The sequence below is a fragment of the Eucalyptus grandis genome, chromosome 3 (genome assembly GCF_016545825.1).
Source record: "Eucalyptus grandis isolate ANBG69807.140 chromosome 3, ASM1654582v1, whole genome shotgun sequence".
Taxonomy (NCBI): domain Eukaryota; kingdom Viridiplantae; phylum Streptophyta; class Magnoliopsida; order Myrtales; family Myrtaceae; genus Eucalyptus; species Eucalyptus grandis.
In genome coordinates, this window is record NC_052614.1 from 41038576 (window position 1) to 41182754 (window position 144179).

The 144179-nt window shown below is 38.8% G+C and overlaps 8 protein-coding genes, 1 long non-coding RNA gene, 1 other non-coding gene and 1 pseudogene across 15 annotated transcripts; 2 read left to right on the forward strand and 9 right to left on the reverse strand.

Annotated features, from left to right (window-relative positions):
• Positions 1-2974: 2974 nt before the first annotated feature.
• Positions 2975-5123, forward strand: LOC104439659 (transcription factor MYB36). The gene is made up of 3 exons (XM_010052684.3): positions 2975-3372; positions 3461-3590; positions 4028-5123. The coding sequence occupies exons 1-3, from the start codon at positions 3237-3239 to the stop codon at positions 4863-4865; spliced, it is 1104 nt and encodes a 367-aa protein (XP_010050986.2). The 5' UTR covers positions 2975-3236; the 3' UTR covers positions 4866-5123.
• A 6683-nt stretch (positions 5124-11806) lies between these two features.
• Positions 11807-17646, reverse strand: LOC104437366 (glutaredoxin-C4). The gene is made up of 5 exons (XM_010050308.3): positions 17301-17646; positions 15648-15721; positions 15217-15315; positions 15013-15129; positions 11807-12024 (listed from the first exon to the last, which is right to left on the reverse strand). Exons 1-4 carry the CDS (start codon positions 17456-17458, stop codon positions 15053-15055), a joined length of 408 nt encoding a protein of 135 aa, XP_010048610.2. The 5' UTR covers positions 17459-17646; the 3' UTR covers positions 11807-12024; positions 15013-15052.
• Positions 17647-31428: 13782 nt separating this feature from the next.
• LOC104437362 lies at positions 31429-34259 on the reverse strand. 2 transcript variants are annotated; one of them, XM_010050306.3, is made up of 2 exons: positions 34168-34259; positions 31429-31984 (listed from the first exon to the last, which is right to left on the reverse strand). In XM_010050306.3, the coding sequence occupies exon 2, from the start codon at positions 31981-31983 to the stop codon at positions 31585-31587; it is 399 nt and encodes a 132-aa protein (XP_010048608.2). In that variant the 5' UTR covers position 31984; positions 34168-34259; the 3' UTR covers positions 31429-31584. The 2 variants fall into 2 exon arrangements, with proteins under 2 accessions (XP_010048608.2, XP_010048607.2); XM_010050305.3 differs by lacking the exon at positions 34168-34259 and adding an exon at positions 32697-32741.
• A 2913-nt stretch (positions 34260-37172) lies between these two features.
• LOC108958382 lies at positions 37173-39168 on the reverse strand. Of its 3 annotated transcripts, none has more exons than XR_005550041.1 (3): positions 39012-39168; positions 37768-37984; positions 37173-37640 (listed from the first exon to the last, which is right to left on the reverse strand). It is a non-coding gene; the product is annotated as an uncharacterized LOC108958382 (long non-coding RNA). The 3 variants fall into 3 exon arrangements; XR_005550040.1 differs by having other exon boundaries at positions 37768-37999; XR_005550042.1 differs by having other exon boundaries at positions 37768-38033.
• A 5661-nt stretch (positions 39169-44829) lies between these two features.
• Positions 44830-44938, reverse strand: LOC120292360. The gene has a single exon (XR_005550156.1). It is a non-coding gene; the product is annotated as a small nucleolar RNA snoR98 (small nucleolar RNA).
• A 2532-nt stretch (positions 44939-47470) lies between these two features.
• On the reverse strand, positions 47471-49643 carry LOC104439661 (DNA-directed RNA polymerase subunit 10-like protein). Its single transcript, XM_010052687.3, has 4 exons — positions 49472-49643; positions 48729-48787; positions 48057-48151; positions 47471-47881 (listed from the first exon to the last, which is right to left on the reverse strand). The coding sequence occupies exons 1-4, from the start codon at positions 49505-49507 to the stop codon at positions 47856-47858; spliced, it is 216 nt and encodes a 71-aa protein (XP_010050989.2). The 5' UTR covers positions 49508-49643; the 3' UTR covers positions 47471-47855.
• Positions 49644-56743: 7100 nt separating this feature from the next.
• Positions 56744-60715, reverse strand: LOC104437360 (39S ribosomal protein L46, mitochondrial). 2 transcript variants are annotated; one of them, XM_010050300.3, is made up of 7 exons: positions 60544-60715; positions 60226-60386; positions 59638-59703; positions 58356-58430; positions 57551-57680; positions 57350-57475; positions 56744-57198 (listed from the first exon to the last, which is right to left on the reverse strand). In XM_010050300.3, exons 2-7 carry the CDS (start codon positions 60369-60371, stop codon positions 57055-57057), a joined length of 687 nt encoding a protein of 228 aa, XP_010048602.1. In that variant the 5' UTR covers positions 60372-60386; positions 60544-60715; the 3' UTR covers positions 56744-57054. The 2 variants fall into 2 exon arrangements, with proteins under 2 accessions (XP_010048602.1, XP_010048604.1); XM_010050302.3 differs by having other exon boundaries at positions 60536-60715.
• Positions 60716-61704: 989 nt separating this feature from the next.
• Positions 61705-73604, reverse strand: LOC104437429 (phenylalanine--tRNA ligase, chloroplastic/mitochondrial). The gene is given in 11 exon segments (XM_039308924.1): positions 61705-62136; positions 62254-62309; positions 62312-62366; positions 63183-63287; positions 63506-63550; positions 63672-63851; positions 64693-64769; positions 65205-65322; positions 65434-65640; positions 69444-69634; positions 73215-73604. Coding segments are annotated over 11 exon segments (1320 nt in total). The 5' UTR covers positions 73450-73604; the 3' UTR covers positions 61705-62085.
• Positions 73605-79734: 6130 nt separating this feature from the next.
• On the reverse strand, positions 79735-82262 carry LOC104439662 (annotated as a pseudogene).
• Positions 82263-90641: 8379 nt separating this feature from the next.
• On the forward strand, positions 90642-91329 carry LOC104437430 (pathogenesis-related protein PR-1). The gene has a single exon (XM_010050368.3). The coding sequence runs from the start codon at positions 90642-90644 to the stop codon at positions 91146-91148; it is 507 nt and encodes a 168-aa protein (XP_010048670.2). The 3' UTR covers positions 91149-91329.
• A 13767-nt stretch (positions 91330-105096) lies between these two features.
• LOC104437431 (protein DETOXIFICATION 16) lies at positions 105097-108687 on the reverse strand. 2 transcript variants are annotated; one of them, XM_010050369.3, is made up of 8 exons: positions 108275-108687; positions 107042-107586; positions 106647-106733; positions 106481-106537; positions 106145-106383; positions 105848-105966; positions 105659-105745; positions 105097-105566 (listed from the first exon to the last, which is right to left on the reverse strand). In XM_010050369.3, exons 1-8 carry the CDS (start codon positions 108551-108553, stop codon positions 105504-105506), a joined length of 1476 nt encoding a protein of 491 aa, XP_010048671.2. In that variant the 5' UTR covers positions 108554-108687; the 3' UTR covers positions 105097-105503. The 2 variants fall into 2 exon arrangements, with proteins under 2 accessions (XP_010048671.2, XP_039164154.1); XM_039308220.1 differs by having other exon boundaries at positions 107042-107604; positions 108275-108402.
• Positions 108688-144179: the final 35492 nt, after the last annotated feature.

Here is a 144179-nt window from a genome sequence, read left to right on the forward strand (position 1 = left end):
TGAAATTGATAGGTTGACAAAATGGTGACCACACATAAGGCAGAGCAGCTTTGAAGCACTACTCTCAGTTTTACCTTCTTCAACTTACAACTTAACCTCTACAAAAATTAGTGGGAAAATTATCCAATCAATCGTAAATATATTGTACGGATGCCAAGTCAGTGATAAACCTTCTAATTTTGTCCAATTTGGTCATAAAATTTTATAAAAATTTTAAAGTATTCATTCTAGTCAATTTTCATAAAAAATCGTTAAAGTTATATAAATTCACACTCAATTTAACCTTTACCTATGGTGCATGTATTGTTAATTTCTCGATGTGACAGAGTAATTGTAATTATGCCAAAATTTTGCTCGCTATATTTATGCTAATTCGTTGTTTATCAAGTCATCTATGCATTTTCAAACTTATCAAACAAGCTAGATCTATGATCCGGCACTATGATCTTCCTCTTAAGCCTTGCTAGCCCCAGGACGATAATCTCGCCTCCGCTGAATGTCGCCTTGATGAGGCCGATTTAATCTTTTAATCAACCTTTGATTGATGGTTAGGTATTTAAAGAACATCAACCAAATTGACAAAAGGTTTAAAAAAAATTTGGTAATTTTTTTGGAGATAAATAGAGTGTGTTTTGGCTTGGACAAGCTAAGTAACTCCAATTTGCCGTTACTGCTCCTTCTCCTACACTACAAGCTCTAACGAAACGTACCTTTACGATTTTCAGTCCAACTTCATCACTTAATTAGATAGAACTATAATCTCAAAAACAGCAGCTTGAATATCCACCATGTCATTACACAATTTTTGTGTTGATTTAGTCATGTCCAATCAACACACAATTTGGCTTGTCAACTTAACCCTGAACCGACTCCTCCGACAATGGACCGGGAGGATGCCCTCACCGAAATAGGAGAAATTTTAAATGAATTCGGCGAATGTGAGCTCAGATCGTCGGATGAAATGAGCTCCACTAAGGATTATATAATCTAACGGTGCATGTGATTTGAGCTAACATGCACGAATACTGTCATTGTTAGTTTCGGTAAGAAGAACGCATCGGAAAGTAATTAAAATGCTTCCCCATTTTATTGCAAGTGCTCTTTAATATAGAAGCAGTGTGTGCCCTAGAGAAGAAAAGGAAATAAGCAAGACCTGTGCAAATGTTTGTTGAGTTCAATACAAATGTTTGTTGAGTTGAGCATCTCCTTTGGCCTGCTTTCCTCGTACGACATGCCACTTACTGATTTGTTGATTTATAACGCATAGCTTTATTTAACACTTTCCCATAGATTGTTTGAAAATTATAAATTTATTAGCCAACAGGGTACCCAATATTCTATTTCGATTTTGCTCTTTCTTTGGAGAGTTTCTCATTTTAATTGTTTCATGGATTTTTAATTGTAATTTGATACTTTTTAAAGTAATTAGTTAATAAGTCAATGAGAAACTTGTTTATACTTTTCAAAATACAAAATTATTGGCCAACGTAGTACCCAACATTTTTATTTGATTTTTTTTTATTTCTTTAGTTAGTTTCTCTTTGTTATTGCTTTTGTGATTTTGCAAATAGATTTTAATTGTGTTAGTTCTTTTTTTCTCTATAATTTAATTTTGGTGCGATTTCTTGTGTAGACTTTTGATTGGAGGAATCGTACAGATGCCCCATAGCAAACGAATTATGTGTCAAGAGACCTTAGAAAATTCGAAGAATCCTTTACTTTATTCTTATGATATTATCGATATGAGAGGAGATTTTTTATTGACCAAATCTTAAATTTGGCTTTGCTTTGCTTTCTGGCTCGATCTCAAATCTAAGTTCCGATATTAACCACAATATATGGACGGTACAATTTGCATTACAGTGAAAATAGTTGAATAAGAAGTCCGTGTTTTTATATTATAATCTCCCCTTCACATGTATGCCGGACTTTGGTCTTAACCTAAGGTGTGGAAATATGCAATTGATGAAACAAATGGGAGCCTGCAATATTCAAATTCAAGACTTCGTAAGTCTAATATCATGTGAGATTTTGTGGGATCACTGTTAAAGATTCTAAAAGTTTAAATTGTTAGATGAAAGCATGTTTTATTATTTAAATATTCTAACAATTGTAAATAATGGAAACCATGATAGCTGATGACGTTCATGGTGGCTTATTCAACTTATTATGCCTCAGGAAGTTTCATCGCACTTACTAAGAACGTATACAATTTTTCTGCCAATGGGAACTTATATCTTCCCACTTTCCCAAGCGCCAATTAGCATAAATCTCATTACAGGATACTATAACAAGAAAAATCCAACTAAACGCGTTCTGGGGCATATTTTTTCCTCCAGACCTTACGTAATCAGGTTTTTGTGACTTGGCAGGGTCTAGAATAGTTAACGTTCTCCGAATGCATAACCTAGGGTTTCGTGTTTGAATGTAAGAATTAGAGGCCAATGTTGGTGTCCAAAAGGTGACGATAATGACACAAAAATCACGGCAATCTCTCGTTGAAAATCTTTACTGAAAATCAATTTATTAATGAGATTAATGCCGAGTCGTATTAATTTGGCTTTTTATAATAATTTCCGCGTGATCCGATAAAGCATAAATGGACATATAAATGGTTAAATTTTAAGAACTGACGTTATTAATCTCTATTATTTGTCTTATTTAAATTCTCCACAGCCCTTTTGGTAACGGAACATTTCAAGGACGATGACGACAAACCAAAAGCATATTGGAGGGTTCTTAGCATGTAGTACCGGTGCATTTGGCATTACATAAAACTTGATTGACCACAATATAAAGTAGGCCAATAAAATAATCCCAGAATGAAGAAATCTGCGATTTGCTTTTTCTCTCTAGTTGCCTGCAGCTTAATCACATAGCATGACTGAATTAAATAAACATGATGGGAAAGTTCAAAACCACTCCAAAAAAAGGTATAGAGAGAGAGAGAGAGAGAGAGAGAGAGAGAGAGAGAGAGAGGGTAGAACAAACCCTAGAAGAGAAACAGCGTTGAGCGTGAGGGAAAGTGAGAGGGTGAGGGTACGTAGAAGACTTTTTGTCCTCAAGAACATCCCATTCAACCGCTCTTCCTTCTTATAAATCTTGTTATATCTCCTCCACTTTCTTATAACAATCCAAAGAAGAAGTTTTTAATCTGTATTGATCTTCATCAAGTCATCCTCGTCTCCAAGAACGAATTGATAAAAGAAGAAGAGAGAAGAAATCTCCGAGCAGATATGGGTCGAGCTCCGTGTTGCGACAAGGCCAACGTGAAGAGGGGGCCGTGGTCTGCTGAAGAGGATGCAAAGCTCAAGGATTATATCGAGAAGGATGGCACAGGAGGAAACTGGATTGCCCTTCCTCAGAAAATTGGTAAAATGTTAAAAGTTGATCAGTTTTTTTGCTAGGGCATAAGGTCTTAACGGGAGCAACAAGCTAAATGCGAGATCTTTTCATGTAGGCCTTAACAGATGTGGGAAGAGTTGCAGATTGAGATGGTTGAACTACTTGAGACCCAACATCAGGCATGGCGGGTTCTCTGAGGAAGAAGACAACCTAATCTGCAGCCTTTACATTAGTATTGGAAGCAGGTCTCTCTCTCTCTCTCTCTCTCTCTCGTGCTTGCATGTGCTTTTTGGAGTTTTGAGCCTTAACCCTTTCTCCCAGTCTTCAACTGGTTGTCCTATTTTACTTCTCCAATGATGTCACTTTAATTTGGAGTTGTTGAAATGAGATGCTTTGCTTTAGGTTTCCTGGAACAAAGTTTCTAATTGATTTCTCAGCACGACTGCCAATCTTGTTGTTTGGGATTCTAGACGCTGAGGATCATGCTTGTTTTAGCCCTCATCCCATTGTCCCTTTTGCTCATCCATGAGGCTATCGCCAACTATTGATCAGCAGTTCAATTTATATATTTCAGGATTCTTTTAACTCTAGGTCTTGGAGGAAAAAACGATATTGCAATTTCTTTTCATTCACTTTTGGAGATGATCGTTCTGTTCAGCTGAGAATTATTTCAACTTTTCAGGTGGTCCATTATTGCAGCACAATTGCCCGGAAGAACTGATAATGACATCAAGAACTACTGGAACACCAAATTGAAGAAAAAGCTTCTGGGTAGGCGAAGGGAGTCTTTGCTCAACCGTTCATCTTCCATGAAAGATGCAAACAGTTCCAAAGATGCTACAAGTTCACAGGCCTTGAGCAACTCTGCCCTAGAGAGGCTTCAGCTTCACATGCAGCTTCAGAACCTTCAAAGCCCTTTCTCTTTCTACAACAATCCTGCACTTTGGCCCAAAGTACCTCCTCTATTGCATGAAAAGATGACCCAAAGCCTTCAGATCTTGAATGAAAGTCCTTATCAGCTGATGCAACCTACCCTCTCTAGTAGTTCATCACCCAAAAATGACCAGAAGGCCGAGACACATGAGTCCTCACCTGCTGCCTCTCATTCAGCTCCTAGTGATTTTGCCAATCTCAGCTTCAACGATACTGATTTCAGTGAGTTGGTAAATTCCATGACTAATTGTGTTTCATCTTCAGACCGCTACGTCTCGTTACCCGACATAGGAGTTAATTCAATTGATCAACCAAATAGGACACAGTTTCTCCCAGATCCCATAATCCACACTGAGCTGGACAATTCTCTCAACTGCAATAAATCTGATGGATCTATGTCGCAGCAGAATCAGGTAGATGAATTTTGTTTCAAGGACATGAACAGCACTTCTAGAGACCCATTGCAGGCTTTGTGGTGTGACAATGAGTACAGCGGGCAATCAGCATCCTCTTATTGTTGGGATTCAACTTCGGCACTTCTATGTGAGGGCATATCCCAGGATTATGGTTTCGGCTATAACATGTAGTAGTGGGTATAAACCTACACTTTTATGAGGTTTTATTTCGCAATCATAATAAGACATGGAAACTATGGTGCTATAGACAGCAATGCTTGTATATCATATGAATAATGTGTATCCAGGTTTTAGGATTATTGTTGGACCTATATTACGCAAAAACTACCATGTATTTTGTTCATCTTTTTTTCTGATAATGTGCATTATACGTACTTGTGTCATTGCATTGACACCAAGAAAGCAAAACTAGTAGATATTGCCTTCTTTCCATATGTAACAGAAGCTAGTTCTTCTGTTTTCTTCTATATGACACAATCACGTAGATAAATAAACTGAATGCCTTGAAATATAGTTCTCTTTATTCCTATTGTAGTTTTGACAAATGGATCGTCACATTTTTCGACTTTGAGATCTGCTTGCTCTTGTTATTTAGCAAACTTTTGTCTTCCAATATCATTGTATAAAACCTTGTAAATTAGTACAATTTATCCTCGCTGTTAGGTCTCAAAATGGTCCTGAGTATGTTGGTAAGACGGCTTATATATGTTATGGAGTTTAATTAGTTTTTTTTTTTTTTTTTTGCTGCTAATCAAGTTGTGCTGGAGAATACATTCATGAAAGGAACATGCTAGTCAAGTAGTAGTCTCTAGTCTCGTATTAATTCTTGTGGAAGAGCATTATCTTTATTTTTTCTTGCTCTCCTACGAATTATATTCATCATCCCCATTCATAGGTATTCAATCGAAGGTTACATTTCTTTTCGGTAAACAATCATATACTACATCATTCTAAAACTTAAATACACATACTCTGCGTATCATCAATTACAAAATAAAACTCTCTATATTATCATTGTCTAACAATAATTCAGCTAAATTAACAAAAGACGTAGCTTATCAACTAAAAGAACACTGAAAGAGCAAGTTCAACCTCCAACATTTGCCCTCTTAAACTTGTCTTTCCATGACTCCAAGCATCATCATGTGGAAGATCTAAAAGATGTCATACTTGAGTGGCTTCACAAAGATTGATGCAAATTAATCATCCGAGTTTTATGTACTGAAGCTGTACTTCTTTCTTGGCAATGCAATCCCCATGGAAATGAGACTAGATGGAAACGAAACCTTCTGCTAAAGTGCTTTCTTCGTTAATGAAACACAAGATTCTGGGCCAAAGTAAGTGCAGACTTGCTGTTTATACTTATCTTTGTGGCCATCTCTTCTGGAATTATAGTTCTCTCAATAGACTACTAACCAAAGAGCATGAAAAACACATGATGCGGCAGCTAGATGTTCAGTTTCACCGGTTGATAAGGTAATCTGGGGCAGTGCCACGGCCAACTCAGTGGGGTCAATGGAACCCATTGACCATTTTTTTTTCTTTAGTTTGTATGTGCATGTACATTAAAATTTTCAAAAGCAACTAAGTGACCCAACTGCTCAACTTCCAAAGGATAAGTCTGAAATTTAAAATGCATCAACAATCACAGGTACAAAATTATTTTGTGTCTAAACTTCCAATGACTTTCTTTTGTTAAACTTTAAGCAAGTTGCATTAATACATCTCATTTAGCTCAATGAAAAATAATTTTCTACTTTGAATCTTATTATCTTGAGATAGGGTAATTTATAGCAAGGAGAAAGAAACGCCCATGCACTATTGCTGACTCGTAAAAACTCATCGCTATGGATCATCATATTCATAATTGCTGCTTGAATGAAATTGTATTGACATACTGTAATTTTTTTGGTTACGTATTCAATTCCATGTTTTATAGGGAACTAAACAATTAAATAATCACCTTTATAATAAATAAAATGTCCTCACTTTATTCCACCCACCGAAAATGTAACTTAGCTCCGCCACTAAAGGTAGTGCTTTCTATAATTCCAACCTTCGGCCCAACCACTCTCCCTATAACCTTCCAATTCTTTCTGCCGCCTTTAAATGACAGGCTATTGAGGTCCTCTTGTAAAGAGTAACCAACCCGACTGTGGAAAAAAGTTCGATCTAGTACATGTTAAGTATCTCAAATCTTAATTAAGGCTATGTTTATTTCATGAAAAATAAATAATTTAAAAATATTTTTTAAATAACCACTTATATCGTTTGAAATAATTAGTCAATGAAACATGTTTACTTATCTACAATAATTATGCCTAAATATTTTCATGAATGATAAAAATATTTTTCGCTCATTCATTTTTATAAATAATATAGGCAACCATTTTTACGTCATTCATTTTCCTTTAAACACACTCCTAAGTTTTTTAAAACAGTTGGAGCCAGCTTTTCTTCTTCAATAGGGTTTGGATTGTTTTGATCCACATTCGGATAGTGTGTTCACCAGCTTGCATAACTCAATTTTGTGAGGAATATGTCTTTCTTCTATATGCTTCACTTCAATCTGAAGATATAGAAGGAAATAAGTCCGATATATATCATTTATATATATATTTATTTTCTTGATTTTTGTTACTTTGAATTACTGGAAGATGTTTAAATCATTTTTGGTGAAGATTAAACATTTGTATACACACAGAAAAATAGTTTATCATCATTTCTATGGACTTTACCATAAAGTTCACACTTGTGGCAAAAAGCTTGCGGTGAAGAAACACCACTCGGTACTCAATATAATCCTCAGCCTTTATATCGTAAGGTGATGGTCATCTGGGCTTATCTCCTAATACAGGTATAGTACCTAAACCGATTATAGAGCCTCCAGCGCTTGGAGTAGGTGGTCTGGTCCTACATCCAAAAGGTGTAGATCTAGCATCGTCAAATACTAGGGATGGCTTAGGCTTAGGAACGTCAAGTGAATGGGTCGAGTCGGGTTTAGATTGGACCAAAAATAGGCTAACCCAAAATGACCCATTTATATAGAATACAAATTTAATGACTCATATCCGACTTGATCCAAATCATCTGCTAAAATACTTCTATATTTAATCTAACCTATGAAAATTTGTATCCACCTAGTTAACTCACTTTAAGCACTTTATGTGTATGTGTTATTTGGATAAAATCGCTATTTCAACTATATGATACTAAAGAATTGGCTTTCTAACATTGTATAAAATGTTCAATTTTTGTATTGATTCATAATGAAGAATAAGAAAAATTTAGTACTCGGTAGTAGATTTATAAAATTACAGCAACAAATAGTGTGGAGAAATTGTAATTTTAATAAAATGGAATGTAAAATATTGAAAAAAGATTATTTATGCTGACCATGAGTTGCAATGACAAAAACTAAGATTAAAATAATACGTGAAAATAACAATACCACATACAATCAAGAAAAGATATACTCCAATAACTAACATATTACAAGATTAATAAAAATAAATAATAATTGGGAAAAAAAAAGAAGCCGATCTTGATATTATTAATAAGGGTGAAGTCAAGTCCATCTTGTGGGCCCACCAAGATTTCGTTGAACTTGGAATAGTCCGAAAAAAAAAAAAGTCCATTATCTTCTCATAATTGGTGAAGAGAGAATCACATAGGAGAGTTGAGTTTGAGTAAATTGTGAACCCATTTAACATTTATGTTTGTTAGGTTTTACCATTCTAAACCCATTTATAACACTAGGCACAAGCGTGAAGGAAGAAGGAAAGTTGAGAAACAAAAAAGAAAAAGAAAAGGGATAAGTGCACTAAAAGCCTTAAACTTGTTATAAAAGTGTAATTAAGTTATAAACTTGCAAAAACTTTAATCAAGTCCTAAAATTTATCAAATTAGTGCAATCGAGTTCTTCTTTTAACTCCATCCAACTTGGCTAATGAATAATATTGATGTTGTTTTTTTTTTTATTATTATTCTTTATCCTAAGTGGCAATGACATAGCTAAAATTATATTGTTTGGTCCAAATCTAATTTTTAATGCAAAATTTATTTAAATTAAATTAATCTTTTTGAAAAAGGACCCACCAGCCCTTCCCAGCAATGGTGTGGCAACGACAGAGATGAGGGCTTGCAACCTTGGCTGCCTTGATCCTTTTTTTTTTCTTTTTTCCATTTAGCTTATTTTTAATCTAATTTAAATAATATTTGTATTAAAAATCATTTTTTTACTAAACAATGTCATTTTAGCTTTATATTTCATGTTATAGCCAAGCCATCATCGTTAGGAGAGAGAAAGTATTAACAAAAGCCACGTTAGCCTTTTTGACTAGCTAAATTAGACTAAGTTAACGAAGAACTCAATTACACCAATATGACAAATTTTACAACTTGATTATACCTTTTATGAGTTTTATAACTCAATTGTACTTTTATAACATGTTACAAGACTTCCGTGCATTTATCCCAAAAAAAAAAAAAAAAAGGAAAGAAAACAAACAAAATACCCCTAGAAGAAAATGTTCCCAGCCACGGCTTGAAAAGTGGCACGTGGATACCGATCGATGAGCTGGGGATGTTTTTTAGACTAAGTTGCCCAATTCACGACATTATTTAAGACAAAGTCTTGGGCACTCTCATAAGAAACTGGGCCTGCTTTAGGGCCCCATTTGAATTCTCAATTTTCTTTTTGGTTTTCACAATCTTGCCCGCACACCACCAACACACCCCACCCCCCCCCGCCAACGGGGTATCTTTCTCTTCTTGAATTCTCAAAATTCATATGAAGACACAGCCGAATTCATTTGTATTTGAATGCGTTTTGATCTCTAGGACTTGGTTTCGGGTCATTTAGATTCACGAATGGGGTTAGTAAACCCTATTCATCATCCAGACAATAGTGTAATTATCATGAGTATTTTATGCTATAATTGACATCAAAATTGCTATATTGTTCAATATCTTACACTATAATAAACGTCAAAATTGTTATATTGTTCAATTTCCGCTCTAGGTTTTTAAGGTACAATATCTTCGTATAAAAGTGATTGGGGTAGACTGAACTTCAAAACGAAATATGAAATTGTGGCAAACATGTTTCTATGAAAATTGGAGTGTTTTTCTGAGCACTTGAAATGTGATATTAAGAAAATAAATGAAAGGATCGAAGCATAACCTAGGATCCGTAAAAGCTAGGTTGATGAAATGTATGTTTCTTTGTTGTGCATTTTATGTTATTCTATTAACTCTAGTGCCTTGCAGGAAGGAATTAGGTTATCAATTTGTAGATCTTACAATGACATATGGCTTTACTTATCTTAGAATTGTTACCTATGTTGCCAACGACAAAGTAAAAAATTTCATGTTTCAAATCTTTAAAAATTAGATTTTTACGCAACTCTAAGCATCGTAGATCATCAAAAGATTTTGAATGATATAACTTTAAACACGATGAATGAAACTAACAATGCCGCCGGCCCTCCCCGTCCCTTATCCTAAAACTTAAATCTGAATCTCAACACAATGAATAGATCCAATTAATTTTTCGTGAATAAAATAGAGTAACTTTTCTTAGAAATCGAAAGCTTCTCACATGGCCAACAAGGTCAAATTGCAAAGTTGGAATAACCAGTGAACCAAAGGCGCTAAAAACAGGGGCGTTCGCTCTGATTTGCAAACAACAAGACGAGGGTGCATCGTGGAAGCACAAAAAAGAGTCACAAAAAGCATGTCACGCAATTATACTACAAACAACTCGCAAACGACAACCCCAACGGATACAATCGCAAATGACATCCCGCAAAATTGCAATGGGATCGATTGCATCGCTTTTATTAAGTTTTCTTCTGGAATCTGGATTTAGGGATTTTAGAGAGAGAGAGAGAGAGACGAAATCAAAATGCAATTGTGGATTGTGGAAAGGAAAAAGAAATTTGAAATGTTTTCACGGTCTTTTTATGAAGATACATGAGAGGCCTATACGTGTAGTTTGTGGCAGCTTCTTCATTCGGTCAATCAACTTTGTGCAAAGTGGGTCTCACCTAGCATTTACATCTCAATTATTTAAAAATAATAATAAAAATAATAAAAATAATAATAAAGAGGAGGAAGAAGAAGAGTAGAACTGCATCTGCACAAATAGCCACTGGTGAGTGGATTTACATACATCCCATGTGGCACTCAAGACATACCCAATATTTTTCGTCCAATGGTATTGATGTAACCTTGGCATTATGTACCAGTTTTTACTCTTGCTGAAGGCTTTGATCTTACAATTCATTTTGGGGCTAATATTACTGTATTTTCCAGTTCTAAAATGGATTATATTGAACATTTACTGAGCAAATTAGTACTGCATTCAGATTATTTTGTTAATTCATTTCCTCCCGGTATTAGTAGTATCTATGACTCATACTTCATTACTCTCTGTCCTCTTTAATTAGTGCTCGTCACAACACATGCATAATTGTCTAATTTTTTTTTTAAGATTTTTTCACTTTGTAAGTTTTCTTACCCTATTTGTTTTATTTACTAATCATTTTAAGTTGTTAATTCTCTTTTTTAAAATTGGTATAAAATTCTGTCCAAGCAACCTACTCACATAAAGAGCTTAAAATGCATGAACTTAGTGGATATAAATTTTAATAGATTCGATTAAATATGGATGTATTCTAATATCATGAATTTGGTTGACTGCAAATTTGATTTAGATCGGATATACATCGTTATATTGAGTTACATAATATTAGATTAATATGGGTTAAATGAATTAATTTGAATCGAATCCATTTCCAATCCCCTCAAACCAATTTCAACCTACCAAACGGGTCTATTCACCACCATACCAACACTACAACTCTCAATCATCATCAACCTTTCTTCGCTGCCGATTGTCTGCTCCACTGCTCCCATCAGCATTGCCTCCACTCAGGACAAACCACCACGCTAACACAACCTCCATCACCACAACCAGAATCATCTAGGACTAAAGTTATTTCTTTAACCCTCCACTTTTGGGAATTGACACGCTACAAAGAAGCTAAACAGTTAATAGACGTGTTTCCTTAGGTCTGAAGCCAAGTAAAAATAAGACGATGACGACATTGAAAGAAGAAACGCCCCAGATGGCATGAAATTGCATAAGAGAGCAAGTCCCTTCCCAGAAAGTCCAAAGTCTTCCATAAAACCAAAAAAGTACACATAATATAGCACTTGCTACAATTATACCAAAGAAAAATCGAAGAGCCAATGTAATTCGAGCCATGTGTACTTATCCATATCCTCAGCAGAATTTTTCCTTCATGGCACTAAATGCCCAGTACTGCAAAAGAAAAATAATCACATTACACAATTGCCGGCAGTTTAGTCAATCTTCAGAGTAACCTCAAAAGAAATGAGCAAGTCAATGCTCAGTGAGAATATGCAACGAGTACAACAGTACACCCCTTCTCAATCATAGTAAGATGGGTAGAAATCAAAGCTAAAATTGCTACCTGTTTCTTTCTACTTATTCTTGTTAAGCAGGTTGCTGGTAGCTGGTGCCTTATAAATCAAAAACTCCTGCTGTTTAATCAAGAAACTCTTTTTAACTTTAATTTAATCAAACTTATATATCTAGAGTACTGTATAAAAGCATGAAGCTCATCTGTGTTCCTGATCTTTTTCTTCCCCCCTCATTCAGTCTCCTAATTCTGTCCGGTTCTACCACCTAAAATTCTTTTGCGGTTCATTGAGACAGAATGGACAGGTGTGTCGGGTTAGTTGAGTCTCTCGATGAACCAACAGAACTGTTCCAGGAAAACTGCCCACATTCATTCTAACTCTAATAGAACAAATTCCTAAGTGATTTGTCACCATCTAACTCTTCCATCCTCAATTTCTTCGTCTCACTCATGCACTTCACATCGCTTCCTTCTATGCTCTCCATCCTAACAGAAAGAAAGAAAACAAGAAATATCTAAATTGAAGCACTCAGACTTCCAACACTTTTATTCTCTCTCCTCTCTTCACTTTCCATGTGGATTTATGCTCATGGGGATCGCCCTTATAGCAATCAAGCAGCCAGAATATTATGGTCGCTCTCCCATGTATTTGTGGCAATCTCAGGTTTGTCACATCCTCTCCCTGATTCATTGGACTGCTTTCATTTAACTCCAATGTCATTTGCTATTTTCTGCAACAGGTTGTCATATCTCTACTTTTGCACTTTTTGAGAATCGACTCCTTTCAGATAATGTAGTCAGTATGTTGCATATGACCTGTAGACATTATTCCATTACCTTTTTACACAATTCAACTGTTTGTGCAATTGCCTCCTCCTTGGACAGGATAGAGCTCCACTTCCTATTTTGTTGAGTGGTCTATTATGATTATGCCATGATGTCCTTGTTACATATGGCCCCATCATTCGAACCTCACCTTACATCGTATATTGTGAAACAACACTAATCGAATAAATAAAGCAAAAAGTCTTCAAGCTTTAGAAATTTATTAAATATTGTTGCTTTTGGAAATTCAGTTCTCTAACTGACAATGATTTATTACTTCAAGTTCTTTCAAATTAATGGATGGCATCCCGATTGATGCAATTCCAGTAGTAAATGATGTTTGCTTCCTTTCTTGAAATGATTTAATCTGATGGTTCTCATTAAAGTATAACATGAGAGGAGATAGAGAAAAGTTTCTTCTAGATTAGCAAAAGAAGCCTTCATAAGTTTATGCAGATGGCATTCCCAATTTAGTAGGCCATCATGTCCATCAGACTTTATGATACCCAAATAAAATAATCGAAAAGTAGGATTCGGTCAACATACATCTAAGATGTGGAAAAACACACCAATCATATTAGCTCCAATTATAAATTTGATCCACAGTGCAGGTTTAAAAATCAAAATAGGTTTTGTCATTTCTCACATCAAGACAATGCAGTGAAATGCCATCAAAAAAGAAAAAAAATGCAGTGGATACATGTACTTAGTACAACTAATCCTCCAGTGGATATAAACTATCCAGAACCCAAATACAACTAATCCTGCAGCGGATATCAACTATCTAGACTGGCCTGTAAAAAATAATTCTAGATGCTTACAAAGGTGCAATCAAGGATACGATTCTTTTCTCACCTTCAAGACTAATTCCCCAAATCTTTTAGATCCTCACAAACAGTCAGTCAACTGATTATATTTCCTCAGTCAACACCACCTTTCCACCCAATTAGCACAAAACCAATAGTTTTCCCACCCACCCATCCTTCAAGCCCCGCAGCAAACAAGCCAAAGTCAGTGGAAGGAAAGGAAATTGAAAAATCCCACAACAACTGGAGATTGCAAAGAACCTTGTCACCTTCAGATAGCTTCATACTTAGTGAGTTATGTGCTAGATTACAGAAAGTCATACTGCCTTTGGGTGTAACCCCAGTTAATTGCTACTTTGGCTTAATTTCTGTCAATGCTCTACTGGTTGCCACTTCCAACTTGATTGCCATGATTGTGGTTGTGGTGCATTGTACAAGATCAAGCAGCAGGTGCAAAGCTAATCAGTTGAGGCTCCAGATCAGAAAACTCAAACCGGACAACATGTTTAGGTCTGAAATGAAGATTAAATCGGCAAGAGTAGTAACAACTTTGGGTTTTAGCCATTCGCAATTGATAGATGCCCAAAAAAGTGAGGGTTTCTTTGCCTTGCATTGAGACATGGAACATTATTGCTGCACCCAAAGACTCCGGTCCCAACAGAAAACTTGGTTGTTTCGTGGCATTTATGGGAGACCAAGACAAACATCTGCCAGATATTTTTGGAGGGACATCAATAATGAGGTGAAGGTGTTTGGAAGACCCTCTCTGATTATAAGATATTTCTAACTCATGTTATGGAGTAATGGAAAGAAAGAACATTGGGAGGAAAGTAGCTCAACTGAGAGGTCTATAGGGATTGTCTTTGACATGGGACTTCTCAACTGGGGATTTGCAGGGAATGCATTTACATGGAGTAAGATAAGAGAGGGAATGCAAAATCAGAGAACGGTTATCTTATACATTCTCAACTATGTTTGTAAGACCATTTATATATATGAATACAGATATATTTGCTCAGTTTAAAAGGACCTGATTTAGACGTTTACTCTAATGGTTCTACCATTAGTCCCGACTGTAATTACAAAAGGCACTGCACCATATCATTCGTAATCACCTTACCTGTATGATCGAATGGTGTGTATGATTGAATACACACAGCGTAGCAAACATGAACTGCAAGAAAAATATGAAACTACAAATGCATCCTTCATATCAAAACTTACAGGAAGAATTACCTAGAAGTAATGCTCAATTATCCATTCACAAAACACTTCCTCACAGTTCTTCCTCCTCTTTTCCATCAATTCCTAGGAGCTGACTCAATTCACCACTTTCATATGCTTCGACTGTATCTGCAAGGATGATCAACAATAAGCTCAAATTTTTTGTTGGACCCCTTATTAACAAAAAGTAAGTTAGGAGGTACATAGTCAGTTTACCATCGGAACCTCCAATATGCTTGCCATTTATAAACACCTGGGGTACAGTACGTTTCCCTATTCTTTGACTTAAGGCATCCTGAATTTTCCATCCATCATCTGTGGACATAAAGGAGCTCCTATCAATTAATCACAAGATATACTTCACGTATTCAACCACATTTCAGATACACTGCTGCAGCATAAATCATGATCTACAAATTTTCTGTCAAGAAAAGTTTTGGAGGAATGCAAGGTTGGAGAAACCTAGAATTATTTCATTTCAGTCAGAAAAAAACATTAATTAGGCTTTACATCACACATACATCAATCCATTTTTTCTTTTCTTCAAAGAGCTTCACTAATCCTTGTTTTAGTGACAAGAGGCCACTACTCAGTTGTCCTACCAACACTGAAGAAATCATCAAAGAACTAGCAATTTGCAAACAAACCTCTCTCATCAAGCTCAACAACATGAGGTATCTGGTTTAATTCCTTGAATACAGCCTTTGCCCTCCTGCAGTACCTGCATTTATCCATGAAAGGTGTTACAAATCCATGTTTGTCTACTATGTCCATTAGCTGCATTAAACATGCAAAGAAGAAGACAATCCAGCAAAAGCATCATACTAAACCCAGTCAGTTGGATGAATAAGCAAACAGTTACACAATGACATCTGCGGTTTCTCCCAAGAGGTCATCACATCTACCACAATTCACTGGATTCAATAGGACGCTGCATATCACAAATGGAAAAGAGACATCCCATGATTTGTCCGACTTCTTTTTAATTTTACCAAAGAAAAATATTCTGGTTTAAGGTTCATATCATCTATATGACTGAAACAGAAGAATTACAGATTGATTGGATTTGTCAATCTCTCTATAAATACACAACAGGGGATAGCAGGCACAAAAGACAACTTTACTGTGAGCACAGCCATTACAACTACAAATAGAAGAAAAAGAAACAACAATAAAAAGCAGTTAAAGATGTTAATCTTATTTCCCCGAACTAGTGTCACCCAAAGCAATTCACAAGTTCCAAATTTCAAAGTAATGGCAAAATAACCACATGAACCTTCTTTAAACAAGAAAGGCCATAAACTACCTCAAGCATGTTCTTTTCCCTGGGCCTTAGATTTAAAAAAGCAGAGGGACCAGTTTCATGTTTAATCTGTAAGACTACATTAGGCAATTAGTTGTTCCCCATACCACTCTCCAGTAGAACATGGCAATTTAGAAGTGACAGAAGTCAGAACAGGATCAGTTATATCAGCAAAAGTAACAGGAGATGACACCCTATCCTCGAAGGTCTAAGCATTGTCTGATCAACCATATTCACCATCTCAGCGTCATTACTTGAATCCAAACAGGAGAAGTTGATTTCCATACACTTCTGACCCTGCTTAGTGCATGCCTAGTTTCAACAGGTCGAGAAATCCCCGTAGATTGAAGTCGCCAAACTGCATTCCCATCTTTTTGGATTTGCTGAGCAATGTCTAATTTCTTGTATCTACAACCATCTTCATCATGCCCAATCTCATCACATCTCTTACAAGCAATGGGCTTCCACAAGTACTCAAGTTTTAACTCAAAGGAAGTGCCATCCTCATGAAAAACGGGGACTGAATTAACCAACTGGGAATCAAGAGGGAACCTCCACACGTGTTCTAACAAAATCCCATGTCCGCATCAATTGCGTGGATTTACCCACATACAAATTAATACCTATTGCACTGCCAAAATAGCCTACAGCATCATCCAGTAATCGATGAACAGGCGAACCCCGCAATCTCGAAGCAGAAGGATGTAACCGAGTAATTCGATTCACAAGATCGGGCATGATCTGACTTCGCACGGGGCAGTGTAGTCAGTCTGCGCTCCTAGAACTGAAAACTCGACCTCACGGGAACCAAATCAAGGCACACACAAAAATCAATCGATTCCAGAACGGAAAAAGCATGCGTTCGAAGGAATCGAATCCTCTCGGTGCGCGAAACCCGAACACCACAACAAAAGAGAGAGACCCAATAAAGTTCAAGCGAAAAAGAGAGAGACCCAATAAAGTTCAAGCGAGAGAGAGGGAGAGAGAGGGATTGTACGGGCAATAGGACTTGGAGAAGATGACGATCTTGTGAGAGGCGATGGTCTTCTTCACGAAGGACGACTCGGGGCTTCCGGCAGACGATCCCAGAGAAGATCCCAGCACCAGCAGCGACAATGCCGCGTACAGGACGCACCTCCTCGCCGCCATGACCATGCTCGCCCTCCGGACGGGAGCTTCTTCTCAGGGGTTTGACGAGCTTGCGGAGAAGAAAATTGCTGGGGGCCTTGTGCACTTTCTGCGAAATTTAGTTCTGGGTTTCCTCCTTTATTTTCCCCTCTTCCATTTCACTCAGAAAAATTACAAAGGATGTTTCCTCGCCCCATCTGCTCGTCTGAGATTCAAAATTGTCTCCCTACTGTTTAGAAAGAGTCATTCTAATCCTTGTATCATTACGTTGGATTAAGTGCTACGGAAGAGTAGTAGTCCCGATAGTGTTAGAAAGTTCAATCCAAAAATTTAAACTCATAAGTGAAGGGAGACCACATGAATATAAAAAGTTATGACTCATTATTAAACGACATGGGATGATACTTCAATACCTTTAATGACGGATTGCGGCTACAAGGGTCACCAAGTCGGATGTTATGTGTATTTGTGTCAAGTTGTGATGGCTGAAAAACTCAATAATTTCAATGATTAAAAATCGATTGAAGATGATCGATGGCATTGACTTCAGATCAAAAGAGAATGGGTTTTGATGTTCCTTGAAAAGCCTCAAAAGATTTTGTGAAACTAGAATTATGAAACGGTATATTGACAAATAATTGAAAACCACAAGGAATTTGTATGGAACCTTGTATGGAACCTTGTTGGATTAGAACTAGTAGCTTACATTTTTGGAGGCCATACTTGGAACTATTAATGGAGATGACTCCAATGCGGAAAGAAAGTTTAAAAGCTTATGAAGCATGAACGGACAGCTTTTATAATAAAAGGTAATGCTGTAATTAGACAATTTAATATGATTCAAATTTCAAATTCAAACTTTAGTTATAATCTAATCTAAGTCAATCTAATATGAATGGTCTTCCTATATTCAAAACTTGACGTGTTCTTCAAGCTTTCTTGATTTCTTGATTGTTTCCGTATGTGCTGATTGATGCTTTGTGATGATTGGTCGTTAAATGTCTATCCTCAGATTGATTCGTCGTGGATCTTTAATGAACCATTCATGTCTTATTTCTGTAAATTAGAAACTTGTGAATATGGGAACTTGGTTATGCTAAAATTATTTAATGCCTATAATGAATACCTTTTCTATTTTATAGAAATGCTTTCGATGCCATCTTTTTCAATTTTATTTTGAGTATGCATCCAAGTATCTATGCATAAGTGTTCAGTTAATTAAGATTAAGTCAATCAATAAGTAAATCAAATAAAGTTTGAGGAAAAGAAAGAACTTGAGCCATATTGGGCAAAGATTAAATAAGGCTTCGTTATTGAGCCTCAGGACAGGGATCATCAGTCGTGCGAAAAATCCAATCTCTTTTGGATGGATGAAGACATCGGTAAAGGCCGACACTTTAATCCAATTTTTTTTTTTAAAAAGGCCAACAGTTTGATATATTTCTGAATATCTGCAAAACAAGAATTTAAATACTTCCAAAAAATATAAAGAAAGACAATCATGCTTACGTTAATGTGAAAATAAATCTACATTCGAGGGAAACAAGCTAGACGATGCAAAAACATGCAGACAAATGACAGGATTAGATCGGGATGTATTGAAGGGGCCGAACATGATGAAACATGCTCAATCCAATATTGACATACCAAGGAAAACAATTTGACAACATAATTCATCCTTAGGCGAACCTATGCAGAGGGGATAGAAAACATATGGTGAACTTTAGATAAACATGATGAATTAATTCATGATTACCCTTTAAAACGTCCTACGATCCATGCATGCATGGCTTTCAGATTTTGCAAACAAATCTAGAGAAGCGAACATGGAATCTCATTATCCAACGGATGAACGGAAAAGGGTAGAAATTAGTGAACTTTACCTAGATGGAAACCAAACACCAAGGCCTCCAAGAGTGTATTTGTGAATCTAGAGACTCCTTTGTGCATGAACTCAAGGAGTGGCCCTTCGTGTCTTCAAAAAGTTCGAATTTTAACCCAAAAGATAAAAAAACTAGCCTTAGGGACTGTTAGACTGGTGATAAAATGGGCATGCAAGGTGAATCTCCTTGCAAGGTGACTCACTTTTAGACCTCCTTGCAGGGCCTAGGAATCGAAACCTACTCCTAAAATTAATTCATCCCCACCCCAACCCCTCGTTGAGAAGGTGGGGATTTGAACCCCCCACCTCCCCATTTTCATATTGGAATGGTGGCCACTAGAGTAAATCCAGTGGTTTAAAAAAAATCCCTTTTGCTGGATTGAAGAATAATGTGTGATAAATGCTAGGATGTACATGTGAGTTGTGATAGAGAAGTTCCACATCAGAGAATTGATATGGTGTAAAGTAGTTTAATATATCCAAGCTGGCATGTGCTCATTGGCTTAAGTTTTGAGTTAAAATAGGTCCAACTGGATATATTGTCAAACTTAGATTTTGGCGTTCTCTTGGTAATTTCCTCAATCGTGTGCTCATAATAAATTCTATCAAAGCCGACGGTTAATTGATAGCCCACCCGCTACTCCCAATGTATATAAGTTTTTAGTGAATATCTCAAGCCAAGGAAAGAGTCTGGCGACCAATCTAGTTTACAATATGGTGGGCATTGTGGTCATGATTCGGTCTAGAGAAAAAGACTAGGGATGAAGTTAAGTGTTGAAGATTCAACTTGAGATAAGTTGATGTAGAAGGATACCGAGATTAAGGGAAAACAAACCTAACACATGTGATTTGTGTTAAAGAAATCCCACATTGGAGAATTCAGTAATATTAGTCCAACTGAATATGTTAGCGGGCTTAAGCTTAAACTCCCCTCCCTAAATAAAGGTACCAGTTTCCGTTGCACGCTCACAACAATAAAAATCTCCTCAAAATTTTAGTATATTCTGAATAAAGAGCAAATGCATAATAATTTCAGTTTTAAAAATCTCCTCAAAATTTTAGTATATCCCGTTATCAAAGGCCACCCCACACTGAGACATGTTTATCTCCTTTAATCTTTTTGTGTGGATAAGCAAGCATTCATAATAATTTCAGCTTTGAAAAATGTTAGGACAAGTGATTACCAAAATGATGAATGGTAGTTTAGTTCTGCAATCACAATCACTATAGGTAAACCTTGCCAAACCAAATTGGACCTGTTGGTGCAATTTCTTATGACTCTTTATTATCTCCTTTACCAGGGCAAAGCAAGATGCATTCCCTTCAAGCTTGCTCACTGTCTAGACTATTTAAATTTGAGAATCTCAGGATTGAGCAAAAATTTGTTAAGATGACGAATGACATTTTCTCTCTCTATCCTAAATACAAAAGGCGATCTTAGTCGTGCTTATTTGAGCCGGGGTGTTTCCTTTCTTTAGGAAAAGCCAAAATATAACCAAGCATTAAAGGGATGACACGTCACAAATTTTAATTTTGGCATGCCACCTACCAACTAGAAATACATCATGGGATTTTGGCAACCGGATTAAAAGAACTTCCAGGATTTTAACTTCCAGCCCTTATCCAAGGATACCAAAAACTTATCATTTCGAACAATACTGAAAACCTATAGCAAAGAAATTTGACGTGGAACCCTTCCTTCCGCGTCCAATATAGCTTTTGTGCTTTGTGCTGATATTACGGATGCTAGTGAATTAAGTTAAATTGAGTCTCTAACTTGCCCAAAACCCTATATCGATATGATTGATTTTCGGGCGTCAGATTGTAGGACACTAAATTATTTTGGTAATGATTGATTTTTGAGTTATATGTGTTTATGTAGAAATTTAAAAAAAAAATTGTAAATTAATTAAGTTCCAAGCTCCCACATATTTTTTAAATTTTTTACTGAGATACCCTTTCGGAAACTCAACTTGGATTTGGGACTAGGGGTGAGCGGTTGGGACTAGGGGTGAGCGGGTCCAAGGTGGGTAGGGTCTAGACCTGGACCCTGTTCCCTACCCCGTTATAACCGATTCTCCTTTTTGGACCCCTTTTCCTGTTTTTATTGGACCCATGTTCGGCCCACCCTGTTTTTCGGTCCAGAACAGGGGTTGACTCGTTTTATATTGGAACCTGTTTTGCATAAAAATTAACCTTAGAAAAGCAAGGACCCGTCGCCTCCGCTGCTAAGAAAAAGTAATAGCTACTTAAGTGTTAGGCAGACCTTCATAAGCAGATGGTCACGGAAGATGGGAAAGTTGCAGCTTATAATTCTCCAAAGTATACCTTGAAGAATCATCAAACGATATTTTGAATATAACAATCATTGAGAATACCACTAATAGTAATGCACTTTAGTGATACAGGAGAAAAGTTTATTTCGTTAAGCTTATAATGTTTACATCGAACGCCCCTTATATCTCTATTATGTAATTGCAGCACACTGAGAGATCGTTCCTAGAGGAAAAAGATTGTCACAAACTTAACGCAGGAAGCACCAAGCTTGAGTCCCAAAAGCTTCAGCAACACCAGAAGAAGACTGCAGACAAATTGCTCTAAACTCAATTTTCACAAACGAGCACTATTCCCAACTCTAACATAGAAACCTCAAATAAACTGGAAATGACATAAGCCCCTAGCATCAGGCCGACACCCACCAACCAAAACACTTCAAAATCACACCTTTCCGTAATATCACAAAAATACCCACATTCACATAATGAATATCAATCGAATTCCAACCTGAGAAGCGCTCTCGGCGGTTGAGTAAGCCCGAGGGGGAAGGCCAAAGCCCCGCGAAAAGAAGCCGACGACGCCGCGAAGCTTGACGCCTCTGGCAGATACCGAGGCGAGAACATTAGCCGCGGCGTGGGCCATCAACGGGTGAACGGAGTTCCACGAACCGGAAGCGAGCGGGAGCGACCGAGAGTGGAAGAGGGCATAGGCAGCTCGGCGGCGGCGGAGGACCGTTGCAGAGGAGCCGAGGCCGCGTTCATCGTGGCAAAGGCGGTCTTGGTGAGCTTGGAGATGCTTCTCCTCGTGGCCACGGAAGGAACACGAGAGGGTTCTGAACTGGGTATTGAAGGAGGAGGAGAGAGAAGAAGGAGAGGGGATGGCGACTCGGTGGTGATGCTTGGGGAGAGGGGGCAAAGGAGAGGGGATCTGGCGATGGCGCGTCGAAGGAAAACTCTGAGAACAAATTAGGGTTTTGGTCCTGGGCTGCCTTAAAAACCGGTTCTCAAACCGGTTCCCAAACCGTCCCGGTCGATCCGGTTCCGGGTGGGTAATCCCCGGAACCGGTTCCGGACCGGTTCAAACAGGGTCTGAATTTAGGGAACCGGTTCCATACCCTGTTTCAACCGAACCGGTTCCCGACCCTGTTTTCCGGGTGGGCCGAACCGGGAACCGGGTAAACCCGGTCCGGTTGCTCACCCCTATTTGGGACTATAGTTCAGGAGAAACCAGTTTCGAGTTCGAAATGGGGTCAATCTTCTCAAATCTATCTCGTTGCAATCTCTAGCTAAGAGAAATTAGTAGAGATTGCGAGCATTTTATGCTAGCAAGCAATGAATAATTTAACGTAATTCAATATAAAAAATTATTCGTATGATACTGACGCCAAGTCAGCGTAGCAATAGCATAAGAAAAATTATTTTGCAGGGGAAGACTGAAAATTTTTGTAACTACTAGTTTCAAAAGATATTTAAGATAAATCGATGTGCAAATAAATAATGATGTCATATAAATTAGTTTCATCAATGACATAAGATAAGATGAGATGCATTATAGAAAATGTGCATAATCATGATTACATATCACAAATTGTTAATTCTGATAAACTTTAAGCATAATAATGTTGAGAAAAATTCTCTTGCTAATTTTGATGATTAACAAAACTTTCTCTAATTCTAATTAAAGGTTTTTTCAAGTGGAAACTCTGATAAGTCTTTTCAGATGTTACTCGTCAGACTCAGAGAATTAGACTTTAAGTCTTGAAGTATTTCTTATCTTTGATATAAGACAATCCTCGTGCAACAGCCAAAAAATTAGTGAATTTCTTGCTATATTTAAAAGATCTATCTAAGAAGGAAAGAATATCAAATCCAATCTCTTGAGATGGATTTTAGTTGGGTTTTAGGGAATCTTGGATGAATCAATCTACAAAATGCTCTTTCCATGTGAAAGATTCTTCCTAAGGAAACTCTATCTGCTTATGGGCAGTAGAATCAACAAAATACTTCAATCTGCTATCAGATCTTCTTATCAACGTTCAAGTTCAACAAGAAGATTGGTTGAGCAATCCTCTAAGGAAATATCCAATGGTCAACTTGGACACTAAAGATTATATAAGAAGATTGAGATGTTGAAAGAGAATATATAAACTGAAATTTTGAAGTGTATAATTCCTACCATAATTCCTAAGTTTTAAGTGATCTTCCATTATAAGCATTCATCTTTGAGAGCTATACTTTGTAATCTTTAGAGTGTGAGGAATTTGTCTCATGAACCTAAGTATTTATTACTCGGATCTTGTAACGTTTGACAAATTGATCTAGTAAAATCAACCGATTTGATCTAGTGAAATCTAGCCAATCTAGGACGTAGGCTTGTTGAAGCCAAAGCACTATAATCATCTTTATTTTATCCGTCTTAAGAGTTATTTGCACACCGATAAGATTTGACAGTTTTTCAGTTCTGCTTAGAAGTTTTTCTGTTACAAAATTATTTAAATTCTTTTTATTCTACACTATCACCTATTCATCCCTTATAGGTGATTTATCAAGCCCTAACTAATAATATTGCATTAATATGTTTGTTTATTTAATTAAACATAAACTAAGACTAAAATACATTCTAAAAGCTATATAGTGTTGTAAAAGGCCACAACTTCCCTAGGACTGGAAGAGCAAGTTTTCCGGCTCCCAAACAATAGTTACGTGATCATTAGCATACCATTACTCTTCAAAACGTGACAAGACCGTCTTGCTCACTATCTATATCATGATGAGCTTGTAATTAGCGTAGGTGTCACGTGACATGGTGGGAATGTTTTCTTACTTATTGGCTTATTAAGAACTTGGCCGTGTCAACATGTGAAGTGGAATTACTACTACGATAATCCGTCTAAAGGAGGGGAAAGAACTAGAAGTAACAAAGACCACAAGTTCAAATAAAATCTGTTCGAAAATTCCACATGATTCCAAAACAACTAACGAAATGAAAACGAGAACGGCATCCGATTATTCTACGAAAGTGTCATAAGAAACTCCTAGCGCCGTACCAGATCCTTCGTACTCACATATAGTGAATACTCAATACTTCTTCTGGGTCAGGCTTTTGTTGTTATAACCCTTGCCATTGCGCCCGCTGCCCTCGCCGTACGTGACGGTCCGGCGCCTCTCCTGGACCTGGTACTCGGAGTAGCCGCCCTTGTTCCCGACCCTGACTGTGGTCGTCTCCTTGTGCTCGTCCTTGTACCCGACCCTCCCCGTGGACCTCTCCTTGAAGGTGTCGCCGCTGGAGGTGTGCTTGGTCGTCGTGCGCGCGTAGTCCCCGGTCTTCCTGTCCTGATGCCCAGCCCTCGAGGTCCACTCGTAGCTGCTCGCCGAACGCCCTCCGCTGATTGTCAGTTGCTTCGCGGATTCGTTTATCGGCTCTGCCAGCGCGAACCCGGTCATGTGATACACCGGTCCCTCATCCTCTGAGTCTGAACTCATCCTATTATAACCAAAGCTAAGGAAATAAAATTGAGGGAACGGCATTTCTTTTTATCAAGATCAAATTTAGATTTATAGCATGATGAAAAAATTCTAGTTCCCAAGAATTTTCCCACATGTTATCTATTCGACGGCGAACAATAATCCATATTTGATTAAGTAGATTAAATTTTCTATCAACTCAAAATTCACCCATTCTGGTTGCAGATTTTTCAGGTTAAAAGTACTCAATCCGTTAATGGTTGGATTGACTAAATAAAGCAAGATATGAATGATCCAACCAAAACAAGGGGATCCTTGTATCCCGCTACGCCGCTACATTAAAGGTCCGTTTATTCGAAAAAAAAATATTTCTTGAAAATTGTTTTTGAAACTTTCCAGTGTTCGGATGACGAAATACTAATTGTTCAATGGAAAACAAGTTTAGGAGGAGGAAAAAGACTTTTCAAAGGAAAACACTTTTCCTAAAATATGAAAAGAATGAAAACTAGAATGTTTTCTTTGCAAATGATTTCTATGAAAAATAGTTCCTTTTATCATGAAGTTCTTGACCAGACAAATGCATCCTAAAATTGTCACGGGATTAACACCAACAAGCAAGCGCAGCCACACTAGTTCATCATCATCCTCTAAAACAAACATCATAAGTCATCTGTTCAATCAATCACAATGAACGTATGCATAAAGAAGTGACAAAAAATAAAGTGATCATTGCTGTGCTAAAAAATCTCATTAAAAGCTGGGAACTAATGAAACTTACCTGTTCCCACGACTTGCCTCGCAAGAGAAAAGAAAATTGGCTTTAGGGTTTTGAGAGGAAATAGGAACCGCCGTGGCTGTGGAGTGACCATTTTATAGGTGCGAGAGCATGCTTTTATTAGGCCAGAAAGTAGATAGATGAAATGAAAGTCATTTTGAATGAAGAGAAGGAATATTTTCTGAAGATTTTAGAGTTTTCAATTTTGCTGATATTTCGCAGATAACTTTATGTAACTGACAAAATCTGGGAAAATGAGGAAAAGATTCAAAAGGAAGATAGGATGCGATTTCCGATGTTTCCATCCTCGACGTACATACCATTTTTATGTATCACAATTATTTTCACAGCTGTGTGTATCTTCAAAAATGAACGACTTTATTAAGAATTTAAGAAAACTACTAGAAATAAACAGGACTATGCGCACCTCATGCGACGGAATTTTTAGTAGTTTTAATAATTCTTTTTGAGACGTTGTGTAGAGTTCTACATTGCTAGGCTTGATTATTTGTCAACTAAGTTGTCAACACAATTTTTCACCCAAATTGTGAACCCTAAGATTCTCCTATGCTAAGTGTCCATTTGATATATTTATATTGATTATTATCCTAGAGTGCAACAAAACCATCCAAGTAAGATATTCGAATCACCATAGGAAAGTAATTATTAAAAGGTGATCCATTTTTAGAAGGCCCTAGAACACACTAGCCTACACATGCTTAACAATGAAGTATGCTTGATGGAGAAGGAAAGAGTTGGCATCTAAGTTGGCACTTGGTCGGCATATAAGAAGGAAAAAGAAGAGGTTGGACTCTTTCTATAGTTGGCGGCAACAATTTTCCAAGTCGGCAACAAGCAGGAGCTAGGGAACCTCTAGCTGTAACATACAAAGGACAGCTTGCAAGCTGAAATTTTAAAAGTTAAATATGTATTGTTTTCTGTCTAAGGCGGTCAAGAAAGAGGCGGTGTTTCTCTGCCTATAAATAGGACCAGTTGGACGTGTACTCTAAATTGTAGAAAAAACCATAAGGTCTCCTTCCTTTGTAATACCAACTACATAATAGAAGTCTTTCTTTTTTCACCCATATTCCCTTGCCGTAGCAGTCCACTCATATACATATTATTGCTGGTTCCTAGCCATATTTCGCGCGCACACACACATGCACACTTGCACACAAACATGCTTCCGCAAAATTCCAATAGTGGTATCAAAGCTACGTCTTTGGTTGGTATCAAGCGTTTGTCTTAACCACCCATTCCTAAAATTACCCATCCAAATTTCCAACAACTAAATCATGGTCAATGCCACATCATCCTCATTTCCTATTCCTATCTTTGATGGGAATAACTATGATTACCGGAGCATCAAAGTGACCACATTCTTGATGGCCCAAGACTTATGGGACATTGTTGAAAAAGGTTACGACGCTCTGCAAGAAGGTATAAGTGTTCCGAAGGATCAACTACAAACGGATGCAAGGGTACTATATTTATCAAGCACTCTCGAAAACAGTATTTTCGAGAATAATTTGAGTGAAAGCTGCGAAGAAGGCTTGGGAGGCATAACAAGAAGAATTTCAAGGCACTCAACAGGCATGAACTATTCAACTTCAAACTTTGAGAAGAGAATTCAGAATTCTAAGATGAAAAATTATGAGACAATTCAAGAATACTATGAAAGATTGAAAGAACTAGTAAATCATATGAGATCTTATGGAGATGATATCACTAATCAGATCGTTGTTGAAAAAATATTGGTGACACTCACTAGAAAATACAATTCTATGGTCACTACTATAGAATCATCTAAGGATTTAAAAACCCTATTAGTAAGTGAGCTAATTGGCTCTTTAGAAGCATATGAAAAAAGATTGCAAGTGTAGGATGAAGATACAATTGAAAGTGCTTTCAGTCAAAAATGAACATACGGTCTCATAATTCTAAAAGTAGTGGAAGAAGCTCATGGAAAAATAGAAGAGGAGAAACTAACAAAAAGAAAAATATCCACCCTATGGTACTTGCAAGAAAAATAATCATTTGGAGAAGGATTGTTGGTTTAGAAATAAACCACAATGCGGCTCTTGTAAAAGATATGGCCATGTAGAAAAATTTTGTCACTCTAAAATAGATCGAGCGAATTTGTTGAAGAAAAAGGAAAAGAAAAGGAAGAAGAAAATTTAGATAATTTATTCTACACAGGCCAAGTGGAAAAAGATGAGAAGAATGATCCATGGTATATTGATAGTAGGCGTAGCAATCATATGACGGGAGATGAATCTATATTCACCGATATTGATACATCAATGAAAACACAAGTGAAATTGGGCAATGGTGCAATGGTTGATGTGAAAGGAAAGGGGACTATAGTAGTTGAAACCAAGAAAGGCCCATAATATATTCATAAAGTATATCCGGTTCTAGTCTTGCACAAAATCTACTTAGTGTGAGCCAAATGATTTAAAATGGGCATTCTTTATACTTTAAAGAAGATACCTACACCAACTATGATAAATATAAGAATCATGTTATTGCCTCTGAAGAATAAGTATTTTCCTATTCGATGGAAATATGTCAAAATATAGCTATAAAAACTCAACTTGATGATTCATGACTATGTCATTGGAGATTTGGCCACCTCAACTTTTATGGGCTAAAAATTTTCCATCAAAAAAATATGATGAGATTTTCCAACAATCATAGAAATTTCAAATGTTTGTGAAGGCTATCTTCTTGGAAAACAACAAAGGAAGTCCTTTCTGTCTGGAGGTACATGGAGAGCAAAGAAGCCATTGGAACTTATCCATACGGGCATGTGTGGTCCGATGAGGATACCTACAACCAGCCAGAATAAATATTTCATCCTATTCATTGACAGCCAGAATAAATATTCCAAACAAAGATCAAACACATTCTTGCTATTTTCGTGCGATTGTTCATTGAACTCTCCTATTCTGATCAAGCAATAAAGATAAACTACATCCAAATATTTTTCACCATGTCCACGGGCCAGACTCAAGAATATTGTCTTATTGTACTCTTGCAACATATCAGTACATGATCTAAAGATAAACCAATGTGCACTCGTCGATTTCGTGAAGCAGCAGGCTGGAATTCTGCACTTGCCAAGAGTCCTCTTTGGATATGAGTGTTTGCGTGTGCTTAACCCCGTTGAGCCACGTGGATTTCATTTCTATTAAAATCCACTAGGGATTACCGCCCCACATTGGGATCGTTAAAGAAATCAACCGCCAAGTAGTCCATGGAGCACCATAATGATTAGATGTTCAGGAGCATAATTCAACTTCTCTAGGGGCAAAATCATGCCAATCGAGACTATAAAAGGTAGTTCATTTCTCATCCCAACATATGTAAACCATTGCCAAACCCTTTGGGCCTTTACAATTTGCGTTCGTGCGTATTCATTTCTCAAACAAACCCTATCAAAGACCACCCCACACCGAGACATGTTTATCTCTTTTAATCTTTTTTGTGGATAAGCGAGCATTCATAATAATTTCAGTTTTGAAAATTGTTAGGACATGTGATTACCTTTAAAATGATAAATGGTAGTTTAGTTCTGCAATCACAAACACTATAGGTAAACCTTGCTAAACCAAATTGGACTTGTTGGTTCCATTTCTAATGACTCTTTATTATCTCCTTTACCAGGGTAAAGCAAGATGCATTCCCTTGAAGCTTTGCTTACTGTGTAGAATATTTAAATTTGAGAATCTCAAGATTAAGCGAAAATTTCTTAAGATGACGAATGACATTTTCTTTCTTTACCTAAATACAATAGGTGACCTTAGTTGTGTGCCTTATTTGAGCCTGAGTGTTTCCTTTCTTTAGGAAAAGCCAAAATATAACCAAGCATTAAAGGGATGACAAGGCTGCGTTTGATGACGCTCCCAAAAACATATTTCTATTTGTTTTGTTCTTAAGAGTAGAAATAAAACAGAAACGCGTTTGGTAAGTTTTTTGTTCCTAGAAACAAATTTATTCTTGAGAACATATCTATAACAGAAACGTTAAAACCAAAAAAAAAAAAAAAAAAAAAAATCGCTTATTATTCCCATAAACAATTCAAGGAGCAAGTTTTTTTTTCCCTTTATTTTCTTTCTTTTTCTTTTCCTCTCTTCTTAGGTCACCGGCCTTGGCCGACAACCGGCCAAACGAGGCTCGGCGAGGTCGCTGGCCACCAGCGAGGCCCGGGGGAGCCTCACTGGCTAGGTGAGGCCCCCCAAGCCTCGTTGTGGCTAGGCGAGGCCAGACCTTGCCCCCTCGCCCAAGTCTGGCGAGACTGAGCCTTGCCTCGCCACTATGACTAGGTGATGCCAACCCAACCACTGCGAAGTCGGTGTCACTTTGAGGCTTGACCTCACTTAGATCTAAGTGAGGACGAGCCTCGGCCTCGCAAAATCTAGGCGACGTCGCTATCTTACCAAGCATTAAAACGGATGACAAGTCGTGAATTTTAATTTTGGCATGCTAATAAATTTATTATTATACAAACCAACAAGAAATACAAAAATTATTTCCCATAACAGAAATAAAAAAAAATGGATTTTGGGAAACTTAACCGGAATAAAATACATAATGGGATTTTGGCAACCGGAATAAAATAATTTCCAAGATTAACTTCCAGCCCTTATCCAAGGATACCAAAAACTTACCAATTAGAACAATATTGAAAACCTATAGCAAAGAAATTTGACGTGGACCCCGTCCTTCCTCGTCCATTATAGCTTTTGTTCTTTATGTTGATATTACGAATGCTAATGAATTGTGTTAATTTGAGTCTCTAACTTGCCCAAAACCCTATTTTGATGCTAATGGTTTTCGGGTGTTGATAGCAGGGTACTAAATTATTTTGGTAATAATTGATTTTTGAGTTGATATATGTATTTATCCAGATTTTTAAAAAAAATGTAATTTTATTAAGTTCCAAGTACCCACTTTTATTTTTTACTGAGATACCCTTTCAGAAACTCAACTTGAATATGGGACTGTAATTCAGAAGAAACCAGTTTCGAGTTCGAAATAGGATCAGTCCTCTCAAATCTACCTCATTACAATCTCTAACTAAAAGAAATTAGTAGAGATTGCCAGCATTTTATGCTAGCGGGCAATGAATAATTTAGTGACATAAGATGAGATGCATCATAGAAAATATCCTTAATCATAATTACATCACAAATTGTTAATTCTGATAAACTTTTTAAGTACATATATTGCATCAATATGTTTGTTTAATTAAGCAAAACTAAGACTAAAACGCATTCTAAAAGTTACAGTGTTGCAAAAGGCCACAACTTCCCTAGGACTGGAAGAGCAAGCCATCCGGTTCCCAAACAATAGTTACGTGATCAATAGCATACCACCACTCTGCAAAACATGACAAAACCGTCTTGCTCGCTCTCTCACGTTGAGCTTGTAACTAGCGTCACATGACATGGTGGGACTACTTTCTTATTGGAGAACTCGGCCGTGTCAACATGTGAGGTGGAATCCTAGTTACTACTAGGATATAATCTGTCTAAAAGGAGGGGAAAGAACTATAAGTAATAAAGAGCGTAAGTTCATATAAAATCTGGCTCCAAAATTCAACATGAACCAGCCATTCCAAAACAACTCACGAAATGAAAACGAGAACAGCATCCGATTATTCTATGAAAATGTCATAAGAAACTCCTAGCTCGGTGCCAGATCCATCGTACTTACTCAGATACAGTGAATACTCAATACTTCTTTTGGGTCAGGCTGTTGCTGTTATAACCCTTGCCATTGCGCCCGCTGCCCTCGCCGTACGTGACGGTCCGGAGCCTCTCTGGACCTGGTACTCAGAGTAGCCACCCTTGTTCCCGACCCTGATGGTGGTCGTCTCCTTGTGCTCGTCCTTGTATCCGACCCTCCCTGTGGACCTCTCCTTGAAGGTGTCCCCGCTGGAGAAGGTCTGCTTGGTCGTCGCACGGGCGTAGTCCCCGGTCTGCTTGTCCTGATGCCCGGCCCTCGAGCTCCACTCGTAGCTGCTCGCCGAACGCCCTCCCCTCACCCCCACTTGCTTCGGGGATTCGACTACAGGCTGCACCAGCTCAAACCCGGTCATGTAATGCACCGGTACATCATTGCCTGATCCCTCTGCGTCTGAACTCATCCTATAATTACCAAAGCTTAGAAAATTAAATTGATCGAAAGACATTTCCTTTTATCAAAAATCAAATTTATAGCATGATAAAAATTCCAGTAACCACGAATTTTTCTACACGTCACCTATTTAAAAGGGAATAATAATCCATATCATCAACTCCAAATACACCCATTCTGGATGCAGATTTTTCAGGTTAAAAGGACTTGATCCTCATATGAATGATTCAACTAAAACAAGAGGCTCTCCATCTCCCACTGCATTAATGTGTTTGTTTGAAAGAAAATTGTTTTCGAAAAATTATTTTCTGACATTCCGGTGTTTTGATGATAAAAAATAATCGATCTATGAAAAAGTTTTCCATGGATTGAAAATAATAAGCTTTTCCAATATTCTAGTAAGAATGACAACACTATCCTAAATTACCAAACCATTTTCCTTAAAAATGATTTTCATGAAAAATACTTTCCTTTATCATTAAATTCTTAATAAGAGAAGCACGCCCTAAGATTGAGTCACAAAAATCGAGTCACAGGATTGAGAAGTAAAACACAGCGACACCATTTCTTCATCCTCCTCTGAAAACATACATCATAAGTTATCTATTCAATCAATCGCAATGAATGTATACATAAAGAAGTTAAAATAAAAAAAAATAAAAAAATTGATCATTGTCGTGACTAAAAAATCTCAGAAGAGGCTGGGAATTAATGAAACTTTACCTGTTCATGCGACTTGCCTCGCAAGAGAAAAGAACATTTAGCTTTAGGGTTTTGAGAGCAAATAGGAAGCGCCGTGGAGTGATCATTATATAAGTGCGTGATCATGCTTTTATTAGGTCAGAAAGTGGGTAGATGAAAGGAAAGTCATTTTGAATGGAGAGGAATATTTTCTGAAGATTCTAGAGTTTTCAATTTCACTAATATTTGGCACAAAACCTTGGAAAATGAGGAAAAGATTCAAAACGGAGATAGGGTGAGATTCGCGATGCTTTCACCCTCGACATGCATGCCATTTTTATGTATCACAAATATTTTCACAGCTATGTGGATCTTGGAAAATGAGCAACTTTATTAAGAATTTAAAAAAACTACAAGAACCAAACCCAAACGACTACACGCACCTCGTGCAAGGGAATTTTGAATAGTTTTATTAATAATTCTTTTTGAGAAGTCGGGTGAGTTCTTCGTCACCTAATTAATGCGAGGCTAACCTTCGGTTTTTCTCTATGGTAAAACCTCTAACTGCATGGTTACTCGCTACAGACTTGGTTATTTGACAACTAAGATGCTCACAAATTATGAATAAGTGTCTGCAATATTTATTACGATCTTGAAATGTAACTTAACCATCCAACTAAGATAAGCGAATCACAACACGGAAGTAACATAAATGAATAACAACCAACACGTCAAAAATAATAATAAAAGGCGGATAAAAGGTAAAGTGCACAGATAACCCGATATGATGTCGGGGATAGAATACCGCATGGCTTTATTATTAAGCCTCGGGACAAGATTACCGTGACCTACATCCAACAGTAAATCTAAGCTAACTCCTAAACTATACCATTTAGAGATAAACAGCTAAATGAAACTCAAAGAAAATACATCCATCGAGCTTAATCTCTAAATAACATCTAATCAAAGCAAAGCTACTTTTTTTATAATTTTCTTTTCTTCCATTTTTATTATTTTTCACTTAAAGGCATGCAAGACTTAAATCTTAAATCTAACTGTACTAAATGCCCTAAACTAATCTGTGACCAGCAAGCACCCATTGTAGTTTCACACTATGAACTAAACTTCTAGTACACTCGACTCCTACCGTCGTCTTCCCCAATCCTTGTTCTTTTCATTCCCCACTTTTCGCTTATACAGAGACAAGAAGAGAAACACCATACAGCAGTTCAGGTTGCTTGAGAATGACAAAAATTATCGCAGCAGCACTAGGACGACGATAGTATCATCCTCGTGACTGAAAAATGAGATATTGATGTACCCAAACGGGAGCAGCTAGATTGGAGAAAACCAAAGGGGGGGAAACGACGGGAGACTACCCAAGATGGCAGTAACAAGAGAAGACGAGATAACACAATCAATCTAATCGGGCGCTAATGAGGAGTTGGCCAAGCACTTTAACAAGGTCCAAAGAAGGGCATCAGAACTAACAAAACAGGGCACAAGTCCTAACCTTGATTGGGTGAGAATGAAGATGGATGAACTCGCGACTTCTTCACTTTCAAGCCCCCACCTCCTCTAGATTTTCTCTTTTTTCGTTTCAAAGGTCACCTTCCTTTTCTTGACGCTAACCTCTCCCCTCTTTTTAAAGTGTCAGGGCCCTCCGTTTCTTACCCGCGTAAAATCCACCGCACCCCCTTTTTTTGGCCTGTCATTTCTTTAATCGCTGCAGGTCCTTTTTTTGTCTTGTCCCATCAAAACGGCCCTTGGATAGTCAATAAGGTAGCTGCATTGCCTCTCTGCAAGCGTGTTTCTAGCTCACGACTGCTGTCAATCAGTCCACTTTCCTTGCCCGTGTGTGCGCCTGCAGCAGTAGCAGTTCAGCTTTCTCCTCGGGACTGAGAGAGTAGCGATTTTTTACTCAAATAGCAACAGGTCCTCTCGGGTCTTGTCAACTATAAATGCTGCCATGATACACAGCCATGTGTCATTTGCTTACACTTTCTTTTTAGAAATTACAGCCTGTTTCAGCCCCATCCGCAGGCCGTTCCTGCTGGAGCTCAACGAACGCTTGGCGCCAGTTTCGTTCATTTCGAGTTCTGTTTAGGTCAATTTCTAGCCTAATTTGGACTAGAGAATGGCCGGTTCTACGATGCTTGGGGTGTGCAAGAACGTGGGAGTGGGCGTTTAGGGGCGTGAATCGGTGGGGAAGTAAAAGTGAGCACCTATCGTGCAGTCACGCGTAAACGGAGAACATGTATTGTTGGTTTGTCCGATTGAGCTGAAAATTTTGAGGGGAGTGAGTTGACATGCGGATGTAGGCTGTGTAAAAATTTAGCACCAAAGGGATATTAAAAAGTCCACTTTTGGAGACAATACATCACCATTTTTGCACACGCGGGTCAGTCGACACCGGCTTGGAAAAAGGCAAAGCTGGGAAGTCACGCTTGGAACTAGTGCACGGGCCATATATCATTGAAAAATGCGATCGAAGACGCTCGTCGTGACACTTAGTTTGCAATTTTTCGGATTCATTTGGGCCTTCAATCAGTCAGGTAAAGACAGGTCAAAATTGCTGGAAAGGATGTAGAGACCAAGCGTGAATTGGGGCAGTCGAGGCACTATGGAGTTGCCACTGGTCAAAATTTTAGCCATCGGACTCGAGATTTTAATAGTACGATGTCCCAAGCTTAAAAGTATAAAAGAAACACGGTGAGAAAAATGGACTCGGGATGATTTATTGGGAACATTTTCGATCGAGAGTCGAATTGTAGACGTTTCCGATTACTAATCTTCACAACACATGGTGATGGCCTACAAAAATTGAACCATAACTATTCGTGGACTATCATGGTCATAGTATACTCCGTGCAAAAGGGGCATGGAGAGAAGAAGGAATGTGGGATCATTTAAACTAATTGTTTTTTTCACAAGGATCATCTCCTCCCGTTACCAGCGAACTTGATTTCTGAAATGATTTTCTTGGAAGATGCATGATGAACTTGTTGGCGAAATTCAAGTATTAATGATTGCCCCTCCTTAAAAGGGAGCTCAAAGAAATTCCTTTCAAAGACAAGCGGGACACTCGAACTTTGCCAACAGATTGCGCGATGAAATGAGAATGCAAACTTGAGGACAGAAGCTACTAGGGACATATCTATAATCACTTATCTCAGGCCTTGGCTCTGCTTGGGGACGTTTGTCGGCCTCTCTCCTCTTCTCTCTCAGACTTTTAATCTTATATAATCTTATATATATATATAATTTTTTAATTTTTTTTTTTGAAATTTTCAATTTTTTTCTTGTTTATTTTTTTTTTTTTAAACAAGAAAAAGAAAATGTCCCGCGCTTTGAAAGCTCGCCAAGTCGAAATGCTCGTGCTGAAAAAAGCTCACCAACCAATGAAAGTTCCAAGGCCGCATTTGCAAACTTGATGCAAGAAGGCATTACGGGCTACAAGAGTTTGTCGTATGAATATGCTACAGGTTATAAAAGCTCATTGTGTTGGAAGAGTACTTCGAGGCTACAGGTCGTGATCACTTGCTAGGGGTGAGACTCGGCTACAACATGCGCCCAATGTCTTACCATAGAAATTATCGATGAACGGTTTGTTAACATTAGCCAAATTAGGGAAAAATATCAAAAAATCCTAAACTTTAGTCTTTAACATTTTGATTTGATGTCAATTCAGTTATTCTGATTAATTTTTACCGGATTTTGCTAAAATGGCACGATTAAAGCTGATATGGAGAATTTTTAATTTTATATATATATATATATATATATATATATATATATATATATTTTTAACTTCTCCTCTTCCTTCCTCCTGTCCACGAGCGAGACTCAAGCCCTTACTAGAGGCTGCGAGGTCTTGTTGCAAGGGCTTGAGCCGTCCCTAGTGGCCGGGTGAGGGCGAGCCTCACCAGTCTAGAGCAAGGCCACCCTCTTAGCCTAGGCGGCCTCAAGTTAGACTTGCCAAAGGCTAGCGAGGTCGGGCCTCATCCATGGTTGGCAAGGCTCAACCCTCATCTGCCTAGCCCGAGGGCAAGCCTCGTGGCCTCCAACAAGGGCTCAAGCCTCACCCTCACCGACCATCGCATCTAGAAGGAGGAGAAGAAGGAAGAAAAAGAAATAGAAAAAGAAAAAGTAAATAATAAAAGCTTAAAAAGTACTAAAATATCACTAAAAGTTGTTTACATCAGTATCAGTTGTGCCACGTCAGCTAACTAGCATTCATATTAGCAAAATCCAGTCGAAATGACTGAATTGACGTATATTCAAAAGATTCAAGACTAAATTAGCACCAAATTAAAATGTTTATAAATAAATTGACACCAATAAAATATTTACGACTAGATTGCCACCACTGCAAAAAGGCAGAGAACTTTTTCGACAGTTTTCTCAGCTGAGTTACTTCAAAAAGTTTCAACGGAAGAGCTCTTCATTTAATGAGCGGAAGGAGCTAATCACCAAATCCGGCAAACTGAAGCAACCCAATTCAAGTAACGAGCTCGCTTTCCATGTTCAGGATCGGAATTTCAGAAAAAAAAAAATCTTTGTCTCTATGATTGTATCACCACGAACAGAGAGAAACGCGCTGATGATCCATTACTCCAAAAGGCAAGGGTAATCAACAAGAGAGATCAAATAACAAACGCCTCGGTTCTCCGAGTTCATATAGGCTCTCCTTGAATCCGACTCTCCCCTTGGACCTCTCCTTGATTGTATCGCCACTGGCGAACGTATGCTTCACAGTCGCGCGCGCATAGTCCCCTGTTTGCTTATCCTGATGCCTGGTCCTCAAACTCCATTCATAGCTAGTCACGGGATGTCGCCCTCTATTGACTCCCGATTGCTTCCCAATGCTTCCAGTCATAGTTTGTTGCGGTCCATCCTGGCCCGGATTCACAATCACGTTTCCTGGCATCCCATAGCCCCCGACTTGATGTCCTGGTTGATCATCCAATTCCACCGACTCCGTTCCTGTCAATGTGGAAGCTAGAAATAAGAACAGCGACACAGGAAAACTTCAATTCAAGCAGACACATAGCAAGCGAAAATTCAGTGCTGCTCCCAATGACAACAGCAAACATAGTAGATCTGCACTCACCTTCATTTTCAACATGAAACCCCTCATCATCATCCTGCTCTTCATGGTTGTCTTACCTGCCGGTCCCTTCACAGGATTCACTAATATTGTCCTCATCACTGAACTCTTGCTGCGCTGAGTGATCATCTACATAATAGCCACCACCGTCTTCCTCTCCCCAAACACCATCCGAATAGTAATCACCGTCATCTGAACTATATCCAGCCATCAATGATGTCTACAAGACAAATAGCTGCTCAAGGAGAAAGCGGCATGTGAATCCACAACTATAGAATGCTACATGTGTCAGTAACATCATTCGAGATAATAGTCGAGACCAAGGAGACAATCCGAAATTTCCCACATTACGTTTATATTGGACTTTACCACGGGCAACTTAGACAGATAGTGCTTCGAAACAGAATTGAAAAGGCAAAGCAACAATATGTCCTCAAAATTTCAACACTTAATTCATCCCTGGTTCTTCCTACAGTCTAAACTGAGCGAAAGTTCTGCATAATATATAATTCGGAACTTCAGAGCATTTGAACCCGAACTTCATACATCTCCACGAGCTTCTAGACCGTGAATTTTGGAAGACTATTGTGTTTAACCACATTTCAATTCCTTAATTCAAAGAATGTATACCCTCCAGCTGAAGTAAAAGGCTTCTAAGTTCACACTCACGCGGCAAGGGCTATTGAAACATTCTTTATAAAACACAAAATGAAGAAATAACTAAAGATTATCGCTACACCGTCTCCATCACATCTTTCGATACACAAAACCAAATGTAAGAGCAACAATTCCTGGTACAACAGGATCAGACTAACATAGGCAAATTGCACCTACTTAGAAAACAGGGCAAATTGAGGGATTAAAGTGGTATCCTGTTTCGAAAGAAATCGCAGTAGTACGGTATAATTGGACATAGAATTTGCACATTTCACCTACTTTTCGAAGGCACGGAAACGCAACTTTTAATTTGATTCGCTCAACGTTCACCTCCCAATGCCTTCTTCAATGTTGAAAAATATTCCTCTACGATGTTTTCTTATGTCATAGATAATTAGGATATTTCCTCAAATTTTTCATATCTCTCAAGATTATGCATATATTATTGGGATTTTATGGAACATGTGTAGGCTAAATAAATATAAACGCAGTGGAAGCAAAGATAAAATTCTATTGTACATGTATCTCCAAAGGCATTATTCGAGTGTTTTAATCAAAAATCATAATATCAAAGGGGTTATACGGATTACCTCTCAAACAACTAGATTCAAATGTTTTTCAGTTCGAGCTCCACAAATGTTGAGCCTCTAGTTCAGACACACCATCAACGCACCTCGAACGAAAAAAAACTCACCACTGTTATTGTGCTAGCAAGTTCTCTCTCTCTCTCTCTCTCTCTCTTCTCTCTCTCTCTTTCTCTCTTTTTCTTACTTAACCCACTCACCTTCTCTCTACTCTATATATAATGTCCCAGGTGACTTTCTCTCTACTCTATATATATATAACGTCCTGGTGAAGTTATCATCTAACTTCCTCTAGAAGCTAGTCTAGGGCAATATTCACTTACTTTTCTCGCACCTAGCTCTAGGAATCAGCAACCAAAACAGCAAGGTTCCTTGGCCAGTCTTTCCATTGAAGAGCTTAGATGTTCTGAGCAAGATGCCGCTTTGGAAAAGAAGGTTAACATGTCGGAGGCTTCTTTAGGACAATGAGAAAATCCACTGGAATCGGAGCTCATAAAGCATCTCTTTCTAGCACGGAAAGGGGGTGAAAAGCAATTAAAATAACCAAGAGTCTCGTGGGGACTCCTTCCTTTTTTAAGGTAAAAAAAAGTGAGAGGAAAGCGTCCTTCCTTCTCAATGCTTGGGCATCAATCCAATGCATTCTTTTTTATATTCTACCCGCTTGCTTTGCATAGGCTCCACAAGCTTCGGCGTGGTATTAGACCAAGCCAATCTCGACCAAAAAAAAAAAGTCGAAGCAACTACAATTTCTCTCATGAAATTTCTACTCAGCTTGAAAAGATGCCTCAAGCTGACAAGAGCTCTTCATCATGTTCAAGAATTTCGAAAGAAGAGTTGAGAGTAATTGACCTCTCCCTCACAGCACACATGCTATATGTCTGGTGTCGACACCTAGGAGACTTTTTCTATTCCCTTCAAGTTGCTGTCCAACTTTATTATGCGTGTCCTAATTATGCAAGTGTATATATGAAAAAACCTTAAAAAGAAAAAGTAATATAAGAACAATACGGAAGCAAGGGCTTGATTTCTTTTTATTTATGTTTCCAATTGAGATGAGATGATTCTTTAAATCAAATCCATTGCCAGACATCAAAGGATGACTGAAAATGGATACGAAAATCTTTACAATTTGTTTGTTCCTGAAAAGGTTCTATCCACCAGAGGGCGCAGAGATTCAAGAATTTTAATTTGTTTTATGATTCGTGTATGTCAAACTTAGCTTCGTTCTCCTGGAAGGATATAGATGTGCATTTCTAGCCATTATATGATGAGTTAAGGGTTCTTTGGGGGCAGGAATGCGCAACTTATGATCAGGTTGAAGAACTCACTTTTGAAATGCACACCGTGCATATTGGGACAGTTTACAATTTTCCCTTATGTCTATGTGGTCGTTGACACCTGAATTTCGTCAGTAAGTTAATCATGCATTTTCCGAAAATTCATTTTAAAATTCTAGTTTGTTGGTAACGATGGGAATTGACCCATATGAAAAACAAAGTCAATTTATATATGACATTGCATTCTTTGTTATCGCTGTCTTCCTTTTGCACGTATAACAAATAAATATGATAGTTCATTAATAGCTAGGGATCACTTCGGGTGGGCCATCCGTGCATCTCGTGAGGACGAGCGATCCAATTAGGCACAGTTTGACCCCTAGTCGAAAACATTTGTATTATGTCATCGTATGTCTTTTTTTTTTTTCACTGTGTTTCTTCTACACTTCTAAGCAAGGGACGTTGTAATATTAGAATCTCAGGTCCGACGGCTAAAACTTCGGTGAACGGCAACCCTAGAGAGCCTTGACCGCCCCGACCCTCGATTCGACTCAATCTTCTCTACGGCAAATTTGACACGTCTTTCCCTGATTGATTGAAGGCCCAAATGAACCCAAAAAATTGCAAACCAAGTGACACAACGAGCTTCGATAAAAAAAAAAAAAAAAAAAAATTTAAAAAAAAAGTGGCACAACGAGCACCCTCAAGTGTATTTTTCAACGATATAAGGCCCTTCCGCTAGCTCTAAGCATAACTTCCTAGGTTTTCCTTTTTCCGAGCTGGTGCCCTGGATGAAAACTAGTGATGTATGTGGGCTCTGAAAGTGGACTTCCCCATATCCGCGTGGCGCGAAATTTTAACACAAGTTAGGATGATATGTTAACTCCTACTAAAAAAGTTTCAACTCAATCGGACGAACAATGAGCGTGAAGTCGCCGTTTTCGCTCGATTGTGCATTATGCCCCTATCAGACCCGAGATGCACATTTTCCATTTTCACCACTCTAATTACCCGCTTAATCCCACCCTTTTTGCACATCATTAAGAACTTACGAATCAGCCATATCCAATCCTAAATGAACTAGTAGACTTGAGTTGAAAGTGGCCCAATTAGAGAAGGGACGAGTGATTCCAGGTTATATATAGGTTCAATCTAAAATCTAAAACCTATGCATTAGAATAGAGTTTTTATTTTTTGGAACCTATAACCTATCATACATACTCTAAAATCTAGAACCTACCATTTTATAGATTCTAAATTCGATTCCGAGTTTTATTCAAGTTCCATTTGTATTATTAAGTTAAGGGAAAAAGCCATAAAAATTCTGAACTTTACCTAAAGTGACACATTTACCCAAAAAAAAATTTGTGACGTGAAAAACCCTGAACTTTGCCAATCGTGATACATTTACCTCAATTTTTTTTTTTGTGACACAAAAAACCCTAAACTTTTGTTATGTGACACATTTACCCCAAAATTATAGGGCATTTTGGTAATTTCATTTTAATTTTTTTTTCTCTCTTCCCTAGCCGGCGGAGGGAAACCGGCATCCAGCGAGGGTTGCCCTGGCTGGCGTCTAGCAAGGGTCACCCTCGCCGGCGTCGGGCTAGGGTGGCCCTCATCGGCATTGGGTGAGGGCCATCCTCGCCTGCGTCGGGTGAGGGGTGCCCTCACCGATGCCGGGAGGGCCGTAGGCCGCCCCACCCGCCGCTGCGTCGAGCGAGGGTGTCCCTACCCTCGCTAGATCCGGCGAGGGCCATCCTCGCCCTCCGCCATGGCCGGCGAAGGGAAGAAGAAGAAAAAAGAGAGGAAAAAACGGAATAAAAAGACAAAAATACTCTTAATGGGGTAAATGTGTCATTGTTTGAAATGTTTTTGGTTTTTCACGTCACAAAAAAAAAAAAGTTTATGGTAAATGTGTCACTTTGAGCAAAATTCAGAGTTTTTCGTGGCTTTTTCCCTTAAGTTAATGATCATCGCTTGCTATTACAATTTATTGACCGCAACTTATATTTAGACACAATAATAATATAAAATATTTAGAAAATAAAGATCTCAGTCATTAAATGAAAGTTCAGACTAATCGTTTTAAATTATACATTCGTTATCATATACCATGGAATATTATAGGATCGCGTGAAAATAAGAATAAAGAAAAATACAAAAAAAATTTCAAATTTCAAATTTTAGATTCCACCTATATAGAACTTGAAATCTATTTATTAAAATATATTTTTTAATTTTTAAAATCTGAAATCTATCTTATATATCTTGAAATATAGAATAGAATAGGTTCTACGTAAATTTGTTCATCTCTAAATTAGAGAGGGGCCAGACTGGTCCAAAATCTGCAGCTGGAGAAGGCGTGATCACCAAGCAACCAAGGACAGTCTCAGCTGATTTTCAGCTGGAAATGTGAAGAGAAAAAGGTGGAGGTAGGGAAGAGGGCAGCAGCTGTTGGATTGACTTGAGAATTTTTTTTTTTTTTTTTTTGGAACTGGATTGACTTGAGATTGATTGGAGTGCGACCGTGGCTGATTTTAGGTGACAATTCAAGCTCAAAAACTAGTGGATACAAGCTGGAACTAAGAAGGAAAAACTTGCCCGGCTAAAAGCAGAAGGGAACTTGGGCGTGAGTTTGGGTCTCCACCGAAAATACTCTGTGAACGATGAAGTGCAAAAGTGAGAGCAAACCGGACACGAAAACTCGAAGAAACCGAACAGAAATAGAAGGGGAGCTTGGGCGTGGGGTTTGGTGGTCTTCCTTGGCCACTCCCTTCCCAATTTTTTTTGAGCCTGAGGGTGAAGGTTATTACCGAGCAGAGTGATGACAAACCGTGACCAAGTTAGAGAGTAAAACTGAGAGACCTTGGAGGAATTACACCCTCTCGTTTACGCCGCTCCATCTCTCTCATTAACAAAATTCATATGTAAAATTGAAAATCAAAAACTAAAATCAGAAACTAATTAAAAATGAAAAAAATTCATGACGAAGAACATTTGGTCGCTACAAGTTAAGGTGACAAAAGCAAGGCGCTATGACAATGGGAAACCAAATTTCATCCCGTCGAAGTGTCTGTAGCGACAATTGTGCGTACCCTCCCCATGGCTAATCGCGTGATTAGCGACTTAACCAAGAGGAGATTACATCTTAACCCTCAACTTTTGCGAATTGGCCCCCAACTTTTGAAATTTGTGACCATTTGACCCCGTGTTGACTCCAACCTAACTTTTCTCACGCGTTTGATCTGACCATGTAACTCGCTATGAACGGCATATATGTGAGGAAAAATATAAAGACTACTTAAAAATGTATTGCAAAATTATACATATATAATCGGTGTTAGAGGTGTTAAAATGGGTCATAAATGGATCACTTGTTTATAATAAAAGATGGTTAAATGGGTTTCACAATTAAATGTTTAAGATAAAGGGTCTTAAGTGGGTTTTTAAATGAGTTGGGTTGAAAACTCATTTTCAACAAAAACATTATAATCTCTTCATTCCCCCTTTAACTTTAAAGTTTTTTTTTTAATGAAAATCGAAATAATAATTTTTTTATTTTTATTTTCTCTTTTCTTTTTCTTCCTTTTTTTTTTCTTTCTTTCTTTCCTCCTTCCGACCGCCGGCACGACGATGGCCGCCGACCGACTGGCAAGCCTCGAGCTCGCCGGATCCGGGCGAGGCGGAGGCCTCGTCGGCGCTCGGCGAGGCTCGAGCCTCGCCGATCTAGCGAGACCCGAGCTCGAGGCTCGAGCCATTAAATTTGTCGTCGGCCCGCGGCCGGCAAAGAAGAAGAAGGAGGAGAAGAAAAAGAGAAAAAGAAAAAGAAAATTATATTTTAAAAATAAAATAAAAATAATTTTAAAATAAAATAATTGTTTTTTTAAAAATAATTATTTTAAAATTTATAAAAATTGTCCATTAAATTTGTGTTGTATACAACTATTTTAGCAATACAATTTAAAAGAAAATAATATATATAAAAGTTTTGAAGTATTTTAATAATATAATCTTTAAAAAAAACATAGGAATATGTTTTTCTAAATTTGGTTAAATATGAAAATATTTTATTAATATGAATTGAGTCGGGTCGGGTTTGAGTCGAAAAATTTACATTTATGTCATAAATGGCTTAATGGGTCAATTTGGATCGAACCATTAATGACCCGACCAAAACCGACCCAACCCACCCACGGCTCTAATCGGTGTATATTTGGCATTAAATCTTATCAAAGTCTTATTGGAACTTTAGTCACATGCTTTTAATATATTTTCGAGTAATTCTTCTACCTCTTTTATGTGAACATACGCATTAAGACAAATTTCCCCTCCATAATCATGTACTGGCACGTGGTCGGAGCTCCAAACAGAAACCAATTTCTAAAATTCAGCAGGCAAATTGCGACAATTGAAACATGGGGAGGCAAAAGGGCAGTATATTCAATATTAAGATATCAATCGCATGTCTGCACGGATGGTTGCATGTTTGTGTGTATGGAGATAAGAGTTCTATCTGTACACAAGACATTGTTTCTAATGCAGAAAAATGTTACAGAAAAGCCAAACTTGCAGCCCATACAGGAAGGGCTACAAGCATTAAATTCTGTTTCAATTTCGGATGAAGAACTATAAAGGGCAGCTGGCTATCTGATATTATTAGGGATGACTCCTTAAGCACCAGAAACCACAGTGCCCACTTCTCCAGAGTTCACAGACATAAAACACCGGAAGTCTAGCTAAGAAAGAATATAATGAAAGATTGACATTATAAAGACCCCCATATGAACATCAAGAAGTGAGAAACAAGCGCAAACTGTAGGGCAGCAGAAGCAGGTCTTGCAAAGGAAACAGCTTGACATGGCGAGTATGGTTTAATCAAAAGATCAATGACCATAGCAGCAGTGAACATACCACACATGAAAACTACTAGTCACTGTCCAAGAAAAACTTCGAATTAATGAGTGAAAATACAAACTTTCAAATCAGTCTGCATTTGCAACGCCAAATTTTTTTATCAAGCTACAACAACAAAAGTTCAAATTAAAACATACGATTAATTCAGATAGGCATGAAATTTGCAGCTAAGCTATAAAGAATGAAAAAGAACAAAGAATGCTGGCGACCTGAAACTAACAGCCAACAACACTCTTAATCTTCTTCCCCAACCATCTCAACACCATAGAGAACACTGAAACAGAAGCACCAAAGCGAACTCAAAAAAAAAAAAAAAAAGCAAAATAAAGCATGAGGACAAAGCCAGCAGCCTCAGAAACGATACAGAATCCACCAAGATTAAGTAAATCAACAAATGGAACAAACCCATTTCTTTTCTACCACCCAAACGTGAGTCCAACTGACTCTCATTTGGTAAGTGGTCGAACCTGATAACTTTGAAGCTAAAAAAGGCACAATTGGCATCTAAGACAGGGAAAATGAAAGCTACTCATTCTAGTAAACTAGCAATCAACTAAGAGATTGCTACTGTGAACACACTATAAAACATACCAGAGGCAGAAGACCATCTCTCCAAGCAGCAGAAAAATATAGTCTAAGAAAGATGCATAAAATGACATCTTTCAAACGAAAATATCAAGTACCAGGATATATAGAATTACTGAACAGCAATTTGCATGCCTACATGCATATGGTATTATGTCAATAAGGAGTCTCAATATTGTACATCTGACTGTCTCGACAAAGAGCAAAAGAACTAAAAAGTAAATGCTCTCCACAAGTTTCAGATCCAAAAGAAGCTAAAAAATTTACACAACCAAAATTACAGTAGTTCATGGAACTCAATTGCACATTTACACAGTTCTCCTATACAGGCGACCAGCACAATGTAACTTTTTTTCATTGAAAATGCATGTGACATGTCATACATACGTAAGGTTCTATTCTAGCCACAGTGATAGCTAATTCAACAGCACATCATATGACTTACTAATCTTGCAAGCCAGATTGTTCCCAAAAAATTGCTTATCTAACAAGTGGCCCCTATTTGGAGGAAAGAAGTGAGACTTCTTTATCTATAATGAGCTCATAGAAGTAAAAAGAGGCTTATCTGCTTTGCTTGTGTGACTTGTGAGTTACCTTAACCAACCATGGAACATGTGGCTAAGAACTCTTTCTTATCTTAGTACCACATTGGTCATGAGAATGGAATGTGTGGCATTTCACTTTATCAAAAAATACATAACCTTGCAAAGGTGCTTTCTATTAGGCTTCTTTGAGTTCCAAATACATTTATCTAAGGAAACATATAATGCAACAAATCTTTTTTCATCTAACAATAGTGGATTGGTTAATGAATAATGTTCATGGCACATGAGTTAACTGAGACCACGTATTTCCCATCATAACATTAGCTTCTCGGATTTTGCATGTTTAAGTGAAATTGTTCCAACCTGAAGTTTAAAGATGTCCTTAAAAAATTACAGTACTTCATGAAAATATATGCTCTCCCACAAGTTTCGATCCCAAAGAAGCTAGAGAATCCACACAACCAAATTTACAGTACTTCATAAAACTCAATTGCATATTACTGCAGATCTCCTGCTCAGGCGACTGCAGCACCATTAAACATTCATTTCAATGAAAATGCATGTGATGTGTCATTTATACATAATGCAGTATCCATAAGGTTCTATTTTAGCCAAAGCAAACAGCTGATTAAACAGCACATCATATGACTTTATCTTGCAAGCCAAATTGTCCCCAAAAAAATTGCTTATATCATGTGGCCCCTAATTTGAGGAAAGAAGGGGGAGTCCTTTATTGCTAATGAACTTGGAAGCAGGAAGAGGCTTAGCTGCTTTGCTTTTCATTTTGGCTTAACTGATGTAACAACAAAATATTTGAAAATCCATCATGTCTAAGGACTCTTTCCTGTTTTAGTACCAAATTGTTTATTGGGCAATGGGCAATGAAAGTTGGAACCTGTGGCATTTCACCTAGAAGAACATAACCATGCAAAGGTGCTCTGAGAAAGGCTTCTTTGAATTCCCAATACATATATAAGAGGAAACACATAAAGCAACAAATTTTTTATCCAGAAATAATGGATTAGTTGATGATGATGTTCATGGCCAAGAATTGAAAGAAATCATGAAATTCCAATCAAGGTTGCAAGTCCCCACGCTTGGAACTACAAGAAAAATAATAAAGCATACTCCATATCCTTCCTAATGACTGCAATCTCTAGATGATTGATTTATGCCACAAATTGTGTCTCGATATTCTGCTTCTTGGTACTTTAAAGCTTCCACACAAAAATCAAAATGAGGACATCTTTTGGTCTACTGGATTTATACAAAAGGGGAATAACCCAAGTGATACACCAAGTGTCACTCCAAAGAACAATAGGAGAAAGCAAAAGACCATATGAAAACTCTGTCCAGAATACATCCACACCACATCTATATCTCAACTAAAAGTTCTAAGGCATCTCATAGATTAGTTGCCAAGATATCGTTCAATTAGAAGATACCAAAGCATTTATAGGCAGACACACACGAGCGCAAGAGTACAAGCCACATGCTGCAGAACAACCTTCACCGGTAATTCCAAGTCAATTGGTTTCGGACTTCTCCAAGGCTGCATCAAATCAGAAAAAGAGACATATAAATAAATACAGATAAAACATCTTAAGAAGCAACAAACACAATATATATATATATAGTGTATGAGCAAGATAGTTATGTTTGTACACATGCAAATTTGTGTGTCCACATGCGCACACGCATGTGCCTCTGAGAGAGAGAGAGATTACTGTTGTAGTTCAAAAGCTTCTCAATGAGGTCAACATGAGTCATCAGCATTCGCCTACAGCAATACCTGACCAATCCCAATGCATCAAGAGCATCTCTGCACGCCAAGACATCAAACTTTCAAGAATTGAGAATTCCTCACAAATTTATTGCTGCATAACTACAAGCATTCAAAACTCATATTGAAATCAAGGAACAAAATTGTCTGTACAGAAGCAAAGACAGCTACAAACCAGAAATAGAGAAGTCTCACCCACTCCCAACTCACAACCACTTCTAACAGCATTATTATCAAATGCCAACAACGAATTGCCACTTTGACGAAATAAAGTTCCTTCCTTCGATCTCTCAACCATATCTATTACCCTTCTAAAGATATTAGCAAACGCTGTGAAATCTAAACAACCATGTCCACGAACAACCATAAGGAAACTAAAGCATCATGCTAATTCATGACAGATCATGGACCCAAACAAAGAAAAGTCCTCAAAGTTTTAAGCATCACCTCTGGTCCTGCTTTCACTCTATATAGCTCTCTCCCATCACATCTTCATTAATTGTACAACCAAGAATCAAAAAGGCACAAAAAATACGAACAACCTCCTCCAAAACTATTTAGCTTGAATAACAGGGACAAAAAATGAAAAAGAAGAAGACAACAATGAGAGCATCACCCTTCCGGATAATCAGCCTGGAGGAGATCGAGATACTGATCCCACTTGTTTCCAATCACCTGAAACCAGCAGCAATTATAAGCACATAACCTCTTGAGCAAATGCTGAACAAAATAAAAACCTCTTGAGCAAAATCACAGCAGAAAACGGAACCCTTAAAAGCCTTATACAATATAGTGTCAAGAACACAAACTTTCGAAAATTGAACCCACTTTCTTTGGTGGACAAGCACCCAAATCCCTAGACCCAGGCAACAGTCGATACCACGAAACCAAGAAACCTAATAGATTTTGCGAATAAGAAATGAACCCGAAATCGCACATGCAGCGAAATACCTCGCCGCGGGCCAAGATGAGGACGGGAACAATCACAAGAACAAAGAAAACGAAATCCAAAATAGAGGGTCAAAAATACAAACTTTGTAGAACCATCCCACCTTTTTTTTCCGGACACAGGCAACACGATACCACAAGAACAAGAAACGATATAGAATTTGCGAATAACGAATGAACACGAAATCGCCCAGACAGCGAAATACTTTGCCGCCGGTGAAGCAGCGGACGGGAATAATCACAAGAACCAAGAAACGGACTCCAAAATAGAGGGTCGAGAACACAAACATTGTAAATTGATCCCACTTTTTCTCTGCGGACATGGGCAACAGGCGGTACCACAAGAACAAGAAACGAAACAGATTTCGCGAACGAGGAAGGCACGCGATACCGCACGGGCAGCGGCCATACCTTGCCGCAGGTGAAGCAGCGGACGGGGATGATCATCTTCGCCGGCGATGCCCTTTGCCCGTCACTCTCCCTCTGGGCTCGGCTTGCGACCGGGTGCAATTCGAGAGCCGAAAGCGGTGCTTCTGCTGCTGCGTGCTTGTCAGGCCCTCTCTCTGACGCCGTTTAAAAACATCCGAGAAAAAAAAACGAGAGAGAAACAAGGAAAACGGGTTTAGGGTTCTTCTCCTAGTTGCGGGCCGGGCCGGGCCGGGCCGGGCCGGACAGGGTTTGGGCTCATTCTACACTGTGGCCCGAATCACTTTTTTTTTTTTTTTTTCCAATCGTTCTTACTTTACTTTCACTTTCAGACCTTTGTTTGACTCTCTGCATGACGTAAAAATCAAAATCTACATTTGAAACTAAAATGTGTCCATCCCAACCCCTCTTGCTCAAAACATGTCTCATTTGACTGAGCTGCATTTCTTAGAGGATCTTTCTCATTCTCATATGAAAATGGTGACCATGAGGACAAACCTCATTGATTGTGACCTAAACTACTTGATTCAACTCTCCTTCCATCTTCTTCTTTTTATTGTTATCTCATGATGTGATGAATTTGCTTTGCACATAGATAGGCTGATTCCTTTTTTTATTATTCTTTTCATTCTTTGATTAAATTGAATGTCTTTTTTCAGTTGGTGCAATTTTATTTATTGCACTTCATTAAATTTATTGTACGGAAAATAATATATAGGTTATTCTGCATAATAAAACAAGCTATAGTTCCATCCATAAGCCATTTATATATTTAAATTGTTATATTCAACTTTTTCCATTTCACTTTGATTTTAAGTTAAGCTAAAAGTCAAAAAGCTATCTTTATTTAGAGAGAAGAGTTAACTCTCAATGGTTTCTCTAGAATGTACATTGGCACATCACCCTTAGGTATGGGGCCTTCTCTTCGCCCATCAAAGTAATGACGGTACCACGATCGATACTCATGGAGCCTTAGAGTGTCCTGACCAACATCAACCTAGACAGTGGACTTTACCAGCATGTATTCTAGTCCTTTCGGGTAAGGGTGTATGTGGAAGTGGTATGCTATCTCGATAATCTCTTCAAGGATGCCAAAATGCATGGCAGGATGAGGAGGTGGAGGTGATGCCATATGGGAGCTTGAAATGGTTATACAATAACCACTGAGACCACGTCTTAGTAAGTTCTACCTACTAAGACTCGATTAGTAAACCAATATACTATGGGCTGCCTATGTACGCACGGGTCAGAGGACTTACCTTGGCCTCAGATTCCACCTACATATTAGTACGGTTCGAATAGGCACCCAATCAAATTCTACCGATCAAAGCATTAGTCAATCGACCTAGTCGATTTATATATCAAACAGACCATTCTTGGTCATTTCAATCAATATTGTCAATTCTTCCAAATAACCTATCGGATTACTAAGCTAGTATTTTATACGATTCATTTTCAAAATGACATATAAGTCACCGAGTATATTCATCATAAGGTCCATCCTACAAAATGACATGTCACCAAGCCATTATGGCATGTCGTCCATTCTACAAAATGACCAATAGGGTCACCAAGCTAATATTACATACCATCCATTTTACAAAATGACCTATAGGGTTATCGAGCCGATATATAACATGATACTTCGAATGTATAATCAATTTGTCATTTTTATTCATTTCTGACAAAAGTACTCGTGCATGGGCACACTATCGGCCTTAGCCAAAATACTATGATTTTCTTTCCACAAATCCCACCCTTATCTATAGTCCACCAAAACAAATTTTTTTTTTTTTTTGGTGTTGTCAATTGACACCTGGTTATCTTCCAATTACTTATCTAATTTAATTAATTTAGGAAAATAATCATATAATCATAGTTAATTCATTTTAGCACAACATAAAACTCAATTAAATAAACGGATTGCACCACGACGATCGGCATAAAATTCCAATCGTTGACCATCTCAATCTAATTTCCGAAAAATAAATAAATAATTAATTAATTTCGAAAATTAATTATTAAATAGCAATAAATCCTATTTAGGCCCGTAATGCCTAATTAGAAGCTAATACGGATTAGGAAAAATCCCGAGACGAATTCAATAAATACTAGTACGTCTCTACTTGCTAATTACACTAATCAATCACCTAACATGCATCATTAAGCCACTAATTTAATTAATCTAAACTAATATAACCACATAATCATACTTAATTAAATATAATCAACCCCTAAGTATAATTAGCAAACTAAACAAGGATTAGTGAGTAAAACTCACTCATTTAACAATTCGCTTGAATTGAAATGTTAGGAACGTCACGGGAGACGTTTATCTCCAAAGCGGGCTTAGGGTTCGAGGCTTGAAAACACCTCAAATCGAGCCTCAAAGGTTCTATGAAACCCACTTTTTGAGTTGCTAGTTGAGCTGCAAAAACAGGAGGAAATGAGTTGGTTTGGAGTGGGATTGGTGACAGTGGCCCAGTGAATGGATTGGTGGAAGTCCGGCGGCCCAAACTGCAGTCTAAGGTGGCCAAATGGCTCCAACACGAGCTGAGGAGTTGCTGGATGGTGGCTGAACAGGTGGCTGGATGCGTGAGGTGCGAAGGCGAGCGGCGGTGCGCGCGGCCAGGCGCGAGTGGAGGTGGATGACAATGAGCAGCGCGGCTAGTGGTGGCGTCCAAGCGGTGACGGCTGTTGTCCTCTACTTCACAGCTGCTAGTTTCGCACAAATGGAGGGAGAGAAGGAGGTATGGCCGGCCAAGAGAGGGTGAGGAAGAGAGAGGATAGAGATGAGGGGAGAGGGCTCCACCAAGCCAATTTTTCCAATGGTTTGTCTCCTCCTTTGCTTGTCCATGAAGCCAGCATTCCATGGCTGCAAATGAGCCACCAACACACTCCCCATGACTTCTCAAATGGTCCAAAAATGCTAGGGTATGGGGGAGCTACGAAATTGGCACTCATCTCTCTCAATTGAATACCATTCTTCACTTAATTAAATCTCAAATGACTTCAATAAAATCAAATAATCTACCATAGATCATCTCGGCACTTTTCTTCACCTCTGGATCCATCTTGCTTCTCAAAAGTGCGGCTAAAAACAATTTCCGACCTTTTCTACACAAAATGGTTCTAAACCGACTTTTTCCCAAAAAGTCTCGGTTGTCAGAAAAATTTTCTAATATTGAGTCGTGGGTCCTAGAATTTATTGTGACATTACAGAGTCTTCAATTTTTGAAATCGAACTTGAATTGACAGTTAATTTTTATTTAGCGTATTTTTAGCGTGATCTAAACTATCAGATAATTTTCAGAACTTTTTAGTGCAAATGACCCGTGGTTGATTTTCTTCGAACCACAATGAACTTATTCGACACATTGGTGACTTTTGGTTGTCGTGAAAATCTCAATGATTCAATTACAGACATAGGGTACCAAAACGGCAATAAAATTAAATTAGTGCCGGTCGACGAGAATTTTTCAATTTAGCATAGTCACCCACGATCGGCCACATATCTTAGTCGAACCAACCTATTTCTAATCTCAAATTGATTTTTAACTATGCCGTAATGACCTTTGAAGATAAGCACAGTCGAGAAACCGAAATCTAATCGAATTCTCAAGTCCATCTGCCTTAAAGTCTTTAATAGCTTTCCCAGATAGTCTAGTTATCTCGAGAGTGATCAGCTCTAAGAACAACCCTATAGGCACGTCAATGAAATGCCCGATTTATTCATTAGAAAACATGATTGAAAATCTGGGATGTCACATTACTCTCATCGAGGGTTGAGCCTCGCTAGTCACAAGGTAGGGTCAATCTAGCTCAATAGTGAGTTCAAGCTTGTTAGGGATAGGCAAGGCTCGCCCTTGCCGGTGGTTGGCAACGACACCTCGCCAATCCTCACCTCTAGCTGTTTGCTAAAACTTAGCAATTACCTAGAGAATGAAGGAAGGAAAAAAATAAAGAAAAATAAAAAAAGAAAAAAAAAGAAAATATTTAAAGTATAACTAAAATTGTTTATGTTAGCGTTAGCTTCACTACATAGGACGGGTCAACAAATTCTAACAAAAATTGGCCGAATAGATTCAATTGACAAAATGGGAAAAATATTTAGAATTCAATTGGTAAAATAAAAATTGAAGGATTGAATCGACAATAATATAATAAATTTAAAACTTTTTGGACAATTTTTCCTTGAAACTATTGAATCCTTTGAATTTAACAAGTAATTAAAGCCAGATTTACTCCATGTAATATGCGTGAATGGGTACAGAATGTTTTGGGTTGTCCGCGTGCATTATTAAAACCAAATTCCATCAAATTTGGCAGGTCATTTAAGCCAGATTTTCTCTCACATCTCATCAAATTAGGTAAAGCATTTACTGCCTCGATATGCGAAAATGGGTATTTAAAGGGCTGTGCTTGTTAGAACACTTCACACAATTTACATCTTGCTTTGTAACTAGGAAGACCGGAAGTATGGTTTATCCACCTTGTGATGAGCGCGGATGCACCACCGTCGAATGCTGCCTTCGTAAGCCCCAAGAGGCTTATGTCCTTTTTTTCATTATTCTGTTTCTACTTTCTAGCATACAATGTTGTTAACCTACATCAATGCTTTCCATAGTTTGAGTTATATATCATTTGGACATTCGAGCATGTGAAATTTAGTAGTACGCATGGATGACGAGGCATGCAATACTAGTCAAGTTTTGATGGCATAATCTAAGGTCGAGGTTTGATAAAGGGTTAATTGCAGTTCTTTTAGGGGGTAAACAACGATGGCCCGAGTTGATCGGACAAAGTGGAGATAATGCGAAGGCGGCGATCGAGAGGGACAATCCGTACGTGACGGCTGTGCTGATACCGATGGGACAAGGACGCGAGGGCAATTTTTGTTGTAACCGAGTGTTTGTTTGGACTAACGAATTTGGCCTTGTCAGTATGGTACCAGAGGTTGGATGAGGGGGAAAAATGTGAACCTGAGTAAAATAGCTCATTAAGCTATTTGACATAATAAAATAAAATAAATAATCATTTGATGTGGCTTTGTTCATTTTTTAAAGACTGTGAGAGATTTTAAGAATTTCTACTGATTGTTTGTTAACTTTCGAATTATGATTCTAATCTATGATTTAAAAATGATAACAAAAAAAGAAGTTCGCCTTAATAACTTGGCTGGGTTTTCATTGAATTTTATGTGAAAATTTTGAGGTCGAACTCCTCTTTCAAATTTGCTTTTGTATAAATAAATTAGAAATGATGACGCAAACATATCAAGAGTGAAAAAAATGAGATTTGAGAATGAGAATCCCATGTATAATGAAATGAATCCTTATTAAGGGTGCGTTTATGTCCCGGAAAATGGATGTTTGGAAAATATTTTCTCAAAAATGATTGTATGTGCTATTAACAAAAATGAACAAATGAAAAGTACTTTCATCATTTATGAAATTAACATAAATTGTCGATAAAAATTATTTTCTATTGACTAATTATTTTAAACAATATAAGCGATTATTTATTTGAAAATATTTTCCAAAAATCATCTATTTGCTGCAAAACAGAGAGAGTCTAAATTTGATTGAATGGGGGGAAAAGTGATCTAAATTGTTTAGCTCTTTTACATATCAACATACTGTCCTCTAGAATATACTTACCTTTGGCGGGCATGGGAGTGGTGTGCATTCTTCCAAAGCACAACGCAGGTTGGCGCTCTTGCTAGTACAGCAAGACTGCTATCTTCCGCGGCTTATTCTACCTTAGAGATCAGACAGGTGAAAAAAAACAAGAAAGCAAAATCAAGAAGCAAATAATCGAGTCATCGCCCTTCTGTACGAACGACGTTTCTCTATTCGTCTTGTCAAGGCAAGTCGGATTCGGAGCCGGCTCTCAAACGCCCAATGCAACCATACTGTCTTACCCAGTTAAGTTTTGTCTGCAGATTGCCCTCGGAAGAAGAGGCGATCAAAGAACAGGACTCAGCCTATACAAGTCAAGTAGCTAGCGCAATCCTCTCTTCCATATTTGAAGACATTGTCTTATGGCACTATCCTTAACCGGGGAACTATCAACCTGTGGTTGAGGACAGTGCCGTAAGGCGTGTCAACCTAGTTATGAGCATTTCACTCACCCTCACTTACTTCAGACGTGGGAGGCTACTATACTTGCCTACCCGGTAGTAATCAAGATCGAAATCCTAATGTGGTGTTTACCTTCACCATCGTGAAGTCCCCTAATTCCCTATCTATCTTTGTCTTAACATGTGATAGTTCTGGACCGAAACATCTCCCTGTTCGAGGATTGATATACCTGAAGGATATAGACTAGAATAATTGAAGTACAGTATTCGAAACGAGTGTTCGACAGTGTAGCTTAAAGCACACAAGAGGGTGCATGGACAAGAAATCTCTTTGGCTGATGATTGTCTCTGCTTCCTCCTCTTATATCCAGGCGAAAATATCAGAATCGAGAGCTGATATTAAACCTACGATACCATATGTTGCAGGCGATGGATAGTTCTCCGCCAGAGTTGTCCATACTTGGCGTTTGTTTCCGGAAGTTGCAGTAGCTATTGAGGATGCAAGGCAGAATTCACCTGCTGCTCGATTAGATGATAATGGTATTGATCAATCAGCATTATGCGGAGTCGTTTCTCCTAGTGCAGGCACGCAGGTAGTAAGGTGATATGTGAGGCAACTCCTTCCAAGCAACTTTCTCAGTCAACAGTGCATGGGAGTTGTTTCAGAGCCAGAGCAAGCAGGGTATTTTGGAGTTACAATATTTTTTGTGGGCTTGCTATCTGAATAAGCTCTCAACTATGCTGTTGCTGTAAATGTTATGTGCTGTGTGGAGCTGCTGTTGAATCAAGGGATCACTTGTTCATTAAGTGCAGTTGCTAAGGAGGTCCGGAGCAAAATATATCAGATATGCTGTAATGGGCATGGCTTACTCTGAAAAGGCGAATCTATTCGCTGTCTCGTCTTCAAAATTGCCTGGTTGCTGCAATTCATGAAGACAATTTCGTAGTTTCGTGCAATGCTATATTTTTTCAGATTCATTTAGAAGTTTGGTAGAAGATTGAATGATGAGGGGAAAAAAAAAGGATAGGCTCTTACTCTCAACCTATAGCCATTTGCAGGAGGTGGAGGTAGATGCCATAAGGGGATATGCTGCGTTTTGAACATTTTTCTGCAGCAGAGAACCCCTCCTTTGGTTTATGAAGTCAATAAAACTCACTGCTTATCCAGCCAAAAGTTAAAAAAGGAACAACAAATCTTTGATACTTTTATTTGCAGATCAAGGTTCAACTTGAAATCAAAAAGCATTAGCTATGCCTCATCTTTTTGACGTAAACTCACTCCCTATAGATATTGGAAGGTTACAATATGGGAACAGGAAACTAAACAAAATCCTAAATGTCTAGCAAAGATCCCTCGCTGCAGCCGAATATTCATTTCTCACACCATCAGTCCGCCAGCTAAAACAACAATTAAGGCAGGCTAAGAAAGATAAAAGAAGATACTCCCGAAAGGAATTTTGCTCAACTACATGACTACAGAATAGAATCAGCTAATGATCATCTTATTAAGGAATTCAGCTTGCTCTGGAAAATACTCCAGCAGTTCATCCTTGGTGACCCAGACAAAATCCTTGCACTTCCGAACGTTAAACTTGTTTGTCGCAATAACTTGAGACTTAAAGAAGAATCGCTGAAAAAGAAGGAAGAAATCAGCAAACTTAAGGCTAAATAATCTCTCTCTTATGTCCTTCCAGAGTGAGGACAATATATCATTTCTATAGCAGAAATGGACCACATACATAGACATAAGTGTGCATGTATGACTGATGAACACGTCATACCTTAAAAGATGGCACTTTCGCTGAATCTTCTGTTTGTTGTATGACCGTATGACCCATAGGAGCATTTCCAACGAAATAAGTATGTGACAGATCTCCTAACACGGATTCCAGTGCTGACTCTGCACACTGGAGAAATGAGCCATTATGAGAGCAGGGAAGATGAGTACAACGAAGAAATGAAGATGATGCAAATTTCACCACCTTTCGCAATGTCTCCTCAGATTCATAAACCTTTTCAGGAAAATGCCAGACAGGATCAGCAGCAGGAGAACCATACGCGTTACCATAAAGAAGAAGATACAATCTCCGGTCTAACGCTCTTTGTAAAGACCTATTATACATTCAAATAGACATGTGCCATAAGAGGGTATGTAAAATAAGTAGATCCCAGAACACCTATTGAATCATCATACAACTGACCCTAACAGTAAATATTCTTCAATATAAAAAAAATAAGGTCCAAACATTAATGACCCCACAAACAGGAAATAAAAGGAACACCCATCACATTTTTCGTCGTATTCAATTTATTGTCAATGACAACCTCTCATCACAGAACATTAAGTATGGCCAAATTGGACCCCATTGGATTACAGCAGAACAAATATGCTTGGTTTTCATCACCAATGAGTTTGCAATGTCTGAAAAAAACCAGCAAACGAAGAATTCGTGCAGACAATTACCGTGTTGTTCACAAGATACAAAATTCATTACTTATGACAGAAACAATCGCCGGCATAAGAGTATTTCCTTTCCATTTTACACATCTGTATTGCAGGACAGGAACTCTAGTACCACGTGTAGGCTATCCCAAACAGGATATAAATTTAGAGGTCTATCATAATTCACAAAAGCAAAGAAGGCCCAAAAGAATTGGAGACACATATTGAGGAACACCACTCAAAGAAATAAAATAAAAGATATCCCAGAAAAACAACTTGGACTATTCTACTCCAACAAATACCAGTAACAGCATCAAACATGCACCGCATAGGAATCTCCATACTTTCTATCATTTGTTTTGTCAGCTTCAGTGATCCGAGAAGCTGGTACATAGTCAATCTGGTAATCACCTTTTCCCCTAGTTGAAAGAAGAGGACAAAGTTTGTGAATTCAAAATGTGATTGATCGTTCAATAAAATACACAAGGAGAGAGAGAGAGAGAGAGAGAGAGAGAGAGAGAGATGATAAACAAAAGAAAATATATATGCCATCTTCCATGCAACTAATGCACAATCATGATCAAACCAAATGACACAGAGAGAGAATGGGCCACTGTCTGTGATCATGTGGTAGAACATTGAACAATTAGTGAACCCACAGATCCATGAAGAAAAGGAAAATATATGATAACTTAGATTCAGGCCTTGCAGTAAAGACCGAAAAAGAAAAATTATAGATCAAGAGAGCTTGCCACTCACCGCATTCAAAATAAAATTATGCCAATTAGCTTCAAGCCTCACATGAGGGATCAAAAAATAGGTCGAGAGAGACTGGGGCTCACAGAATTCAAGATAATCACAATTTGTGTCAATGACTAGTCTCTCAAGTCTTCTAAGGGGAGAATGAATAAAAGGGGGATGCGGAAGTCCTCTTAACAATAGCATTTGACGCAATTCTTACTGGACCACAGTTTTAGCTCCATGTATTCATCATAGTTTTGTTTTACAACATCTCCTCATTAGGGGGAAGTGGACAATCCTATACTTACAGATTGAGCTTGCTCAAACAATTACATGCTTCTTTATTTATTTTGCAAGCCTCTGCAGTACCTTCCTTTTGAAAAAATAATCAAATGAAGTAAAAAGATCACTAAAGAAAATTATATGCTTAAAAAAAGCATGAGCATTAGAAATATCAAATCAACTATCACCAAGACTAAATACCTCGAACTAATTGATTCAAAGATTTATGCATGTTGAGAAGGCAATGTTTTACACAATTGCCGATATAGGCATATGAATCTGAAGTTTGAACCCTCCTACACTGAACAAGAAGTCAGTTCACCAGACAACTAACATGATTCAAGCTAAGCCACAAAGACATTATACAGACAACATAGACAAAGAGACTCATTTCACAAACTCAGTTAAGACTTTCAATACCAAAAAAAAGGGGCATATGTCAAAGGAATTTGCTTGCACATGTGCACATCAGATCAAAGTAAATGAAAGTAATGAGAAACAAATGGCAATGTGCCATTATAGCTGGAACTAGCAAGCCAGAACTAAGTACTAAGAAGACAACATGAGGTCGAAAAGGTTCGATTGATATGCAAACATATGTACCTGGCATTGGACTTGTCTAGAAACTCATCTGGATATCTCCTCCGATACTGCTGACACCAACGAAATCTGAGCACACATGAAAAACAAGCAAAACCAACGTATATCATTAGCACACAGTTTTCGTTCCCGTCACCAGCCCATCTTACTGATTCAGACAGGTCACCAAACTCAGTCTCCTGACGAATTTGTCCCGAAAATGAAAACCCCTAATTAGCACCCACCAGGAGCCAAGCGAACCCATTTTTTTCTCGGCTTAAAGTAAGAATGAAAAACAAAATGACGGATCTTCAGTTTGTAAAACCTACATATCACGAGAAATCGGAGTGTAGCTTCCAAGTGCTAAGGTAAAATTCAATATGCTAGCCTTGAAACAAAACCCCGCCAATCTTTGAGCTGATCGAGATGACCATCAGTTCATTTTCGAGTAAAGAAGCAAGGAGCATTTAGCCGAACCACAGCCCGAGTCAAAGCACTTCACTTTCCAGAAGAAAAGCGAATTCCAAAGACTACCCAATTGACAAATGACTCTCCTACCGCGACCATCATCCTCGGAGCTCCGAAACAGAGCAAAGAAGTGCAGTAACTCACGAGAACTCCTGAAACGCGTAGACCACGGGGTCGATCTTTGGGACGACGACGGGCAGCCTCTCGAACAGCACGGACGCGACGACCTTCTCGGGCTTGGTGCAGAACCCCCGCGCCGGCCGGACCAGCGACGACAGCGACCGCCGCATCTCCGCCTTCCCTCCCTGGATCCAACACGACGCGAAGCGGCATCAGAACGCAGCACGAAGAGAGAACGAACAAGAAGAAGAAAGAAGAACCCAATAGAGCAAAACGCATACAGACACGTCACGTCAGAGAGAGAGAGAGAGAGAGAGAGAGAGAGAGAGAGTGCCTCGCGACCTTCGCGGCGGACGCTGGAATCCTTCGGGACGAGACGGCGGCGGCGGCGAGCTTGCTTCGGTTCAGAGGAGGGGATGCTGCCTGCGGCTGCGGAGCGATCTACCGGGTACCGGCAAATGCAGGGGAAAGCGCAAGCCGTTGCTCTGATGCTCTGCAGAGTCTTGGGCTTTTTTGGGTCGAATTGGGCCGGGCCGATGTTCGGGCCTGATTCGGCATTTTAGCTCGGGTCGATAAGGGCTACCGGGCCTGAGAGCCCCAGCCTGAATTAGCTCTGCTCGGCCCGAAATAACTCTGGAAAATGAGAATACGTGCTTAAAAAAAAAAAAAACTGTGGAATGGTTTTTTTTTTTTTTTTTTGATATACGCCAATGACATTTTAATTAATGACAAGCACCCAACGGTCGAAAGGAACAAAAAAAAAGCGATGTCAGGAGTCAGAAATGGAAAGGAAAAAAAGATGCTCAAAAGTGGATCTTTGAGACTGAAAATTGCCTTTCCACCAACCGAAAAAACCGAAAATTGCCTCAAATGACATTCGGGCTCTCAATAAGTTCTTTTAAATCGTACTTTCGGGTCCTTCAAGTCCATCTGAGTTAAAAGTTATGCTTTGCAAGATCCGTGTGCGTGATTTTTTTTTTTAAATGAAAATTTGTAAAATTCGTGTAATTCCACTTTAATTATTCGAACGGAGGTCAAGGTTTTGGAATTTTGATTGCGAGTTTAGTAATTTTATGTTACTCCCCGTTTTCATGAATGCTAATAAAAATGTGAATGTCTAAGAGCTATATTCATGAAATATCATTAACTCATGTACAAGTTCATAATTTTGACTCCATTTCTTTTGTAAAAAATAAATTATATGGACATCATCTTCTTAAAATGATCACTTATATCATTTGAAATAATAAGTTAATAAAGATTCTTTCACTATCAATAACAATTTACATCAAATATCTTTGTAGATGGATGACAAATTCTTTTATTCACTCATTTTCCTAAGTAATTTCTGCAATCATTTCAAGAAAATATTTTTCAAATTATTAATTTTTCGCGAAACAAATGGAGAGTTACTTTTAAATTTTAGTTACACCTCAAGCAATAAACCGCAGGAAAACCCAGAATCACAGTAGAAGATAAATAAATCCATGGAGGAGCATACTCTACAACATAGCTGCAATGCCATATCCCGTTGATCAGAAAACATCCTTCATCGTTCGTACAAAGGGCCAGTTCCATTGTTATGTGGGGCAACTCATCTAGATCACAATGTGCACTCGGCAAATTTGCGGCCGAATGGTCTGCACACCCTGTCGGCATCGAAGCTCGCTAAACCCCGACCTGGATAATCCTTGCACGTTCACATTTTCATTCATAGAACGGAAATCATTAAGCGGGATACACATTGCATTAGAAAGAGGTAAAACAAGACGCTGCTATGGGAAAAATGACATGGATCTACAGGGTGCCAATGGAAAGCCTTTTAACTTTATGCAAATTAGAGGAAGGATTATGAGAAAATCTACAGTACGGCGCCAGGGAGGCTCATCTTAGGATCACATTTAACTTGCTCTCCACCTGTTCTCTCACCTTCCACTGCAAAACATAACATTGCTCTGCTACGTTAGTGACTCGTCCTCATGGGCGAGACGTTAGACAGCAAAGCGAAAATTGAAATGCTGACCAGAAGCTAAAAACGTGTAGTTCTCTTACCTGCAACTCATTGATTTCTTCGTCTGTCAGTGAACGCTCCATGGATCGATATGCAACCTGTAGCAATGGCTGGTCATTCCCTTCTTGTTTGTGAAATTATCAATCAAGCATACCTGAGAGAAACCGTTCAAATTAGATCAAAGTATGCTTCAAATAACCAGCAGAAACAATAGGCAAGCCTTTTCCCAAATTAGTTGACGTTGTCATAGGCACATTGAAGGTCAACAAGACAAGACCTCCTTACAGAGATTTTGACATCTTTTTTCTCAATCAGTTAACAGAGACTGTCGCCTAACATAGTGGCTTATCATTCCCATTTTGTTAATGTCTAAGCCAACAACATACTTTCATCTTGACCATAATTCCTTTATGCACATTTTCACACTCAAATGAGAATCGGTGTTTGTATGCTTATAAGTGGCTACCAAGCAACAAGTCAAGAAGGCTTGGGCAGAAAGCATGAGACAATTGGACAATAAAGAAATCACTGTGGGTTAAATACTGTTCTCTGCATGCTGAGTCCCTTTTCTTTTGGTGATTAATGTGTTGAACCTGAAAATTAAAGGAAGACAAACTGACCTAGCAACAAGGTAAGTTCTTCTCTTCACAGAAACTAGCAACAAATTGACCCAGGCAAACTAACTGCACCTTTATCATATATCTACCAGAATATCATTAATCTTTTTTCAGTCTAGCCCTATAATAGTGGCTTTTTATAGATTCTAGGATACTGAAAGTACTCGACCCACCCGCAGAGAAGTAAATGCAAGCCAGAAGCTTCAGCAGTCTAAGTTCAAGCTCCAAAGTCCGTTTATCATGAAAATCCATCTAAGTGGAGTCTCAGAATTTATTCAGAGACTTGCAACAATTTCTATACAAAGCAACTCTTAAAAAAGACATGTAGAAAAGAACAATGCTAGAATGCAAACCTCCTCAACGAGATCGCCGGCAATGCCTCTGATCACTTCACACAGATTGTTTTCAGTAAAAGACTCATTGATCCAGAAGCTCATGTCCTTGTAACAAGGAGGAAACTGCCACAGGAAAATCATTTCCATAGATTAAATTGTGGGAGGATTTCCATAGTAGGTTACTAACTAAAGTAAACGATAACTCTTCCAACTTAACCGTGCAAAACCCTGTATTTCTTGGGTACTGGTGATGAAAGTTTTCTTGATGACCACTCGTGCATCAAATTCTCATATGGATATTCAAAATTAAAGGAATACAAACAAACCAAAGCTAATCCTACCTTTGAAAATGGCTTGAATTTGACACCAAGCTGGCCTTCAGAGAACTGAGAATCGAAGCACAATACAATACTCATATAATCTGGTCCACAAGGATCTCCCACAAAACTTGCGCTGCATAAATAGTCAAAGTAATAAAGGACATGCAAGATCTAAACCAGAAATTACCTGAGAGGTAAATCGCTCATCAGTTGTCCAGAAAAGCCGAATATCTGGTATGTCAAATAAAACCATAGCAAGTCGCTCTAATCCAAGTCCAAATGCCCAAGCAACATTATTTGAGTTACCACTTCTCTTCAGAATTTCTTGTTCAGTAACACCACAGCCCAAAACTTCGAGCCACTTTTCCTGACGCAACGAATGATAAGCAAATGAGATGCAATTCCCTGTTATTAAAATCTGTCGACTGTCACCAAGCAGTCCAATCAGTACATTAGCAACATATTAAAAAAAAATAAAAATCTAAACAGAGTCTTCAGTCCTAGTTCAATCAACCCTACAGAAAAGCAGTACCGCTATCATAGATAGTCACTGGTTGGGAATGATAATGCAATATCAAGTAGAGGAAAAAGAGTAATTATGTTGAAGTAACAGGCTTCTTCTAGAAGGTTGTCGATTGTTTATGTTGTCTCTGAACTCCACAACATAGAGAGCAACAACATTTGTTTTAGCTCTCACTTTCCTTGGAGAATAAGGATAGACACTACAAGCACGCATTTTGTCCTTTTGGATGTAAACTTCAACTGCATACTTTGAACTTGTTTTAGAAATAAAAGCTTACGTTCACCACCCAATGAGTGCAAAATTATTGTAGCTGCACATATTATTCAGCACCAGTTAAAGTAGCTCAGACCCCTGTTTTGATACATATTTACAGCATATAGGACCAATCACACTACTGTAGGAACATAGATTATTTGTACTCTCCACTTAGAGATATATCATGAAAAAATTGTCAAAACACTGGAAGATGATATGCTGCAAGAGAAAAGTAGTAGACAGAAATAACAGCTAACTTCCACCTAAAAAGGGGAAAAAGGATCTTTTGAAGTTGTCTTCTTCGTTCTTATACTTGTTCTCTATATTACTTTCAAAACTTATGGTCATTGCATTACAGAAAAATTGTTTGCCTTTATGAGTAAATGGTTATTTTCCCATAATCAAGCTCATGAGAAGGCAAGACTCGTACCTGAAAATATATCTCAAGCTCAAATGATGGATCAGTAAATGGGAAATATGTATCAATCCAGCGCATTTCAACAGCACCTAAGAGTTCCAATGTACTGGAATGGTGAGAATATAATTCTAAACATAGCAGAGAAGTGTGGTAATCAAAAACAACTTTGGATTGCTTCATTGAAAAAATCATCTCAAATTTTCTTCAATGAAAGGACAATAGAAGTCAATCACTGTAGCACACTATTATATTCTAAAAAATGACACGAGCTTATGGCATCATTCTGCAACCTGAACATATTATTGGAATCATTCCAAACTCCATTAAAATTACAAAAAAATACACCACTTCCTCTGTACCATAAGAAGTTCCTAGTCAGGGCATCATCTTCCATTTCTGCCAGTTTCTATTGCATATGAGACATCATATCTACCTTAATGGCAAACTCTACACTACCCATTTCTAGTTTCATGGAAGCACAACACTTTATATAATAGGCTTTCAAGCTTCCCAAGTAAACTTACCAAATAAGTGGCGTGCCAATCCTTCCAAACATTTCTTTAAATCCTCTGCTGCATAAGCAGTGCCATCCTGGCCAGATGACTCCCAATCATTCGGAGAAAAAACACGAACACCTTCCATCTGTATAATTCATCGCAAATTCAAAACCAACACTCGAGAGAATAGTGCTCTGCGATTCTGCTATATACATCTGACGCAAAAGTAGATGGCGCTTCATGATATAGAGAAAACCTGATGAAAAACTGGGTAGTGCGTTGAGTCAATAGAATCTCTTCGATAAACATCTCCCGTAACAAGGAATTGTGTGTAACCTTTGCTTAAAAGCTCTGCTTGATGAGCACTTGTATGGCACCTCAAAACTGTTTGAGGGTCAATGTAATATGTGTCATTGTAGCTCCGGCTTACATGATCGGCAGGAACCAGTACATCATCAAAATTCTGCACGACAGGGTTTTCAATGAAGCTAGCTCTGTGAGAACAATTTAATTTGCAGCCTTAAATCTAAAAAAAGTGTAGAAATGTTAAATAAAGCACTGCATTTTAATATGGCAACCACCAAATTCTCATATAAACATTTGTAATTAGCAGCATATCTTGGCAGATTTAACCAAAAGATTATGCATTTCACATGTTTGTTTGTTAAACTTTGACCCTAAATCTCGAAAACTTACCAGAAGCATCTCAAGGTAATAGTTTAACATAGTTGACTGCAACATTCCATACTTCAGGGTTGCCAGTACAATAACACCCATACTTGAGGATGATATGATGATCATTCAATAATATAACTCATAACTGATTTTATCCTCAGATTTCTTCTTAGTTTCACATCTAGCCACACGATCAATTTCTATCAACCAGCAAAGAATCCGAAACAAGACAATAAGGATGCTTAAGCTGCAGCCTCTTGTGTGTCTAAATAATCAACAAGCATATTATTCTAGTCATGCACTGAAAAAGACAAACAAATCCTTCCAAGTAATTCGACTCCTCACCAAGAAATTGAAGATCAACAATCAAAAGAAATCACCATTCCGGTCAATCAGTTAACATGAATAGACAAGATAGAGAAATACTAATCAATCAAGTGATTGAGCATCAACCATGGATATGGCTTATTTCCTTATCCCATAAGGAAGATTGTTATATGATGCGCACCATATTCAGGTTCACTTTGTGTTGCTATATCAATAGATGAGCTCACAATGGATGAAAGCTTGTCAAAACCAGCGTCTTAAATACCGGACCACACGAGCTAGTTCAACTGGTTCGACCGAATAGCGGTTTGACTTCCAGTCCAATTTGTGGTCCTATGCTGGCTCTGGTAAAATACAGTTAAGAACTGACCAAACCGGTCCCAACGTGCCAAACTGGTTGTGCCATTTTGATGCAAACCACTTCATTTGACTGATTCCTTGATTCAATAATAAATAATGAAGGATAGCAGGTCCAGGTTCGAACCCCTGAACCAGAGTGGTGAAGAATGCATGCATCCAGCTGCCCTAAGCATCATCACATGACTATTTTTGGCAAATAGTGCTTATTCTATAGTTACTTCCTTCACTGAAAATGATTTGTCAGGTAATAATCCACGAGTCTCAATCCTGCATCCTAGCAAAATAATTGTGATGCTTGAGCTGCTGGGTTGAGCAAAAAAATTTGTCATATTAATGTATCATATTACATATATTTCCACATTTTTTGAACCGGCCAGTTTTACTGGTTCCCCCCAATTGGTCAGACCACAAAACGGTCAGCCTCCGATATGGCCACCAGTGCGGTTTTCTAAACATGGATCATAACATTAACTTAGTGGAAATTATAATGATCGCATCTGATATATAGAACCTAAGGCCCTTTATGATGAAGAAACCAGGGAGACCTAGCCTTGTGCATAGGCACCATCAACAGTATAAGACTCTCCAATTATACAATGGAAAAGGGGTCATGGTCTAAGAAGAGCCCAACATCATCCTGTTGTTTCCTCTGTCAGGATAAAAAATTCCTTTGTGATTCTTTAGTGGGCTTTAGCCTACATGACTTTTTATGTTGGACACCACAAATAGCACATTGTTTAAAATCTACCCAGAAATAACATTCATTTCTTTCCATGTATCTGTTAGGCTGTCGTAGCATGGAAATAAACTAATATAATAAACATATTGAAGGGAGGACCTTTAATTGATATGAGAAATGCATAAAGGAAACCTCCATATGATTATACTCTTTTGATGTAAAATCTAGTGAACCCCATGACAACATTTTCCTGGTTCTTGCACTGCCTTGTATATGTAAGAGTTGCCATTCTTAGAGGCCTACTTCTATGCAGAACCTTCTCTCATATACTAATATTAACTTGATATACAAAATAGATGAATAGATCCACACCTAACTCCTTCTGTTGATAGTGGTAGGATCAACTCATATGGCCTCATCTTGCTGATGGAATGAAAATATAATAGAAATCATTTTTTAGAGTTGCATAATTATTCTCAAGAACCAAGAAAACCAAAAAAACAGAAGCAGCAGAAAAGCCATCAAATCCCCTCAGGAACAAAATTAACAGTCGCTTCGCTACACATAAGAATATACGTTGACAGTTCCTTCATGTTGGAACATTTCCAGGCAAACACCTAAATACTCACAAGAGACTCAATAACATCATGATTTTTTTAATCCATGAAATTATGCCATAGGAAGTACACATAAAAGCTAGATTTGAAGAACAAGATCGAAAAATCTGAAGTTAAGATAATAATTTTAGCTTTTATTTGTGCAACATTAATCTGAAATTCAACTTTTGTAGAAAGATGGGAAGTAGTAAAAAAACATCAAGATGGCTCCAGCTGAAAAAGAACTTGATAAGAAGATCCCAAGCATAAACACTTAGGTTACATCTGGTCGTTCGGATTTCTAACCAAGATAGGACTAGATAGGATAAGATAGAATAGGATAGGATATGAAATTCATGGATTTTTGTTATATCTTATCTACTAATTGATGATTGCAATAATAATAAAGTCAGATATATTCACATCATATTACGTACATTGTTTGGTATAAATGACATATTAGTATAAATAAACAAAAAAATTTACAAACGGAAATGATAAAAATCTCTTGCGATACTATTGCCTACTTCATTTTTATTTGATTTTCCTCTCTTTTTTAATTAATTTCTTTTTTATTTCTTTCTTCCCCCTCCATCATTCTCTAATAAAATTTTATTAAATAGTAAATTATACAAATATACCTAAAATATCTAAAATATGTAATAACTATAAATATATATTTATATATATGTATTGAACTTATATTATGAAATATAATTAAATTCGAAAATATAAAGAAAAGTAAGATTAAATTAAAATAATTAAATTGTTACTTTTTATTATTTTGAATTTCTTATATTAGAATTCAAATATCGTTTATATTGAAATATAATTTTAATTTTGTTAATTTAAGAAATTTGTTATTCGAGAAAAATAACTTTTTATTAGGGATGTTAGAAATTCTATTCACCTTTATTCCACCTCCCCCATGAGATAATTTTATCCGGTTTACATTCCTTTATATCCGACTTTATCCTGTCTTGAGCAAGCACCAAACGTAGGATAAAATAATATCTTGAATTTTATTCCGACTGCCAAATGCAGCCTTAGAGATCTTGCTCTAAAGAGAGGAATCAAAATGCGGTCACAACTCAGCAAACATTTTCAACAATTGCTCAATCACAAGTGGCACACCATTAGGAAGAATATCACTCGGTGGCACGAGGCCTACGACAAAGACACTTCGATGTTTGGTGTGATCTAACAGCATGATTGCTTAAATTGAAACTGTCTTCCTTCCGATCATAGAAATGATAGTATCACTTCCTAGTCATCTCAAATATGAATTGAGGAGCTTTTCCATTCACAAGAATCTGGATGACATTCTTTTGATAATTGTGTTTTAGCAGGAATGAAATGCTAATATGCCAAAAACATTTTATTCATTAGAACTTGAATGAGAAGAACACTACACACAAGTTCCACAATTGCACTTCTTATCAAAATAAAAGTAAAAAAGACAAAAAGAAAAGGATCAAATTCAAAAGAACAATTATGAGACAGGCAGAAAGACAGAGACAAAAAAATATCAACAGTTTACTGAGAGACTCACCAAAGAAAACCATACATATCCTAGCTTTCATGATTGATTAGATTATATCAGATTGTTTGACAAGTTTGCAGCCTGACCTGTTTTACAGTGACGATTGGACAGAGATCATCAAACTTGTCAAACTTGTTCTCGTAATTAGAATCAAAGTAATTATGTATTGCATTCTTCAAAATTCCTATTGGATGTTGGCTCCTTCTGTGAAGCTGCTGTCCGAGTTTTGTAAATATAGTGTCTGGGATATTGTTTGTAGGCTCATCTCGCACGACATCTGCAACCAACCAAATGGTCAACCATTAGAAAATCTAACAGCATTACAGAATTTGCATTCATGATCTATAAGGCCATTTCAGAGAAGCTGCCTATCCTGAAACCATGTACTTCCTCATCAGACAACATAAGGACAGGGATAAGCTCACCAACCAAGCAAGATTCTTATAAAGAGAAACCTAATAATCCTCTAACTATACTTAAAAAATAGTCACAGGATACAGTCCTCCATTGAAAAACTTCAATCTGTTCAATATACTTCACAAAACTACCATGCCACACCAATTTAGGCATGTTTGAACGACCAAAGAACTACAATTGGGATAAAATAGTTATAACAACCTGAAGGAAAACAAAAGGCACCTGCAGTCATTCCAATATAATTATAAGCTCATGAGTAAAAGGATAGTCATAGACTTAATAGCTCATGAATACACATTATTAAATCACTACTGTGATGATGAAGGTGATGCTGCATACACAAAACAAGGAATTCGCATAATCAAGCATCCATTCACTTTGTCAGTTCATCATAACTACCGAAACATAACAAAACTAAGAGAATAAATCAATTTGTCAGTTCCATACATATGCATGAGCATTGCAGATGCTCACAATAAGACAATGAAGAGAAACACAGAGCCCAGCATTCCCAACAGTTTACCAGTTAGGTAGCATTAGAGAACTAATTGAAGAACAAGACTAAGTGGACCTCACTTTTTGCAATAGATAAAAATAAACCAAGTGCAAACTTTACCTTTTCTCCAAAACTTACTAAAACAAAACGACTACAAGAATTCATCTTTCCAGGTATTAGTCTAATTGTGCAACTGTAATAGGAAAACCAACACTCCAGCACATATACAGTTCCAATCACAGAGCCCCTATCCAATAAAATCACTCAGTAGCCATGAAACAGCAAAGCCAAGGTAATTTGTAATTCACTAAGAGAATTTAGAGTAATATGAAAAGAGAATTGGGTGTGAGAAAAAGAAATCAGAGTGAAGATGAGCTTATGTGGCCTTACAATTCAGCCATAGTCACATCCCACTCACAAGACAATCGCATAATAGAAAATACCTAGTCAACCCTAACTAGCTGATACTTCAAAACAAATAGAAAATAACAAAATCAACACCTATTGCTAGCATGCTAAAATCATGCCATCACTTACAACACCATGGATCATGACACTATCCACACGACAAAATCTTCCTTGTGCTTAGGGAACGCATTATGGATATGACTCCGTATATTTACTATTTTCTCCAAAAGCACACCTTCTTCACTCCTTTAGAGTACTTCATGCTTCAACCAAGACCTTTAAAATTTTCTTTCCAAGACTCATACCTTGGCTTGGCTATAGAGCCACCTGTTTATAGCTCGACATTCTCAAACAACAGGTGCTCTTCAAGTCCCACTACAGGTGAGAGAGTTATAAAGTGAGCATTGAAGTCTTCTGGTGGCTATAGTCTAGAGAGATAAGGCAGTGCACACAACTTCACAATTTCCCTCTTGACTATGCACCTGAAGTAGCTGTTTTACAGTTGCAGAAAATTCAGGTTGTTAAGGACCCTCTACTTGTTTGCTACTAATGTCGTTCCAACTTCATTCAAATGACTGGAATAATGAAATTGTTGGAGCAGATAACTAATTCCAATTTGAGAAGGAAATATGTACAAGGAGCTTGTCCATGTAAAATTTCTTGTCCCCCACTTGGAGAACCTAAAGACGATTAAGAACCACAAGGTGTCACAGCAACATGTCTCATCATCACTCTGCCCTTTTGATTTCTGGTAGAAGAGCAAGCAAGTTGCAATACGTCTCCTGTTTTATCACTAGGCAAGACATATGTACGGAAGCCAATTTGCTTACGCTTCCAAGTACATCTGAAGAATAGGAACGCTGTTGACCCAATGTTAAAATCCTGCATTGTGCGGTTTACGACATCAACACTATAGGTCCGCAAGGAACCTAAGATGCAACAAAACACAATTTCATAATGTCGTTGTAAACTGAGCATAACATAACTTACCCATCTTGGGTCCTCAATTTTGAATATGGTAGGCTAACTTTTAAATAAGCGAATATTCAAACTCTGTCCATGGTTCAGTTGGATAGACCCAACTGCCTAGCACCTCAAAGTCTTCAAGCAAACACTGATGCACAAGGTTGTTGCTGATGTTCCTACTATAAAGCATATATTCATCCCCAAAAAGTACAGAGTTGAACACAATCCATACCTTCAGGAAAAGTACATTGCAAAAAGGCATGATATCACTCCAGTAGAAAAGTAGGTCAACAACTAGTGATTCCACCTCTTTTGGACCAGTATTGTGCACGTTCCAAGAAGCCTTTCTTTCTGTTCAACATGGTCTATGAAGAAAGCATTATTAACCAACTTCAAACGATTGAGTCCCTCATCATTTATTCCAAGACAGAGTGCCAGCATATGTGATGACTGGTGCCTTTGCAAGAGGAACACCCATTTCATAATATCACCCTAGCAAAGACCACGCAATTGCACTACCCGCATATCTCGACAGTAATCAGGTCTGTCATGCTAATCTCAATAAGCTGATCCATGCCCATCAGCAGACTGATGCAAATAAGCTCCTAGTGATCTGCCTTCCCAGGAAATTCAACGCTGGCCAAACGAGCTATTACTTCCGTAAAGTGGATGAGCTCCAAACTAGACAACTTCTCACAGAAAAGAAAACCCATTTCCTTGACTAATTGACCATCATGAGTATAGTGAGCAATGATAGAATGGAACGGCAGAGTGCAAGCAAAGCTCAACAAAATGGTTTGGATACTCCTTCACTCTTAGTCCTTCTCAGAACTTGTTAACCATATTAACTATCTATCTGCTTCAGTTACAGTGGGATAATATTTTGACTCCTTTTACCATTGTGGATTAACCACCCTGCTTGTAAGTCAATGAGACAGCTAAAAGCATTGACGAGTCTTCCCCGTTTAGCAAACATAGCATTTGGGCACAAGCCAATTCTTTTCCCAATTATCACTTATTTGTCTTGTATGACTGAAAGTCGTTAAACTAGGACTGGTCAGAAGATCACTAATGCCATCTCCCAATCCTCCTCCAGAATTTTATCAAACAGGTTTAACACCATACTCGGCAATCTCTGTCCAGGTGTACCTAAGCACAATGGCACTACAGAGAACCATGTTTTCACATTCAATAATTCTTTTAAGATAACACTCCAGAGTGAACAAAGAGGCAAGTTTTTTTTGCCTTGTATCGAACAACAAAGAGGCGAGTTTTTTTTTGCCTTGTATCAAACAACAAAGAGGCAAGTTTTTTTTTTTTTTGCTCAACAAAGAGGCAAGTTTTAACTCATGGACAAAAGGCTTACTTATTACATTGCCAAACACCATTCGTCATCACAGAATTACTCAAGTGTCGAATCAAGAATCAATTCCCAGGATTACGCATGCGAACACGAACTCTGAATTCTATTTATCGAACCAACCACGACCGCAAGAAAGAATCGGCGGAAACCAAACGAACCCACGAAACAAGAACGCACCACCAACCCAATACAGCCAGCCATCCTTACCGTCTCTAGCGATCTTGACGCCACCTCGCTCAAGCACCGAAGCGACGGGAACCCTCCATTTCTGGCGGCGAACCTTGTCAGCAGCAGAAGGAAACGCCGAGGAAGAAGAAGCGGCGGTCGCGGACGACGAGTAAGGCGCCGAGAACGCGGTGAAGCTCCTCCCGCCGTTCCGGTGGAGAAAGAGCAGGGCTTTGGAGAAGGCGGCGGAGTGACCAAACGCGACGGCCACCGCCATCTTCTCTCTCTCTCTCTCTAACCCAAGATCGGATTGGGTCTGTGACTCTGGGGTGGAGTGTCAATCTCAGTAGAGATTTTAGTGGGTAATGTTCTTGTGGGGGTGTTTCTGGACAGCAATGCCAAGGCACGAAGCAAAACAGAGGGCGATTGGCAAGCCAAACCAGGGTCGGCTTTGAATTTCCCCTTAGAAGACCCCAAAATATTCTTCCCGTAAAATAAAAAATAATAATAATTATGCATTGATAATGTTCCTGCTCTTTTTTCTTTTGATTTTTGTAATAGAAAAATAAGAAAAACCCATTTGATAATGTCAGTTATTTTTTTTTTTTGAAATAGAAAAGTGAATGGGAAATAAATTTATAATGAAAATAAAAAAAAAGGAAAAAATAGTTTCATGTTCCGAAAATAATTTCTAGAAGTAAGTCATTTTTTTCTTATCTCATTCTTTCTTGCCACTCTCCACCCGCTACCCATCACCGGCCGCCATCCGTCGCTACATTTGCTCACCGTCATCTGCCAACTATCACCAACTATCCACCGCCACCCGCCGACCAACCATAGGAGGAAGAAGAGAGGACAAAAAGAAAAATCTCAAAAAATTATTATAAATTAAAAGAAATTCTATGTTACAAAAAAATTATGGATCATATCAAATACATTCCTATTTATTTTCAATTTCGGGATTATTACTTAGAAATGGATCCAATGAGTAGAAATAGAAAAGAACTATTTGTGAAAAGAAATTGTTCCGAAATGTTACAAAATGACACAAAAACAACTTTTCATTTCTTCGCAAAATTTAAACTAATATTCTTATTATTATTATTTTTTTTGTGGTAGTTTCCGATGCTTCAATCTAAGTTGTTGTAAGATTTAAACTAAACAAAAAGCAAAAAATAGAAGTCTATCCAGGTTTTCAACATTCAAAATACTACAATACCAATATGTAAATGTATTACTATATTAATTTTTTTTCATGATTCTTGCAATTCAACATTTCTTCTCATTTTTGAAATATTTTTTATACAAGTTCTCACAAATACTAAGGGTGTGTTTGTTTGTATTTCTGTTAAAAAATTATTTCGGGAACATAAATAAAAAAAAAAAAAACTATTTATGTTCCGGAAACAATTTTTGACCAAAAAATGTGTTTGGTAAACTTATTTCGGAAAAAAAAAAGAACCGAAACACGTTTAGTAAATTTGTGTTCTTTTTTGTTTCTTTTAATTTTTTAATATTTTTATTTTATTTTTCCTTTTTTTCTTCTTTTGGCCGATCGCCGGCCTCGGCCATGGCTAGTGCCGACCATGGTGGTGATTGGTTGACGAGGGTCGGCGGCCTCACCCGGCCACGACGAGGCTTGGCGATCCAACCAGGCCGAGCTCACCCAGCCACCAATCGCTTGGCGGTGGCCCGGCAAGGCCGAGCCTTGCCGGTGGCCGGGTGAGCTTGGCCTCACTAGGGGCGGCGACGCTCCGGCGAGATCACCGGCCCTCAATGGCATCACCGGCCCTCGACGGCTAGTCACCGGTCATGGCCAAGGCCGGCGACCGGCCAAAGAAAAAAAATAAGAGAGAGAAAATTTGTTCTTAAAAATTGTTCTAGAAAAAAAAAACAAGTTTTTTTTTTTGTTTCGTGTTTCTGTTCCAAATGTATTCCCGAGAACAAAAAAAAAAAAGATTTGGAACAAAAACGCAAACAAATGCGTTTTTTTTTTTTTTGTTCTCGGGAACAAAAAAACAGAATTTTTGTTCATAAACAGAAAAAATGAACACAAACATGCAGGCCCTAAGTAATTAATTTAGAAAATTTTACATTTTTTTATGCATTGACTTTCCCGAATTATCAATGGAGATTTTATCCACCGAGTAGCAAGCCGTACTAAATGAATCAACTAAGAATCTCTCCCTCATGTCAAGTTAACCATCACTAACTCAAATATAATATGGATAACCAAATAATGTTTAATATGGATTTGTTAGCAACGACATCTAATTGTTGTTAGTGGAGGTTTATACACCAAGTAGCGATCCATATTAAGTGCATCCACCTAACATCTCTCTCTTGTATCATGTTTAATTATCACTCTCTCGAAACATGCTTCGAACATACATGGATGGTCAAATATTAATTAAAAGGACATCCATTCGTCAGCAATGTTATTAGACGTCTTATTGTTGTCGGCGAAGGTTTATCCGCCGAATGGCGAGCTGTACAAAGTACATCCGTCAAGCGTCTCTCGAGAAAACAACCACTAGAGAGTGTATTATAGGCTATGATTATCAACTTTGTAATCTAGTTCACTGGCACCAACTTTTAAGGAACAAGACTTGCGGAATTCATCAAACAAACTCCGTGAAAAAACTCAATATTACTGCCAATCCGCAAATGCTTTTTTCTTATTGGTTTGCCTTTCAGTCAAAAGGCTCCATTGCCTAAATCTAATGACGACATAAACTCAACAACCCAGCACAAAACGCCTGAGGGAACGTGGTATGCTAATTTTAACATTTATTATTAAGGATTTTTATTCGTTTTGAAAAAAATATCACATTTTCGAAAAATATTTTTTAAGAAGCCATTTTTCAAAAGGATGACTATATTTTTCGGTATTTGTCTCGAAACCTGAAATTTAAGTAGAAAATATTTTTCATTATTTTTTATCTAATTTGATTTTTGAGGAAAATTAACAAAAAAAACTTGAATTTTAATATTTTTAATTCACCAAAAAATGTAAATTTAAATTTAAATTTAAATTTTCATATATTTTTAAAATGGAATTTTTCTATATTTTTATTTTTGAAAAATCGAATTTTTATTGTTTTTAATTTTTCTTTTCCTTCCTCCTTCCTCCTCCTTCCTTTTCAGTGTACATGGCGGTGATATAACTCACAGAAAGAATTCCAAGAAAAAGGGGAGGCAGAGAGATGAAGAGGACGTTATTAAAACGGGAACTACAAAATCTGCACTAATATCACCATTTCATTCCACCACGTACATCCCCAACCGAAGCATACGCATATTACTCCAAGAAGTAAACCTAACCAAAAGAAAACGAAAAGCCAAACGAAAAACCAGTAGAGAGAGAAAGCTTCGGGCCCAAAAGCGACGGCCAATCAATGGTAATTGACGCGCTTGTTCTTGAACCTGGGAACGGCCTTGACGGCGGGTTGGTACGTGACCCTCTTGAACTTCACCTGGGTCGAGTACACGTCGGTGCAACCACTCCACTTGTCGTCCACCTTCACGGTGGACTTGTACTTCACCTCCTCCTTGAAGCCCGCGCGCCCCGTGGTCCTGTCCACGAACCCCTCGGCCTTGTGCTTCTTGTCGAACTGGGTCGCGAACCCGCCGCCGAACACGTCGTGGTGCGAGCTCCGAGTCGTCCTCTCCACCTCGGCACAATCGGTAATCAGAGGTCTCTTGTTGGAGGGCTTGGCCGGGGGCTGTGGAGGAGGGACGAGCTCCACGATGCCGCAGCAGTGGAGCTTCGGATTGTCAGCCATGGCTGCTTCGACGGGAGAGAGAGAGAGAGAGAGAGAGAGAGAGAGAGAGCGCCCTTGACTCGAGCCTGGGGTGTGGATTTATAGCGTGAGGAAGTCAAGACTGATAAGATCAAGGAATGAAGAGTTCGCCAGGAGAGATCAGCTAGAGAGGGAGACGAAGGGATTTGGGGGATTCAGTGAATGCAGAGAGCATCTTTCGGGGGACATTGATGAAGAAGCATCGGAACTCGTTCGGCCCGGTTGGGTGGGAGCGATGTCCCATTTCTTGATTCCAAGAATTGTCAAGAACATTCAGATGCAAAGCATCGGAGGTGCGTAACGGAAGAAGCGGGACCGTATCTAGGTTATGTTTCTGCACCATACAGCCAAACGGCAAACGTACTTTTTTGATAATCTATTAGACGACTAACGTATATCTTGTGTGATACGTATGATACAACAAAATATCTTACACTTTCGAGGGGACTCACATAAAATAAAAGATTATCATGCATTGTTGTTGACCTTGAGTACGGCAAATTGTTACATGAGTATCATATAAAATTTTCAATTTATAACGGTGCGATTAAATGGTGCACATTTCCATCGTAATGTCTATGATATAAAAAAATGGCATACTACGGTTTTCGCCCGGAATTCGGTGTTACGTTGTGCAGTCATATTGAAAAAGGTTATTTATTTATGAAGATATGACATAGAATGGTACAAATTTACAACTATCATAAGATAATAGAAATCATGTACTATCATATTTTGGCCTTTAGGTGTGATCAAACTTCGTATGCCTTACTAGAACGTGGTATTATAAAAGGTAAAAGACGACTGGCCTTACGTACAACAGAAATAATACGTGTGGTAAGATGTCATCTAATAAATAAATAAAATATTTTCCAGCTTAAGCATTTTGAATGTCGTACGTCTTGGGAAAACACAGTATAATTACAAAAAGAGACATATGAAAATTGGCCTTAAGCATTCTAGCGAGACACCACATCTACCACTTAAAAAAGTCAGAAAAATGTGCCCGTTTCTAGAAATTTAAAGTTTCTTATTTTACTCTAAAATCATGTAATTTTAAAATATTTCAATTTTCAATTCTACCCTCAACACATTGAAGAAAACATCTAATACAAAACATTGTCCTCTCCAATTTAAATCCTCAACAAGTCTATTGTATATAGTTTAAGCCAAGGGCTGTAAGAATGTTCGTTCCCGTACTTGTCACGTTGTATTTCTCTTTATTTCATGGGTTGGGACACATGCCGATATTTTTGGCACGTGGCCACATTCGACCAATGATCTATCTTACCTAGTATGTCATCCTCACACATCTATCTTTCATTGAGTTTAGAATTTAAATGAATAAAGAGAAGGGATCTCAAAAATGTTCTCAAATGATACAGTTTGTTTTGAACATATATTCGCCAATGATATAATACTTTCATCTGAATGAACCAAATCTATTTTACTAAGAATGATGGATCCTTGCAAATTGATTTACACGTCGTATCCAAGTTGATTTATTGTAATGCCTGTATAATTTTTCAATGCATTTTGCATAAGAATTATGAGAAAAATGAAAACAAGCTATGATAGAGAGTGCGGAAAATTATCTAAAAAGTCCTAAAGCTATCATACAAAGGCCAATTTAGTTTTAAAACCTTTTTATTGTGTCAATTTAGTCCTAAATCTTTTAATAATTTGTCAAATTAGCTCTAAATCTTTTGATGATTTGCCAATATAATCATTTCTACCAAACATCCAAATAATAAGTTTAGAACTAAATTAGCAAATCGTCAAAAGGTTTATTACTAAATTTGCATAATTTAAAAGTTTATGACTAAAATGGCCTTCATATAATATGTTTATGACTTTTTGGACAATTTTTTGTAGAATATGGTGTTTTGACTCTTCACGCACTGGTGGCATTGTGACATAGTCCCATTTAGAGATGGTCTCTAGTTGACATATAACAGTAAGTGAAAACACGAGCACTTCAGGTTCATGCAGCAAGCTGTTCCATGTTTTTGCTCCTTATTTCGACTCCTTGTCATTGATTACTCGTTAGACTACAACAGTTGCAGGTCTTGTGTTATACAATCAATTTGACATTTGTTTCAGGCATTTGGCAGATGCTCCTTACGAGCGACAGCATGAGATTCAGATGGATGATTTCATCATTCAGCCAAGTTTTAAAACTGGGATGCAATAGTTGTCCACCTTAGCTTCGTGATAAAAACGCATTGGTCTAATTCGTGGCGCTATGTACTCTATGAGATGCTTTCTTTGCCTGCGATCACGCGAAATACAAAACCTCGTCAGATAAGCTGAGTGTGACAGCAGAATAGTCCAATACGGTTAGTCTACTGTTTGTCACTTCTTCTTCCAATTGGTGCATAATGTCACGATGGCGAGTGACAATGCTTGAACCAGTTTTGCAGCTATAATCCTGGACCAGAGACCCTGCAGTTCCAATTTGCTAAACTAAGCAAAGCAAATATCATAATAACATCATCCATGATAAGTTAGTGTAGAGGAACATATCTGGTTTTTACCTTCCCACCGAGGTGACAAGCAAAAGCTTGGAATACGGCAAACGGAATGCCCACCAAATAGTTGGCACCCAAATTAATCAAAGTACCAACCTATTAAATTCCACATCCTGGACAAATGTAATCTGTAAAATCATAACAGTCATAGTACCTGACCAAAGATTTTGTTTCAGACAAAGGAGGATTTGGGAGATTTCATTATTTGCCATCTTCAATTGCTAATTATCAGGATCGGTAGTAACGGTCAAACCCAGTTGCACTATTCAATTGCGAGAATAAGCAGAGTTCCGGGGTACCGCAGAGAACGGACTGAACACCATCGAAGCAGTGGGAACATGCAATCAGCACCAGCAGATCTCCGACATATTTCACCACTTTTTCTTCTTCTTCTGTGCTATAGAGGTAGCCCCATGCTCTTCGACCCAAGATCATGAGAGTACCCATGGTCAAGCCTTCGGTGGAGAACATGATTAACGAGACACAAATAAGCAAACAGAGCTTGTGGTCTCCCAGCACTGAGTTCATTTGAAATTCTTGTGCTAGGACAAATAATGATATACAGAGTGGGACACAAATATTGTTATTACATGATATCTACTGAAATAATGACGATCAGTGCCTTAGCCTTACTTTATTGAGCCACTGAGACCAAAAGGCATCATGTAAACGAAGCAACCGGTGTTTAGGCTAAGACAGACACAAGAATATTAGGATAAATTCATTTAGAAAATTGATAATTGATGCCTATTGTTGAGCCTCTAACTTGTATGCTTCCCGTCAACATAAAAAATTGTGTAGTGCAGATGTATCTGATTGAGAGGAGTGAAGTTTCAAGTTTTGTATTAGGAAGAAGTCCTGACAATAGGACCATCATCTCGAAGGACCAACTCTGTAAGCTGTTGCTGCAATGAAACTACCAGAAACGTAATTTTTAATTGGTTCGTCTTATAGAAATCGTGGAAACAAAAAGAAGATAATCCGAGATGCAGCAAGAGTAGGGATTACTGTTTAGAGCCAATTAATAAGACGGTGCATTCCCTTCTATTCTAAAAGAATGTCATGAACATGTACTAGATTAACAGTGATAATTTGTCAGTTTTAGATGTCAACCTATTATTTTTATGAAACTATTGTTATTATAGCTCGCTAATGAGTCTGAAAAAAATGATGTCAGTATAATCAATTTTCTTGAACTCCCTTAGTGTCCTTTGTTAAGCAAAAGTAAACTAGGAGAAGCACAAAGCTTTGAGAAGCACCAGAGCATGACAGCAGAAGGAATTGCTAACTTAAGAAACCCGGGAATCCCATGAAAGGCCTCCTTGGAGGAACCGGTCCAAGTTCTTTTACAAGACGGTAAATTCTGACATATATTGCCAGTAACAGCATGTTTTTCCAGTACGAGATTGCATTTGCCAAAGCAGAGCCTTTGTTTCCGAGTCCAGACTCAAACACCAGAAACTGACATATGAAAATGTGCAGCTATGTAGTAATCACTGAACTGATCATCATCGGAATGCCATTGTTCTGCATCTGCAGGAACTTGGCGTGGCATTGAAGGAGAGCACATACAAAAATGCTGGGGATCATGAAGCGAGCATCTGTCCCTACCTCTGCCAGTAAATTGGGATCTTGCTTGAAGAAGAGAAGGATTTGGTCTGCATTGGCCAATAAGATTGTTGATAGAATGCTAGCTGATAGGAGAACAATCATAGCCCTCTGCATGTGGATACCGAGACTGCAGCACTGCTTAGCTCCATAGGAACTGGCCACAAAATGTATCCAACGCACTTGCCATTCCTACCTGTTAGAATGATGAAATGATACAAAAGCACAATCATCTATGAAATAATGTTTGGAACAATTCATTCACATTGACAAATGAAATTCCAGAAGTTCATAGATATATTGTAGAAACCTACTCTGTGGCATGCTTGAAGCAGTCAGATGGACTGAATTGCCATAATTAGCATGTATCCAAATGCACAATCAATTGCAACACTGGACTTAGGAGAGGGGAGGAGGGGAATTATGCCTGTCTCTTGTCCCAAACAATCACATAGAAATGTGCATGATAGATTTCCTATTTCATGACGAACGCCAACATTTACATCTAGCTAGAGGGAAAAGAATCATACGGCAACTAAGCATATTAAGAGATGACATGTTTAGCAGATTAATCTTTGTCAAACTGTAAGAATCTTGAAGGAGCTAAGGTAACTGGCAGTACATTGTTATCCCATTTACTAACAGCTTTTGGGAACAACCATCCTGTCTTCGTTTAGCAGCGAACTCAAGGATGGCCTTTTATGTATGAGCCGAAAAGGGGGTATCCATAGATACCAACCAAACTAGCTAGTCAGTGGTTTTCTATCACTTGGAAACCATAGCCAGATTATGTCAAGACCTTGGATACTGTAAGACTTGGTACGATCCTAATCTCAATGCTGAAATTCTTTTATTTCTTTGTGCGACTTGCTGCTCCCAGAAATGCAGTCAGTGAAAGGAATGGCTTATCCATTTGGTTTAATTAAAACTGGGTGAAGTCATGTATCTTACCAACAACTAAAGCTGGTCACAGAAGCCAAGGAAGTGGCCGTGTAAGCCCCCGAGAGAGCCAGCTCTCTCAGATGACCCACAAACATCGCTGAGATCACCTGCAAACAATGTATTATTGGGTTCACTAATACCATAATCCCTGTCAATAGCAGTGGCCGCCTCATTTCCAAGAAAATCTCTTCTTTAACCCATTCCATGATTTAGACACCTTTTCCTGAGAAACTGCTAAAAGGGGCGACTCTAGGTGATGTTTCTGTTCTTCTTCATCCATTAGCTTTCTTAATACTTTTGCTAGAATCAGCAGAGTCAAGAGACGATTGCTTATATGATCTTCTTCTTGGAAGAAAACGAAGAGTGATGATTTTATAAGATCAATGACTGCATCTGTCCATGGCGGCCAAGTTATCTAAATCCCACATTTTTGGTCAAGTAACTCGGCAGATTTTTCTAAAAGAACATAAGGGTACAAAGAGTCGTGAGTCAGATTTCTTGAGCATCAAGTATTTCAATGATTTCTTATTCTACTGGTGAAAACTTTTGCTGTATTAACAGCTAATAAAGTGAAACAAGACAACCAGAAGATCCCACCACATGAGACAAATCTTGTCTCTTTTTGACTAGTTTGACTGGAAAGTTCAGACTGCTTCTTGTTTTGCTTGAATTACAGTGTACATATTCTATGGCGAGTGGGAAGTAAGAAAATATTATATATTCCATGGGCAGTGGCAATGGCACACTGATGTGTAATGGGCAGCTTAAAAATTCATCAGAGAAAGTAACTTATGTGATCACTGGACTTTTGCCTTTGTTTTAAAACTTGTCATTTAACTTTCCATATTTATCAATTAGGTCACGTAATTTTAGTTTTGCTTTCATTCAAATTAATATAAAAAATTAACTGGACAGATGATTTAATTGATATTAAGTAACATGATGAAAGTTGAAGTAAAGTTTTAGTGACTTTTTGTTTGAAAATTGAGCCCAGTTATCCAATCAGTCTCCTTTTCTTTTTATCCTTTTTTTTAGTAGTCAACCAAGTTTCGAAAAAAAGAGAGTCGAACATAGAAATAACTCGACAAGTATGTGAAAAAAAGAGAGAACGATTATTGGTAGGATTTCAAGTTCTAGAGAAGCAAAAAAAAAAAAAAATCCTCTCTGTGATGGATTCCTTAGGCAACCAAATCATTGAGCCTCAGTTGGTCTAATAGCATTTTATGGAGCATTTTTGTGATCTCCTCTTACCACGGATAAAGCTGGATAAACCTTAGGTGTCGGAGATTCGAGAGTTATCCGCTCTCAGTTGAATGATGACTAGATCACCTTTCTTGTTCGCCCTGTGTCTAATCTTGAGATTCGAGATACTCTTTTCTCCCTTGCTAGGGGGAAGGCATTAGGTTCGGATGGCTTCACGATTGAGTTCTTCAAGGAGAATTGGGATATGGTGGGTCAGCTCGTCATGGAAGCCGTGAAGAACTTTTTCACCTCAAGGAGGCTCCTCAAGGAAATTAATAACACAATTTTGGTCATGGTTCCGAAGGTTCCCAATGCGACTACCGTCGATGACTACAGGCCTATTGCTTGTTGCAATACAGTGTACAAGATTATTACCAAAGTGTTGGCAAATAGGGTTGCCTTATTCTAAAAGACCTTGTGAGTTTGTCTCAGAATGCCTTCGTCAAGGGACGATGAATCAGGGATAATATTCTCTTAGCACAAGAACTTTTCTCGAGGCTTAATGTTGAACCCTATTCTCCCAAGTGTGCTATCAAAGTCGACTTCAGAAAGGCGTATGATACCGTGGACTAGTAGTTTCTTGAGAGTGTTCTACTTGCCTTTCAGTTTCCTGTTCGGCTGGTTCACCTCATCATGACTTGTGTGAGGACTCTTTGGTTTTCCATTGCATTGAATGGGGAGCTACATGGTTTCTTCCCTAGTGGGCGTGACTTGCGATAGGGAGATCCCAGTTCTCCTTACTTATTCATGTTAGTTATGGATGTGCTCTCTGGGATTCTTGGGAGGTGCTCGCTACAGCCGGATTTCAGATTCTACTGGAGATGCATGTCTACTTGCCTCTTGCACTTGTTTTTTGCAGATGATGTTTTCCTATTTTGCGAAGGCCACTTGCCATCCGTGAACTTGAAGGTCTCCATTTGTTTTCTTTTGGGAGCGGACTTCTCCCAAACCCAAGGAAAAGTGAGGTGTTCCTCTCGGGAGGCTTGCTTGACTTAAAGAATCAAATCCTCTTGGAGCTTGGTTTTGTTGAGGGCAACCTTCCAGTCTGTTATCTCGGGGTTCCAATCATCACGTTAAGGCTCGGGAAAGCGGATTGTGTTGATCTTGTGAGGTGCATCACCTCTAGGGTGCAGTCATGGACTCATCGGTTTCTTTTGCTGGCTGTCTTCAACTAATCAGGTCAGTCCTCCATGCCATTCAGGCCTATTGGGCAAGTGTCTTTATCATTCTTGCAACTGTGCTGGACCATATAGAGCGTATTCTCAGACAATTTCTTTGGAAGGGACTTGAGTTGGGTAGAAGGGGTGCTAAAGTCTTATGGGAAGATGTTTGCCTTCCTAAAGTGGAGTGAGGTCTTGGTATCTAGAGATTGCGTGAGTGCAATAAGGCGGCTATGCTCAAACATATATGGAATTTATTTTCAGATAAGGAGTCGTTATGGTGTAAGTGGGTCTACTCGACCTTCTTAAAAACTAGGAACTTTTGGGTTGTAAAAAAGCTAACCTACTGCTTTTGGGCTTGGAAGAAAATTATACAACTCAGGACAGAATTTCGACTTCGCTTCCACTGGAGAATAAGCGATGGCTTATCAGAGTCACTCTGGTTCAATAATTGGAATCCCAGGGGTCCTTTGAATTTATTTTTCACGGATTCCCTCACTATAGCTATGGTCTCTCTAGGCAGGTTTTGGTTGCTGATCTCTTCTCTGAGGATGGACGGGCTATCAGATCAGAGAATGAGTCTTAAGGTTTGTCGCTTCCCTCATTTTCTGGAGTCCGAGATCGGTTATGTTGGAGGGAGGACTCGATGGGCTTGTTCTTGGTGGCCTCGGCTTGGGAGTCCATAAGGCGAAAGAAGGCTAGAGTCAATTGGCATTGTTTCATTTGGAGTAATGTCATCCTGCCTCAATACCAACTGAACTTGTGGTTCATCACCAAGCGGAGGTTGCCTACATAGTCTCTTCTCATGTCTTATGGTATGATTGATATTGCTTCTTGCCATTTTTGCAATGAGGTGCCCGATTCTATTGATCATCTCTTTTTTGGATGTCACATTACTTTGAGTATTGCTTTCGTTTGGGCTACTAGATGCAATCTTCCCTAGACCAACAGGACTTGGGAGGAGACTCTTAGTTGGGCCATTACCTTGCTCTTCGGCAAGGAATTTTACAAATATGTTGCCTATTTTTCCTTTGGTGCGCTTTGTCACATCATCTGGAAGAACATGAACAATATTCTTTTTAAGGGGAGCCGCTGTCTATTTCGACCATGAAGAAGCATCTCCTCAAGGTTGTCAAGGAACAGGAGGATGCAACGCTCTTATCTTCAAGAATGTTGAGGACTCTGCCAGGAACAGGAGGATGCAATGCTCGTGGGATGTGGACCCCATTAACTTCTCTTCCATTGATCGTAGTCCGACTGGATAGGCATCTCTTTGGTTGCTAGGTTGCTTTTTGCTAGGCGTTGTTTGCTGTTGGCTCTCTGTTGGTCGTTTTGTTGTTGCCGCTTGGCTTTTTCCACGGCTTCCTTTCACTCATAATGAGCATATTCATCTTGAGTGCAAGTTTTTGGAACCGTGTTGCTTGCACAGTTTGACCTTCCCTAATATATTGCTTACTTTCACAAAAAAAAAAAATAATTGACTATTTAAAATCTTTGATTAAAACTCTGTTTATTTTGCAGAAATAAATCATTTGAAGAGCATATTAAAAAAAAAGGTCGCTTCTATTATTTGTAAAAATGAAATAACGAAAAAATATTTTCACCTTTACAAAAATATTTAGATATAGATTATTGTCGATAATAGAAGCATTTTTCATTGATCAATTATTTCAAGTGAAATAAGCAATCATTTTTTGGAATATATATTTCAAAATATTCATTTTTCATGAAATAAATGAAGCTTAAGTGTGCAACTATTAATGCTGATATAAAAAACGCTAAACATGTATAAGATCTACAAAGCCGAAGTTGAAAATCAACTCATCCTAAAGATTAAAATTGTAAGGTCTGAGTGGAGGAGAATATTATGGAAGATTCTCCCATGGGTCATAATCATGGTGCTTTTGCTTTATTTTTGGAGAGATGTGGCATAGCTGCTTAGTATACAATGCCAAGTACCCCCCCCACCGGCCGCAAAATGGTGTCGCTTAGCAATAAAATCGTACTCTAATGGATATGATACGAAGTATGATATGTCATGGCACTCTACCAGAGTGTCTTTGAGTTGAAGCTTTCAAAATAGCCGTGCATATCCTTAATTGGGCCCCTTGTAAATCTGTGGTTAAAACACCTCATGAACTATGGACACAAAGGAAACTGAGTTTGGGATATTTTCATGTATGTGGCTGTTTGGTTGAGGCAAAATTATATAACCCACAAATTAAGAAACTTGACCCGAGGACTTTAAGTAGTTATTTCGTTGGTTACCCTGAAAGATTAAAGGGTTTTAAATATTATTGCCCTTCACATACTAGTAAATTTGTTGAAGATTAGAAATGCGGTGTTTTTGGAAATTGCTGACCTTGAGGAAACTCGAGATCAAGTTTCTAATCAGGAAATATTTTGGCTCCTATAATTCAAGGGTCTAGTGTACCATTACCTTCATCATAAGTTTCTAGTCCATCGGAGGAGGTACCTAACGAAGAACCTCAAAATACGGGCCTATTCTCCCTCTTGTTGGTGAACAAACTTTTAGGAGGTCATGAAGAGAAAGGAAATTAGCTATCTCTGATGATTACATTGTATATCTAGATGAGTTAGACCATGATGTTAGCCTAGGAACTGATCCTATCTCTTATGATGAAGCCATTATAAGTGATCATTCAACTTAGTGGCTCGAAGCCATGAAAGATGAGTTGAACACAATGAAAACTAATGATGGCTAGGACCTAATAGACTTGCCTAAAGGGGCCAAAGCTGTAGGCTGTAAATGGGTCTACAAAACTAAGTTAGACTCTAAAGATAATGTTGAAAGGTATAAAGTCAGACTGGTTGCAAAATGTTTTACTCAAAGAGAAGGAGTGGATTATAATGATACTTTTTCCCCCGTGTTAAAAAAATGACTCTTTCATAATAAACATGGTCTTAGTAGTTCATTATGATTTAGAGTTACATCAAATGGACGTGAAAATGACATTTCTTAATGGAGACTTACAAGAAGATGTCTATATGGCACAACTACAAGGTTTTGTGGTTGAACGCAAGGAACACATGAAATACAAACTGAAAAAGTCCATCCTTGGTTTGAAACAAGGCTCAAGACAGTGGTATCTTAAGTTTCATGATGTGATTAGTAATTTTGGTTTTAAAAGAAATGCAGTGGATCAATGTATATATCTTAAGATTAGTGGGAGTAAATTCATCATTGTGTATTATATGTGGAAGATATACTACTTGTTAGCTGTGATAAAGGTATGTCGTATGAGACTGAGAATTTTCTTTCACATAACTTTGAGATGAAAGACCTTGGTGAAGTCCTTTATGTAATAGGCATTGGGATTCATGGAGATAGATCTCGAGGGATCTTAGGATTATCTCAAAGAGCCTATATTGAAAGGATTCTTAAGAGATTCAACATGCACAATTGCTCTCCCAATGTTGCCCTTGTTGTTATAGGTGACAAATTCAGCTTACTACAATGCCCTAGAAATCAACTGAAACTTGGACAACTAGAGCATATTCCCTCTGCATATGCTATAGGTATTCTTAAGTATGCTCAAGTATGTACTCGTCCAGACATAGCGTATGTTGTTTGAATGCTTGGCCGTTACCAAATAAACCTAGGAACCAATCATTGGAAAGTAGCTAAGAAAGTGATGCGTTACTTACATGGTACAAAAGATTGTATGCTTACATACAAGAGAACATATAGCCTTGAGGTTATCGGTTATTCTAATTTGATTATGCTGGGTGCATCGACACCAAGAAATCCACATCAGGTTACATGTTTATGCTTGCTGGTGAACCTATCTCATGGAACAGTGCAAAGTGGTCCTTAACGGCATCTTCCACTATGAAGGCTGAATTCGTAGCATGTTATGAGGCGAGTTCTTATGGTTCATAATTGAGGAACTTCATTATGGGGCTAAAGGTAGTTAATGCTATTTTGAGATCACTGAAGATAGATTGTGACAATTAGGTTGCTGTTTTCTTCTCGAAGAACAACAAGTCAAGTGGTGCATCCAAACACATTGACATTAAGTACCTAGTTGTGAGAGAAAGAGTCCAAAATCAAATTGTGTCTATTTAGTATAATAGGACGAAAGCCATATTAGCGGATCCCATGACAAAAGGCTTACCATCCAATCTCTTTCGAGAACATGTTGCTAGTATGGGTTTGGTTAATACTTTTAGTTTAGACCATGGTTTTGGACATATTTTTATTTATTTTGTGATCACCTCATGCAACGGAGTTGGATTTGTCATTAGTTGCTTCTTAATATATGTGCACCTTTGAAGTTTTTTGAAACAAACGATTTTGTATGGATCTCACGAACATATTTATATTACAAAACGTTACAGGTCATGACTATTAACCTATTAAATGTTGCCTTTAATGTTTGTGCTGGAATACTAACTGGAGAACGGTACTATGTCATTGGAATAAGGATATTGGCTCCAATTCTTTTCTGCATACATGTTAGACAAGACCTTACTTAAGGGATGTTGTGTGTGCTTGATTGTTAAGCCTTATGAATTAGATCGATAATAGACTTTTAGCCAAGTGGGAGAATGTTGGACTTGATGAGGTCTAACTCATTTATGTGGCATATCAAGTCTATTATTTAATATTTGATAATGCTCAATTTAGTTAAATATATTATGGGCAATATATTTATGATATCCAGTTGCGCATGTAGAATTCATATCTTAAACTTTGATGGAAGATTGAGATTTGATAATTGTAGAGTTGATCCTATCACTCCTATATAAGATCTCTTTTCAATGGAGAATGTATGTACTCCATAATTACGTTCCGCTATTTCCACAAAATTGAAGAGAGAAAAATACACGCCCATCATAAATATCATAGAGGATAGTGGTGAAGATTCATATGCAAAGGAAGACATCTTCTCTCATATTGAAACCGGGAAGCTCTCGACCGGTCCCATTTCCCGGCCACACATACTTGGTAATGCATTTTATGTGCAATAGATGGTATGGAAAGAAATCAAGGCAATCTGAAACATTGGTCTCGAGGTAGGCAACGAGACGTGCAGAACCCGCATGCAGAAATGATTTAAAGAATCATTTGCTGGTGGAGTTACAAAAGAATCAAATGCTAGCTACCAAAGCTTAAAAAAAGCGTACAAGCTGCGAAAGCTTCAAACTAAAGTGGATGGTGCATTTTCCGACCAAAAAAAAAAAAAAAAGGTGGATGGTGCATTTGTTTCTAGAAAGATCAACAACTTGGGAAATATATTTGTAAAATGATTACTTGTATTGCTTTTTAGAAATAAATAAATAAAAAATATTCTCATTATCAAGGCATATATCTAGGCATGAATGGTTGTTGATAATGAGAACAATTACAATTGATTAATTTTTCTAAAAATCAATTTTTAAATACAAATGAACCTTTAAAATTCTTCTTTTCCACGGAAAAGCGAAGTATCAAAATAAAGGTGGATTGGGAAAAGCAAGAAAGCAAATAAAAAGAAATAGATTAAGCATCGAAACTAAAATAATCGACACTTAAAAAAGCATTTGTGGAGGACAGCTTGTTTGATGGTCAATTACTTATAAAAATTGCAAACATTATGCATTCAAACATAATTAATAGTTCATTTTTTCAAGTAGTATGCTACAAGTATTTTGTTAATACGTTTCCTCACATTTTAAGTTCTAAAGAAGACAATTTGTCTAAAATGGTATTAGAGCACGCGTCGACAGTCTTTATTCTGGCAATGTCATTTTTAGTTTATCACGATGGAGAGGTGAAATTTTCCTTAACTAACCACTTAAAAGTGCCATGGAGACACAATTTCTTTTTAAATAATAAAATTCATGTTATAGATACATTTTTGACATATTTGTCAAACATTTGAACTTTTGAAAACCATTGGTGTCTGCTTTGCCTAAAAGATGTAAGTGCGGCTATCTGAAAAATTAAGGTGGTTAAAGAGTCTGAAATCATAGGAACAATTGCATTATAGTCATGGACGAAATCAAATCAATCGGTGTAATCAAGGACAAAAGATGTGGCAATCATTATCGAACATGCACGCCACTATCTCCGTTGACAATCCATACCTATACGGAATCCAGCTACTCCGAAGTTTAGTTTATTTATTACAACCCAATAAATCCCAATTCTTCTTGCTTGGAACAACCTGAGGAAAAATGAACTCCCATCAGGGGACTGCCCTAATTCTAACACTCCTCCTCCTAGCCTCAACATGCCTTGCCCTCCCCAGAAAGCCATCCGGCCCGAGCCTGGCCGCCCAGTTCCTGGCCCCCCATAACGCAGCTCGCGCGGCCATCAGGATGCCGCCGCTCACGTGGGACTCGCGCCTCGCGACCTACGCAGGTTGGTGGGCTGCGCAGAGGCGGCAGGACTGCGATTTGAGGCACTCAAACGGGCCCTATGGGGAGAACATATTCTGGGGCAGTGGCACGGGGTGGAACCCGGGGCAGGCGGTGGCAGCATGGGCCTCGGAGCGACGGTGGTACGACTACCGGAGCAATGCATGCGCGGAGGGCCAGATGTGCGGGCACTACACCCAGATAGTGTGGAGGAGCACGAGGAGGGTCGGGTGCGCCGTGGTGGTGTGCTTCAAAGATGGCGGCACGTTCATGGTTTGTGAGTATGATCCGCCCGGGAATTACATCGGAGAGAGGCCTTATTGAACAATTTTATGATGAGGAGATTTTAAATGTGCCCAAAGTGAATTGAGGGACAAATTGTTTTTATTTGTTAAGCAGTTTTTTGACTATTGGTGATGGGTGTTCGATTCATTCTCTGTAATTAAGGTGCGTTGCTACTCTTTTGAGAAATGCGTACAGGCACATCTATGTGTGATTAATAAAATAATACAAAATTTTCAAATCACCAAGCTCGATTTATCATTTCGAATGTATGCAGAACCGTGTCGTCCAATTCTTTCTATTTTAATTTTCTTTAATAAGCTGATGTTTCTTTTGATAAACTGGCGACAGCTATCTTCACATTTATGTTAAATTACTTTCCCAAGGGATTGTACTTCACTTGAGAATTGCGCATTTATCTTCATTGGCATGTAATTCACTAATATTGTAACACAGAATTTAGGGAAAGAGAGATGAAAAAATCTCCTCGAAGTCTATGATCTATGCCGATATATAAACTCGCTAATAAACATATAACAACTCATTCTAAGTCGAAAAACTTTCAGACGTGTGCACACTTGCACATATAGTTGGCAGATTCTTCTTCTCCACTGGCCACTCCTAACAATAAAAAAGGCGAAAGAAAAGGGGCAAAATTACCAAAAAAATTCCACACCCATTGTATTGTTTTTAATTCAGTCATAAATCTTTTAAATTGGATCAATTTAGTCCCAAATCTTTGGACATTAATAGTAATTCAGTCCATCCGACCTATTTAGGCTGTAAATTATTCATGAAGATGCCAGGTTATCTTACGTGACACAATCGGTATTGGCGTGGATATTTTTAATACATTTTATTCTTATTTTTTAAATTTTTTTTTCTTTCCCTTTTCTTTTTGTCAAAGGCCGATCGCCAGCCATATCCCATAAACCATGGTCCACAAGGGCTGGCCTCTTTAGGTTGTGCCTGGACAAAGGCGAGCGCCGGTGATGCCCTCTTGCCAAATCTGGAGAGGCTTGACGAGCCCTATCCTAGGTAAGGGTCAGCCTCGTGTCTTAGAGATAGAGAGAGAGATTGCACGTTAGAGTTGGAGAGAGAGAGAGAGAGAGAGAGAGAGAGAGAGAGAGAGAGAGAGAGAGAGAGAGAGAGATTCTACGGTTGTCGAAATGGAATTAACTAAGGTGCTTTAATGACTTTATCTTGGCCACGACTTTCCTTGTTCGTTTTTTTTTTCACTAGGCAAAAAGAAGTCGCGAAGCGAAGCAAGGTAAAGAGCACGGGAACAAATGAAACAGGAATCTCTTTTAGAGAGAGAAAGGGATGGTCGGAGATGATGAGAAGAGTGTTCGTTTTTTTTTTTCACTAGGCAAAAAGAAGTCGCGAAGCGAAGCAAGGTAAAGAGCACGGGAACAAATGAAACAGGAATCTCTTTTAGAGAGAGAAAGGGATGGTCGGAGATGATGAGAAGAGAACAACTTCGACACAGGATAGAGAGGAGTGAGAAAATGCGGCTGGCGAGGCCAACTCTTGCTTGTGGCTGGCGAATGAAAAAGAAGAAGAAAAAACATTAAAAGTTTATAAAAATATTTATGTCAGCACTGATCATACCAAGTAAGATTATCAGCATTTATGTTAGCGATTTCCAGACTAAAATGAATGAATAGACTGAATTGATACCAATGTGAAAATGTTAAAGACTAAATTGGTTTATTTAGAATGTTTGAGACTAGATTGGTACTAATATGATAGATTTAGGACATTCTTAGTACTTTTCCCAAGAAACAAGAAATGAGAGGAAAAAGGGTTGAAGAATATCATGAACCATATGTATATATAAGGAAAGCGGATGAGATATGGAAGAACTATGAGCAAAAAGCAAGACCATTTACACGTTATCTGGCCTTCCTTTTCAACCTATCACGGCGTATCCCAAAGATTAAAATATTTTCTTGACATAAACGATTCAATTTGGGGCACACCCTTTATCTACTCTATATAATTGTACATATAATGTCAAGAGAAAAACCTTTAATCGGATCAGTGATTTAGTAAAAAAATAATCGGAGCGAAATTTGCATGAAATAGGAATTTCCTTGAAGAGCACTGGCCGAGTAGAGCTGCATCTTCAGTCACTTCACTTGAAAAGAGCCATTTCTTTGTTGGTGAATGATGCTTGAGGAATATGAGCTCTATCTATAATCTCTAGATATCTCTTTTCCTTAAATGATGAAAAGGACAATTATATATGCGCTTACATCGAAATCTTCGCAATATAAGTTATCCTAGTCAAGGCCGAAACTGGTTAAATAACTTACTAAACCATGCACATAGCCTAGGTTATAATGCATGCCAGTTTCTCCCATGTGAATGCTTTGCTTAGTAATAAGTATTCTATAAATTTGCTAGAATACTTAAATATTGAATCGTGTATTTACCTAATAATTTAAACTTTTAGAACAATTTGTTCTATTCCCACAAAATTTCACATAGTGCTAGAGTAAGATGTCTAGCCCTTATTTGCTTACCAAATTGTATACTTTCAGAATATTAAATATGCCTTCATCTAACATTTTAAACTTTGAAAATAAATGATAGTAGTCTTACAAAATTTTACATAAATGATTTCCAAATTCATTTAGTGATTGGTCCTAAATTCAAATGGACACAAGATCGTGTAAAATGGTCGTTTTTCTCTAGGGGTCAAACTTTGCCGTTACCGGTGAATTCAATCTCTCGTTTTCTAGGAATTGCAATGGTGACCTACATAGCAATTTTTTTTTACCTTTCAATAGTTCTTCCAATATCTTTATAGAGGCATTCCGTTATGCATCCTAATCTTCCTCCGCGAGATTCTCTAATCGCCTTTTGACTTGCGCGCTGATTTAGGGATAATTTTTTTTGCTCCAGATCCTTTAGCTACGGTTATCCTTTGGTCGATGGATCGTTCTTGACTCAAACTTTAACCATTTTCATGTTATGAGTCGTCGATAGTTGCTGCCTATCATGGCCTAGTTTGGGACGTTAGTTTCTCTGTGTGTTCTCAGTTTCCGGATCTGATGTCAACATTTATGAACGACCGAATATTCGACAGCGTAACTAATGTTACACTTCGAAGAAGGAAATTTTTCTTGGCCTCGCATGAGTTTTTTGCCAGTTAGTTCTTGACTGAGCTCTTGGACGTAAAGACTCAAGAATTCTTCTTTTTGGCCAATAAACTCTTGTAGTATTTTTTCTTTCGCCAATTTCGGTGGAAATAGGAGAGCAGGAGAACTCCTAGAGGTTTACATGCTTGTGATGGAGACTCTATTGAGCCGAATCCGATTGTTTGAATGCACCAAATAAACTTTGAAGACTGACTCAAAAACAGAATATATCAGAGTCCTGATATCAGCCCAAAATGTTGTAGTAACACTCGCAGATATAGCATGTAGCGATGGCAGCGAGGTTGATCCGGGAGACGGGGTCATTCTGTTGCATGTGCTACCCTGATCATTTCCAACTAGAAGCCGAACACGTCCTGAACCCGAGATGGATTTTTAAGCAACGTTCAAAACCCACCTTTTGTTAAGTTTTCTTGAACTCGAAACTTATCTATTCACTCATATCTCTTGGTCTATTTTGAATTTCAAGGTAAATATATATCACTGTGCATATAACCAAGTGTGTTTAGAAGAGAATTGTTTTCTAGCCACATAATTAGTCGGGAAACAACTGAAACATTCATGAGAAGGGAAATTGGTCTTGGGAAATTGGTCTTGGGAAATTGGTCTAGCAAGAAATGAGTTCCCCAATGATGAGTTTGCTCCTCTGTGGACGCATGCTATTTTGATTAACACCCTAAAGAGAAATGACTCTCGGTCAAACCTCAAAGTCTTGCCTACCGTTGAATACTGCGAGTAACGTCGACAAGCTAATAGCTGAATATGAAGCCCATACCATAAGTTGTGCTCGTCAAGCAGCTTCAGTTCACAGGTTCTTTATCTGATGCTGAGCTCTGTGGAAATCAATACAACTCCCCTGGCAATCTCGGCATGAGCATGACTTCAAGTGGCGTTGCCCTTGCTGCCGTCAACCCAAAGCTCTCGGACATATCCACCAGCGAATCTCCAGGGTTTTTTTTTTTTTTTTTTTTTTAACAGAAATCTCCAGGAGTTGATACGTGGAATGAATGCAAGAATCTAGCCTGGATAAAATTGTTAGAATATTTAAATAATAAACTATGCTTCATCTAATAACTTAAAATTTTAGAACAATTAATAGTGATCTCACAAATTTAACAAAAAATGATAGATTCGAGGCTAAAGGTTATTCCAGGACAAATTCTTCTTCCATCCACAAATTGTAAAAACTCAGAATTGAAGTCCTTCACGCTCAACGTCCTTATGGGCCGTGGCTGCTAAGAAACCTCTCAGGACTGAACTTCAAAAAGTCATGCCACATTCTTGGATTGGTGTGGATTTTCCACGAGTTGAACATCAGCCTTGTGCCTTTGGGGACATGGTATCCACCGATGATGCAATCATCGACGGATAGGTGCGCATGGATAACGGGGCTGTCGGGTGCAATCAAAGAGTCTCCTTAATCATGGCCTGGAGGTAGGTCAGGTTGGCGATGTCGGATGCTTCCACATCTTTGCTTGCCAATTTGAGTGTCTAATTCTTCTTGAGCATTTTTCAGGGCGTGAAGAGTGTTCAGTAACAGAGAGATTGCCCATGTTATTGTGACCACAGTAGAATTACTGTTTCCTGCTGTCATCGTCTTCCGATAAAAAAATTCCAGACTTGTTAGATGTGAGATATGCAAAGTAACTGAAACAAAGTCTATATTCACATCACCTTTATTCTATGGGTAGAGTAGTGCTCTAAGTATAGCAATAACCAAGTCTAAAGTCATATACTCCTTCTGCCCCGATGAGTGTCACTTTACCAGGAAAAACGAGCATGCATGCATCGCTCGAGAAGGAGAGAAATGAAAGAGCACCAAGCATGTGGCTTTGGCAATCGCACCAGCATCAGAACGTCCAATTTCCGATCCGTTGAGGGACGAGAGCTTACTGTCCATGAAATCTCGATTGCTGCTAGATTCCACCAAATCCTTGTTAGGTCTCTTGCTTTCCTCTAACCATCCACCTATGATTTTGTTCATTTCCTTCGCAGTCCTCCTCATGGCCCTCTCATGGCCGCCCAGGTCGAAACCAACCCACCGTTAAGGAACATTGCTGACAAGGTTCTGTTACGTGACCAGCACTGACAAAATGCTTTAAGAATATCCCACGTTCTCCGCAGGTACCATTATTAAATACGTCAGCAGAGAAACGAGGAACATATATATTTACCGTTTTGAGAGACAGATCAAAAGATAAGGGAGTAACGATAATGAAGATGCATAAAAATAAGGTCATGCTTTTTCTACTCTTCAATTAACATATATATTTAGTGTTTTGACCATACCATCCCTTGTGGGGCTTACCACTTCTAATACAACTTCATAAAAGTGTTTTTTTTTTAAAATTATTTGGTAGATGCTTTTTATTTTATTTCTTCTTTTTTTTCTTTGCGGGTCCACTTTCCTTCTTCTACTTGTTTTCGATGCCTTTGACATCTCATTCTCCACTTTTGCAAATCTTCACTCTAGTTTCTCTCTTGCAGGTCATTCTTTTCTTTCTACACGTCCACTCCTCCTCCTCCTTCTTCTTCTTCCACAAACCCCATTGTCCTTCGCACTTTCGTTGGCATTGACATTGGGCTCACCTATGACCTCCCCAACAAGTCCTTTTTCTCCACCTCACATAGGCTTTTCTTGCACCATGGAAGGTCTTTCTTCCCTTATGTAGGCATGAAAGTCTAGGGCAATAATGTTCACCCTGGTGCTCTCAAGGCTGTTTGCGTCTCTACTGTTCATCGGGAGTGGCTGTTGCTGGTTTCGGCCTCTTCAGCCCTCCGTTAGGGCTCTTCTTCGGAGCCGACCTACACCCCTACCTGATCTACACTTCCTCTGAGCGATTTTTCCCGGTATGTCTCCTACTGTCGGGAATCGCCTTCTGTGTTTTTAGGGATTGGCCTCTGCGGGTCGCCTCTGTTTGAATGGCGTCTTCCTCCTCTACGCCGGTTGGCATTTTGGGCAAAGGCCCTCAAGAGGACCCCAAGGATGGTTCTGTTCCACCACCCTCTCGTCCCCCCCCTCCCTTGCTCATTACTCTTCGGTTGCTCGTGGTACCCGTGGACGCTCTCGAAGCAGAGGACGCAGCAGAGCCCGAAAGGCCCGCGCTCTTCTGGGTACTCTTCCACCCCCTCCTTCGGCTATTAATGGCTCTAATTCTTCTTCGATTCGTTCTACTAAGGATAAATGAATCACTGTTGGTAGTTTTCTTGCTGCCCCCTCTCGTCCGACTCTTCCTCAGCGCGAGACAGGGCATAATGTGCCTTCATCCGAGGTGGGTAAGTCGTCTTTGACCCAGAAGGTCCCTTCCTCTGTTGATGCTCAGCCCCCAACTCGGTCATGGGCTGCTGTTACTCGCTCGGCTACTAAGGGTTATAGCCTCTCTTATATTCCGCCTGCTGTAGTTGATAACAAAGTTGTTGTTCAAATCTCAGAAGAGATCTTCCAAGCTGCCCACCCTAAATGGGATGATTGCTTAGTTGGTTATTACATTGGGAAGAGACTCCCTTTTCAATTGACAGAGGATGCGCTCAAACATGCCTGGGGTAACCACCTAGTTCAAGTTATTGCAGCTGACCTGAGCTTTTACTATTTCCATATTCCTGATAAAGATTTTAGAAGGAAAGTGCTGGAAGGGGGGCCAATCACTGTTGCCAAAATACCCCTTATTCTCCAACAATGGCACCCAATGATGGAGCTCAAGAAAGATTGCCACAAATCAGTTCCTATTTGGGTTTGCCTAAGGAATGTTCCTGTCAACTTGTGGTCTTCTTCGGGCATTAGTGCCCTTGCGAGTGCAATCGGTAAGCCTCTCTTTGTAGATAACCGCATCGAACAGATGGCCATGGTTGCTTTTGCCTGTATCTGCATTGTGATTGATGCTTCGCGCTCATTCCCTGAAGTTATTGATTTTATGCTGAATGGTGAGCCTCGTTCGGTGGATGTCCATTATGAATGGGTGCCAACTCTGTGTCCGAGTTGTTGTTCGTTTGGCCATAGATGTGCTGACCCTAAAGCACCTGGCCCCCCTAAAGCTGGTTCTTTAGCTGCCAAGGCCCCTTCGGCGCGTCCCTCCAGTGAATGGCGTGAAGTTTGTGGAAAGCGAAATAACAGACTCCGTGCTTCGGATGTTGCTCCACCTACCTCTCGTACTATTGCGTCCCCTCCCTGTAGAATTGAAGTTCATTTATCTGCACCTCAGACAACGGAGCCTACTGTGAATCCTCCGGTAAAAGTCAGTGAGGAAGGCCTCCCCCCTCCACCTGAACTCATTCCCGGTACCTCCCTAGCTCCTTCACAACTTGGTCAACTTCAGGCGCTTGAAAGATCAATGCCGAGTCATCATCGTCCTCAGAAGATGAAGTTATGGATGACATCAGTTCTGGAGGAAGTGATTCTGACTCCCCCCTTGTGGTTGCGTCTTCCATCCTAGAGGAGCCGTTCCCTCCCCAGCTCCCTCCTAAACCTATTGTGGCTGTCCCTAGCCGCCGAAAAGGTAATCTTTACTCTGCTTCTGCTGATGCGGCTATTCCTTCGAGCCCAAAGCCAGTGACTTCCTCGGTGAAGAAACGAGGTGGCAAGAAACGGTAATGCCCTTCTTCCTTCCCTCTATGTTTTTTGAAGTTTGGAATATGAAGGGCCCCGAGTCCCCCCTTAAACAGGCTGAGATTAGAAATTTTGTCAGAACCAATCACCTAAGTTGTGTTGGTATTTTGGAGACTAAAATTTCCCCTGTGGTGTTTCCTTTGGTCTTGGGCGCTCTCATTTCGGGATGGTGTTGGAGTGCTAATAATGTTCACTCACCTAGAGGAAGAATCTAGGTGGGTTAGAACCCCGAGATTGCCTCTTTTGCTTTATCTGCTTGCTTGTCTCAAGCTATCCATGGCCGCCTGGTTTGTCTGAACAGTGGTATTTCTTTTATCCTCACTGTGGTGTATGCGGAGCACTCTTTTGTCTTGAGAAGACCCCTTTGGGCTGACTTAATTCAGTCTAGTCTCCAAGTTGTGGACTCGCCCTGGATTATTGTAGGGGATTTCAATGCCATTCGGTTTGCTTCCGATAGAGCTGATAGATCCAACTATTGGATCCCGGTGTTTAACGACTTTGGCGATTGTCTTAATCAAGCTGGGCTGGATGATCTCAGATATGTGGGGAACGGATTTACATTATATGCATATGTTATATGAACTGTACTAACGTGCAGGAAGGTGTTGAGGCAAGGTAAGTCTTATATGATGTGTGTATAGGTTGTTTCTAGGTGTATTACCTTCCTAATCGGGGTTTAGGGTGTAGACTTGCTGAGACATTGTCTCACATTGTCATGGCTTACAATTTTCAAGTCCTTAGATGGAGGTGCGCCCTGTGTGTTTTGGGTGGCCACGAGAGGCCGAGACTCAGCGTACCGTCTTTCCTGTCCTTGGGAATCCTTGGACCCATGAGCTCGTCGTGACCACAATCTAGGTCGATGAGGCCAATCTCAGTTGATACCTCATCGATTCAAAGTGTGGTTTCATCATGGGCCTGACGGGATCCGAGAGGGTCCCTTGGATGGTTTTGATGGACTTGCTGTCGAGGGTGAGGGTGATGTGGTACTTGATCCTGTCGTGGACGCCAATATTATTACAAATATCGCAGAAAACTAGTTGCCTGAGGATTAGCATGAGCCCGTAGTAGAGGAGGTAGTTGACCCGCTAGACATCGACAATCCTGACGGTGTTGTAGTGGACCCGGATCCCAAGTAGGAGGGTCTAGAGTAGGGTTAGCTTGATAGTCCTTTTTAGATCTTGACCTCATGTATATAACTTTGTAGGGTTAACTCAGTTTGTTTATAAAATGTGTTTTGTGTGAATTGACTGTCTTGCTTTTCTATCCCATGTTTGTTTGTTATCTAGAGATTGTTTATTTTGCTTCCGCATGTGCAATAAAATGAATGGGTTGGCGACGTGTCCTAGGAACGTTGCATTTTGATTGACCACCGAGGGATGTGCGCGTGCTCAAAGTTCGGGGCATGACAAACGGAGATGGTAGAAATATTTTGTGATTAACTATTAAAGAAACTACAAATGCATAAACGGAGGTAACCTCCATCGATCAATCCATGATTAATTAACGATCTAAATCTTAGATAGCAAATGAGCTATTATAGCTTTCCGGAGCCACAGTTTCAACTATGATGATAAATGTAAACAAGCTCCAATAACATTGACGAGTTAATTTAGGAAGTGAATGTCAGATCTAGTAAGAGAGAGAAGACATGATCATTCTCCTTCCAAAATTCCGAAAAGTATAGTGTTTCGACTCTCTCGTAACTTCGTGAAACTTCGAAGTGAATTACAAACCTATGGAGGAAAATGAGCTTTGATTTTCTTATTGCTTTCGTGGACTTTTGATGTGAACTAGAGAATTACAAGGGAAAAGAGCTCCGACTTTCTCACTATTTTCGTGGAGCTTTAATGGGAACTAAAGAGCTATGGATGAATGCCACGGCGGAAAATGAAATTGAACCCATTGGAATAAGGTTGTGGGAGATAGTGGGGTGTGACATCATCCATGAGGTCATGGTGGGGCCAAAGAGAGAGAAAGAGAAAGAGAAAAAGAGAGAGAGAGAGAGAGAGAGAGAGCAGAGCCGGTCTTCTTCTTCCTCCCCTTCTCTCCCGTCGACGCTCTCCTCCATCTCCATCTTCTTCTTCTTGGACGCCACCCGACGGCGGAGATCGACCAGCAATCCGTCGAGGAGCTCCGTCGTCGCACGCCCACCAGCCACCGGAGTTGCTCGCGCGCACCCGAGCCCGTCGCCGTGCGTTCTCGGCTGTCCGCAGTCCCAGCTCCTGTTCCGAGTTGCTCGAGATGCGTCCCGGCCCCGCCCGAGCTCCTCCCGTCTCCGTCCGGCCTTCCTCCCGGGAGGCCAGCTTGGACCCGCCATCGCCTTCCGTTGCTCCGTCCGTTTCTGTCTCCATCTCGGCCCCTCCTCTGTTCCGGCGACCATACCATGAGATCAGGGAAGCTCAGCCGAGGCCGTCCAGCCATCTCCGGCCACCGTGAAGCCCCGCCTAGTCCGGTTCGACTCCTCCGCCCATTCTCGACCCCAACCCGGATCGCCCTTTCGGCCTCAGCCATAGAACTAGCGAGAGAGTTGGAAAATGGGTATGGCAGCGGCTATTTGGCCCGTTTGGCCGGCTTCCCGACCCCGGAAGCTAGGCCCACCTTAGAACTATTGACCCTCGCGTCGTCCTTGTCGTTTTGAGCCGTTCGGATCGTTGATCGGGGTGAGTTTATCCTCTAATTCTTGCTTAGTGAGTTAATGACGCTTAAGGGGGTTTAGATTAGTCTAATTAGGTTTATGTGATTAAATTAGATTATTTTAATGTAAATTAGATTAGTTGTATGATTAGTTTTAATTGGTGTTTAATTAGGGCTAATTGTATGATTAAATTAGTGTAATCTTGTTTGAGCCCTAATTAATTATTTTCAATTAATTAATTATTTCGAATTTATAAATATTATTTTATTATATTATATTAGAACTATGGATGAGTCATGAAGTTTCAACATGAACTAGAGATACAGAAAAATGAGATAGAGAGGGTAGGGTTTTGTTTTAGAAATTGCATTGTCCTTATTCTTCAAGAATAAAAAAAAAAAAATCCTTTTAAGTTTAAATTTGTTCATTTAAAACATTAGTCCTTCTACTTCATTTTTGTTTGTCTATTTTTTTACTAGTTTCCTCTCTTTTTTATTTATTTATTTTTTATATCGGTCCATCATTCCTTAATCAAAATTGTACTAAATAATTTATTATCCTAAAATACCTAAAATGTTTAATAAATATACTAAATATAATATATATTATAGAATAGAAAGAAATTTAATTATATAAATAAATAAAAACGAAAATTGTTGTTCTTTTTTGCTATCTTAAATTTTCTTTTTATATGTAGCATTCAATTTTTATTTTAATTTTATTAATTTTGGAAATTTTTTATTCAAGAAAAATAGTTATTATACTATGGATATTAGAAATTATATTTACCTTTATTCGACCTTCCTCATGAGATATTTTTATATGGCTCATATCCCTTTATATACAACCTTATCTTATTTTGGGGAACCAAATACAAATTAGGATAAAATTTATATTATTTTAATTTTTATCTTGACTATCAAATGTAGCCCTATTTTTTTTTTTTTTTAATAAAGGATTAGATAGAAGACTTTGTTTCTTCCTTTAATGGTATTTGGAATATAAGTTCTTAATTTGTGATTGGTATTGCCAGTCTACTAATTTAATATGGGAACTTCCCATTGTAAGGCAAATGAGGGGGTTGGGACTAATTTACCTAAATAAGAACAATCCAATAGTGAAAAGTACAACGAGAGTTTGGGAAAAGGGAAAAAATGACAATGTGCCACAAAATTGAAACTTGATCCAGATATAAATGAATTAAACAAAAGATCTCAAAGCAAGACATTTCATAGGTCTATAAATCATAAAATTAATCGGGGTTGAGACAACTCAGGAATTGTGTCCTTTTTTAATCGTGAGGAACAATGTCATTTCATCTTCCTGATGTGTTTATTGTTCACTTTCGAGTGCTATTAGCCACATTATATTTTATATCTGTCTTATCATCGGGAAACTTAACCATGGATATTTTTGTTCACCAACTAAAAGTTTATACATCTTTTTGTGTCATTTGAAAAGTTATCATCGAATCAAACCTATGACATCATACTCATTTATTTCGTCTCCGATTTTGTGTGAAAAACGGCTTAAGATACGTTTGACGGCATAAACTCCCATTACTTTTAAAAATAGCTCTAGAGAAATCGCTCTTTGCGAATAGGGATGCCAATTTTGTGTATTCTTAAATCTCGATAACGATTGGAGACACCTTCCTGTATTAGATCTGACATAAGTTCATGCTTATGTGGTCCCACATTTTATAGAACATGTGGTAAAGGGCTTGGTCAAAGAGATAACGTGCAATGTTAAGAGGGACTACTCGTTTCAAATCTTCACAATCAGTAACAACAAGAGCTTAAATCACCAAAACAGATTTGACACTGATCGATTTCCACACAAGCGCGTCTGTAGATTTCGTACTTTATTTATCTCAAGAAATAGCCGAGAACAGAGCACGTTCAAATCGATCAAGAGAAGGATGTTTACACGTAGTGGTTTCCGGCCGAACATGAGCACCAAAGAAAGTTTCTAAGAATGGAATCGGTGATAGAGACAACGGAAGCTGCAATTCAAGCTCCTCGTAAAATGTGCCCGAGAACAGGGTAGAAGAGAGTTTGTCAAAATATGTCTAAAATTTGAGCCAATGGACGAAAGCGACCCAAGATAAATTAACGTAAAGTCCGAAACTTGAATATTTGTTGTCTTCCACCGTGGAAATCTAAATTTCCTGTTCAGCATTGGAGTCTAAAGTGATACTTTCAACGTAAAAAGGAAAGTCAAGTCGGAAGAGGAAACAAATTTCCTATTTTCAATTCAGAATATTCAATGCGTGCGTTCTTAGGGCGTTTGCTTTTCTGACGGGCAGAGCGCATATATATTTAAATATGTACTCGTGGGCTGCTCACGAAGAATTGGTGAAGCGACTTTGACCGAGTGCTTGGTGTGGGTTTTCTGTTGATTTTCTTCGTAAAATTACACTAACAATTTTAGTGTTGAAGCTGATTAAATTTTGAGATAAGATTTGTGAATTCCTTTGAGATTGAGAGATTAATCATGTAAAATAGTGGGGTTAAATTCTGTTTAAATTTATTGGATGTAATTAAGAGTTGGGAAATACTAAAGTTATTTGATTGATTTGTGTGATTGTAATATTTGTTATATTACTTAATATATAATAGCATTCTTTTTTTTTTTTTTTTCGGTAAAAGAATAATAACATTCTTTGTTGTCCATGTGGATGTAGGTCACTTCGATTGAATCACGTAAACTGGCATCCAATTTATTTTCTTATTCTATTTAATTGTTGTTTGATTGCTTGTTTTTTGCAACAATTGGTATAAGCATTAGATTTAACTGTGCTAAGCAAATCAATGGAGATGATGCAGAAATGGTGAGAATGGAATGCAGATTGAGAATTACCAATACCAAAGATATCTACACTTACTCCTATTTGGGAAGAAGACAGAGTTGATGAAGCCAATTGATTGAGAATCACTGGACAGACAAGCTTTGGATGTTAGTCAGTTGACGTTGGCTTGTAATGTTGCGTTTAACATCATTAAAAAGAAGACTACTATGGGCTGATGAAGGCTCTATTAGACATATGAGAAGCCCTTTCCGATTGACAAGGTCTATTTGATACAATGCCTATTCAACTTAAAGATGGTGGATCATGCGTTAATTGCTTATTATATAAATGAATTCAATGTGATTGTTAGTTAGTTGAGTTTGGTTGATATTGATTTGATGATGAGGTGTGTGTTTTGATTCTATTATCTTAATTGCTTAATAATTGGAATACTATAGTCATTGTCGTTATTAATCCCTCTAGGCCAAGAAGCTTGACATTTGATGAGGTTCATGACTTGCTTCCGAGTGAAGATATATGTAGGAGAGAATCTAATGAACCTACATATACCATTTTAGTAGGTGAAAGTAGAGGAACAACTAGTAATCGTATTTATAGTAGTAGTTATTTATAGTAGTAGTATGGATTTGATCATATGTAGTCAGTCTACGACTGGTGGTGTCATCTGTTGAAATTATGGCAAGAAGTGATTACCTTAAGCTGAAGAATGAGAAGGGCAAGGGAATTCGAGTTTAATCTACAAATAATGTTGTGATTGTAGCTTACTACAATTCAAATAATATTAATTATGTCTTATCTATCATTATGCTTAGGCACAAGTATGATGCTATTGTCATGATTAGACAGTTGAGAGCTTTGATAGAAAATGATACAAAAAAGACAATTAAGTATGTACGAACTGATCGTAGAGTTTTGCTTGGTGTGTCAAACAAATGTTACGGAAGGGTTGAGAATGCGACATAGATCCTCATAAAGGGATTTCTGAGGTCAAACTTGATTTGACATTTGTTTCTGACTTTTGGCAGGAGTTCCACATGTGGCTCTTCCTCATGGGCGGCAGCATGAGATCCCAGAAGGATAAGTACGTCTTATTTCATCAATTCGCACTACGTTTCAATGCCAGGAACCGCAGTGTCTTTCGTCTATCGTCCGATTCCAACGGCAATATTTCTTCACCGTAGCTTTATGACAAAGATCCAGCGGCAGGCCTCACGGTGCTATGGACTCTGTCAGTGGCTTTCTTTGCCTGCAACAATGCCAAATGTCAAGCACCAACCATATATCGGATAGTACTTTACATGGTAAAAACGTTCCATTTATCGATTCACTGTAACTTACCTCTTTCTCCCAGTCGGTACATCCTGTTAGGATCGCAAGTAACAATGCTTGCGCAAAGAGTGCAACTATAATCCCCGTCCAGAGGCCCTACAGCTCGATAAGAAGAAAAGCAATTATAGGAATATCGGATTGACTACCAGTTACGATGAAAGGAAAGGACGTTTTGCAGCAGAATGGTAAGGTAAATACCTTTCCACCAAAGTGACAGACAAAAGCTAGGAATACGGCCACTGGAATACCCAGCAAATAGTAGGCACCCAAATTGATGACAGCTCCAATCTTTTGCCATCCACATCCTCTTGCAATGCCTTAAAAAATGTAAAATATAGCATAAAAAAGTCGAAGTACAAATCGGCTTTAACTTGAACATATTTGAGATTTGACACATTCTCCATCTGCCCTCCCTTATTGTCAGAATAAGTTGTTAAAGTTAAATTAGGTCAGGTGCACCATTAAACTGTAATTATAAGCAAACTTCGTGCATACCTGAAAGCACGGACTGAATTCCATCGATAAGATGGGAAGTTGCGATTAGTACCAACATATCTCCCACATAGTTCACTATTTCTTCTTCTGTACTATAGAGGTAGCCCCAGGCCCTTCGACAGAAGATCATGAGAGTACCAGCAAGCAAGCCTTCCATGGCAACCATCATTAAGGAAACATAAATTGCCAAACGAGCTGGTCGTGGTCTTCCAGCACCCAATTCATTTGAAACTCTCGTGCTGCCAACAATAACGCCAAGAAAGGGTGAGACTGTGGAATAGCTACATCGTCTGCAGGATCCACTGAATTAAATAAAGGTTAACCAGTTAAGATTACCTTATTGAACCACTGAGTCCTAGAGGTATCATGAAAACCAAGGAGCAGGTATTCAGGCTGAAACAAGCACAGGATACTAAGTTCACATTGTTTAAAAATGATAACAACTGGTGCCAAGAGGTTAGCAACTTTTTTTGCCTCTTGTTGAGACAAAGTACTGATGCACCTGATTGAGAGGACTGATGTTTCGAGTTTTGGGTTGGGAAGAAGTCCTGATAATAAGACCATCATTTCAAAGGACCAAATCTCGAAGCTGTTGCAGGCAAAGAACCAAACAAAAACATCATTATTGCTTCGAGCTACAGAATCATGAAGACCCATGTCGATATTATACAAGGAATAGTGTCAGAGCCAATTAATAAGAAAATGTATCCCTTCGAAGTCGTAAAAATCACATCCTGAACATAAACTAGAATAAAAAGGTTGACAGCCCATTGATGATTCTGAAAAAGAATTATGACCATCATTTGTTTCGTATACTGTCCCGCAAGTTTTTTTATCTTTTAAAATATAGTTTATGCCAAAAGTGAACTAGGAGAAGCATAAAAGCTAGAGAATTACCAGATCATGACAGCAGAAGGAATTGCTAATTTCAGAAATTCAGGAATCCCATGAAAGGCCTCCTTGGAGAAACCAGTCCAAGTTCTTTTGCAAGATGGTGAAATTCTAACATATATTGCCAGTAACAGCACGTTTATCCAGTACGAGATAGCATTTGCCATAGCAGCGCCTTTGTTTCCGAGTCCTGACTTGAACACCAGAAACCAACATATGAAAATATGCAGGAATGTGGTGATTCCTGAACTGACCATCATTGGAACAACATTATTCTGCGTCTGCAGAAACCTGACATGGCACTGCAGGAGCGCATACGCAAAAATGCTAGGAATCATGAAACGAGCATAGGATCCTGCCTCCGCTGATATCTGAGGATCTTGCTTGAAGAATAGAAGGATTTGGCCAGTGTTGGCCCAAATGATAGCCAGTGGAATGCTAGCCAATAGGAGAACTATCATGGCCCTCTGCTTGTGGATACCAAGCATGTGGTATTGCTTAGCTCCATAAGACTGACCACAAAATGTATCCAATGCACTTGCCATTCCTATCTGTCATGGACCAAGCATCTATAAGATGGTGGTTGGAGCAAATTAGACGTCCCCAATGAAATTCAAGAAATTTGTCACTATATCCTAGGAACCCAAATGAGGCTGCTAGGAGCATTAGGAGTGTGTGGCCATATTTCACTCAACTTATATCCGGTTCAGGAATCTGAACAAGGAAATTCTTTCATCTATTGCATTTTCGGAATAGGATCCCGAACAATCTTTTTTTAAGTGCAGTTAACAATTGTGCTGATTTGTGGCAAACACCAACGTTAAGTTTCCAATCTTGGCAGCTAAATCTAGCTAGAAGGGAGAAAATCACACATTTAGCACACTGAGCTTATTGAGAGATAATATATTCAGTAGATCAATCTTAGTCAAACTGCAATAATCTGAAAATGAGCTAAGGTTAATAGACGGGCAATCTATACAAGGTACTTGGAAAGCAGGCCTGCAAGCAGTCTTAATTGATCCAACAATTGCTAAACTCTGCTTATTCAACAGGAAAGAGAACTCCTATAATCATGTCAATAATAGAAGTGGCACTATACATCTTTCAAGATAAATAATATCCTGGAAGAAAACTTTCATAGAAGTGACATAGTATGATGCTACTTTCCAATTCTTAAAGTCTTTCATCTCTTAGTCGGTTTATCTCAAGATTAAAAGAGGAAGAATTGTTGGGTCTTACCAACATGCTAAAGCCAGTCACCGAAGCGAATGACGTGGCCATGGAAGCCCCGGAAAGTGCTAGCTCTCCAAGATGACCCACGAACATCACCGAGATCACCTGCAAACAATATATCATCAGATTCACCGATACCAATGGGCCAGCCAATAACAGTTGCTGCTTCATTTCCGAGAAAATCTCGTCTTTCTCGAATCCATTCCCCAATGTGGATGTCGCCTTCTCCTGGGGAACCGCTAACAGGAGTGACTCCAAATGCTGTTTCTGTTCTTCCACATCCATTGATTGCTTCCTCTTTTCTTTTAGGCTGAGTGAGGGAAGCAGAGGGAAAAAAAACAGGGCAATAGCTTTTTAGATATCGTAGAGATTCTCTCTGCAGAAAACGACCAAGTAACTCGTATGCTTATCTTCTCGCATGTTTGGTGAAGTAGAATTTGACAGACTTTGTCGCGTTAGATTCCTTGCATTAAATATCTCAAGCGTCTCTTTAATCTACGGGTGAGAGCTTCTGACATGTTAAATGCATTTAAAGTGAACCGAGACAACCAGAAGACCCCAGCGAATGAGACAACTTGTGTCCTTTTCACAAATATAGTTGGAAAATCAGCATTTCTTTTTATTTTGCTTGAACTAGAATATGAAAGTCCTCGTAGATATCGAGCTTTAATATTCGATCTTCAATCACTCTCTTGTTTTTCCAATCAATGATACACTGAATGTAACCATTGGAGTTTAAGAAAGAAACAGAAAACGACAAGCTTGTCAACAAGGGTGGGCTAGAAAAACGGTAGAAAAGTAGGACACGATTACAAAGAAGAAAGAAGGAAAATGGAAAGAAAGGAAGGAGAAAAAGAAGCAAGAGCATTCGTGCCTACAAGCTTCGGAGACAAGGACAAGACGGATTAACTCCGTTCCATAGTGTCTGGAAAGGAGTCGTACTTTTTGTTCATTTAATCCGGATTCATGTGTATTACGAGTTTCTAGGTTCAATCTAGGGGTTGTTAAGTTGTGAAATTAAGTAAAAATAGTAGTCTAGAATGTTGTGAAATTATGGGATTTTTCTTTTCAAAGAGACATGGGAGTTTACAATGAGGAATTTTTAAAGTTTCATGCGCATTGCTAGAAGTTGTAGCTGGAGGGGACATCTTAAAGGGGATTGTGTTAATCTAAAGAATGAGAATGGTAAGAAAATTAGAGTTTAGTTTATAGATGATGTTGCAACTGTAACAGACTATAATTTGGATAATGTTGATTATGTCTTGTTTATCACTAAAAAATTGTCGTTTATTGGATAGATTAAGGATTCTAATTGTTTGTTTAATGCTAGACCAAATAGGAATTGATTTGCTATTTATCAATGCATGGATAATGGTAAAGTGCAGTTGGGAAACGACACTAAGTTCGATGGGTGTTGGTGATGTTAGCATCAAAATGCATGATGGTATTATGAAGACATAAACTTGAGTGAGGCATGTTCTAGAGTTGAAGAATAACTTTGCTTTGGATTCAATCCAAGTATCGATATAATTCAAAAATTGTTCGATATGCTTTGGTGATAATGAAAAAAAATCAAGTTCTTTTAAGTGCTTTGGAATCAATTAGGTATCAATATACTTTAGAAGGTTGTTCGATGTGCTTTCATGATAATGAAAAAAAAAAAAAATCAAGCACAATGACTTGTATGAGCTTCAAAACGAGATAGTAATAGATTTCGCTGCAAAGACATCAAATGCTATACTTAAACAAACAATTGAAAGTGCAATTTAAAAAAATTATTAGAGAAATCACAGAGATTGCGAAGTTGATTCATTTGGATGTTCATAGGCTATCATGATTTCCCTTAAGGAAGAGTGTTATATTTGTGCTAATGTTTGTGGATGACTACTCCAAGAGGACATGGATGTTTATGCTTAGGCACAAATATGATGCTATTGTCAAGATCAAGCAATTGAGATATTTGATTGAAAAGGAAACAAGGAAGATGATCAATCATATGTAGCCCAACAATAGTATGGAGTTCTACATGAAACTATAAAACGAATTTTGCATAAAGGAAGGTATGGTGAGACATTGTACCAATGCCAATGAATCATGACATGTTGTAGAGTTGATGAGCACATTGTTATTAGAGGGGGTCCATAAAATGCTTTATAATGCTAATAGAGGTAGAGGATATCTATCAGATACACAGCACAACAAGCTAGCTAGTAAATAGATCCTCATCCATTGCGATTATATGTTGGACTCTCAAAGAGGTTTAGTTAGGTAATGTCATAGTTTGTATGTTCTTAGAATGTTTGGTTACCCATAATATTTTCAAGTGAGTGATGGTAAACTCGATAGGAGGTTAAGAAAGTGCATGTTCTTAGGCTACGTATAAGGTGAGCGGGTTTATCAGTTATAGTGCCCGAAATTAAATTCACTTATTATCAACAAAAAAATTACATTTGACAAATCTCTAGTATTTATGGATAAGGCTAATTATAGCAATGTTAATGCAAATCTAGATGGTGTTTAGTTCAAAGTGGAGGTGCAATGAGAAACTATTGAGGTAACGCGTATTAGTAAAGTAGTTGACATAGTGCTTATAGTTAGTTGGAGCCTATAAAGCCAATGGTTACTAAGATGTGTGTCGGATCTCCTCACAAATATGGATGCAACAATAGTTTTGCTTTCATTTATGATAAATGAGGTTGTCTCGGAAAATCCTTATGAAGCAATTAAAGGTGGAGTGGAGTGCGGTAATGGTGAAGTTCAAGTGAGGTTTGAACTTGAAAGATATTTGTGGCAATTGAGCCCATGAGGGATTGTGGGAGAGTAGTATGTTGAAAGCTCGTAACAAAAGTCCAATACCTACACCTAGAGAGATCTCCAAGAGATGACCTATGTTTGAATTTGTTAACATATCCAGTTGGACTTACTTTCACTAAAAAATTTGAGTCAATAATTTATGGGCCAACTAGGATATATTACTTGCTATACACCACACCAATTTTTCAATATAAGACTTCTTTGATATAACTCTTATGTGCATCCCAACAATAGTAAAATTCATATGTTCAACGACACTAGTGTGACTTGGTTCAATTGTTAAGTCAATATGGAGATTGTTAAAATATATCTTGATTTTGAGCCCGTGAATGAAGCTCGACTAGAGATGAATTAAAGGAAGGTCTGAAAGTTCAATATTTGTGAATGTCTACCATGAAATTCTAGCATGAATGATAACTGTTATATTTCAATAATTAGTTTTTGTTCCAAAAATTGATTTTTCTATTTCTATTTCTTGGACAAATTTTTGAGTAAAAATATGTATTTGATAACGATAATTTTTTTTTTGTTCCCATAATAGAAATTTGCATGATAACAACACAAAATTTCCCTCTCTTAAATGGTGGTGATGAATGGCAACAGTAGTGAATGGTGACGGTGATCAACGGATGACAGCCAGCTACTAGTGGACGGTGGGTAGCAACTGATGGCCAACAAACGATGGCAGCTGATCGAAAATGACAAGTGATTAGCGGCTGACAGATGGTGACTGATGGTCGCAAGCCATGGGTAGTAGTAAGTTGGCGGCCAACTAGTAGCGAGGGTGAATAATGAAAAGATTTTATTTCTTATTACTATTCCAGGAATAGAGATAAAAAAAAAATTTACTTCTCATTTTTATTCCAAACTAAAATTTTGTTTTAGAAATAGAAAATTGAAATTACTTTATCAAATAAATTTATGTACCAAATTTATTTTTAAAAACAGAAAAATAGTTTTGACTGGAAATAAAATAGTTATCATGCTTGCTTGTTCAACATTGGAATCCAAAATGATAGTGGACTTTGATTGTTAAAAGGAAAGTCAGTCACAAGTCGCTGGAGGAAAAAATTTCCTATTTTTGTTTCAGAATATTCAATGCGTGGGTTGCGAGGGCTTTTGCTTTTTTGTGGGTAGAGTACATATGCAATTAAATATGTACTCGTGGGTCGCTCTAGTGGTCACGAAAAATTGGTGATGGATCGTCTTCTACAAGTGCTTGGTGAGGTTTTCTCATGATTTTCTTTGCGGAATTACACTCATAGTTTTAATGTTGAAGCCGATTAAATTTTGTGGTAAAATTTATAGATTCATTTAAGAGATTTAATTATTATTTTGTGAGGAATTATTAGGCTATGGGTTAAATACTATGTGAATTAATGAGTGTAAATAGGGCTCGGAAAATAAAAGGGTGTTTGAGTAATTTGATTCTAGATTTCTATTTTATCACTTCATATATAATTGAAATATTTATTGCTTTATTTATAGATGTAGGTCACTCTGACCAAACCACATAAATTTGATGTTTGATTTATTTTTTCATTCTATTTATTTTATTGTTTAACTGCTTATTTTCCACCATAATATGGAAGGTGTGGTGGAGCCCGGAGGATTTTTTTTTTTTTTCTTTTTGTGGGGTGCTGTGTCGCTCGTTTCTGAGGTGTATGTTCTCCCAATGGCTCCTCTCTCTCTCCCCCGCTGGAATGCGAGCGGTTTTGGAGTGTTCCAGTGTGGTCCCTTACTCTCGGAAAGAAAAATATAAGCATCACGATCTATTAGTTACAAAAATCTAGCTCGGCAGATTCTGGGGATATCTCCTCGCGCTGAATTGCTTCCATCGCGCGCGTGCGCTCTTGGGTTTCACGTTAGACGGGAGATAGAGGAGAGAGAAATAGAGATGGGCGGGCTTCTAGCTTTCACGGGCCTTGGAATCTTGGGCTCAATTTTAACCTCACTATCTCTCATCAGCACCTGCCGCCAGCAGTTTTCAGCTCTGCATTTCTCTTGATCCAGTTCAGCCTTCATTCCTTCAGTTGCAGCAAATACATCGGAATATCTCTCTATGTTGTCATCTCAAGTGGCCTTTGAAAGGGTCAACAGAAGTAGCTGCATTTCGTCTGAATTCAGGCTTCGATTTGTACTATTGCAGTCGCCCATTCAAGGTGCAATTTCGGCAGTTTGTCCTTGCTTGGTGTCCCTCCATTCTAAGCTTAGTTTCCATCAAGCTTCCCTCGGCAGAGATTGCAGCCATCCAGCTCCTTAAATCAAGCCGGAAAGGCCGTTCATTCAGCATCAAGAGTCACGGCGAACACCCATGTTCCCTTTATGTCTTCACAGTTTTGCGTGCTGCAATTCCCCCTGCAATTTTTCAGCAATTTTTGTCTGCCATTTTTTGGAATATAATACGCGTAAACGATAGTATCTTGCAATTTACGTCAACGCGAAATCACCAGATAAATAAATGAGAAATAATAAAGACACTAGAAATTTATGTGATTTAATTTGATATCGTACACTATATCCACGGGAGAGCCAAAAGAAAATAATCTACTATAATCGAAGAATCAAAGTTTCACAATCGTCACGCCGAGTGTTTCCCACACCTGGGACTTAATCTTAAACCTAAAGTGTTTATAAATAAACAACTCACTTGGACATAAACTCACGGCACAAAAAAAAAAAAAAAAAAATCTCCCGTTCAAATTGTACGCTAAAAGAAAAGATCTTCGGCTTCATTTTCTTTCTTTAGTGCAGCTCTTCTCTTGGCATGGACATGTGGCGTGGACGTGCGGCTTTCTTCTATGTCGAGCTTCGGTGGCTTCTTACGGAAGGAAAATAAGACCTGCAAATATTTATGTTTTTATACATGTGCCTAGGTCAAACTTTGACCTAGGCCCACCACGTTTTGGCTCCACGTGTGCAGAGGACTTCATCTTCACGCTAAAGGGTCCTTACGTGCGTGTGCCCAGAGTCAACACTTTGATTCTAGGCCCCACGACCTGATTGCCTTTTTTAGATTCTGCAGGCTTATGTAGCAAAGAAGAAACTTTGCTCCTTTTTAATATATATATATATATATATATATATATTTTCCCTTTTGTAAGTTTTCAAGAGTCTAGCGAAGTTTTTTTGTTGACTGAAAACATCCAAACGAATCGCGTTTTGCAAACGCTCAAACTCGAGACATAATTTAATAATTCTCCACCTTGGCTCGATGTTTGAAGCCAAATTATAGTGCTCATCATCCATGCCGCTCTCCTAACGCCCCGACGGGCGCTCACTCTCCATAGACACTACTTGAGCTTTGCCAAAGGAACATATTTAGTCCTCATATCTGCCGGGTTATCTGCTGTAGCAATTTTTTTGATAATAACATTACCCTTAGCTAAGACATCTCGAATGAAGTGGTGTCTGATGTTGATATGCTTCATTATAAACCGGATTATATGCCAAATATATCACACCTTGGTTATCACAGTGTATATCCACACTTTTCTATTCTAACCCAAAGTCCGAAAGCAAATTTCGTAATCATATTGCCTCATTCACTATAAAGGTTAGTGCTATGTACTTTGCCTTAGTCGAAGACAATGCAATGTGATCTTGTAAGAACGCTTTCCAATTAACTGCATCACCCGTTAGCGTAAATACATACCATGCTAAAGACCTGTGATCATCTAAGTCACCGGCGTGATATGAATTCACAAAACCAGTGGTCTTACTTCCATTACTGTCACTTTGGTACACTATACCCACGTTTGTTGTCCCTTCAAATATCTGAGGATCCATTTTACAGCTTCCCAATGAGCTTTACCAAGACACTTCATATAACGACTAACCACGCTCATAGCTTGTGAAATATTAGGCCTAGTGCACACCATAGCATATATAATACTACCCACGACACTCGAATAAGGAACACGGGACATATGTTCCTCTTCCTTCTTAGTCTACGGTGATAATTTATCTGAAAGTTTAAAGTGCTTCACTAAAGGTGTACTTGCAGATTTTGCCGACTGCATATTAAAACGTGCCATAATCATCTTAATCTATTTCTTTTGAGATAGACGTAAAACTCCTGCAATCCTATCATTCAAAATCTCCATACCAAAATTTTCTTTGCAGTACCTAAATCTTTCATCTTAAATTCAGCATTTAACTACTTCTTCAGCACATCAAATTAGACATTTTTTTAGCTGCTATTAGCATATTATCAACATATAAAAGTAGATAAATCAAAGAATCATTCTCAAATCTCTTATAGTAAATGCGCAGTTATCCATCTGACTTTTTGTGTAGTCTTGACTAACTATGAAAGCATCAAAACATTTATACCACTGCCTAGGAGATTGTTTTAGCCCATACAAAGATTTCTTCAACAAGCAAACATAATATTCTTTACTTGAAATAGCAAATCCCTCTGGTTGCCTCATGTAAATCTACTCCTCCAACTCATCGTGAAGAAACATAGTTTTTACATCTAGTTGCTCTAACTCGAGATCTTGTGAAGCAATTAAGACAAGTAAAACACGAATAGAAGTATGTCTTACCACAGGAGAGAACACCTCATTGTAGTTAATGCCTTTACGCTGTGTATATCCCTTTGCCACAAGTCTTGCCTTATACCTTGCTACCTCGACACCGGGAATGCCCTCTTTCCATTTAAAGACCCATTTACTTCTGACAATCTTTTGGCTCTTGGGTACTTGACCAGTTCCCATGTATGATTTCGATGGAGTGATTCCATCTCTTCACTCATAGCCTCTAGCCACCGCGATGACTTTGAACTAGCCATCGCCTCAGAGTAAGATGAAGGCTCATCTTTCTCCACCTCATTATCTACAATCAATGCATAAGTAATATCTGTATAACCATAACATATTGGTGATTTAATTTGCCTTCTCTATCTTTCTATGGCTATAGTGTGTTGCGATTTTGCTGATTGTTCACTATCACCGATTTCAAGAACTGCGGATTCATCTGCAATCTTAACTTCTGTTACCTTTGAGGTCTCCAAAGTCTCCACCTGAAGCTCCACCTCACTAATGACATCATGATTTGTCTTCTCTGCTGGTTGTGTCTCATACATCTTCTATTGAAGCATTATAGTTTCATTGAAAATCACATCTCTGCTGATTAGAAAATTGGGTGATCTGGGATTGGTGCACCACAGCCGGTACCCTTTCACCCCATGTGCATAACCCAAAAATATGCACTTCTTCACCCTCGGCTCAAGCTTACCATCACTCACATGAGCGTATGCAGGACATCCAAATATACGTAATCTGGAGTAATCAACATGTTTCATCGACCATACTTCCTTAGGAGTCTTCCACTCAATAGCAAATGATGAAAATCGATTAACCAGGTAACATGCCATATTCACTACTTCGGCTCAAAATTCCTTACTAAGTCTTGCATGCGAAAGCATGCATCGAGTTCACTCAAGCAAAGTTTTGTTCTTCTGTTCTGCCACGCCATTCTGCTGCGGTGTCCTAGGTATTGTGCAGTGTCTTACAAACCTTTTTTTTTTTTTTTTTGCAGAACTCAGTAAAATCTTTACTACAAAACTCAATGCCATTATCGGTTCTCAGGCATTTGATTTGTTTATCTGACTGCTTCTTAATCAATGCCTTAAATTTCTTGAACCGATTGAACACATCATATTTATGCTTCAGAAAGTATACCCATACTTTCCTCGAATAATTGTTGATAAATGTCAATATATATCGGACACCTCCTTTCGAAGGAACCGAAGACGGGCCCCGGACATTTGAATGAATATATTCAACTGATCATTTGGTTGAATGAATAGCTATAGTAAACTTAAATTAGTGCTGCTTCCCAAAGATGCAGTGTTCACATAAGTCCAGCTTCCCTGTCTTCTGACTCTTCAACAACCCCATTTCACTCAGCATCGTCATACCTGACTCACTCATATGCCCCAAACACATATGCCATAATTGAGTCAAGTTAGAGTTTAACTCACCTGATGAGACTGCAGCGGTTCCGATCATGGTCTCTCCTAGTAGATGATAGAGAGTGTTCACTTTCTCTCCTTCATCATTGCCATGGTACCTCAAGAGATCTTTAGTACTCCACCTTTAGTGGTGTACCTACATCTGATGTCGTCGAGTGTCCCTAGAGAAATAAGATTCTTCTTGAGCTATGGTACATGCCTCACATCTGTCAATGTGCACACTACCCCATTGTGCATTTGGATCCGAATTGTCCATATCTCCACAGCCTTCCAGACTGCATTATTCCCCAAAAGAACTCCACCACCATCCGTAGTCTAGTAAGTAGTAAACCAGTTCTTATAAGGTGTCATATGATAAGAACACCCCGAATCTAGCACTCATTTGTCTCCTGACGAAGTAGTAGTCATACATAAGATATATTCTGCATCATTATAGCTTCATTCGGCAACATTCGCCACACTGCTTCTGGCATTCTACCTATCAGCTTTATTCCTCTGCTTTCTTTGGACAATCTCTCATGATGTCCTCACGACACTCAAAGCATCCCTTGGACTTTTTATGGCGTGATTTTGATCTGCTTTTACCTCTGCTGCTACTAAGCCCTTGATGTTGTTCTCTATCCTGAATTGTCAGTGCTTGCACTACTCTTTGCACCAGACCGTCATCTTGCAACTTTCTTTGCCACTCCTTAGAGAATAAGGCGGACTTTACCTCTTCCGAGGTAATTGTAGTACGCCCCTGCAACAGTGAATCAATAAAGTGCTTCAATAACTCTAGTAAAGAGGCTAACAATATCATGCCCTGTTCTTCATCATCAAGTATCTTACCGACGTTTTTCAGATCCATCATAAGTTTATTAAATTCATCTAGGTGAGTTTTGATAGACGTACCTTCAGTATATCTAAATTGAAACATCTTCTTCAACATGCACAAGTGATTATTCAAACCTTTCTTCACATAGAGTGCTTTAAGTTTTGTCTATAACGCTGCGGCATCCTTCTCCTCAGCAACCTCTATTAAAACCTCATCCGACAAATTTAAAAGAATTGTGCTCTTTGTTCTTTCCATGAGCTTTACCCTTTTTGAGGCTTTCATTATAATAGGCAACTCATCTTCACCATCCAGTGCCTTGCCAAATCTTGGGTTGTCAGTAATGCCCGCATCTTGATGCTCCATAACACAAAGTTGTTGCTCCCGTTAAACTTCTCAATTTCAGATTTCCTCTCAGAAATGCAATGACAGAATTTCCAGATAATAATCAAACAAGCAAAAGCTCCAAATCACAATCAAGGAATCCAACCCCAAGCTCTGATACCAATTGTTGGAATATAATACGCGACAAGATCTCGCAATTTATGTCAATGCAAAATCACTAGAGAAATAAACGGGAAATAATAATGACACCAGAAATTTATGTGGTTTGGTCCAAGTATCAGTACCTACGTTTATGGGGGAGAGCAAGCAGCAAATAATCCGAAGAAGAAATAGAGTTTACAATCGCTCATGCGCTCGAGTGTTTCCCACACCTAGATTTAACCCTAAACCCAAAGTGTTTATAAATAAACATCTCACTTAGACATAAACTCACGACAAAAAAAAAAAAAATCATGCGTTCAAGTTGTACGCCAAAAAGAAAAGATCTCCGGCTTCCTTTTCTTTCTTTCGTGCAACTCTTCTCTTAGCGTGGACATGCGGTGTGGATGTGCAACTTTCTTCTACATAGAGCTTTGGTGGCTTCTTATGGAAGGAAAAGAAGACTTGCAAATATTTTTGTTTTTATATGTGTGCCCAGGTCAAAGTTTAACCTGGGCCCACCACATTTTGGTTCCATGCGTGCAGAGGACTTCATCTTCATGCCAAAGGGTCTTTATACGTGTGTGCCCAAAGTCAAAGTATTGACTCTGGGCCCCACAATTTGATTGCTTTTTTCGGATTCCATAGGCTTCTGTAGCAAAGAAGAAACTTTGCTCCTTTTTTTTTCCCATCTTTTGTAAATCTTCAAGAGTCCAGCAAAGTTTTTCTATTGACCAAAAACATCCAAGCAAATCGTGCGTTTTGCAAACACTCAAACTCGAGAGATAATTTAACACAATTTCCTACTTGATTCTCCAGCCTAGTCTCCTGCAATTCCTAGCCCTTTGGGACCAGCCAACATCACGGCTATTCCAACTTTGTCTGCAGATGCACATGGGTGAGAATTGCTTCCATTTTCGGTTCTTGTCTTGTTCTCCAAATGCACATGGATGGTTGGAGGTCTAAAGAGATTAGTTACGTGAGAAAATGAGAACAAATGGGCTTGTATAGCATGAGAGAGAGAGAGAGAGAGAGAGAGAGAGAGAGAGAGAGAGAGAGAACCGAGGGAAAAAATAATAATAATAAATTGCTAAGACCATTAATAGTTTGATTGATTTGGGAGCTCTTGCGATCTCGTCAATTTGAAAATTTTAGATATCGCGCCTAAGTATCTTACTGGGCCTGTACATCAAGCCCAGCTTGGCTAGGTTTCCACTGGCCTGGGTGGCATGGCCCAGTCCGGTCCAGGGTTCAAGCCGTTTGGCTCAATCCGGTCCAAGCTTGGGCCGTCTTTTCAACGAACCGGGTCGGACTTCAACCCGGGGATTTGACTCGGGTCTTTTTTAATATATTATAATTCTATAATATTAAAATAATATATTAAAAAATGAAAAATGAAAAAATAAAATATTTATTTTAAAATTAAATATTTCGAAAATTAAAAAAACTGCAGGGTTTGTTTAGAAATTGACATGTCTTGCTTTCTTAGTGTAATTAGACATTTATTTGCTTGCACATTGATTTATTGCTTCTTTAATTTGCATAGTTAATTATGTTTAATTGCACATCCTCAATTTTACTGCAATTATGATTTTGGCAGCTATGATTGTTACTATAATGATTGCGCACCTGTATGATCACCTCACATGTTAGTGGATAGGTATAAAATCAATCCAAACTGCTTGACAAAAATCTATTCTTCTAAAATGAACAAGATTAGGTACCAAAATGGTACTAATTGGTCAATTAGTGTAATCAAGTCCCAAACCCTAGATTATCTAGTTGTGTAGGAAGTGAGGTACATTCCCCTGCCTCATTTGGTTTCTAATCGACCCCAATAAGCTAGTGGTGACTCCATTTTGCAAAATTATTAGAAATACCCCAACGTCACGTGAGGTATGGGCTTGGGAGAGCCCATGCCTATCATGGGCCTTTCGCTCAATATTTCCATTTGGCTTGTCTTGTTTGTATTGCCTCGCACATGAACGCCCAATATTCGGCCGAGTGAGCATCCATTCTGTCCATATTGCCGGATAAATCCCACCGATTCTTTCCCTAAATTTGTTTACCATCCTTGCTATTCCACAACTTTGCTAATTTCCTTGGGCATCCTAAAATTTCATAACAACCCATGGATATACCATGAGTAGGTGATGGAAGCGCCATTGGACTATGTTATGGTCATTGGCTAATAGATTATAATTTAATCAAGGCCGAGCATTTAATGGACAATTATTTGGTTGGAAATATATCCTATGTCCATGTGTGATTAAGAATTTGTATTAAAGGATAAATTCATAAGGAAATTCTGTTTTTGGCCATGAACTTTATAAGTTGGATTTTCATTGAATTATATTACAAAGTTTTATGGCCAAGTGAATAAGTGTAATTAGGTATTTATATAAGTGGGAATTAAGGTGGATTATTAGGAATAATTGTGGGCTGGGTATTTGAGGACCAAATCAGCCCAAGACAACGCACAATTACCCACTATTCCGCCAAAAACAACCCTACCTTGACTTTTTCCCAAAAAGTCTCGATTTGCAAAAAATATATTTGGAGGCTGAGTCAACATTCTTAAAATGAGCCGTGACATGACAGAACTTCCAATTTCTGAAATCGGATTCAAATTCGTGGTAAATTTCAATACGACGCGATTTTAGCATGACCTAGGCTACCGGGTAACTTTCAAAATTTTTTTGTGCAAATGACCTGTGGTCGATTTTCTTCAAGCCATAATAAACCCCTTCGACACATTGGCGACTCTCGGTGGTCATGAAAATCTCAAGGTTTCAAATATGAACACAGGGTACCAAAACGATAGAAAAATCAGTCTAGTGCCGATCGATGAAAATTTTACAATTTAATGGAATCTCCCACGTTTAACCACATATCTCGATTGAACCGACCTATCTCTGGTCTCTATTTGATTTTTAACTATGCCATAATGATCTCTACAGATAAACCTAGTCAAGTAGCCGATTCCTTGTCGAATCCTCAAGTCTATTGCATTAAAATCTCTTTATGACTTCCTTAGATAGTCTAGTTATCTCATAAGTGATCAGCTTTGAAAATAACGTTATAGGCGCGTCGATGAAAGGCTCGATTTATTCAATTGAAAGCCGGATTGAAAATCCAAGATGTCACAACTCTTATAAAAATTTCGTCCTCGAAATTTAAATCTTTACACACTTTTAAACAAAAAGGTGGGGGTACAAATGTCTCATCGACTTTTCTCTCTCCTGGGTTGCTCATTTAGTGTCGTGGTGTTGCTAGACCACTTTGACCAATGGGCTTTCAATGTATGACACTCAGTCATCCACATCCAATTCCTTGAAATTAAGCACGTGGGTTGGATCAAGTTCATACTTCCTCAACATTGACACGTGAAAGACGTTGTGCCCTTGTGCCAATCTCAGAAAAACGTGGTCACCAACTTGAAATTCTAAAAGCCTTTGACGCTTATTAGCGTAGATTTTCTAGCAACTCTAAGTAGTCTTTAATATGTTTATGATTACTGTGACTACATCCACTAATTGCTAAACCAACTTTGGGCCTATAATCTTTCTCTTCCCGACTTCATCCCAATACACGGTTGTTCTGCACACTTTGCCATACAATGTTTCAAAAGGAGCCATATGGATGCTCTGCTGATAACTGTTGTTGTAGGCAAATTCCACGAGATGAAGTTGTTCCTTCCAGCTTCCTTTGAAATCTAGTACACAAGCTCACAGCATGTCTTCGAGGGTTTAAATTGTCCTCTCAGACTGGCTATCCGTCTAAGGATGGTATGCCGTACTATACTGCAGCTTTGTACTTAAAGCACTCTGCAAGCTCTTTTAAAAAGGAGCTGTGAATCTCAGGTCTCTATCTGAGGTTATCATAATCGGCACTTCATGCAGTCGAACTATATGGTGCACGTATAACTCAGTGTGCCTATTCAAGTCAAGATCCTTTCGCACTGCAATAAAGTGAGCCGATCTTGTCAACATATCGATTACTACCTAAATAGAATCGTTACCTCTCTGACTCCTTGGTAATCCTGTCATGAAGTCCATCGTGATATGCTCCCACTTCCACTCTGGGATCTTGAGAGGTTGCATAAGTCCTCCCAGCTTAAAATGTTGAGCTTTGACCTGCTAACACGTTAGACACTTGGCGACATGCTTGGCGATGTCTGCCTTCATACCAGACCACCAATAGTGATGACAGAGATTCTGATACATCTTTGTACTGCCAGGGTAAATGCTGTAACTGCTACGATGAGTTTATGATAAAATATCCTCTCTAAGCTTCGCATTGTCGAGTACAACCAATCTTCCTCAGAACTTTAGCGTTCCATCATCAGAAACTTGAAAGTCAACCTTTCTCTCTTCGATATCCTCTTGCAAAATTTTTCTGAATATCCGGGTCTGTTGGCTGAAGTAATTTGATCCAAATTTGCACATCTGGCTCAATTCTGAGGATGGTCATAAGATGAGAAAGGTGGCCTACCTCAAATTTGAAAACCGAATCGCGAGCTTGCTCGAGTAGATTCCACTCCTTAACTAACAAATGAGCAATTGAAGACTTTCGGCTCAAAGCGTCAGCGACCTTATTCGCCTTTCCTTGGTGATATAATATATCACAATTGTAATCATTCAAAAGTTTCATCCATCGGCGCTGTCTCATGTTCAACTCCTTTTGGGAAAATAGGTACTTGAGACTCTAATGGTTAGTGAAGATCTGGAATCTTTCCCCACACAAATAATGTCTCGAAATCTTCAACGTGAATATGATTGCTGTGAGTTCTAAGTCATGTGTCGGGTAGTTCTGTTCATGAGGTCTCAATTGGCGGGAGGCATATGTAGCAACCTTACCATATTACATTAGCATGCAACCTAGTCCTCTAAACAATGCATCACTATAGATCTCATACCCTCCAGGACAAGATAAAATTGTCAACATAGGTGTGGTAGTTAACTTTTCCTTTAGCTCTTGGAAACTACGTTTGCACTTGTCTGTCCACACAAACTTTTCTTCTTTCTTTAGGAATTGAGTCAATAGCAATGCTAATGTTGAAAACCTTTCCACGAACCATCTGTAGTAACCTCCCAAACCCAGAAAACTTATGATCTCTGTCACTGTAGTCAGTCTTGGCCAGTTGATCATTACTTTGATCTTGGACGGGTCCACGAAGATTCCTTCACCTAAAATCACGTGACCTAGGAAAGCAACACGAGTCAACCAAAACTCGCATTTGCCAAACTTAGCATACAACTGGTGAATTCTCAAAGTTTGGAGCACTAATATCAGATGATTCTCGTGCTCCTTAGCACTTCTCTAATAAACCAAACTATCATCGATGAACACGATCACAAATTGATCCAGATATTCCTTGAATACTTGGTTCATCAGATCCATGAAAGCAGCTGGAGCATTTGTCTTCCCGAACGGCATTACAGTGAACTCGTAATGACCATATCGAGTATGAAATGCTGATTTTGGAATGTCCTCTTTCCTGATCCTTAGTTAATGATATCCTGTCCTCAAGTCGATTTTTGAAAATATCGACGTTCCTTGTAACTGATCAAACAAGTCATCGATCCTCGAGAGTGGATACTTGTTCTTGATTGTCACCTAATTGACTTGGCGATAGTCGATGCACAAACGCAATGAACCATCCTTCTTCTTTACAAATAAAACAGATGCTCCCCAAGGTGATGCACTAGGACATATGAATTCATTATCCAACAACTCTTGCATCTGCACCTTCAGTTCCTTCAACTCAGATAGCGCCATCCAGTATGGAACCTTAGAGATTGGCTCTGTCCCGAGTGCTAACTCAATCACGAACTCGATCTCTCTCTTTAGCAGCAATCTTAGCAATTCCTTCAGGAATACATCTAGAAATTCTTGCACAACCGAAATATCTTCAATCTTTAGCTCCTCAATTGTCATATCCACGACAGCCGCTAGGTAACCTTGACAACCCCCGTCTAACAAACGGGTTGCCTCTTGCGACGAGATTAGGGAAATCGAGGATCCTCCTCGGTTCCTAACAAACTTGAAGCTCTCACTCTCTAACGGGTTAAACTGAATTGCTTTGTGATAGCAGTCTATTTTAGCTCATTGCTTGGTGAGCTAGTCCATGCCAATTATCAAATCAAAGTCATACAAGGCTAGGACTAACAAGTCTATTTTCCCCTCTCACTCACCAATCGCTAACTTGCAACCAGAACAACCCAATGCAGACAACACCTTATCCTTTAACGGTGTAGATATGCTAACCACAAACTCTAGCAACTCAGGACTTAATCCTATCAACTTAACAAATTGCTCGGCAATAAAGGAATAAGTTGCGCCGGGGTTGAACAAAGCATAAGTAGGATGGTTGTTCAGTGAAACCATACCTGTGATCCAGTTAGGCGCGTCCTTTGCCTGACCTCTAGTGATAGCATAAACTGTTCCCTGAGCTGAGGGTCTTGGCTGTCCACCCTGTTGTGCGTTCTGAGGCGTATACCCTATGATCGGTCCTAACAAGGGCGGCGGCAAGTAACTATGGTTGTCCTCTTGGCCTCCTAGGACAATCCCTGACCATGTGGCCCTATTGGCCACATCCAAAACAAACACTTGGTCTTTGAGGGCACAGAGCTGTACCATGTCGCCTTCCACAAAAGCGACACAAATCATTCATATTTGGCCCTAACTTGTCAACTCCACCCTTCCCGCAGGCGAGACTTATAATCTTCCTCCCGGTTATGGGCTTCTTCCCATGGCGGATTGCATCCCTATTCAAGTTAAACCTCGATCCAGACGAGGTGGCTTGCTCATTCAGGCTTCTCTCCAGCAGCTAGGCTCGATTTATACCTCAGGGTAATCCTTCAAATCAAATGGCACCAGCGGCTACTTCAACTCATGCCAAAGGCTATTCTTGAATATCCGTGCCTTATCTTCAGGGTCTTCGATTAATCTCGGGGCGTATTGAGAGAGCTCAGTGAATTTGACCTCATACTGGTCAACGGTCATGTTCCCTTGGTGGAGAAGCTGGAACTTCTCCATTTTCTATTCTCGGGCACCCCCCGAAAAATACTTCTCATTGAATGCTCTGAGGAAGACGTCCCACAGCAGGGACCACACCTTCTGGAAACACTGTCTCTTTGTTGGCTCTCAACTAAATGTTTGTGTTACCTTGCAGTTGATACACTACCAGAACCACTTTCTCCTCTTCATTGCACTTCAGAAGTGCAAACACCTTATCCATATCCTGAATCTAAAGAGAGGCAGTCTCCGGATCTCCAGTATCCGTGAACCTAGGCGGGTTCAGCTTTAGAAATTGTTCCACCAACTTGTGGATTGGCCTCTTTGCGGCCACATTCCCGGTGGAACCTCGCAAAAGCAACGACAAAGGGCGATAGGTTCGGTAATGGTTGTGGCCTTAGCAATGGCAGCAACGGTAGCAGTAATGATAGCTTGAGCGGCGGCTGTAACAGCGACAGTGAAGGCATCAGCTTGATTGTAGGCATGCCGCCCCATCATTTCTCTCATCGCATCCAAGGCCTGCGTGGTCCCGATAGTTCCTAGATCGCCAAGGGTTGCTACCTCAGCACTAACTGGAGGTGGCGCTACTCCACTCGCGCTAGCCTACGCTTGCACTTTACAACAACCCCTCGAGTATCAACCCTTGTTGGCGGCCTACCCGAGCTGTAGGCCTAACAAATCACCTACTAGGAGTCATTTGCTCCTGATCGCTCATGGCTCAGCTTTCTACTGAAACCTGACTTCCAATTCACACCAAATTTAGAAGTCGAGCGATAACAATAAACAATTCTACCAATCAACTATCACAAACATGCACCAGTATGAATTTAAAGGCCGATCCTACAAACTATCCCATAGACCATTGCACCTTATCACTCTAATTTATAATGACCATGCTCTAATACCACTAAACAGGGATGTCACGTCCAGATCCTCCAAGTATATACCCATCTCAGCTTGGTCGATTAATAGCGATGTCCCATAACCCATCTCCAACCCATTCATTTTAATACGCATGCGGAAACGAATAAAAATCCCCAAACAATAACACAATGGGATGGAAAAGTAGGGCCATAAATTTAAACTGAAAGAACAACCACACTTATATATATACATATAACAACCCAAGTCATATCTACAATACAAGCCACTACAATCTCAAAGTTTGCAAGACAGGGGGATTTAACAAACTATGGCTCCTCATCCTTCTCATGATCTCCCTCCACACTCCAGCTGGAGTCTATTGCTGAATACACTAGGGAGTTTGGTTCTTTGAGGGCAGGGTCCACCGAGTCTGTAACCAAACCACTTGGAGGGACTATAGTGCCCTTTCCAAAAGCAACCTCCATCACATACAGAGGTATCTCACATTCCAGCACGGGGCCCTCTTTCTGCCCATTATAATATAGGTGATACCATGCCCTGTATTGATGGGGCACCTTTTTGGGTAGACTCGCATCAACCCACACTATGGTTTTCACCACTTTGTGTTGCAGTCCCTCAGGATGCCCATGAATCGGAATGTGGTACTTTTGTTCCATGATCTTCTTTGGTTGACCAAAATGCTCGGGAGGAGCGGCTACTATGGATCTGAAAATGGTTATCCCATAACGGGTTGAGATGATGTCTCAATGAGTTCTACTCCTTAAGCCTTGATTATGAAGAAAATACACCCAAAGGGCTACCTAAGCACAATCACGAGTGAAATGACTTATCTTGGCCTCCACTTCTTCCCCGCAGTCGCTTTATTTAATAAGTACCGACAAACCATACTATCTAATCAAATCAGATCGAACCATTGATCTATCGACTCGGTCAATTACATGTCATCATGACCACTTCTCGGTCAACCTAATCGGTACTATCTATAATATCCTATCAAATTAGGACCGCCACCCAAAGATGAAGATAGATAGTATAGTTCGCCCAAAGCTGATAAGGTATACTACTTACCCAAAGCTGATATATCATGGCCCTTAGGCTAATATAGTATACCGGTATACTGCTCACCCAAAGCTAACATAGCAGAGCTCATAGGTTGATATAGTATACAATCCTGACTATCTAACAAATTCACCATTTCTATCTTACCCGATAAAAATAATCGTATGTGGGTACACGGTCGACGTAGACAAAATACAATATAATCACATTCCATAAATCCCACCATTTATATGGTCCACCAAAATATTTTTGGCATTGTAAACCGACGCTCGGTTATTTTCCAAACAGTTATTGAAATTAAATAAATTTAGGAATAAATTCCTAAAATCACAAATCACATAAATAAGCACAAATTAGAACTCACTTAAATAAACATATCACACCAATGGAATCGGCATAAAATTCCGGTTACCGACTATTCCGGTTTAATTTTCGAAAAATAAATAAATAATTAAATAATTATGAAAAATAATTAATAAATGCCAAAAATAGTAACTTAAGCCCGTAAAGCCTAATTAAAAGCCGAGACGGGTTAGGAAAAATCTCGAACCTGTCTAAATAAAAACTAGAGCTTGTTTAGGCTTTAACTACACTACTCTACCCACTTAATATGCAATCACAATTAATTAAATTACTAATCTAATTTTTCCATCCACCTAATTTGTACTTAATTTAAACTAAACAACTTGTAAGTGTCATTAAATTACTAAGCAAGGATTAATGAGTTAAACTCACTTATTCAACGATCCGCTCAGATCAAACTGACGGGGATGCAGCGAGGGGCAAGAAACTCCAAAGTGGGCTTGCCAACTAGGGTCAGGAAAGCACCGAAACGGGCCTAAATAGTGCAGGAAACCCTTTGAACTCGGCTTCTATTCGAGGCTGACCTTGGGGTCGAGAAGGGCTGGTTGGGGCCGAAATAGGTAGCGGGGCTAGCCACAGCTCCAGGCGAGTGGCTTCGAGCTCCAACGACGGCTCTAGCGATGGCACATGGTGGCTGGACGACTCGGTCATGGCCTGAGGCAGCGATCGGGAATAGGGACATGGGCGCATGAGGATGGAACGAGGTTGGATGGTCGCGGGCTGGCAGGCGCGCGATGGGCGGGGTGGTGGTGCGAATGGCCATCTAGGCAACAACGAGGTCTCCATAGCTTCTTCTCTAGAAGTTGTTGAAGCTTTCAAGGAACAATGGAGGGGAAAGAGGGGTTATTGACCGGTTTGGGGGAGAGAGGAGAAGAGAGGAGACTAGGAGGGCCTACTTGGTCTTCTATCTCATCTCTTTGTCTCCTAATCTTGGCCCACCACACTAGCTAGAATCCTCAGCCACATTTCCAGCCTATTAGGCCCTTTCTAGAAGCTTAAAGCAGTCCAAAATGTTGGGTCCATGGGTGTTACGAATTTTGGATGATTTTGCTTCAATTGGTCACCAAATGCTTCTTAAATCAACTCAATTTGGTCTCCATAAATTCCAATATCAAGTCCTCGATCAAATTGATATTTTCTCCATCAATTGATCCCACTTGCATTCCAATTACGCGATAAAAATGATCCCCAACATTTTCTAGACAAAAACGACCCTATCTCGACTTTTTCTCAAAAAGTCTCGGTTTGCAGAAAAATCTTTGGAGGCTGAATCGACATTCCTCAAATAACCCATGACATGATAGAACTTCCAATTTCTGAAATTGAATTCAAATTCAGTTAATTTCAATCCGGTGCGATTTTAGCTTGACTTAGGCTACCGAGTAGCTTTTAGAAATTTTTAGTGCAAATGACCCGTGGTCGATTTTCATCGAGTCACAATGAACCCCTTCGACACATTGGCGACTCTCAGTGGTTGTGAAAATATCGAGGTTTCAAATGTAGACACACAAGGTACTAAAACGATAGAAAAATTAGTCTAGTGCCGATCGATGAGAATTTTGCAATTTAGTGGAATCTCCCACGTTTAATCACATATCTCGATCGAACCGACCTATCTCTGATATCTAATTAATTTTTAACTATGCTTTAATGATCTCTGTAGATGAACCCGGTCGAGTAACCGATTCCTGGTCGAATCCTCAAGTCTATTGCATTAAAATCTCTTTATGACTTCCTTAGATAGTCTAGTTATCTCATGAGTGATCGGCTATGAGAATAGCACTATAGGCGCGTCGATGAAAGGCCCGATTTATTCAATTGAAAACAGGATTGAAAATCTAGGATGTCATATACGCAACTAGAGATTTTTAGGAACGGAGACTTGTTTACGCCAATGTTTCTATTAGTGCCCTTGCAGTACCACTAACTTGGAAGGTTATTTATCTAAATGCCACACAATCTTGATTACCGATTATAATATTTACGAAACCACTAAGTGTCCATGCAAATGTTTTTGTAGGTTTTTTTATTGTCTAGACTAATCCTAACATAATTTATAAAAGAAATTTACACTCAAATTATTGAAAAGTGGTGTCGTAAACAAACATCCAAGAAATTGAAATGACTTGAAAGTGATGCGGAAAAGAAAGACTCGATACAAGTCGAGCAAATTATATTACATGGTTTTATTATCATGCCTCGGGATAGGACCCCCGTGAGCGAAATAGAAATTTAAATATGCATGAATTTACTTGAGATGCATGAAATTATTCTAAATAACTTTAATCTATGCAAAATAAATTATTTACAAAAATGATTATAAAATATCAAAATAACATCAAGTTAGAACAACGACTTTATAAAATTAGGAAAATCTCATAAATGTCATTTATGCCCTAATTTGAGACTCTAACATTTTTTGTTTTTTGTTTTTTTTTATTATTTAAAAAAATATTATTAATAACACATCACATGAATATCATAATAATCAAGCTCAAATTGACCGTTTCAAGATTGAAACTTGTTATGGGCATTTCGTCGAACATTTGGTGTGCATTGAACCATCCCAAGTAACTTCTTCAAGCCATGTTTGTAGCCTTCAATCTCGACCCACAAGCAATCTCATGTATAAGTAAAATATCAAGGTTTTACTACCCCATGCAAATAGCAAGATTAGATAGAAATCATAGCCTAAAACCCACAAAAGCCAAGCTGAAATTGTCCTTAAATATGCAGGTTTGAGTTGATTTAGCAAATCTGGGTTTGAACCCAAGTCAAGCAAACAGGTTGCATGCCCATATTCAAGCCCCAACACTCATCATATACGAGATCTAAGGGAAACATTACTTGATCCGAGTGAAAGTAAGTAACATGGACTTTCAAATGTAACAAACTTCATAGAGAATGATCAACCGAACACACCGAAATGACCTCTCCAAGAAGCACACATGCAAAGTCCCCACTGACCAGTCATGAATCAATGTGGATAGGCTTGGTTTTTGGCCCAAGTTGTGGACGATTTCATGATTTACTCGGAGATTTAAAGACCAAACCAAGCTAACCCCAGCATCATTTATGCTCCCATATGACATTCATCAAGCTCATGAAGATAGAAAACACATGTAAATGGGAGTAGCAAGTCAAACATGTATGGTTCTTGAAGAGGCTTCAAACACTTTTGAAAAATTTCAGCCTCAAAAATTAGTTTTCCGAGCTAGTTTTCCTCTTAGTTTTTTCATGGTTAAATTCAATATTGACCAAAAATACATCTAAGACTCTTACCTTGCTTCCTAGTTTCTTTTTCAAGTGGTTCTTGGCCAAGGAAACCAAGAAGTTGTCCTCAGGGCACGTGGAAGTTGGCTCATTCAAACTAGAAATGAGATCTCGTAGAGAAAACTGACAACGAAGGTTTTCATTGACCTCCAAAATTCAACTTGAAGACCTCTTTCATTGGCTAAATTAACTCCGAACGCAACTATATGTATTCTAGTTTGGGTTACAAGTCACAGATTTTCTCATTTGTGTGGCACCCCCTGACGGCCCCTGATCTGTTAGGGTCGCTACAGATACCTTCCTTAGCACTTTGTCTTGAAAGTCGATTACTCTGATACCAAAGAGTTATAATATGTCTATAAGTCATGGAGGTTTATATCTTTTCCATAGGTCCCTGCGCAGAAATATGGCGGAAGCACATCCATCAACTCCCCTTTCACAAATTAAAACGATGCACACCAAATAAAACTTTTATAAATTAAAGTTGAACACCTTTATTTACATAAACCCGATGGACATCTTAGTCGGTACATAAAAACGCCGTGGTTTTCTATACCTGGCTACATATCAAAAGATAACCGACATCTTTTCCAATAGTTGTATACTTAAAGTTCATCGATTAGTGTCGGCATCCAAAAGTTCCTTCCTTTGCTGTTCTCCTCCTCCTCGCGGTCATATCCAACCACTCGGTCCATTTGCTAGTGGTGGTGATAGCAGAGGCATCTTATCTAGTCTGAAATGTTAGTCCCCAAAAGGGGTGAGTACAACCACTTAGCAGTAAAAGATTCATTAAGCTATATCACGCAGTACCATCAATATCTAGATTCATGCAAGCTAGACAAGATAGGCAATCAATGAATGAGTATGCATCCAAACCATATAACTCTTCAATTCAATGACCAGTGCATATCCAACCAATAAGATGCATTCAATACCTTAATGACCACATTTTCAATGCCAAATAGTACAAACTCAAATTCATAGACAATTTATGCACCATGCCATATGCACACACATGCACATGTTTCATTTCCCACTTTGATATTCAAAAGGATCTCATTTTCCCCGGGGACCAGTTTGCATCCCTCCGGGCTCTCGCACCCAACTTGGCATCGCGAGACCTCCGGCACACACCTCCGGGCATCCGGCATGCACCTCCAAGCATCTCGTACCCCAATTGGCGTCACAAGGCTTCCGGCACACACCTCCGGGCATCCGGTACACACCTCCGGGCATCCCGACACTCCCGGGGCATCGTCAACTTAAGGGTCCGACGGTATCATTAACATCACAATGTATATTCACATATATGTTTCACTTTCAAAATAGCATTTGATGCAATAATGTCAAAGGTTTCAATCAAATTTTGATGTCATATGATATGCTAAATGTCACCACATATGTTGTATATTTAACCACCCAAGATATCATATCTCATAGAGCAATTTATATGTTCTTGAAAATAAAACAATTTTTGGATAAAACAGAATGCACTCCTTTAATTAAAATTCTGGAAAAATTAGTATGCAGTCTTAATAAATTCTGAAAATTTAACATGTTATAAAAGAGATCTAGAGAAAAATGTTTCATGAAGAACACCATGTCAAAAGAACTTCGTATGAGTCGCTATGGTCCATGCATCACAGCCTTAAAATTTGAAACATCACCATTGCACAGTTTTATTCACAAATTCGGTATAACCCCTAAATCAACTCAGAAAATCCTGAAATTTTGATATGTTATAGAAACAACATAGAGATAAAATTTTCATGAACAACTCAAAGTCAGATTCATTATATATTAAAATCTATAATCACCATAACTCTCCCTAACCCTCGGTAACGATTTCCAGATTTAACACTTTCAAAGAAAAATTGTTTCACTGACCAATACTTGTCTGTTTCTTCTAAAATTTTAGTATGTTACTCCTTAAGATGTCATCTACAACTTTCATCAAGGACATGAAGTCAAATTTCAGCTAGATGATTATAGAAAATTCATAGAGTCGTCAAAGGTCAATCTGTTTTTCCATGAAACAATTTGCTAGCTTGAAGAACTACTCCTATACCTTCGAAATTCCAACATCCAGCATCATAAATCAAGCATCTCCAAAATCTATTACACTTCACACACAACCACAGCAAGTAAAGTGTATATCAATGGACTCTCACTTGCTCAATCAAAACAGCCAACTTCACTAAATTTCCGAGACATGCAAGACTCAAAAGTAACATGCAATGACTTCTAACTTCAGTCTAGTACTCATCAAGTTCAATCCAACACAACACAGCAACAATACATTTAATCCTCCACAGAACAGCACTCAATCTTCATCTCAATCATCCAAAAACCCAACATGCAGTTCCCATTTCAGCGTTTTCTCAAGTCTACCAGCACTTCACCAGATAATCACGGCATGCAAAGACATAGATTAATGAACTTCCACTTGCCTCACTCCTAAGCTCGATCAGCAAGCAAAACAGAGGGCTTGTGGGTCTCGGGCGTGGCTCGATCAATGGCGAAGCTAGGCGACATCGATTGGCGGTAGCAGGCGCATGCACGGTGGGGTTGGTCTCCTTCTTCCCCTTGCCGATGCTCCCTCACAACTCTCTCTTTTTCTCTCTGTTTCTCACGTGGACTCTCTTCCTCTCTTTCACTTGCTCGCCCACTCGAACTCTCTCGGTCTCACTCTCTCTTGCTTCAACCAAATGCTTTTGGTTTTCTTTTAGTTAATTGTTTTGTTTAGTTTGCATTCAGGTGACAAGTGTTCTTAAGGGAAGGACAAGTGGAAGATGGTTATGGACAAGTGTAAAATGACATGCATCTTCCTCCCCCCTTATCTGATTCTCTTCTTCTCTCTCTGTTTGTGTGTTACGAAACTGCCTCATCCTCTCACTTTCTCATAAAACCGAGCCCCTTGTTTCCTCTAATGTTAGTTAAGCTAATGATGATTTTGCATGTAGGGGTTTCGGTGGATGCGTGCATGGAGGACAGCTGTTGAGGACGTGTTATCTTCTTGCTCACCCTTGAGCTTCGCTGGACGTTCACAAGAGAGCAACGTGGCCGTTGCTAGCCTCCCCTTGGTCAACAACCAGAAGAAACCTTTTGGGGTTAATTTGGGTCAGGCTTTTGGTGGCCGCACGGTCCATAGTATACGACCCAAATTTTCTTCTGAGCTTATCCTTAAATTTCCGCACAAGTAGGGGGGGCATTTCGGTTTTCATGGTCTACAAGGAAATCAACTAATCTCCTCTTATTCAGTCCATCTCTCATACCAATATGTGACTGAAATTCTTGCATGAAGAAGGACCTCGAAAGAGTTACATGGTGATAAGAATTTCATTTCCTTACTTGCTGTATCGTGAAATGAAAAAGACGTGCATGGTCCTTATGCACGGTTCAATTCTCCAAGATTTTATCCTTAACTTTAGCACGTGCGAGGGTTGAAGCATCGTTACTCACGTAATTGCATGGAATTGCAACGATGTGCATGGGAGGTCCAGTTGGTCTCATATAAAATATGTTAGATGTTTCGGGACGTGGGGTGGCAATGAAACAGTGATCACATGTTGTGCCGACGGCGAAGAACTTCGATCACATCTTTTTTGTCAATCGATGATGTATCATCAATAATTTCCAAAGTCGGCAAGGTGCAGATAAGGTCGGTCTCACTAGGGATAGTACATAGGGAAAATGCCATAACTCATTCGACGATCGATCCATTTCTAATTGTGACCCCTTGGTCTGATGGTGGTAATAAAACAATGCCCATACAAAATACCAATGACACCATCCGACGATACTCCCATCGATCGGTCACGGTCATCACATGTCCAAGGGTTGGTGAAATTCTCGGATGCCACAATTTGTCTCTCACTTTTCTCAAAAACACTCGCTTTCCTCACTTGTGACAAACTACACTGAACACTTAAAATTCAATCTTTCTTGGCCCGCCAGAATCGGGGGGCTTTAGGAAGCCTTTCTGATCTCCATTTGGAACTTGCAGCCTATGGTTGTAAAGATATTTGAGTGAATTTTCACTCTCTTGTTGAAGATTTTGGCTAATTTTGGCTGCAAGTTTGTGAAAATTTCACTTTTCTCTACCAAGGTCAGTCTGGAATTTCTAGGTTTTGCTTTTATGGAGTTGCTTCTAAGGGCGTCTTTGGGGAACGACCGCGAGCTCCCTCCTCTCCTCCTTGTCTCCTACCTTTTATGTCCTAAAGAGCTTGCTCTTTTTATCTTATCTCCTGAATTAAGGGATTTTTGGTCGGTCTTTTGTCCACCTACCAGGCCTATCAAGAGGCCTACTTCAACAACTTTCTAACTTAGCCAAATTTTCAACTTTTGCAGCTGTTGAGTGTGCAGCTTTTGCTACGATTTTCCTGTGCTTTCAGTAGCTTATCCCTGACCAATTTTTGTCCACTTGCACTACCAATAATGGTCTTCTATCACGTGCAGAGATCAAGTTGATTGGGCAGCTGAGTAGGATATGGTGGGGCCACCAATATGCTTAATTAGCAACTTCGAATTGAAACTTAACTGTGGACTGCGTTTTGGTTGTTGGTTTGAGTGCATGAATTGATCAATTAGCAAGCTCATGTTAAGTAGTTTAATATCTTGAACATTTTTCGCAATTATCTCCACCCAATTTTGCAAGAGAGTCCCTCAAAGTTGGTCATTTTCTTGCCCGAAAATGCCCAATTCAATGTAATTTGGTCATTTTTGCCCGATTCGATTAATTAGACCTGACCCAAGTTCAACTTCAACTCAATTGGGGGCCAAGATGATGATTTAAGGGTTAGGGCGAAATTTTGCAAATTTTGCAAATTGATCCCTCAACTTTTGAAAATTGCATTTTGGCCCCAACTTGCCATTTTAATTCCAATCTGACCTCGTGGGCATGGCTAATCACATTTAGATCATTGGCCCCGACTTTTTTTAATATATTTTAAGAAAAACATATTTCAATTAAAAGAACTATACTAAACACCTAGATAATTTATATGCAATAATTTGACATGAAATATTTTTGTGGAAAAACAAGTTCTCATTTTTTGGAATGGATTTTGAGCAAAAATTTAGGTGTCAACGGTCCTTGCATTCAATCACATTTGGCGTGCCATGCCTTCAATAAAGAGATTTAATTAATTGGAATGGCAAGAGGGACACTAAATCAAGGTACTGCAACAAGTTGAATGAGATCCCCACAAATCACATTTTCAGAGGGCCGGATTGGAAACGATAGGAATTCTCCATTTTCCAATTGTATGAGCTAGTTTAATCGATCTCAATCCTTGAAAAAGCAAAGTCCACATCATGATAAGGAGTCACACAAACAACTATCAAAGTAACCTAAAACAAGTTCATCCAAGAAAGGATGAGAGACCGACCCTGCCCAATAGTATGGCATGTTTATGCACAAATCTTACTTCTAGTCATCCATTCGCCAAACAAAATCTTTTTGGTTTTCATTAAAAGAAATGTTATCTTAGGTTCTTATTGTAGGAGGAAAACATGGCCCCAATCCTCTTCTGATTAAAATTGTCATTGGTTTTTAATAATCAAAATTAGATTAATTAAATCAATTATAATATCACTACTTTTTGGGCAAAAAGTTAGTTTCTTCCTCAAATGTCATCAAGAAACAAATGCGTTGCCTTTTCTTAGGGAGGTTGATAGTTAATTTAATGGCATTGAACGGTATGCCTAATATAATCAAACGTCTAGTTAATAAAATAAGGACAAAAGGGAATCGGATTCATAGAGCAAGTCTCCGATTCAATCGGTTTCTTTTCTATAGCCCAAAGGAGCAATGTTATTGCCTCATGCCACATGCACACAAGGCCATAAACGTGGAGCCCCACATCAGAACGCGTCGACATCCACATCTCCCGTCAATGTCCCAAAGCAGGGCCACCGACCTCCATTGGTTCATTCATGCACAAACTTGCTCCCCACGACAAACACTCGACAGCATTTGCCGTGGTTCACACGGATTGCTTGAGTACTTAATAGCTAAGCTATGAAATTTGGCAGAGAAGAAGCGTGTGAAAAGATCTCCATATTTGATAGACTATGTAAGGACCCGGGCCCCACTGTGTAATATTGTCCACTTTGGGCCTTCGGCCCTCACGGCTTTAAAATGCGTTACACAGATTAGAGGGATCCAAACCTTTATAAACTAGCCTCAAGACTCCCCCGTAAGCGATGTGGGACGGGAGAAATGCCCTTAGCCTCGCCCGCATACTACCGAGGCGATCTTAGTCCGTCCCTCCCGTCTTGTCACAAGTCTAGGTCGTTACATTCTCCCCCTTAAGGTACAACGCCCTCATTGTGGCTCCACATGCTGTGGAGTCGGCTCTAATACCATTTGTAATGACCCAGGCTCCACTGTGTAATATTGTTCGCTTTGGACACTGAGTCCTCACGGCTTTAAAAAGCGTTACAGTTAGAGGGACACAAGCCTTTATAAACTAGCCCTAGGACTCCCCACTAAGTGATGTGGGACAGGAGAAATGCCCTTAGCCTTGCCCGCGTATTGCCGAGGTGATCTTAGTCCGTCCCTCCATACTTTCTCGGGTCTAGGTTGTCACTGACTATTACAGTTGAACCACCGCCTCGTGAACCTCTATAAATAAGAGCCTCTCTTCCTCTCATCTCTCATCATTCAGACAACCATTTTTGTGTCAACACTGAAATAGAGTCAAGGTTATATACGAAACAAAGGATGAAGATGAAAATGGGTCACGAGGGAAGGTATCATCACGGTCGACATCATCATCATGGGATAAGTGACAGAGGCGGAGCAACATCATGGCGGCATGGTCCCCATGTAGGAGGATTGCTCTTTGGGTGTGGTCCCGAGGACATAGGGATCATAAGTCTCACAACCCAAATCCTAAAGGGATGGGGTGACACGGCCATCCTTCCTCCTGAAGGACGCAGCCTCAAACCACCCAAAATCCATCTCTCAAAAGCCCCCATGATGTGACACCCTCGACGGCCCCCGATCCGATTTGGGTCGCCACGGCTTACCTTTCACTTTCCTTATTAACATATCACTCGATACCGTTTCTATTGTAACGGGTCCATACAACCATGGGGGTTTACATCTTTTATTAACAGTCCCTTGCGCAATTTACATAACGGAAGCATATCCAACAATTCCCTTCCCTACATTCCGAAATTGATGCACACCAACTAAACATTTATAGATAAAAGCCGTACACTTTTGTTTACATAACTTGATGAACATCATTAGTCGATACATCAAAATTGCCACAGTCTTTCTATACTTGGCTATATTTTAAAAGATGACCGACATCTTCTCCAACAATCGTATGCTTAAAGTCCATCAACTAGTGTCGGCGTCCAAAGGTTCCCTCCTTTGCTATCCTTCTCCTCGCGGTCATATCCAACCGCTCAAACCATCTACTAATCTGAAGTGTTATTCCCCAAAAGGGGTGAGTACAACCACTCAGCAGATAGGGAAATCCAATAACAACTCAATGCATCATACAAATCACACATGCATAGCAGGCATAACTTACCTTGCAGCGATGCGCATACTATCATGCATCATCGTGCCTTATCATCATGCATACTATATCATCTTATGTCATCACTATAATCGTCATGGCATCATTATATCATACATGTCACCCTTATCATGACATCGTCACACCACACATCATCATCGTCATCGTGCATATCATCATGCATATCATGCCATGGGTGATCATCATATCACATCACATATCATCATCATCATCTTCATCATGCATATCATCATGCATATCATATCATGGGTGATCATCATATCACATCACATATCATCATCATCATCATCATCATCATCATCATCATCATCATTATGCATATCATATCATGGGTGATCATCATGTCACATCACATATCATCATCATCATCATCATCATGCATATCATCATGCATATCATCATGTCATGGTTTAATTTTCATCTTTATCTTTCAATTTTGATCACCACATCACCCATTCATCAATCTTATCATCAACCCTTCGGGCAGAAACCTCCGACAGGGTTCTCGGCAAACTCAGCCATCCCATGGCCACCGGGCTTCCGGCCCCCCACATTCTGGGCATCTCGCATCCCAACTAGCATCACGAGGCATTCCCTTCGGGCAGAGACCTCCGACAGGGCTTCCGGCCTTTACCCTTCTAGCCAGGCATCTCGCACCCCAATCTGGCATCGCGAGGCATTCCCTTCGGGCAAAGACCTCCGACAGGACTTCCGAAATTATGTACCGACATACCACCAGGCCTCCCTTGGAATTACGTACCGTATACCACCCGGCATCCCGACACTCCCGGGGAATCTCCGGAATTACGCCACTAGGCCACCGAGCATCATCATCCACCACAACCACTTCCTCATTTACCATCATCCACATATACCATTTCTTTATCTCAATTTAACATGGCAATTGGCATGGTATCAAACAAATCACACTTGACATGGAATTCACACTTGCATCTCAATTCATATGTCATACACATGCCAAAACTTTATCCCATACACATCTCAATTCAATACATGTACAAGGACCATGTCATACGCATACCAAGACTTTATCACATATATATATCTCGATCCAATTCATGTGCAAAGACCTCATCACACATATGCCACACAAATGGGATTGAATCCATGGTCAAATAAAAATCCATTTTATTTTATTATTATTTCATTATTATTTTATTTATTTATTATTATTTTATTTATTTTCATAAATAAATATTAAATTTAATATCTATGATTTTCCCAAAATCATAGTATTCAAACAATCACTAAACAAATCAATAGGATCACAATTTCATACAAAATTCATGGCCAAATTGAATTTCGTAACTTCACAATTTCCACAAATTAGCACATGATATTCGGATAATGACCAGAATTGCACAGTTTCCAAATAAATTCGATTAAAATACTCATATGGCCTCCAAAAATTACTAACATTTACAGGGTACTAGCCAACACATTTTCGTGCACTTTTCGTGCAGAACTCTAAGCCAAATTATTTTTATATTAATTTATACAACCCCACGAAACCTCTGGAACCACTACCGCGTCGTCCAGAATGCACTTCTCCGAAATATTTATATTTCACCCATCTATTCTCTTTAGTTTCCTCTGAAATTTGAGTATGTTATGTATCAAGGTGTCCTTTACAAGTTTCATGAAGAGATCTAGGTCAAATAACCAAATTATGGTCACCATTTAAGTCCATCAAGTCTAGGGTGTCTCGGAACACACCACCAGAATCAATCATCTCCAAGATCTAGCCTATTCACTAGGCTATAGTCGTTCATTTCTCTTCAAATTTGAGTATGTTGTAGTTTAATGTGTTACCTACAACTTTTATGAAGACAACGAAGTCAAATCTTCAACAGAAATCAACATGCAGTCAAGAAATCAACAAGAGGTCAGTGAAGATTTCGCAGATCTAGGGTTTCTGTATGATAGAACTTTTGAGCCCTCAAATCTCCATCGTTTTCTACGTAATTTCATTATGTCATACTACAAGATGTTAGCTTCAACTTTATTGAAGACACCGAAGCCAAAATCGAACTCCAAACACACATGAAAGCTCGAACAAGCTACTGACTTCCACGAACCGAACAAGAACAGTCACACGGTTTACAAATAACCAACTCTTACCTCGGTCTTTCGCACGAATCATACCTAAAATCTAACATGCAAACACCACAACAAACATGCAAGAGAAGTTATGGACTCCACTTGCCTCTAAGATGAGCAAACGGCGATGAACGACGGCGTACGGTGGTCGGAGAAGGCGGTCGAACGGCGAGCACACGGCGGCACCTCCCTCTCGGCTCCGCCTCCTCTCTCTTCCTCTCGGTCTCTCCTCCCTTTCTCTCGAACACCCTCTCTCTCTCACCCTTTCTCGGCCAAATGATCAAGAAGAACCGGCCACTCCTCTTCTCTCTCTCTTTTTATATCCCCTAAAGCCCATGATTAGTAATGATTGATTCACCTAATGTCCAACCAATGCATGCTCTCCTTTGTGCCACAAGTAATTTTTATTTTTAAATTTGAATGGGCTTGGGCTTAGGCCCATCCGGCCACTCCCTTGGGCTGGTCGAAATCCTCCTCTTCTTGGGCTCTAATGGGCCGACAAGCTTGGCCCACCAAGCTTTAGGCTAATGGGCCCAAGGCCCATTTCGAATTTCAAGCCCTTTTTCCTTTTCTTTTTTTTGAAATTCTTCTATAAATATTTTTGAATTCCAATTTTCATCTTGGCCAAAGTCTTGGGATATTTTTGCTCATTGAAATTTAAATCTTATGGCCAAGCATAGATTATTAATCTATTAAATTTAAATTTCCACAATCACAAGCACAAATCATCCAATTTAAAAGACTAATGGCTAAAACATAAGCCATAGGAAATTTATCACCTAATTAAAGACTTTAACACACCTTATAGCTCGGCTTTGAATTTCTGGGATGCCACACATGATGACGCTCTTGATCTAATGGCCACTAATTGAGGGACCTGAAAAACATGATAAGAAGAAAGGAATGAGCTACCATGGCCCAGTGAGTAATATATTTCTTCTAAGGGGATCAAGCAATCACTATGCACATTTAAAACACAAACATAACTCACTTTCACCAAACCTAGAAATTTAACAAACCTTCAAGGCCAAAATGTAACCTTTCTTACTTTAACACAATATGTTCAAAGCAAAAATATTCAAGATAATAATAGGCAAATGCCAATGGTCTAACCCATTGGTCAATCTCATAAAGCATGTATCAATGGTCTATTATATTGATTAAGCTCATCAAACCACACATTGATGGTCCATTCCATCAACTAAACTCAAATCACATGTCAATGGTCCACTTCATTGACCAAACTCATATCACATGTCAATGGTCCACTCATTGACCAATTTATTGCTCAATATCAAACCATGGTCACGATACAACGCCCGGTGACAAGGTGACCAAGATTCCCCTTGGCAAGGTCTCCACCTATTATTAGTTGATGGCTCGGCCCGCAAAAATATCCTAGAATAGTATGCATACCCACAAGCCCCTCATTTGGGCAGCGATATTGAGCATCAATACCAATCCAGAACAATACCATCCACAATCCACAAAGCCAAGTCCATACATCATTTCATATATCATCTTTCGCAACTTAATTTATTCGCCAAAAATACTTTTCATAAAAACATTCTCAAATAATTTCGAGACTCTTCTCATAAATCGATTTTATGAACCGAATTAAATCAAATGCATGTCATAAAGACATTTCATGAATTGATATACATAATATTCTATAACCCATGCTCAAAAAGCTTTTCATAAAAAGGTTTCACAAACCCAAAATATATAATATTTCTCAACTTCGTTTCCCAAACAAAATATATCTTCCCACCAAAAAGTTCTCACGTTATTTATAAATATCAAAATGTAGTAAATGCCCAATCCAATTTTATACAACAAACATGCTTATTCATAACTCATAAAATGTCAAATTTTTATAATTTTGAAGACATGAGTTTATAAATTCTTAGAAGAAATAGTATCACTCAATTGGAAAGCCCAAACCAACCTACTACAGTTACTCAAGCCCACGTACTCGAATTCCTAACAAATAACTGAAGAACACTATCAAAAGACTGAGTAAAATGATAATTTTATAAATGACTTGATTACACGATGCCTGTTCATCGATAAAACGACATCTATGCGCCAACCAACGCTTGCCCATAGCAAAAATCTATTGTTGTCCCATCGCGCTCTAAACTTGTTCAGGGCATAATTTCCTCCACATAGGTTCTTCTCAAACAAACATATGGTCCATAGAAAGCCATTTCGATGTACTACAAAAACCTCGACTCAGCCACCCCAAAAATCCATTGAAAACGGCTGAAATTCGGGCCCGCAAGTTACTATTCCGAACCCCACCAGTGTGCAACGAACTTCGAAATTTTGTTCCGGGCAAACCATAAGCCTAAATTGAGATCCATAAAATTCTATAACTTTACAACACCTTAAACTATCATTTCTATAAAAATACATAGCTCAATGACTCAAAAATCGGACTTCGCTACATGAATCTCCAAAATTCCGAATTTTAGTCCTAACCTTGAAAAATAATCCGATTAGAAGAATGATAGGCGCGAGTGTTTACTGGGCGTTACAAATTGAGTTGAATTAGTTTGGGGAAGCGTCCATGATGAGAATCCCGCCTCTTTCTTCCTTCTTCTTCTTCTTCTTCTTCCCTTTCCTTTCTCCCTCTCCCTTTCTTTGGTCCAAATGTGCTTCTCCTTTTCCTTTATCTCCTCCCTTCTCTTTTCTTTCTTTCTTTCTTTCATCTCTCTCTCTCTCTCTCTCTCTCTCTCTCTCTCTCTCTCTCTCTCTCTCTCATTCTTTTCCCAAATGTTCTCGGTGTCTCCTCATCCTTCGTCTTCTTTTCTCCTCTTTTCTTCTTTGATTTTTCAACATTTCTTTTCCTTTTGTTTTTTTTTTTTTTTTTTGTTTTTGTTTGCTAGGTCCCAAGAATGCCATATTTTACATTCTACCCTCCTTAAAAAAAATTTCGTCCTCCTTTTTGAGCCCCTGGGGGACTTAGTCAATCTATTGACAATCGCACATATACGATTCTTTTCACTTCGTGTTTTTGACAGGCCAATTATAAAATCCATGGTCACAAACTCCCATTTCCAACTTAGATATTTCAAGAGCCTACAATTACCCACTTGATTTATGTTGCTCAATTTTTACTTACTAACCACTTGGATATTGATCAAGAAAAGAGAGAACAAAAAATGTACAATATCATTCTTCATTTGAATCCCAGCAAAAGTATTCTTTCAACTCTTTACAAATTTTAAGTATCCCCGGATGAGATGAGAAGTTGAAAGAGCACATCAAAAGAGATGTTGCGTGCCAAACACAAATCCCTTGAAGTTTGCAATTGCTTGCCTCGTCCACTTTGACCACCAACTGTTAACGTAAATAAATTTAAGTCAGACTTAGCATGTCTCGTGCCTCCTTGATAGATCTGATCATCGTCAAACTTGATGACTAAAAACAAACTAAAATTGATTGCAACAGCTTCCAAGAATATAAAACCACGCGGATTCATATCTGTTGCATCTCTCTCCACTGAGTGTAAATGATGCTTCTAGTTATTCTTCTGCT

Excerpts from the sequence above, each read along its gene's own strand:
- LOC104439659 (XM_010052684.3), top strand. The coding sequence starts at position 3,237 with ATGGGTCGAGCTCCGTGTTGCGACAAGGCCAACGTGAAGAGGGGGCCG. Across the intron at positions 3,373-3,460 it reads TGCCCTTCCTCAGAAAATTG|GCCTTAACAGATGTGGGAAG; the intron begins GTAAAATGTTAA and ends CTTTTCATGTAG. Across the intron at positions 3,591-4,027 it reads TACATTAGTATTGGAAGCAG|GTGGTCCATTATTGCAGCAC; the intron begins GTCTCTCTCTCT and ends TCAACTTTTCAG.
- LOC104437366 (XM_010050308.3), bottom strand. The coding sequence starts at position 17,458 with ATGGTCATGGCGGCGAGGAGGTGCGTCCTGTACGCGGCATTGTCGCTG. Across the intron at positions 15,722-17,300 it reads TTCTCCAAGTCCTATTGCCC|GTACTGCAGGAGGGCAAAGG; the intron begins GTACAATCCCTC and ends GGATAAATGCAG. Across the intron at positions 15,130-15,216 it reads GCATATTGGAGGTTCCGATG|ATACAGTCGAAGCATATGAA; the intron begins GTAAACTGACTA and ends TCATCCTTGCAG.
- LOC104439661 (XM_010052687.3), bottom strand. The coding sequence starts at position 49,507 with ATGATCATCCCCGTCCGCTGCTTCACCTGCGGCAAG. Across the intron at positions 48,152-48,728 it reads CAGGCTGATTATCCGGAAGG|AGATGCTCTTGATGCATTGG; the intron begins GTGATGCTCTCA and ends CTTGGCGTGCAG. Across the intron at positions 47,882-48,056 it reads GAAGCTTTTGAACTACAACA|CCTTGGAGAAGTCCGAAACC; the intron begins GTAATCTCTCTC and ends GATTTGATGCAG.
- LOC104437360 (XM_010050300.3), bottom strand. The coding sequence starts at position 60,371 with ATGCGGCGGTCGCTGTCGTCGCTGGTCCGGCCGGCGCGGGGGTTCTGC. Across the intron at positions 58,431-59,637 it reads CTAGACAAGTCCAATGCCAG|GGGAAAAGGTGATTACCAGA; the intron begins GTACATATGTTT and ends TCTTTCAACTAG. Across the intron at positions 57,681-58,355 it reads GACAAAACAAATGATAGAAA|GTCTTTACAAAGAGCGTTAG; the intron begins GTATGGAGATTC and ends AATGTATAATAG.
- LOC104437430 (XM_010050368.3), top strand. The coding sequence starts at position 90,642 with ATGAACTCCCATCAGGGGACTGCCCTAATTCTAACACTCCTCCTCCTA.
- LOC104437431 (XM_010050369.3), bottom strand. The coding sequence starts at position 108,553 with ATGGATGTGGAAGAACAGAAACAGCATTTGGAGTCACTCCTGTTAGCG. Across the intron at positions 106,734-107,041 it reads CCTTCTGCTGTCATGATCTG|CTTCGAGATTTGGTCCTTTG; the intron begins GTAATTCTCTAG and ends TGCCTGCAACAG. Across the intron at positions 105,746-105,847 it reads TCTGTCACTTTGGTGGAAAG|GGCCTCTGGACGGGGATTAT; the intron begins GTATTTACCTTA and ends ATCGAGCTGTAG.